We start from the raw sequence: 144,179 nt of genomic DNA on the forward strand, positions 1-144,179 counted from the left end.
TTTCGAACTCCAATTCCAGTGAGTGAAATCGCGTTAGCAAAGCTCAGTGTGTATCACAGCTGGCCCAATGTTAGGTCGGCATCATTTGGTGGTCTGCAGCCAAATAATTCATTCGTGTTCGGGAAAAGCAAAGCCGACTCCGGCGAACAGGGTGAACTTGACTGGAATACAATTACACTTCCCACTGGGAGTTATCAGATCGAAGAAATCAATAATGAGATACAACGCCAAATAAAACGAATCACCGGCAAGGAAGCCAAAATATCTATAACAGCTCATGAACCAACGCTGTCTGCGGTCATTGAAATCTCAACGCCAGGATACGCCGTGGATATTTATAACAGCTCAATCCGAACATTATTAGGATGGCCAAAGGCCCCCGAGGTTAAACCTCGTCCACCAAAACCTGAAAAATCGGATTTTATGACCTATAAAGAAGCACTACACGACCTCGAGTACAATTATTATTTACTCCTTGCAGATCAATTACTAGCAAGAAAAAGTACTTTAATGCCCGATACTTGGAGTATAGAAGCTCCACGTGTTAAGGGGGGGCAGGAGCTCCGTGTTTACCGTCTAGATGATATAGAATCTGAATTATTTATTCCGATCAATCTAGTACATAAACAACAGCTATAACTCCTGCGAGTATATTTCCAAGATTATATTTCTGATTTAACAAGTCCGCGTGATAATATTATCACAACCATAGAAAAACTAAACAAACTCGCATCGGCCATGGAAACTATAAATCTAAGAATAATTCAGGCTTTACTGGATCTTAAAGACTATATCGATGATAATTATAGACAGATAGCCAGAGCAGATTTTGCAATTAAATATGGTATTCAAGTGAATGATATTTCAGATTTTAAATTTCCTGGATATAACGTGCCCGAGCTGAGAAAATCAGTCTCTGATCTCATCGATCAATCTTTCGAAGATATTCTTGCCGCGTACGAACGAATAAAACCACAACCTGTTATTCTCAAGCACGACAACAGTACAGCATCCGATGGCAGACACATCTCACCCGGGATCGTAAATATCACAGATGTTATTGCGGTCAATCTTGTATGTGACGTCATCGATGGCAGTTACAGCGCATCAGATACTACGACGGCACAACAGGGGTTTATCCTGTATACGTTCACACCAAGAGACCCCCCTGGTTTTCTGATTGTGCAAGAACCAATCAATCCGGTCTATCTACGGTGTCATAACCCGTGGTTGTCAACGATAAATTTCAAACTCACCGACCAGAGGGGGAATTTGTTGGACCTGCGTGACGAGACTGTTAGTATAAACTTACTGGTGAAGTCCTAAGTCAAGGGATCCATAATATTTATAATAGTTTTTTTTTCTGCACTGATCCATTTTCGTCATTTTATCGTGCAAATATCCTATCAAAACCAGCATAAGTTATCGTTGAAAGTGCTAGCACGCATTTAAAAAAAAACGGTTGTGTATAATGTATCAACCCGAGTACATTCATGCACGAGTTCATATTCATGATAAGCAAATTCTTTACGAGGCAATTAAAACCGCATTTCAAATACAGACATTCCCAGAACAGTATTTCCCCGTTAAAATAGTTATTGACGTGTATGGTGACGAAGACTTCTTGTTAACTCCGTCACAATTAACAGAGCTACAGCAAAATCATATGATCATAGTTTGGTGTCAACGAGAACAGATTATGAACTATTCTCATTCCTGTATTGATGTTGAAACGCTTAAGCAAATCCTGAAAATCTGAAAGCGCCCTTCACTTGAGAAACTCTTTGAGTTTCCAAGGGCAAAAAAAATAATACACTTTTTTTTTTACCCGTGGAAATGTGCTTTACACTCCAAGCGGGGGGGGGGGGGCGCTAGCGTTCTCAGGTTCTACTTTCACTTTGTGCTGTGAGTCACACGCTATGCGGTTTATACTTCCTTGTCGGCCTCGTAGTCAGAAACACTAGTATTTTTGTCAGAAATGCAAGGCATTTCCGTGTCTAGATTCTTTATATAACCTTTTAACCGTCTCACCCTGGTGCTAATTAATTTTCGAGTCTCATACTCTTGTGACAATCCAAGACGAATCTTCTCAACTGCACGGCACAGTGGAATAAATTCAGATACCTGATTTTCAGTTATCCCGGCAAGTGATCTGTAAACACGATCTTGCAAACCCTTAATGAACCTATAACGAGCAGGGAGATTGTTCTTCCCCAAGCGTGATAGCTCATTCAAGGATTCAAAATCTGACATAATTGTTTCAGTGTCTAGTAAAATATTAAAACCTCGCTGTTGTAATTCTTTAATTTCAACAAGTATGGTATTTATATTTTCGTGATTCATATTATTATATATTTTTATATTTTTAATAGAAACACTTTGCATGAGAAACGCTAGCTTTCCAAAACAAAACGAGACAGTCGGAAACATTTATCCCCTGCAAGGGCCTAGATCGTCAAATAACGTTCTAGAACCCCACGAGGACTGCTTCCGACATGACAATACAACATGTAACACGAAACACTTTATCCCCTGCAAGAGCCTCTAGATCGTCAAATAACGTTCTATAGGCTCAAGAGGACGTGTTTAGTGAATTGACAAGGACAAACATATAACACGTAACTTATCCTAAGGACGGACCCCTCTGACTGCCAAGTGACTCAGAGGCACATTTATTTACAAGACGAGACAGCCCTGGCTTCTAGGATCGAGTTCTCTAGCAGGCCCGGCAAACATTTATTTGACAACACAAACAACCTTTACCTCTGATTCGAGTATCACAGCAAGCAAAGGTACAATGAACATGTAATCTTATCCTAAGAGACGGTACAGAACAGACAACCTTTACCTCTGATTCGAGTATCACAGCAAGCAAAGGTACAATGAACATGTAATCTTATCCTAAGAGACGGTACAGAACAGACAACCTTTAACCTCTGATTCGAGTATGACAGCAAGTAAAGGCACAATGAACATGTAATCTTATCCTAACTTATCCTAAGACCTTATCCTATGACGACACAAACATACACAGGTGGGTCATTTTCTACGGTCAGCAGCAGAGCAAAACCATCCATTGAATCGACCATTGGATGGTGCACAAAAGACACCCGCCATTGGCGGATTAAATTTATGGTTTTGCTTGCGCGTGCTGACTTTCGATCGACCCAAAGGTCTTAGGGAGCGATTTCGTATATAACCCAACTGTTACTTGCGAGTTGGAAATTCGCTCTAGCAGTGGGCGGGACTTGTTTAAAATATTTTAATTGTATGTTTTCTTAAGCGCGGTCATATAACAAGCACAGAAGAGCAAAACAGTCGGATATATTCAGTAAAACGAGGATATTGTTTGTAAAAAAATATATATTCTACGGTAAATAAATGATTACATGTTATGAACTCGATAAAATATTTTATCAAGGTGGCTTTCTTAGGGGGAGCAAATCCTCTGACCAGCAACGACAACTCTGCAAAGCGTTACACACTCTCGGAGGAGTTATCGTCGTTTGTGTCAACGATAAGAGTTATATAACAGAATGAAATCTTCTGTTTGAGCTTCTTTGAAAATGCTGTTTTGTAGATCCCATCTGCGACATGCTGTACAGAAGGTGGACAAATACCGAAATACCTACCGGCTGCGCTCATTGATTGAAATATTATTTCTTCACGAGTCTCAACATTCACAGATTTCACTGCTCTTCTTATAGCTGTTTTACATTTAACTCTTCCTCGTATGGTATTCTTGCTCTGAGTGATCGCTTGAAGGTTTTCAATACTGTTATCAAGTCTGTTCCCGTTAATATGATCAATGACAAGGCCTTTAGGGATCTCTCCGTTAAAAACCTCATAGACGAAACGATGACATAAATACCTCCCTTTCCTAACAGTAAATCTTAAATAACCAGCATTATCAACTGTACCAACTTGTTTCCTCAGCCTGTAGTTTCTCACTATGCCATCTCGGTTTGCCTCATAATTTGGAATAGTTGGATGTCGGACGAATTCTTGATTCATTATACTATAAGCAAATCATTGTCTAATTCATAATTTGTCTGAAAACTTATTTATGTAATCACGCTCGCATTTGAGAGCGTTATCACAGTCTGGATTTTTTTTATCATAATACCGTTATAGTTCTCGATAGCGTTTTCCACCACACGCTGAACATAATTGCGTTTTTCCTCGTACTCCAATGCCGCATCTGATACACGGTATCGGTCCTAGACTCCCACCGCGGACCTGTTGAGCATGTTGTCCACAGTATTCGCCTCTGCAGGGTTTGCTACACGGCGCTGATGAATTTAGTTTGATCCACTTGCATTGGTTCATCATATAATATATTTGTCTATTTAAATATTTGTCTTAATTATAATAATGGGTTTTGAAAGACTATCCAGAATAAAACCCATATCAGGTTCTAGATTCGATCTTGACCGGTTAACCGCTGATCCACGACGAAGAGAGTTAGCAGAGGTAATTGGTGTTATCAAGAATGCCAAAGAAGAGTTTCGTCGTGATGGTGCCGCACACACGTGGTCTTCGTATAAAATTATCCTCGGAAACGCGAGCGTTTCTCGGGAAATGCAAAGCATTTCTCGTGACCGTATCATTGATGCTACCATGAACGATACAATCGCGCGTAACATAATTGGGTATCTCGACGATAGAAGATATTTCGTACAGATAAAATTTATTGTTGGAGTCGGCGAGGGAACGTGGATTATCAGAGACAAACTAGACCCTGTTCTTGATGCCAGAGGCGTTCGTGGAAAAACCGTTCTGTTAAGTAAAGACTCAAAACCGGGAGTACTTGTTGGGATTGATATACCATATTATGCCAGAGCGTATCCTGTGACCGCAGTTGTTTATGGAATTTATCCGATGAAGAAACCACGCGTTGATAAACTCAAACCGATGAAGGTGTCGGTGTTGAATTGTGTAGCTGAGCGAGTAATGGAACATTTTAAAAATGCAATGCGAGGAAACGGCCTAACACCGCTAAGACAAACTAAAATAACAGCGTGGGCGACACGAGTAGCGGATAAAGGAGCGTCAATAAATGATGTTGCTGAGCTAGAGCGATTACTAAAATTTCCTATAACGGTTTCATCGTTAACCGGTGAGGTATTGTATGAGTGTAAATACAATTCCCGTGGAACACCAATAACTATTATCGATCATAACAGTCACGCCTGGACTGACTCGGTTAGGATATTTCCGCAAGACCGTGTTGTGAAGTATTATCCGGAATTGCAAAGCAATTCTGGGAGCATGTTTGATTTTATTTATCAGATAAGTAAAACCGATCCAGTGTCTGTGTGGTTATTCAGAAGTAGCGAAGATGGAGAATATGATCAGTTTGTGAGACCCAACGGGGAAATATACAGAACAATGGCGTTACAGCAGGAAATGAAAAAACTCGCAGAAAAATATCATGCTGGCAACACTGATACGTTACTGACACACTGTTTTACTGTCCCGGGTGTTGTCGCGCATGTAGCCCGGGAACGAAATTCATGGAGACCAACTCCGAAAAGTTTTCTTGCTGATATCCAGCAGAGCTGTGTCGAATACGGACACGGCGGTTTGTGGAATACTCAGTATGATCACCGCGGTATGATATCCGTGGACATGACGGCGTGTTATCCAGGAAGTTTCCTTGGGCGTGGAGAATGCAGCGAATATTTTAAACGGTTTGGCCACGCTGGCAATACCATGACAAGAGTAGCTGTCAACGGTGTTTTACCCGATTTTGACTTGACCGGATTTGCTTGTGTGTCGTCGTTTAAATTCGCTAAGGATTTACATCCTGTGTGTTATGTTTGGTTTGGCAGACATTTCGTTGAGAAGCGATGGGCACCGATAGTGTTATTGCGATACATGCTTGACAGTCGAATACTGTTGTCGCTGACGGTCAGCGAAGCGATTATATGTTATTGTCGTCAAACCGAAGTTTGGTTGCCAACTCCAACGCCGGTTACGTTAGAAGAAGTCATCGAAGATTGGTCACGAGAATATCCAGAAACTTCTATCGACGCTATCATCAAGAAAGCTCCTGAAGTACTTAAAAGCAAACTCAGAAATGATGAAAGCACAGCAAAAGATCTAGGACGAAGAATAATAGGGAAATTCACTCAAGGTGGAGCGTATGATCATAAACAACATCACAGTCGATTAATCATGGACAAGACTGAATTGGATCTTATTGTCGCTGATGCAGCCACGAACAACATGTTCTGTAACCGCAAAGATGTGTTTCTGTCAAACGGGGAAAAACTAGGGACTGTTTTTAGTTATATTGACGGAGAATCATCTCAGTACATACATTTGAGATCTTCGATGCTGGCTTATGTATCCATAAATTTGTTGTCGATGATCAATAGATTCCCTGTTGCCGCAGTGAGAGTTGCAACGGATTCATTTTATATTGATAAAAAACACTCAGCGCTGTTGGATAATGTTATATCGGATGATCCATCGTGGGGCTCGTGGAGAATAAAGAATGAAATGTTACACGGATATTGTAAATCGGCTGATGTTGAAATCGAGGATGAGTATCGCAGCGCAGAAATATCTTCGATGGTTTCGTCGGGGGCAACTTCGTTGTTGCCGCCGGTGCACGATCCTGTTACAAGACACAAAACAGTTTATCTGAACGGTCCTGGTGGTTCTGGTAAAACAACTCGAGCGATTGAATTATTTAGAAACTCTGACATGATTGTGCTAACACCCACACACAGACTTGCCAGGGAGATGAGACAACGGGATGTTAACGCGTGCACGTATCACAGTTTTTTCAAATACAGCGGCGGCACGTGGACACCTGAACGAATGGGAACGAAATATATTCCCGAGAAAATCATCTGGGATGAGATAGACACTGTGCCGTTGGATACATTAAAACAGTTTCTGGATTGGCTGCTAAAGAAAAATACCGCAGTGGTGATGTGCGGCGATCATGGTCAACCACCCCCATTTACAGGTGAATCTCCACACGAGTGGCTGAAAACTTTTGTAGATTATTATGAGGAAATAACTAACGATGTTAGAGCACTCGATGAAACGCTGAAAGAGTTTAAGGCACTGATCAGGCTACAAACCAATAAAGTCCAGTGTGAGATAATGCGTGAAATAATTCCAGAGACTTCGCTGAGCGACTTTTGGGAAACGTGGAAACCAGGTGATTTAATTGTGGCAAGTAGAAAGATAGTCAGGGACACACTTCAGCAGCGGTTATTTCAGTTACATCAGAAGAAATTTCCCATGTTGCCAGTGCCGTTGTGTTATAGACCAGCTGATACGCGATTGCAGAATATTGATGTTGATATTCCAGGGCGCCTGACTGCGTCGGGTCCGGAGAAACAGAATTTAGTATTAAATGATATTGTCACAGTTGATGTTGATGCTGTTGAACAGGCACTGAAAATGAGCAAATCCCCGTGGACGCTAGGATACGCTATGACCATCCACAGTTCGCAGGGACTAACTATTTCAGATACAACAGTTTGGATTGTTGATGATCGCATAGAGTGGTCAAATTTAGTTTATTTAGCCGTGTCAAGAGTAAGAAGGATAGGTCAGTTACGAAGAATTGTATTAGATGATGTTGTCAACGACAGCTCAATCGCTGATGACACAATAAGAAAGAAATTAGCCGGTTACAAACAGAGCGACAAAAAAAATGGTAGAGAGTTTGATCCCAAACAAAGTTTGGATGTTGAATTTGTAATACAATTACAACAACAGCAGAATAATCACTGTGCGAGTTGTAATTGTTTATTGCTGTGGAAGTATTCGAAAAACGACCCAAGGCAATTCACCGTAGATAGAATAGATAGCAGTCGCGGTCATACACGTGAAAATGTGATGTTGACCTGTCTTGAGTGTAACCGACGCAGAGGTGTTGCTGCAGTTATTTAAATGATTGAATCACTTCAGTGCGGATCACTTTAGTGATCGGGGTGGTAATTGTGTATCCTCGGGAATCACCTGAAGTTGCTCGCGTTTAAATCCGCGTTGAGGAGCAGTCGAATCTAATCTGTAGATTGCGTTTCTCCCAGTTGATCTGGTTATGCTGGATATCTTATGTGTAGTAACACTCCATGTGGGATCGGTTGCTCTTTTTTTTCCTCCTTCTAGTTCGCCTGGTTCGTATAAATACCTAACGGTGACATTACCCAGCAGTGGGGACGCTAGCGTCCCTGGCTGCGTTGAAACATTTTGTTGCTGTTGTCCGCGTTCACTGACGCGGGGTATATATTTTTTTGTGATTGCATTTACAGGTCTCATGTTTGTTGTTCTGGTAATTTCATTATTCAGTGCGGCTATCACGTTTGGCAGTCTTGCAACCCATTCACGAGATCTCGTATCGTAAATGAATTCCCTCGCGTACTGGTATCCGAATAATCTCTCAGCGAGTGTTCTATTAAATCGCTCAACAATTGCCTGATCCCGATGAATTTCAGTATGTCCTCGTCGTATGGTAACGTTATGCTGCTTTGTCAGTGATGACACCGCGCCCTGAAATTCCTTGCCAGGATCAACTTGTAATAATCGTGGCCAGTTTAGAGGTCCTCGTTGATAAATTCGTTTAAACGCAGAGGCGACTTCGGACGCTGTTTTAGTCGCTAACGGTTCTGCTTCTTTGTATCTACTGGCAACATCAACTACTGTTAGCGCGTATTTGTATATTTTTCTACGGACAGTATCATGAGGCAGGAATAGTATGTCAGCCTGATGAACTTCATTGGGCACACTAACATCAAAATGTGCAAAGTTGATTTGTCGAGGTGGTGGTAAGTAGATTTGCCATATTGCTTGTTTTGATAGCCAATTTTTGGCAACCTCGCGTGTTACTGATGCCGCGTTGGCGAGTTTATTAATTGCTGAGTTACCTCTCCAGTATCCGATTGGGGAATAATAAATCGCTTGCATTTTTATTTAATTATCCAGCGCCTAATACTAATTTAGATTTCATCGCTGATCTTACTAACCAATTAGCGAGTGACTCCTTAAATGATTTATTTTTTATGGCGCTTAGTGCATGAATTAATTTCACATCCGCGATATGCCTGTCTTGTAGATCTTTACTTCGATAAGCAACATCATGTATGTGACACGCTGCGTCGATAGCGTTTATCGGATACTCTCCCGGTTTTGGTTTAGATTGTTCATCAAGTCTGATATCTAGTCGGGTCCCTGGACCGCAGTAATTGTATCCTGGGAGATGTTTTTCTCCGGGATACTTTGCCCAGGGAGTTCCGGGGAGCTTTCCAAGTTTGGCTGCAATGTCACCTCCGCTAAATTCTCGCTTTTTTTTTGAAATCTAAATTTTTTTGTGCCACATCGCGTACACTTACCAGAAAGTGCTTGTCTGTTATTTTTTGTTGTAATGGTTGTTAGATCATTCGTAGGGGTTCGTGCCTTACACTTCACACAATATAGATCCATAATTATTATTCTTTATATACAAATGGAAATTACAGATTTTTCTGCGACAAAAAAGAAAGAGCCAGTTAAGCATAATTCAGTGCTACCAAACTCTATCCGCGCGATTATAATTGGGCCATCCGGTTCAGGTAAAACACAGCTGTTGCTGAACTTGATAATGAAGTGGATGAAATGGGATAAACTGTATTTGATAGCTCCATCTGTAGATGATCAACGATGCTATAACGTTATAAAAGATTTTAATGAGAGTGCAAACGCGCTGAGTAAAGACGGTGAGGATGTTGTTGAATTTATCACTGATATCGAAGAAGCCCCCAGCGTCGAGGATCTTGATGAATCAATTAACAACCTAGTAGTGTATGATGATGTTATGTTGGACAAGCAAAAAAATCCCGCAAGAATATTTTCCCGGGGACGTCACAAAAACACTGATGTGATTTATGTTACTCAGCGTTATACACAAATTCCTAAAGTAATCAGGGATAATTGTAATCTTCTTGCGATATTCAATGGAGTTGATACACATACACTGAGAAATATTCATCAAACCTGGTGTGGTGGCGATATGGATTTAAATAAATTTAAAAATTTCTTCAGTCATGCTCAAAGAAAACCTCACGGATTTGTGACAATAAATTTACACGATCCCAGAACAAGATACCGTATTGGACTTGATACACTATTTGCAACATAAAAATGTTTTTCCTTGGAAACTCATTTCCCAGAGCAGCAGAGGGGATGGACCCGACCCATGGATTTTTCAATAACGACCCCGCCACGGAAACTGTTTCAGATTTATTGAAGTAACCCAAGTTGTCAGTGCAAACTCAACGAGTTTGTCCCTGGAAACTCTTCGAGTTTTCGGGGGACATTTTTTTTTGTCCTGTATTCTGAATAGAAGGGTTTATTTCGTCGAAATAAGCCCTCTATCGAGGAATAGTTTCCTGGAGGGGTTTATTGTGCAAAAAGTTTCGGTCTGTACAGCCCCTCTGCTGCTAGTCATCTTTAACATAATACATAAAATAAATTATGTAGCCTACACAAGCATACAACTTCTTCAACCACATGCAGTAACCTTAATGCCTTACAAATATTGTACACTTTGATATTGGGGGTCACTGAAAGTTTGACAGTTGTAGACAAGGGTGGGTGGGTAAAAATTTGCCTAAAAATTGTTGACATAATTAATGGACGTCCCCTTACACACAAAACTGCTTGAACAATAAACAAAAGAGATATCCCTGAATGTTAGTGGTTTCAGCACATTTGAGATACCCTCATATGTGTTAGGTAATTATATCAAAAGATTATATTCCGAATGTATGCATACATATATTGAATTACTATCTCTTACTACGATTGCTTTGTCTGTAAAACAATATGGCGGCAGCCAGCGCAATGACATAATGGTCTATTTTTAGCAATAGGTCAATTTCTTTTATTGACTCTCGCCGAGTCATAATGATGTTCTCTGTGTTGTCGAGGACTCAACAAATATATCCTTTTTGTTCATTCTGCAGTCTTATACATCTAAGTGACACAGCCTTCTCATATCAGTTAATGATCCGATTACTTTCTTAATTAGTTTGGGTCTGGGGCACCGTGACACTTTTTGGGATCGACGGGATATAGAGGTTGATGTTTGCAGGCAAGAACATTGTTTCCGCAGACCAGGGTTTGAGTCTCGATGAGAACGAAATAAAGATCTTCTCTAACTTATATAATATTCTCTCTCTCTCTCTCTTTACACACACATATATGTGGGGCTGGTATTTTGCAAGGGGGGGGGGGGGCTTTTTTCTCTCCTGAGGAAGAGCTTGCTTAGCCCGAAACGTTGGGAAAACGTTTTGAATTTTTGAATTTGCACCGTTATTAAATTTTGTCTATACATGTGTGTGTGTGTGTGTGTGCGTCCGTGCGTAAATAATAGTCGTTTCAGTGCAATGTTCCAGCAAGGGATCACGTGTGTCAGGGATTGATTAAGATAAATGCAACAAACTGGTTGTTGTTGTTGTTGTTGTAGGATTTAACGCCATTTTTCAGCACATGGCTATACATGGCGGCCAGTATTAATGGTGGAGGAAGAACCCGGGAAATCCCCGGAAAGAACCACCGACCCTCGAGAAGCTACTGGCAAGCTTTCTCACATACCCATATTGGCCGAATCCGAGACTCGAACCCACGCAGAGAGGTGAGATGGCAGTGATCCGTAACGGAGAGCGCTTTAGACCACTCGGCCACTCGGAGCCCCCAAACAAACAAACTGGTAACGAATAGTTCAAATCTAGTTTTTAACTTGCTTAAACACTCGACTCTTGCTGAGTCATTAAGTAGACTTACAAAACAGGAATACAAAACAGACAATAAAACAAAAGAACATGTTGAATTTTCAAAACTTTAAACGAGTTTGGTTGTAACAGAAGTATATTTCATAACTGTGGATATCCCATCTTATTGGTTTGATCTCTGATATTAAAATGGCAATCTGGTTGTCTTTGGTCTACAAAACAAGCAAATCGTCATCTGTTTCTTAATGTAAAGTTATATAGGCATAGGTGATATCCCAGATGATTGTTTTGTATTAATAACCACTATGTCACGTGCCTCTTACGGTATTATTTCTAATACCGGAGAAGGTGGACAATTAAAATTTAAATAGTTACGAGTCCCCAGCCAGCAATGCCGATGGTCTAGGTGGATAGATAACTCAATGTAGAAGGTGTAACAATTTAATAAAATATATCAAATGTGTTTAATAATTTCATCGACAAATTTCTCAAGTCGCAATTTCTTTCGAACAAATACAATAAATGACCTATTCACAGTTGCCAGTTAATATTCATCATATGAAATTACAGGTCTTAAGTGAGTACTTCTTTTCAGTGTTGTCTCTGTTACTCATCTATCAATCATTGTTAGCCTCTTGTTTATCTCATTTTGGTATTTCCGGTACACTTGATTAGGTGCTCCCCTGGCACTTCCGGGTCCGTCCACCTCCACACAAACTGCTGACGTCACATCTTCAGCTGCTCGGAGTACAGTGTAATGTCTCTTAACTTCTCTATGATCCACTCTTTGCGATGTTCACACTAGTACTGATTGAAAAATGGATTTAGTCCGAACATAGTCAGTTGTTTAATGGAGTCTGTTTTGATTGGATACGGTCTGGTCTCTTTGAAAACTGCCCTGGGGTAATTTATTACTTACTTGTCACCCTAGGGTTTCGGTTCCCCAAAGTCCGAGAATGCTTCCATGTCGGTCGTGACATCACTGACTAATTGCAAAGCAAACACCGGAGTCTCTAACATGTCATCCAGGTTGTAGAATTCCCTTTTTGAATGTTGTCTGGGCGGGTCGTTGCGTAAAGGTTAAACAACAGACGGGCAGTGTCTTTGTGTCCACAATCGGGTCTATAGTCGTAATCTTGCTTAATACTTATTAACATTATTCCAGGTGCTTTTACTACGAATTAACTATAAGAAGATGTGTATACATGAAGCATAAAGCAGCAGGAAAGTTTTTCACGATGTGACACACTATAAATAATATACTAATACTAATTAGAACTGCAAGAAAGCAGGAATTACGAGTAAGTAAATGATTATTGAACTGGAATGAACAAAGTTTTTGACTGAAAAATATGGACTCTCAACAGATAATTATCTTATTTTAGTCCACTTGATTTAAGCCACTTAGTTTTAGCTTTCCTAGGTGGCGCATCCAGTAAGATTCCTTTTCTTTCCAATTTTCGAAACTCCAGTTGCGGTTGTAAGTTTGGCCAGGTGAAAAAGTGTTCTGCTACTTGATTTCTGTCCAACTTCTTTGTCATCCAATCAGATATGTTAATATTGACCCTTTCGCGTAGTTATTTGACTTCTCCGACATATTATAGGCCGCAGATCTTGCATTTGATGAGATAAATTACATTCTGAGTTTTGCATATTTTGTTCGGACTATGTATGTTCTCTTATGTCACATGTTTAGGCTCGAATAAAAAGTAACACAAGAAAGAGTGAAAACAACAAGCTTTGAGAAAAAAATACAATAATTTATTTCACTGGAAAAATTCTGTAAAAATGAAGAAAAAAATATGAACTTATGGTTTTGTAGAATCAAATCCAAAAATAATCCAAGAATTATCCAAGAATAACATTTTTGAAGTCCTAATAACAAAATGTTTTACTGTTTTCAAATTCGAATCCCGGCGAAGAATCCAAGATGGAAGTCAATGACGTATGCTGCAATCTGTAGTGTTGAAGATTACAGTTCCTTGTAGAAACAAGAATTATCACTCCGGTTTCTGATAGCTGAATAAATTTTTGTAAAAAAAAAAACTGTTCTTGTTCCACAATATTACATGAGCACACATATTTTTCAGAAAAAATAACAGAATTAATCCTTTTGAATCCAAGTAATTGAAGTAACTCCAAACCAAGTAATTTGAAATAACTCAAAACAGCACAACATTCAAATAACAGTTTAACAGTCCAGCTTCTACTGCGATTAATTCTCCAAAACATGGGTTATATGGTCTTTCTAAAACGTAAGCAAGGGGTCACGTGATCATGTTCTGGAAGGTTATAGAAGCACATACTTGGTACAGATCACGTTTACCCAGTGTGACCCTAACGAAAACCAATCATTTTACTCTAAGAAATATAAAAAAAAATTTGTTTACATCTTAAAGACCAAGTCCCATCTTGACCTTGAAAACAACCAATCATTTTAAAACAAAACAGAACTTGTTTACGATGGTTGCTACAAACTTTGAAACAAGGTCAGGATTTAGATCAACATCTGGTGTTTATAAACTAATAGTCAGGGTCAAACTATTTTCTGACAAAAGTATCATCTCTAGTGAATAAATTTACAATATCATGTAATGAAAAATAAAAAATAAATAAAACTGACAAACAATTAAATTGAAATAAATATATATTAAATCAGATATAATTAAATCAAATATACGTAACACTTTCCTCATAAAGAAAAAGAAAGATTTATACATAAAACTTTCTTTTTCCACAGACTAATTATACATGAGGTAAAAAAGAACTCATAAAAATTACACAGTGTACATGAAATAATATATTGTTATACACGGGGAAAGTTCACCTGCTCTTAAATTATCTTTCCCTTGATATGCCTGATGTCAAGATTATATTCATGTAATAACAAACTCTACCTTAGAAGTCACTGATTTTTATTTTTCATCTTGCCAATGAAAGTAAGGGGGATGTGGTCACTAAATACAAAAATCGAGGAAGGAGCTGAACTAAGGTAAACTTCAAAATGTTGTAATGCCAATATCAAAGCCAAACATTCCTTCTTGATTGTTGAATAATTTCCTTTGCTCTTTCCGTTAGTGGAACATGCCAAAATCATTTCAGGTCATATTTTGTGACATACTTGGCATTCCTGATCTTATCAATACAGTCGATTCTTGGTAATGGAAATGAATCTGATTTTGTCACACAATTCACCTTCCTATAATCAGTACACATACAGAAGTTTTATCTGGTTTTGGAACAAGTATGCATGGTGAACTCCAGTCACTTATACTGGGCTCTATAAAATCATTCTCCAGCAAATATTGAATTTCTTTTTTCAAGTATTCCTGTTTGAGAGGGTTCATCCTGTAAGGGTGTTGTTTGACAGGTTTGGAATTTACAATTTCAACATCATGGAAAATTGTGTTTGTCCTTGCAGGAACATCTTGAAATAAGTGCTCATATTCAAATAATAACTGTTCAAGTTCATTTCTTTCTTGCTCTTGCAAATGTGAAAGTTTCTGGTCAAGATCTTTCATAATTTTTTAATTCTGAAGATTTGTTGCTCCAATGTCAGGAGAATCCGATGAGATTCCTTCACTTAAATCTTCACTGAGTGGGACAGGTACAACTAAATTAATTGCATATTTAACCTGGCTATCTCTTTCTATAGACTCTTTTAGCATGTTAATGTGACAGAGTTGTTTTTGTTTACGCTTCCCAGGAGTATTTATATGTACTTTAAATCATTAATTTTTCTGTCAACTGTGTATGGACTATAATACTTGGTCTGAAGGGGACATCCATTAATTGTGTCAACAATTTTTAGGCAATTTTTTACCACCACCCCCTTGTCAACAACTGTCAAACTTTCAGTGACCCCCTAATATCAAAGTGTACAATATTTGTAAGGCATTAAGGTTATTCCATCTGGTTGAAGAAGTTGTATGCTTGTGTAGGCTACATAATTTATTTTATGTATTATGTTAAAGATGACTGTATAATAGTCAAGCTCTCAAGTTTCCTAGGCCAATTTATCCATCCTTGGAGGGATAGCTCATGGACTTCAATATATATAGCATCTATACATATAACATTGATGCTATTTAATAGAAGTCCATGGAAAGCTATACTATTTAGATGTCTACGGCTCAGTGCAGTCTTTGAATTTAGTAACAGCTTCTCTTAAAAATCTGTCTACAGTCTACAATCTACATTGAATAAAAACAAAATATGATGATGCAAGACTATTACTTCCTTGGCAAGAGCTCAACTGGTTTAGGATTAAACTGGTGGGCTGTTGACGGGCGAGCGAGAGTGTGCCATACCAATGCACTGACTAATTTCCTATTTTTTGATTTATTAAATTTATTGTAAAAATAACATTGTTAACGTCAATTTATCTTGAACTCCCCCCTCCCCCATGTCAACAATTGTCAAACTTCTTCAAACCCCCTCCCCACCATTTTGTTGACATAATTAATGGACGACCCCGAAGAGGATCTTTTTGTATTGGCAAGAGAGCCAGGACTCTATCACCAGACTGAAAACTCTTTTCTTTCGAGTTTGTATCATATCTTGACTTCATTTTGGATCGAGTAGAGTGCAGATTTGCTCTTGCGACTTCACAAGGCTTTGACAACTTGTACTTAAAAAAAATTAGAAACATAATCAAGAAGATTAATTGTAGAATCTTCATTAGAAAGAAGTTTTTTTCCCAATAATTTCAATGGTCCACACACAGTGTATCCAAAAACCAGTTCAAAGGGACTGAAGCCTAGAGATTCTTGAACTAATTCCCTAACAGCAAACAAAACTAAATGAATGCCTTCATCCCAATCTTTTCCCATATAATAACAATATGATTGAATCATATTTTTCAGAGTCTGATGGAATCTTTCTAATGACCCTTGGCTCTCAGGATGATCGGCAGAATATCTGAATTTTTGAATGCCTATTTCGTACATAACTTGCTGGAAAATTCCAGACATGAAATTTGAGCCTTGATCACACTGTATGGACTTGGGATGGCCAAACTGAGTAAAAAACTTTATCAAAGCTTTTACTATTGTTTTAGATTTTATATTCCTTAAGGGAATTGCCTCTGAAAACCTTGTTGATGCACACATGATGGTCAACAGGTATTGGTTACCAGACTTGGTCTTAAGTAAGGGACCAACACAATCTACCATAATTCTACAGAATGGTTCGTCAAAGGCAGGCATAGGTTGTAGATGAGCCTTGGGAATTTTCTGATTTGGTTTTCCTACCATTTGACAGGTGTGACAAGATCTACAGTATTTACCAACATCACTTTTGATTTTTGGCCAACAGAAGTGAGTTAAGATCTTGTCATAAGTTTTATTGATCCCTAAATGACCAGCCAATGGAGTTTCATGGGCAGGCTAAGTATTTCCTGTCTGTAAGGTTTTGGAACTACAATTTGATAGTTCACTAACCATTCATCATCAGCAGGTACCTCAGGAGGTCTCCATTTTCTCATAAGAATTCCTTTTTTAATGAAAAACAGACAGGAACTTCAGTAGCTTCAGTTTCACTAATGGCCTTCTGAAACAAACTGGAGAGCTCAGGATCTTTCTCCTTTTCAATGACAAGTGATTGTTGTTTATCACCCTGATTAGAATAAAGGGAATGAGTCGTTAAAAGAGGATCGCTGTGATAAATACCTTCTGATTGATCTAAATAAGGAGTGAAAGTGACCTCAATATAAGCCTGACCAATACATGTGTCAGCTAAAGGAAAACTTTCCTTATCAACATCATCCTCAAGAGCTTTCTTTGCCATAGCTCTGGTAACTGCACAAGCTGTAAATACAACAGGGAATTCTTTTTCAATTGGATCTACTTTCTGATCCAAGCAAGGCTTGTCAGTTACAAGTGGATTAACCACAATCTTGTCTCCAGCTAGGTCATTGCCTAGTAATTAATGATACCCTCAACAGGTAAAACAGATTGTTCCGACTGTCATGGGTCCTGAGACTAAGTCTGATGATAAATTTACACAATAGAGATGAACATTAACAAAGTCACACTCTACTCCCTGACTGAGAACACTCTCATTAAAAGAAGACTTCTCAGAAAAAGGCAAAGTACCTGACAATAAAAGACTCTGAAAAGCTCCTGTGTCCCTTAAAGTTTTAATAGGGATAGGAATGGCCGAATCACCCAGGAGTGATATAGAACCCTTCAATATGAATGGTTCATAATTCTCCATAATAAAATCAGACTGGGGTTTATTAGACCCAACAAATGTATTGCTTTAAATACATGACCGTGACCTTGACCTCTTAGAAATAAGAGCATTTAGAATAGGTCTGTCTTGATTCTGATGCCTATTTTTCAGTTTGTAGCAATCAGAAATAACGTGTTCTTTTTTCTTGTAATGGGTACATGTAGGAAGAGACAAGGATCTTGAATCAAGCTTCTCTTAAGTTTGATTTTTAGAAGTTGTGCCAGTTTGAGTTTTAGAAGGGTTAGGCTCAAAAACTTTTCTGCCAGAAGACTGTTGAGTAGAAGTCTTATTTACAAAAGGAACTTTATGAGTTAAGGAATACTCATCAGCAGCTCAAGCAGCATTTTCCAAGGTTTCAATCTGATACACATCAAGATAAGACTTAATGTCACTATGGACACAGTTTTGAAATCTTCAAGCAATACAATTTGTCTGAGACTTTCATAATCTCTTCTACTTTCTTGGCTAAGCACCCTCTATCAAATAACTGCTCTTTTTCTCTAGCAAATTTGACATGAGTTTGTCCAGCTTCTTTTCTATAGTTTCTGAATTTTTGCCAATGAGCTTCAGAGACTAAGTCATAACCCCTTAGGATGCATTCTTTAAGCACATCATATCTACCACTTTGGTGAACTGAGAGTGAATTTTAAATATCACTAGCCTTGCCAGTGAGTACACATTGTAATAACTGAGTCCAATGCTCCCTTGGCCATTTTAAATTTTCAGTTACTTTTTCAAAATGAGTACAAATATTTGTCTACTTCTTTTTCTCTGAAAGGGGGCACTAATCTAATATTCTTTGCAAGGTCAAAACTTAAATTTGGACTTGAAGTATGAATGTGCTTTTTACTTGCCAGTTCCATTCCCTTCATTTTACATTGGTATTCCTTCTCTTTCTCTCTTTCTTCCATTTGTATTTGTTCTTTGTGTGACTGCATTTGTCCTTCTTTCTCCCTTTCTTCCTTATCTAACTGCATTTGCATGTTTTTCTTTCTCTCTTTCCTGTCTCTCTCTCCTCTTACTCATATTGTAACTGCATTTGTTGTTCTTGTAATTACATTTGTCTTTCTTTCTCTCTTTCTTCCTTATCCAACTGCATTTGCATGTTTTTCTCTTTCTTCTTTCTGAAGTTCCAGCTTCCCTCCATTTCCATCTTGTATTTTAATTCTAATTCCTTCATTTTTGTGTCAGAGTCTGATACAGACTTACTGACTGAAACCAAATCACTTTTATCCAAAACGTTCTTTTCTACCAAATACTGAACTAAAATATTTCTTATCTCCTGTTTTGTTAAGGAGGCATTTACTTCAGAAAATTCGTATTTTGAGGCAAGTTGAATCAAATCATCTTTTTTAAAAAGATCTAATTGTTCCTGGGTAGGATTTTAAAGAAAGATTTCCTCTTTTAATGACATTTTAGAAAAAGCTTGCCATTATCACTAAAAAATTCAAAAACTAATATGAGTGTAAATCAGTGAATATTCTGATATTATTCAAATATGAGCATAAATCAGTGAATATTCTGCAAAGAGTGTAACAATGATGGGATCAACCTCCTACATCAAGACAGCAAAGGGATAAATTTATTTACATAAAAGGCTGAGAAAGAAGGTAGATCTTACGGTAGAGACAAACCACATTTTATTCATAAAAACCAACAAATAAATAAAATCTGAATTATATATCATATATCACAAAATAAATCTGTTACTTATCAAGACAGTCACACAGTTTTGAATACAGCATTATAATACCTCCTTACTTAGAATTGTCTGACAGCAATTCGGCAAAAATGATTTTGTTCGAGACAAGAAAAGTATTAAGTAAATATAAAATTTTTGATTCAAGTTTATTCATAACAAAGACGATCAGGAACCGCATGTCCAGCCAATGTCAAAACATTGCTGTAAAATGTGTAACTTTGATCCCATGGTCAAAAGGTCAAGCATGCAAGTCACAGATGATTTCTAGTGAGCACGAAGAAAACCCGGCAACAGAGTTGAAGAAATTTGAGCAACAAAAATATTTTAATTAAAAACCTTACCACATTTGAAATGACTGTGACTTTTACCCCAAAGTCAAAAGAGCAAATACGCAAGACTACAGAATGAATTGTCTTTTGTCTCATAATATTTTATCCTAAGTATGATAAAAATCCATCATGTTGTTTAGAAAATATAAGGTAATGAAAAACTTTAACCAGAACCTTAATGCAAATTTTGTATCACTTGGACCTTGATGCCAAGGTAAAAGAGGCAAGCAAGCTTTAGTTTCATAATGAGTCATACCAAGTATGACAATAGGCCATTGATGGATTTTGGAATACACAAATAAAAAACTAACTGAAACCTTAATAAACTGTACCACTGGCAGAACAGTGACTGTCATGTCTTGCTTCCTGGTAAAGTGGACTCAGAAAGAATTGCATATCAAGCAAGTTTTTGAATGAATTTATAATTTCTCTCATTCATTTGCTTTGCTATTTTATGATTACCCAGTTAAAGTCTATGTGAGACTGAAGAACTGACACTGCATTTTGGCAATCCTTTTGGGTCACAGACACTGCTGCGTTAATGATGAACTTATCTTGTAATATTTATCCATTTCACTACCCAAAATAATTCAACTATAATATAAAAACACAACTTTATCACAAAATGGACAATCCTCATGGATAAAAGGAAATTAAATGCCAAACTTTTCTGTATAAAGATGTTTCATTATTCAAAACTAACAAGCTGTTTTATAAAAAATACAATTTAAATAGCAAACACATTGGAGTTTATTTTAATATAGGTAACAGAAACTGGTATTAACAATGGTAACAAAACATTCTGAATACTTTTGCATAGATATTACTGCAGACAGAATTTGATCAAGCTGAATACATATGGAAACATCCCAGCATCAACTCATTATTTATGACAATATAAAAAACTATTCATCTATACAGGCATCAAGATACAGTCTCATAAAAATCATATAACAAGAAATAACATAAAGCAATACCAGAGTATAAAGCCATTTCCTAAAAACTAAATCATAAAAAAATAATCTCAAACTTGTGTTCCTTGGCCAAAATATACAAGAAATTCCTTGGATACAAAAATATGCCACACACTGCAAGCATAAAATGTTATTTCACTCACTTCACAATATCATATAAAATAAGTGTTACAAACACAATGCTGAAATCTCAGACTAGTTGATCAGCCCCATGACATTTATGTCATATAAAAACATTCCTTCAAACTGATATGACTCATATGGAGATGCCAAAAAGGCATAAATAAGTAATCTATTTTATACAACTGCACTAATATTTATGTGCATTTCTGGTTTACACATAACAGAACTATAAATTTAGAGCAATAACAAAAACAGGTAGAAAATGACACTTTTCTAGTGAATATCAAAAGGTGCAAAATACATTAAAATATATCAATCTTTCAGAGCCATGAATCCATGTATAAAAAACCCAACATATTTCTGGTTTTTATTATTATCTCAGGCCTGTGTGCCTTTAGAAATGCCTTATTCATATCTAAATTTCTAAAATGGTCAAACCTAAGGCAGACATTACTACAACCTCTGGATTAAATATCTTGGTAGACAACTGATGAAAACTGCTTTAAATTTCAGCTTTGTAGAGTCTGATGAGTTTACTCCATCAAATCGTCTATAACCCTTTAAAGCTTTCACTGCAGTGGAATGATGATATCCAACTACATGTACTGAGTTTTGAGTACAAGTTTTTTTAACTCAAAAGTTTTATAAATTCCATGACAAGTTTAATTTTTGTAAGATATCTTTAAATGTTTCTATGAACATTCTGGATCCAGATACACTGACACCATTTTGATTGAAGCTCAGTATTCAAATCACATGTTCTTTGATTATCTTTTATTCAAAAGAGTAAATTAAAGTTTTGACTGCCATTATTTGGAAGCCATGTGAGGATATCTCCACTCTCTGATGGCTTTTCTGGTACGCTTGACACACTGAGGGGACACAAATCTCATCAGGTAAAATGGTCCACCGGCCTTGTCATTTGTACCTGATTAAAAGAGGAAACAGGTACACATATAAAGGAAATAGAACAATAAGATATTAAATCAACATTTAACATCATAAAGTACTAAAAAATACAAGATTTACTGTGGAAATATCAAAATTAAGCTATTTGACTCATATTATTAGTTACATGTCAGTTTGCAAAAGTGTACAGAATGTCGTGACCAACCCAAACACTACAGACTGTTAAGCCAACGGTGAAGGATGTTTGTGATTCAAGGTAACAATATTATGTACATTCCAGTAACTTAATATGAAATGAATTTATTACTTCACAAACGTTAAACTTGCAGCAAATATGTTTAGAATCTCTCAGCTGTTATGTTATAACGGCACCAATTGCGCAAGTCCAGGTGGGCGGAGCTTAAGGAAATAAAGAACAACACTAGCTGTGACTGGTGCATTATGTAAGAGTTGTACTTTCTGTTAGGCTTAAAAAAAGGTGTGCCTCTTGGCAACATGTGGGATTATGTTAATTCATATCTAGATCATATTTTGTATTTTTTATGATTTTTTTAAAAATGTGGTACACATAGCTGAAACTCTTTCTGTTGTGACTAGGTAACTCTTACCGCTGTCTAGTTCCAGCAGAGTTATCTCTCTTAAATGCAATGGAGTACCTGGTTTTATCCTTGTCAAATTGACAATCTAGCATTGTTCTCTATGACAGTGTGTGACATGCATGCTGAGGTAAGATAAAAAGTATATTTATTTCACAAAATATTAGCACTGAAGTATATGGGAAAACATTGGTACCATGATACCTTTATGGCTAGCTATGCAGGTGTTTAAAAAACGGAAATTCGTTGTAGCAGTTAGCTCCCTTGGCCTGAAAACTCTCACCAAATAGTGATGAATCAGCATTTATTATATTCACGTATAGCCTTCTTTTATGGTATAATTTTAATATTAACTTACTCAATAGATAATAAAATTATTTTGTATATTTGAATAATAAATTTGATATTTGAATTTTTAAGTATTTTGAAGCAGAGGTTGTCCACCATTTTCTTTTACCCAGTTGTGTATTACCAGTCACCATTTTCTTTTACCCAGTTGTGTATTACAAGTCACCATTTTCTTTTACCCAGGTGTGTATTACCAGTCACCATGTGACTTATACCCTGCATGTAAGTTACATTTTTTAATTAGGACCATGTTATAATTCTTACACCCACTATAATAATTTACAATAGAAATAATTTTTCAGTTTCATAGCTTATCTATTGTATTCCTAGAATTTTGTAAATGGGGTAATATAAAGTCTCTCAAGAATATTTTACATTCAAGTACAAGTTCTTTGTAGTCAAGAAGGACCCAGCTTTCTAAATAATTGACCTTAATTCATTTACTCATAATCTTTTATCCCAGATATATTTCTTGATTTGTGGATTACAAATGGAGTCCTACTAAGTCAACACAAGGATCATTATTCTTTGGGTCTTTAAATATATAGTCTGCAACAACCATACCATCCACAATAATGGATATCCAATTAAAATAGTGAACTGAGAATATTTTAGGATTAAAACTGAGACAGTAATTTACTGGACTTTTTGTTAAATTATGTGTAGGGATTTAAAGTGAGACTAGATTTTTTTGTTAAATTAATGTTTCATGTCAAGTCATAAATAGAAGGAAATGCATCTAAGTGAGTATATCTGTTGAATAACATCCAAGAATGTCACTGTTACCTATATTTGGCATTTTATTGGCTTTCTGTTCAGACTGTGTATCTCTGCATTACTGTAGTAATTGCCATGTTCTCCATAACGTAACAATGACCATGTTCTCCATAATGTAATAATTACCACGCTCTCCATAATGTAAAAATTACCATGTTCACCATAATGTATAATTACCATGTTATCCATAATGTATAATTACCACATGTTCTCCATAATATAATAATTACCATGTTCACCATAATGTATAATTACCATGTTCTCCATAATGTAATAATTACCATGTTCTCCATAATGTATAATTACCACGTGTTCTCCATAATGTATAATTACCACATGTTCTCCATAATGTAATAATTACCATGTTCTCCATAATGTATAATTACCACATGTTCTCCATAGTGTAATAATTACCATGTTCTCCATTATGTAACAATTACCATGTTCTCCATAATGTATTATTACCGTGTTCTCCATAATGTATAATTACCACATGTTCTCCATAATGTATAATTACCACATGTTCTCCATAATATAATAATTACCATGTTCTCCATAATGTTGTTGATGTTGTTGAGTTTAACGCCTTTTTTCAGCACACGGTAGGCTATACATGGCGGCCAGTATTAATGGTGGAGGAAGAACCCGGGAAAACCCCAGAAAGAACCACCGACCCGCGAGAAGCTACTGGCAAGCTTTCTCACATTCCCACATTGGCTGAATCTTAGACTCGAACCGCCGCAGACAGAGGTGAGATGGCAGTGATCCATAATGAAGAGCGCTTTAGACCACTCGGCCACTCGAGGCCCCTCTCCATAATGTAAAAATTACCATGTTCTCTATAATGTACAATTACCATGTTCTCCATAATGTATAATTACCACATTTTCTCCATAACGTATAATTACCATGTTCTCCATAATATAGTAATTTCCATATTCTTCAAGGAATATTGGTAAGCATAAACAAGAAAACAGTGCTGCTCAATTAGGTGACAAATTTGTTTACTCTAGTCTTACACAGAAATATACCATGATACAGCAGTGGTAGCACTCACTTTTCACCTCTAAGGCTTAGGTTCAATCCCTTGGTCAAGTACATAAAACAGCTGGTTCCCCTATCCAAGGTCAATGGCTTTGCTGGACTTCTCTCGTTTCATTCACCTTTATGCCATGAAAAGTCACCAAACTGCATCACTGACAGTATTAAATACAAGTTCTTATAACTTATATGATACAAGTTTAATCAAATTCAATTTTCTGAAAGACTCACCAGATAATCTAGCCCCACCAAAAGGCTGCTGTCCAACCACAGATCCTGTAGATTTGTCATTCAAGTACAGATTACCAGCTGCATCTCTGAACATTTTCCTAAGCTCCTCAATGGCCTGTCTGAAATTATAAATGATACAAATTAATATGAAGAAAATATTTCCTTTTATAAGCAATAAGGTGACATAATTAGTGTATGTCATAGTCTAACCCAGCATCAAACAAGATCAGCTAATTATTAAATAGTCATAATTATTGCATGTCTCATCCTCTCTCAGCATTTAGCAATATTAGCTAATTATCATAGTGTCATAATTATTATATATCACACTCTATCGCAGCATTAAGCAACATTTTGGTTCTTATTATAAATTTCTGTTGCATCCTTTACAAATAAATACATTCTATAGCATGACTCTCGCAAAGTTGTCAGATATTACTTGTGCCTGATATACTTGCAAAGTGATGAATGACTGCAGCAAGTAACTCAAAAACATAGAGATTATAATGCAATAAGTTATCAAATCAAAGTGATGAATGACTGCAGCAAGTAACTCAAAAACATAGAGATTATAATGCAATTAGTTATCAAATCAAAGTGATGAATGACTGCAGCAAGTAACTCAAAAACATAGAGATTATAATGCAATAAGTTATCAAATCAAAGTGATGAATGACTGCAGCAAGTAACTCAAAAACATAGAGATTATAATGCAATAAGTTATCAAATCAAAGTGATGAATGACTGCAGCAAGTAACTCAAAAACATAGAGATTATAATGCAATAAGTTATCAAATCAAAGTGATGAATGACTGCAGCAAGTAACTCAAAAACATAGAGATTATAATGCAATAAGTTATCAAATCAAAGTGATGAATGACTGCAGCAAGTAACTCAAAAACATAGAGATTATAATGCAATTAGTTATCAAATCAAAGTGATGAATGACTGCAGCAAGTAACTCAAAAACATAGAGATTGCAATAAGTTATCAAATCAAAGTGATGAATGACTGCAGCAAGTAACTCAAAAACATAGAGATTGCAATAAGTTATCAAATCAAAGTGATGAATGACTGCAGCAAGTAACTCAAAAACATAGAGATTATAATGCAATAAGTTATCAAATCAAAGTGATGAATGACTGCAGCAAGTAACTCAAAAACATAGAGATTGCAATAAGTTATCAAATCAAAGTGATGAATGACTGCAGCAAGTAACTCAAAAACATAGAGATTATAATGCAATAAGTTATCAAATCAAAGTGATGAATGACTGCAGCAAGTAACTCAAAAACATAGAGATTGCAATAAGTTATCAAATCAAAGTGATGAATGACTGCAGCAAGTAACTCAAAAACATAGAGATTGCAATAAGTTATCAAATCAAAGTGATGAATGACTGCAGCAAGTAACTCAAAAACATAGAGATTATAATGCAATAAGTTATCAAATCAAAGTGATGAATGACTGCAGCAAGTAACTCAAAAACATAGAGATTGCAATAAGTTATCAAATCAAAGTGATGAATCACTGCAGCAAGTAACTCAAAAACATAGAGATTATAATGCAATAAGTTATCAAATCAAAGTGATGAATGACTGCAGCAAGTAACTCAAAAACATAGAGATTGCAATAAGTTATCAAATCAAAGTGATGAATGACTGCAGCAAGTAACTCAAAAACATAGAGATTATAATGCAATAAGTTATCAAATCAAAGTGATGAATGACTGCAGCAAGTAACTCAAAAACATAGAGATTGCAATAAGTTATCAAATCAAAGTGATGAATGACTGCAGCAAGTAACTCAAAAACATAGAGATTGCAATAAGTTATCAAATCAAAGTGATGCAATGGATATTCAAGAAATTCAACAACTTATGCTACACATACAGTTAACATGGTCACTGACACACTGAGACAAAAAAGAAAAACAATGGCAATGAATGGAAAGAATTATGCAAATACTCTGTATTTTAACAAAGAAGAATGATGCATTTCCAGCTTGTATAAGACAATCTGACAAAATAAATGCATCAGATCTCTACCTTTAGTCAAAATTATCAATAATAACTCTTAGAAAATAAGCTGCAGTTCTTTGACATGGTACATGAGGAGGAGGACCCTGCCCCTTTTAAATGTCACTCTGAATCAACATAATATTTTGCCATGTTCTACTTGACACTTACTGCTCTTATGTCTCTGTAATAAATCTATAAAGGAAGGTTTAACAAAGACAAGTGTTAGCAGTTCGAATTTCTGTGAACTACTTATTCTTGTTTCATTCAATGACTCTCTAAATAATTTGTCTGAATTCTTATGTTACGTGTTTAGGATTAAATAAACAGTAATTCAAGAAAGAGTGAAAACAACAAGCTTTGTAAAAAATATAATAATTTATTTCCCTTGAAAATTCTGTAAAAATGAAAAAATACAAACTTACTGTTTTAAGAATCATATCCAAAAATAATCCAAGAATAATCCACGAATAAAACTGTGAACTCCTAATAACAAAATGTTCTAATATTTAAAGTTCGAGTCCCAACGAAGAATCCAAGATAGAAGATGATGATGTTTGCTGTAATCTGTAGTGTTGAAGTCAACAGTTCCTTATAGAAACAAGAAATATCACTCTATTTTGGAAATCTGAATAAATTTTTATGAAAGCTGTCCTTGTTCAACAATTTCATATGAGCATACATATCACTGGTCAACAGTGAAATCATTACTGACTTGAAAAGGCCCTAATCTGTAGTATTTTGGTGTGCCGAACACGAATATAACCGTGAAAAATTTGTATTGGCTCTCGTTTTGAAGATATTCATATACCTCATTTTCTATGTTTCACTGTGTAAATTTCTCCAGTAGGACTGCAGCAACATCCGGAATAATGATGTAACATTGCATAATACCATCATGCTCACATCATCCACAGTTGATTGCATCATTTTCTGATGCAATGCAATACTAATGCCATGCGGCTGCTGAAGTAAGTTGACGTCAGCAGTGTACTATACATGTGTAGGCCTATTATACTAATGCCAGGCGGCTGCTGAAGCTGACGTAAGCAGTGTACTATATAAAGCCCAATCAGATAGGTTCAGCATTTAAAATATTTTAGACGTTGTGCGAGACAGTTCAAGCTACTGTTACATAAAACTTATTATTTTATCCATTTACGTACAATAAAGAACAGTAATGCCTCGAAAGTGTGTTAATACCGCGGACAATTTTTGCTATATTTGTGGGGAAGTGACATTTGCCAACCAGAAGAAAAGTATCAATTCTCAAGTGAAGAAGGCATATCATCTTTACTTCGGATGCAAGGTTGGTGACCAAGACAAGCCTTGGGCTCCGCATATATGCTGTGCTACATGTACAACACAGCTTTCACAGTGGTTGAATTGCAAAAGGTCATCAATGCCGTTTGCAGTCCCAATGGTGTGGAGAGAGCCAAGCAACCACCTAAATGACTGTTACTTCTGCTTGGTTCCTCCTCTTTCCGGCGGAATAACGAAGCGAAAGAAGTCGAGAATAGTCTACCCAAACATTCCGTCTGCATTGAGACCAGTTCCACATGGTGAGGGACTTCCTATTCCAGAACCTCCAGCAGAATATTCTCTTGATTCATCTGACGAAGACAAAGGTGAGTCGACCTGTTCTTCTCCTGGTCCATCAGCATGCAGTGATCCAGATTTTCACTGTGGTGCATCATCAACCCCACACAGAATAACACAGGAAGAACTAAATGACCTGATTCGTGATTTGGACTTATCAAAGAACAAGGCAGAATTGCTAGGATCAAGACTCCAACAATGGAATCTTCTAGAAGAAGATGTCACAATTACTGCATATCGAAAGCGCCACCAGCAATTGGAGCCTTTCTTCAGAAAGGAAAGTAATCTGATATTCTGTTCCGATATTGAGGGCCTCATGAATGCTTTAAAAATCACTCATGACCCACAAGAATGGAGACTATTTGTGGACTCTTCGAAACTGAGTCTCAAGGCTGTGCTTTTGCACAATGGAAACATTCTTCCATCTATTCCAGTAGCGTATGCTGTCCACATGAAAGAGACATACGATAACTTAAGGCAGCTACTGAATTCCATTGAGTATAACAAGTACAGCTGGCACCTCTGTGGTGATCTGAAGGTAGTTGCCCTTTTAATGGGACTGCAGCAAGGATATACAAAATACATGTGTTTCTTATGCGAGTGGGATAGCCGAGCAAGGGAAATGCACTACATGAGGAAGGAATGGACTCACAGGCAGAATGTAGCCATTGGAGAGAAGAATATCCAACACCCAGCTCTGGTTGAGGCTCAGAAAATCTTGCTACCACCCCTTCACATCAAACTAGGTTTGATGAAGAACTTCGTGAAAGCCATTGACCGGACTTTGCCAGCATTCCGATACCTGCATGAAAAATTCCCTCGACTCAGCGAAGCAAAGATTAAAGAGGGAGTTTTTGTGGGTCCTCAGATTCGAGAGCTTTTCAAAGATGACCGGTTCAACAACTTGCTGGAAGGTGACGCGAAACAAGCATGGAATGCTTTTCGCCTAGTTTCTACAAACTTCCTCAGAAATGTTAGGGCAGAAAACTATAAGGAACTAGTAGAAGACATGTTGATGAAGTATAAGAAACTTGGCTGCAATATGTCTCTAAAGATTCACTTCCTTCATTCCCATTTGGATTTCTTTCCTAGCAACTGTGGTATTGTTAGTGATGAACACGGCGAACGTTTTCATCAAGATATCGCAACAATGGAACAAAGATACCAGGGAAAATGGTCCACTACAATGCTGGCTGACTACTGCTGGACACTCCTCAGAGATGCTCCCGAACAGCTGTACAAGAGACAGGCGAAGAAATCTAAGATGTAGTCAATGACTTGATTTTTTATAGGTAGGCTATTACAGTTGACCTTTTACTATTGGAATGCATTTCGTTATGTAAACATTAATTTCTTGCAGATTACAAAAAAACTAGAGCCAATTTTGCAATTTGACTGTCATATTCGTGTTCAGCACATAAAAATTGATAAGAATTGACTAATTTTATTTCAGTAACATGACTTTTGTAAAAATTTGTTGTCCAGTGTATTTTGCAGGAAAAAAGAATTAATCCTTTAGAATCCAAATAATCTGAAATAACTCCAAACAGCATAACAAACAACTTTCAGTGTAAGACCCAACTACTGAGAATATCTCTCCAAAACAAAGGTTACATCGTATTCTAAAATGCAAAAACAGGGTCATGTGATCATGTTCCAGAACCTCGTCAAAATTATTAACTTGTGAAAGATTATGTACACCCAGTGTGGCCCTAACAAAAACCAATCATTTTACTCTAAGAAATAAAAAAATAAAAAAATTGTTTTCATCTTAAATGAGTAGTCCATCATGACCTCGACAACATCCAATTATTTTAAAATAAAAATAGAACTTATTTACGTGGTTGCTACTAATTTTGAGTCAAGGTCAGGAGCTAGGTCAACACCTGGTGTTTACTAAAACAAACAGTCAAGGTCAAACTATTTTTCTGGAAAAAGTGTCATCTTAAGTGAATCAATTTACATTACAATGACATGTAATGAAAAATATAAAAAAACCAGAACTGACAAACAATTAAATTGAAATAAATATATATTAAATTAGATACAATTAAATTAAATATATATAACATAATCTTTTTTTTAACCAATGACTGTCTAACTAATTTGTCTGAATCCTTGTTTTAAAAGCATTTAGGATATTTGTGATGATTTGATCAATATGGTTGTACTTCTTGTCAAAGTTTTCATCATACTTTCTGGTTTGACCTAGCATAATTTGTAGATCACTATTTTCTGCATCAATCATTATTTATATATTTATAAATAAAGAAAGGAAAATTATAACCCTTTGTATGTTATTATAAACAATTTATGACTGTATACTGCACAAAATATCTCATTTTTGCTTGGAATGACTGTACAATTGATACATATACACTTTAGGGGCTGGAAGGTTCATTCTAGAATGATGTAACACTTAACAACAAACCAAGCCTTGGTCAAGGGAGGTAATGCTGTTTGTATTTCTGGACAATCTAACTCTTCATTAATGTTATCTGTAAAGTTTTGGAATTTGAATGGAGTAAACTGACCCTTAAGTTGAGATTGCCTTTTCTAAAGTAATGTCAATGTGATTTGTTGAACAAAATCTAAAGTTCAAGAGTTTCATAATTTGCATGCTAGATGCCTATTCATAATTTACATGCTGAATGCCTATTCATGATTTACAGGCCATATGCCTATTTATGATTTGCAGGCTTGATGCCTATTCATGGTTTGCAGTTCAGATGCCTATTCATGGTTTGCAGTTCAGTTGCCTATTCATGATTTGCAGGCTTGATGCCTATTCATGATTTGCAGGCCATATGCCTATTCATGATTTGCATGACAAATGTCTCTTACTCATTTGCATGCTAAATACCTATTCATGAATTGCAAGCCAGATACCTATTCATGATTTGCAAGCCAGATAACTATTCACGAATTGTAAGCCAGATACATATTCATAATTTGTAAGCCAGATACCTATTCATAATTTGTAAGCCAGATACCTATTCATAATTTGTAAGCCAGATACCTATTTATGAACTGTAAGCCAGATACATAATCATGATTTGCAAGCCAGATACCTATTCATGATTTGCAAGCCAGATGTATATTCAAAGGTATAAGAGAAAATGACAAAACTTAGGTAATCCTCCTTTTGTACTCAAGAACTGACTTAAATATATTTGATCAGCTCATACCACAAAACCATGCATCCCAAAACCATATCAAATCTACCGGATCATTTATCAAAAATATTTTATTGTACATACTCATCTTGAGAAAATATTGATGCTGTGAGAGCAAATGGTGAGGTGGTTGAAGCTTTCTCAGCTGTGTCCTTCCACTTGTCATCTGGGTACACATAGACAGTCACCACTGGCCCAAATATCTCCTGAAATTACAGGCAGAGACAGTATTGGCCCATATATGTCTTATAATTACTATGTTAACTTTGGTCCAAATGTATTCTGTAATATCCCAATGATATTATAACTCTTGACCAATATCTCATTTAATTTACATGTAGAGTCGAAATTGCTTCAAATGTATCTTGTAATTACAGAGACAACTTTGGTCCAAATGTATTCTGTAATTACACATAGAAACTCAATCCTTGTCTAATAACTTACTGAAACATCAACCCTTTAAACAAAGTACTGATGGACTGGAGACTTGAAGTGATCCTAATTTACATAATATCAAATGGATGAACATAACTCAGAGACAATGCTATTCATGGTTCTTTTTTACTTAACACATTAACCCTTGGTGACGAGTTAACATGGCAGGAGGTAGTAGCCTACTTCTGAGCTCTGTAGCGTCATGGTCATGCAAGACACACTAAAGTGGGTGGTATTATAGAAAGGTAGACAGATGTAGCTCTACAATGATACCAAATAATCTGAAATTTCTAGTTGCACTACAAAATACAGTGGGAAAAACCTCATTTGTTGGACCCAATTTTTTTCTACCCAAAATTCACCCGTGGTTGTTATCCAATTTTGTGTCTAGATTTTAGACTTTTTTGGCCTCAGATCTAAGTCAAACCAGTATGAACTGCAAACAGACAAAAGAACCTTTCCAAAAAGTAGAATAAGATGGGCACTGGGAATAAAGTGTGGTCTTGATACAAAAATAATGGGTTCATTTAGCAAAAAAAAAAAAGAAGAAAAAGAATCCAACTTTTACACTTCTGCTCATGCACAAGCCAAATAGCCAATGAAAAAAGATGTTTCTAACACAACTAGGCAGTATGTTATTGGAAGTTGGTGTTTTCGGATGTATTCAGAAATAGCTTTCAAAATGTGTTTCCTACTTGAATTTCAGGTGAAAATGACAAAAACTGCCAGGGGTTAATGTGTTAATGGGCACATTTTGATGACGTCACCAAATTTGAATATTCCTTATGTATTTAATCACCTGTGCATCGACATTGCACATAAATTAAAAATTTAGCCATTCCTTGATGATTTGTAAAAGGTATCTGAGAAAGCTTGCCAGTAGCTTCTCGTGGTTGGTGGTTATTTCCTGGGTTTTCCTTGGTTCTTCCTCAATTTATATTGGTCACCAAATAGCCTATCTTGTGCTGAAAATGGCATTAAACCCTACAACAACAACATGATGCAACAGCATGGAACTCAGGTTGTATTAAACAATGTACTTATGTATTAATAAGATTCTTTTGTATCATTGTTTTAGAAAACAAATTTTATGTAAGATTTATTATTTAAGAAATGGAGTATATAATAAATTATAGTGTCTGTACTGTTGGATATTATGGTCTTGACTAAAGTAATTGGGACTTGCAAGTTTGCTGCATCATACTTTGGTAGTTTACACAATATTCAACCATACAAACAGTAATATATATCTAACCATACAATCATTATAATATATCCATCCATACAGTGTAATATATCCAACCATATAATCAATATAATATATTCAACTATACAAATAGTATAATATATTACCCAAATAAAGCTACATGGCAAGTCCAATGTCCCCACCTCCCTTTTATTAGGGTATCCATCCTAAAGAATGAATAGGTGGCTTTATATTATACGATGGTTAGCCTCTCATATGGGGAACAAAATGGAGAAAAAAAATATGCTGATTCTGGGTGATCTCCCCTAAACAGGAGAAAGCTTCTCAAGAGAAAAGCTTATCAGGAGGGAAAGCACTGTATGTTAAGCGATGGGACCTGGATGACACATTGGTAACATGCTCCTTGTCAGTCCTTAGTTCAATCCCTAATGGTGACTATGTGTGTATAAATGGTTGTGCATACAAAGTTTTTGAGGTTTTCTGCACATCACAGACCACCCTTCACTAGCATCTGAGCCCAAAGGAGTAATCCTTATAAGCTGTAAGAACTTGTGTGGTTGATATAAAAAGTGTAATATAAGCTGTAAGAACTTGTGTGGTTGATATAAAAAGTGTAATATAAGGTGTAAGAACTTGTGGTTGATATAAAAAGTGTAATATAAGGTGTAAGAATTTGTGTGGTTGATATAAAAAGTGTAATATAAGCTGTAAGAACTTGTGTGGTTGATATAAAAAGTGTAATATAAGCTGTAAGAACTTGTGTGGTTGATATAAAAAGTGTAATATAAGCTGTAAGAACTTGTGTGGTTGATATAAAAAGTTTAAAATAAGCTGTAAGAACTTGTGTGGTTGATATAAAAAGTGTAATATAAGCTGTAAGAACTTATGTGGTTGATATAAAAAGTGTAATATAAGCTGTAAGAACTTGTGTGGTTGATATAAAAAGTGTAATATAAGCTGTAAGAACTTGTGTGGTTGATATAAAAAGTTTAAAATAAGCTGTAAGAACTTGTGTGGTTGATATAAAAAGTGTAATATAAGCTGTAAGAACTTATGTGGTTGATATAAAAAGTGTAATATAAGGTGTAAGAACTTACGTGGTTGATATAAAAAGTGTAATATAAGGTGTAAGAACTTATGTGGTTGATATAAAAAGTGTAATATAAGCTGTAAGAACTTATGTGGTTGATATAAAAAGTGTAATATAAGGTGTAAGAACTTACGTGGTTGATATAAAAAGTGTAATATAAGGTGTAAGAACTTACGTGGTTGATATAAAAAGTGTAATATAAGCTGTAAGAACTTACGTGGTTGATATAAAAAGTGTAATATAAGGTGTAAGAACTTACGTGGTTGATATAAAAAGTGTAATATAAGCTGTAAGAACTTACGTGGTTGATATAAAAAGTGCAATATAAGCTGTAAGAACTTACGTGGTTGATATAAAAAGTGTAATATAAGCTGTAAGAACTTACGTGGTTGATATAAAAAGTGTAATATAAGCTGTAAGAACTTATGTGGTTGATATAAAAAGTGTAATATAAGCTGTAAGAACTTACGTGGTTGATATAAAAAGTGTAATATAAGCTGTAAGAACTTACGTGGTTGATATAAAAAGTGTAATATAAGGTGTAAGAACTTACGTGGTTGATATAAAAAGTGTAATATAAGCTGTAAGAACTTACGTGGCTGATATAAAAAGTGTAATATAAGCTGTAAGAACTTACGTGGCTGATATAAAAAGTGTAATATAAGCTGTAAGAACTTGTGTGGTTGATATAAAAAGTGTAATATAAGCTGTAAGAACTTGTGTGGTTGATATAAAAAGTGTAATATAAGCTGTAAGAACTTGTGTGGTTGATATAAAAAGTTTAATATAAGCTGTAAGAACTTACGTGGTTGATATAAAAAGTTTAATATAAGCTGTAAGAACTTGTGTGGTTGATATAAAAAGTGGCAACTTCTTGTTTGCCTGAGATAAAATTAAAGTTTCATTTTAATATAAGTTATGAAAACTTGTTGTATGGTTAACATTACCACAAATTTACATAGAAAAGTAAAGCTGCATACAAACCTCTTGCATGATTTTTTCCTCAGGATCAGTAGTTTGCAATATTGTTGGATGGATGAAATACCCCTTACTGCAAAGAAAAGGAAGGAAAGATTTATCTGAAAGTAGAACTGTGGGGCTCAGTTACATTTGATTTGTCTGCAACTAAATTCCAATGAGCAGAAAGTTTCTCATTTTTGTTCATATTTCCCTTTCTTATTTTGAAGCCAAATATTTATCAATTATCTTTAATGAAACCAATTTCCATTATTTCTTTTCTTTGTTAGCCTAATCTCATTCAATGTTTAAGCAAACACCCATTTCAATCCATCTTCCTACCACATAACTAAAATTAATGGCTTTTTTAAATTCTGACTTATACATTAAATACAAATAAATTTCTGTCACAGTGGGAACTTTTCCTCTCATTTGTATGTGAGATACAGTTTGTTCATATGAGAAAGGCAGGCAGAATAAACCTGTCCCACATGAGTGCACTCAGTGACATTGCTGATAACTTCATTAAGCTTTTTAGATCATCTACATTGCCAGTAATTCTTATGTTTTTAGAATTAAAATTACAAACTTTACCATCCTGTAAACAGTACTTCTTTACAATAATATTCTGTTGAAAACACTTTAATGCATGCAATTTTCAGAAAATATTCCAAACTTCTAAAGCTATATCCATCCTGATAACATGCTATTTTTTAACACTATTTCCTAGCAAAAAAAGAGTGAAAAATTATTCATCTTATGTGTTCATGTGGGATAAGAAAATCTCACCCATGCAATCAGAATTTTTACTCATAATCTAGGCAAAATCCTCGCTGCTGTCCACATATTCTAACACTTAGGTGTGATTTACCACACCAATGTACATGATAGATTCTATTAATATTTGAATTTGCCATTTACCAAATTTATCCATGTACAACACAAACAGCACCAGTCCAGATATGCCATTCCATAATGCAAGATCTGTCATCCCATAATGTATCCACAGATCCAGATCTGCCATCCCATAATGCACTCACAGATCCAGATCTGCCATCCCATAATGCACACACAGATCAAGACCCATCATCCCATAATGCACCCACAGATGCAGATCTGCCATCCCATAATATACCCACAGATGAAGATCTGCCATCCCATGGTCACATTTTAGACTGGGTTCTTCATAGACCTGATGATAACATTCTACAGTCCTCCCTGGTATCCCATGACCTTGCATCAGATCACCTCTGCATTATATGCCATCTTGACGTATTAGTCCCTAACCCTCCACCTTTATCTGCTACTAAAAGAAACCTCCATATGATAAATAGAACCAAACTAATGCACGACATCCAAGCTAACCTAACAACTTGCTTACCTCCTACCACAGAACAACTTGATAACTGTCTGCGTTCATTACTTGACAAACATGCCCCAGCTACCAAGTGCAGAGTATCAATTCAAAAGTGTTCTCCATGGTATAGCAGTGTTAGGGACCAGCTTTGCAATGCTAAAAGAGACCGCCGTAAAGCTGAGAGGCTCTGGCTTTCCACCAGACTCACTATTCATAAGCAAATCTATGAAGTCGCTAAGAAGAATGTCACAAATATAGTCCATGCAGCAAAATCAGCCCACTACACTACTAAGATCATGGAATGTTCCAGCTGCAAAGAGCTCTTCATGATTACTAACAAGCTAATGTCAAGGAACAAATCTACACCACTTCCAACTACCTTCTCTCCAGTCGACCTTCCAGACATGTTTGCAAATTTCTTCCGTGACAAAGTACAAACCATTAGAGATAAGCTTGACACCACAATTTCAATTATCTCGTCATCACCATACAGTTGGGATACAGAATTTGAGCGGCAACCATTAGCAGCATTTGAACCTGTCTCTATGGATTTCGTACGTACAATCCTGATGAAGAGTGCACCAAAGTCATGTGAACTTGATCCAATTCCAACATCACTGCTGCTTGAGTGCTTTGATCCAGTATTGCCTTCACTATAACTGATGTTATTCATACCTCTCTCTCATCCGGGGAATTCCCATCATTTTTCAAAACTGCCATTGTAAAGCCTCTGCTGAAGAAACCAATACTAGGCCATAACGATTTAAAGAATTACTCATATACTCATTATTCCCACTATGAAAACAAAGTCATATAAACAGCGTTCTTTTGCATACCAGGGAACAGCAACATGGAATGAATTGCCCACTGAACTTAGACACAATGACACAGTGATCAAATTCAAGAGTGCTCTCAAAACTCACTTATTTCTACTGCAAGATCAAACTTAAAGACCTAATAATGTTTCCTACCTTAAATATTCTCAGCATGTTTTTTTTATGTTTTCTAATTTCATGGCATTTGTTTCTGTACTCATATCATTATATGTTTTTTATCCTACAGGTGTTGTCTAATGTTGTAAAACGCTTAGAGCTTTTAAAGATTAGGCACTATACAAATTCCTCATTATTATTATTATTATTATTATAATGCAAGATCTGCCATCTCACAATGCAACCCCAGATGATCAATGCTGTTCATTCTACGTTTGTAATTGTAGCACCTGATCTGTTGGTATTTTATGTAAATATCTGATCTGTGCAAGATTTAACAGCCAAATTTCTGCTGTCACCATGACTTCATTACTTTCTGGACTCAGAGAACTGTTTCCCTTCATTCTAATCCAAACAGAGGAAGTAATCAATGGAAACTATAGTTTTAATATAGCAGAATGGTGCTTCATAAATTTTACTTAGCAAAATCTGAACAATAAAAGTCATACTGTTATGTACTTCAGTAAGGTTTGACATCTATGAATTCCCTACCTATCATCACAAATTCCACCTGTTATAACCTTCAGATGGGGTGATGTCTTAGCATGGACAATGTATGCCTTGATCCTGTCAAAGGACTGAAAAAAAAGGGAAGAAAATATTTGTTTTAAATTAGCACTCATTTTAATTTCATGACACAGAAATAGATATAAAAAAAACAGATGGACAGAAAACTAAACACAAACAGAAGCATCTATCTTGCATGCATGTCTGAAATAATAAGCGTCACTTGTTTGTACCTTAAAATAAGCTCAAGATGTGTGATTAAGTTGTTCATAAGCAAAAATTTCATTATGTACTCCCATTTTCAGATTTTTTGCAAGACAGATGTTCATCCCATGTTACATTGCAACTCTGGCATCAATCCATGAAAAAGGAAGAGTTAAAGCTATGATACAATTGTTCAGCAATGTTTAGTAAACCCCAAAAATGGGTCACATTAACCCTGTTCAGAGTACAATGCCATTGTTAGATTTACCCACACTGAAATGTTGGTCTCAGTGAATGTATGTCAGAAAAGATAGAACAGACAGATGAAACTAGTGACTCTATGCCTTACTGTATATACTTACTTATCAAACTGCAAACAACAAAGATCTTGATCTGCCATAGCATAATGCACCTGCAGATCAAGGTCTATCCTGTTTGTTGTTGAACTCATCTTATAAGTGATTGTCACAGAAAGAAACATTACTTACTGCTTTGTCAATGACTCCAGTGATATAAGAATCGCCATCCAGGGCAGATCCAAGCTTCATCTCACCAACAATATTTACCATCTTCTGCTTTATGTCTGACCACAGCGACTCTGGGACATACATTCGTGACAAAGCCGAGCATTTCTGACCACTGTACTCAAATGCAGATTTGATGGAACCAACAGCAACACTCTTGGCATCTGCAGATGGATGCACAAAGTGCATATTCTTTCCTCCACATTCTAACAAATTGGGTAAGAAATTATATTGATGTTCTAGTTTAAGAAATATACAATCTTATGGAATGACTAAAAATGTTAACATATTTACATTGATATGCTTGGGTTACACTCTGAAGAAAAATAAAACTGACACAAAATTGTAATATCATCCAACATTAGGCTGATAAATGATACTGAAACAAAACTTAATCAAAACAAAACGGAGTTTGAAAAGGTTACAACTTGGGTAAAAAGGAAATGAACAATTGTTAAAGAAACTTTACATATCCCTCTGCCATCTGAACTATTAAAAAAAAATAATTCTAATAATTCTTTTAATCCAGTAAATACGTCAGTACAAAGAATTACTTAAAAAATGTGAATACAAATTATCAAGCAGAAAGGTAATGTGGTAAATAAATATTAGATTTTTGTTTTATAAAATGTGTATACTATCTCTGCAAAACAAAAGGTTAAAGTCCGAAACAACTGCTATAATTGCCTGAAACTTTAATAAGATTATCTACATATGAATACAAAATTTCATACCAAATTTAATTAGGGCCTTGGGTTCACCATTTACAATTTATGTTGAAATATATAATATGACATATCATAGTTACTGTAGTGGATACAAGCATACTAGATAAAACTATAGCTAGTATAATTGTGTAAACTGCACTCTTGTAAAAAAAAATCTAAAATATTCTCAGCTGGAACATTATCATGAGACACATCCCAGTCACTTCTTAATGCACATCAGGCATATTCCACAAGAAACCATGGCTACAAGCAGTATAAAAGAGAACTGGAAGTTCTTAATATAGTGGCTCATTCTTTTGGAAGTCCATCTCAAGAAATGACAGCTCCTGCTGATTACAACATCTTATGACATCACAGCAATAGAAAGGCCATCCTCTTGTGAAGCTGCCTTGTAATTACAAAAGTACTATTCTTATAATCAGGGTAAGAAAGTGGGCATTGTACATTATTTTCTTGCAGAATGTATCCAAATCAGCATTTACTATATGAAAGGATGGTCTTCTTGAGTACAAAATGACACGAAGTTTTACTCCAGTATTGAACAGATGGGCTGCAATGGACTTAAACCAAGTGCAGATATAATGGCAGACATAGAATATCTTACCTCCGATAAGCCTGGGATAGCTTTTGTAGATGTGTACCTTCTCCCCAACTTCTCTGTATAAATTACGGAATGTCCTGAAGATAAAGACAGAAGTCAAGCCGAGTCTATTAAATTATTTTAGGCTTCCATGATGTGCTGCACCTTATAGTAAGACTTCTGGTCAATATCAAAAACAACATATAAACTAAAGAACAACTGTATATACAAATAAAATCATTGTTATAAGAACAGCTTGCTATAACAAACAACACTTAATAATCAATAAACACTGAGGGTAATACTATACCAGTAATCATTAGTTACAGAAGGGAATAATTTATCAGTAATCATTAATTACAGAAGGGAATAATCAGTAATCATTAATTACAGAAGGGAATAATATATCAGTAAGCATTAATTACAGAGGAAAATACTATACATGTATCATTAATCATTAATTAGCAGAGGGGAAAACAATACAGTGAACCTCCTCTATAAAACCACTCTATAATTGTTAAGTATATTTGTATTTTGTAACTGGCCTTTCTCAAAAATCAAGTTAATGGTCTCCCTGACTAGTGAAATTTATTCTGTAAACATCATAATACATAGCTAATATTTCTGTGATTATAGATTAAATATTCAGATCATTATAATTAGGGGTAAAAATGTTTATTTGAATCAGAATCTAGGACATTAGTTTTTGTAATTGGAAATTCCTAATCTTGTTGACAACTTACTAGAATGTTTTAGAAAGGTTACTGACCTACATCCAGGCTATATTATTGTGTCTGAAGTTTTTATATTAATATTGTTTGCTTCAAAGTTATTCACTCCCCTCTTTAACGTCCAATGTGGAATCAGTCTTACTGCTGTGTTCAGTGTTTTTGGGGTGGATTTATTTATTCAAACTATTATTCACTGCAATTACAAAGTGCCCATTAATACTTCTTGGTCTAAATCATTATTTTGAAATGATTGTGAATTCATTCAAGGACCTTTTTGATTACATTACTGTGTTGCATCAGGATTGTTAAAACACTGCCACATTTCATACCATTTGCACATTAGTACATTCAATATTGGAATTTATTTGGAACACCACTGGAGTTCATTTGGAACTTTATACATTTGGACTTGTGACAGTACTTTTAGGACTATTTTGGGATTTAATTCATAATGCCGTTAAGGTCTTTTAAATTTTCACTTTGAATTCTAGAGAAATAAAAGTATTTTTGAATTTTACAAATTAAACTTGGTGGTTTTTGCTATTTTCTGATACCTAGTTTAAGACCATAGAGTCATAACAATACTGCAGACCTTTTATAATAACAAAATACAGTGTTACCCTACTATAACATGGCAGTTGGGGTCAATAGAACCCAACCGGGTTACAGACTGATCCATATTATAACCAACCAAGTTAGTTAGCTGAAGAAAATGATGCTTTTACTTTAAATATGGCAGGCGGGTGGGGTGGGTAATAAAAATGTGCAAAAATATGTACTTTTGATTAAATGAAGACAAACTAGTCTGAAAAACACTTGTATATTGACAAAGTACATTTGTGTAGTACAATCCATAATCCATCAAGTATCATACTTGTATATAATAAATACATTAATTCAAGTACAGATCACATTATAAACTTCATTATAAACTTCATGAATGACTCACATCCCATTTGAAAACAGAAATAAAACGTATTTATTGCTGTTGTTGTTGTTGTTTGGTTTAACGCCATTTTTCAGCACACGATAGGCTATACATGGCGGCCAGTATTAATGGTGGAGGAAGAACCCGGGAAAACCTCAGAAAGAAACACCGACCCACGAGAAGCTACTGACAAGCTTTCTCACATACCCACACTGGCTGAATCTGAGACTCGAACCTGCGCAGACAGAGGTGAGATGGCAGTGATTCATAACGGAAAGCGCTTTAGACCACTTGGCCACTTGGGGCCCCCAAAACGTATTTATAAAAAAGGTAGTTCTCATTTTCATCTATATCTAACTGTCACTTAATAATTCACTACAATGTTGCAAGTAGTACATGGCTATAGCTGTTTACTGCTACATGTACATGTACTTAAATTGGCCTCGAATTTGGTCCACTCGAGACAGTATCATCTTGCTACACAGATGATGAGGCTATTGATAGGGAAATTAAAACTGGAACAAATTAAAAAGTTCAAGAAACATCTTTGTCAGATACCCCATCGTCATTTCACTTGATGGCCATATATATATGGTTTGAAAAGTTTGGAAATTTAATTTGTGTTTTATGCCGCCATTGGTAGCGACCATAAGAATATTTTTTTCCCCTGCAAAAATGAAACTTTCATGGCACAATAAACGAGTTGCATCACTTTGGAAATATGCATCAATCTATCAGATTCCATTGCTTTTATTTAAGTTTGGTACTGTTTTTATTGAAGATTGTAGTCAGCTTTGTTTGATAAAGGGTGCATGTGTTGTTGAAGTTATCACAAAGGGACACTTTTTTTTTTGGAGGACCAAAACAGACATATGTTTCTTACTGCGGTGACAACATCAAATAACTGTAGAACACTGATTGAGAGTGATTTTTTTCTTCTTCATTTGCTTTGTATTCAATAATGCACTGTTAACATGGTTTGCCAATAGCAACATAGAATTTGTTAGTGTAACAATAGATAGATTCCAGTGCATTTTATATAAAGTTTGTGGCTTCCTTTCATGAAGCCTCTGATCTTTTTCACTCCAAACTCAAGGATGTATATACAGGTTTAAACAGCCAAAAATGTCAGGGAAGAAATCGCCAGATGGTATAATTTGTTGCCAGTAAGGAATATAAACCACAAATTGTGATGCTGGCGAAGCCCATCATGATCCCTCAATAAACATTTTTTTTCTTCGTACGTTTGAAAAGATAAAAACTTTTTTCAAGTATGAGATAAATACAGGTATATGAAACTGCAGGAGCCATGCCATGATCATCTTATATTAGAATTCATACACAATCCATTCCCCAAAAATTATAATAAACTTTTAACATGCTACTTTTCTTACTTTTTAAGAAAGAAAAAAAAATTGTGTTTGAAAAAAGTACATGTATAATGAAATTTTGGGAGCCATGCCACAACCGTGTTATATTCGAATTCATGTTATAACAGAGTGTGCTATAGCGGGGTTACACTGTAGATCCCATTACATTGGTTATTACCAATTAAATCGTGAATTCATCTCATTAAATACCCTATTTATGTGTGTGGTTTTCCCAGGTTCTTTCTCTACCAGTTGTAGTGGCTGCCATTTATAGCCTATCATATGCTGAAAAATGGCATTAAACCCCATAACAACAACAACAACAAGTTTCCACAAACGTTATTATATTAAAGACTCCCACAATTAAACACATGCAGCCTTTATCACTCCCACAAACAGCATTAAATTAAAGACTCCCACACTTAAACACAGGCTACTTTTATCACTCCCACAAACAGCATTATATTAAAGACTCCAACACTTAAACACAGGCCACCTTTATCACTCCCACAACCAGTGTTATATTAAAGGCTCCAACACTTAAACACAGGTCACCTTTATCACTCCCACAAACAGCGTTATATTAAAGACTCCCACACTTAAACACAGGCCACCTTTATCACTCCCACAAACAGTTATATTAAAGACTCCCACACTTAAACAAAGGCCAATTTTATCACTCCCACAAACAGCCTTAAATTAAAGACTCCCACACTTAAACACAGGCCACCTTTATCACTCCCACAAACAGCATTATATTCAGATACCTCCCACACTTAAACACAGGTCACCTTTATCACTCCCAGAAACAGCATTATATTAAAGACTCCCACATTTAAACACATGCCATCTATATCACTCCCACAAACAGCAGTAAATTAAAGACTGCCACACTTAAACACAGGCCACCTTTATCACTCCCACAAACAGCATTATATTGAAGACTCCCACACTTAAACACAGGCCACCTTTATCACTCCCACAAACAGCATTATATTCTGATACCTCCCACACTTAAACACAGGTCACCTTTATCACTTCCATAAACAGCATTATATTAAAGACTCCCACACTTAGACACAGGCCACCTTTATCACTCCCACAAACAGCATTATATTAAAGACTCCCACATTTAAACACAGGCCACCTTTATCACTCCCACAAACAGCATCATATTCTGATACCTCCCACACTTTAACACAGGTCACCTTTATCACTACCATAAACAGCATTATATTAATACTCCCACTCTTAAACACAGGTCACCTTTATCACTCCCACAAACAGCATTAAATTATAGAATCCCACACTTAAACACAGGCCACCTTTATCACTCCCACAACCAGTGTTATATTAAAGACTCCCTCAATAATAACTCAAGTTGTTTTATCACTTCAACAAACAGTGTTATAAAAATGGGAGCATGGCATTTACAAAAACCTATTTTAGAAAAAATTAGGAGACACAAATAGTGTATTCAGTAAACAAGGGACTTGAAATGACTTGACTGATTCCAATGACATCCATTTCTTTTTATATGTAAGTTATTTAAGCAAGTGCACTGACCTATTTAATAAACACTGAGATTCACATATATTTTGATACATATAATGGAGGCACAAACTTTATTTGAAATTCTATTCTTTTTAAACTGATTTGATGCTCTTAAATATGGATAGCCTGAACATGGATGTAGACATCATTGTTCCCATGCACATATCTAGACTTGAATGTCAGCATGCTTGTATCTAGACCTGAATGTCAGCATGCTTGTATATAGACCTGAATGTCACCATGCTTGCATCTAGACCTGAATGTCAGCATGCTTGTACATAGACCTGAATGTTAACATGCATGTATCTAGACCTGAATGTCAGCATGCTTGTATCTAGACCTGAATGTTAGCATGCATGTATCTAGACCTGAATGTCAGCATGCTTGTATCTAGACCGGAATGTCAGCATGCTTGTATCTAGACCTGAATACTAACATACATGTATCTAGACCTGAATGTCAGCATGCTTGTATCTAGACCTGAATGTTAGCATGCATGTATCTAGACCTGAATGTCAGCATGCTTGTATCTAGACCTGAATGTCAGCATGCTTGTATCTAGACCTGAATACTAACATACATGTATCTAGACCTGAATGTCAGCATGCTTGTATCTAGACTTGAATGTCAGCAATCATGTATCTAGACCTGAATGTCAGCATGCTTGTATCTAGACCTGAATGTCAGCATGCTTGTATCTAGACCTGAATGCCAGCATGCTTGTATCTAGACTTGAATGTCAGCATGCTTGTATCTAGACCTGAATGTCAGCATGCTTGTATCTAGACCTGAATGTCAGCATGCTTGTATATAGACCTGAATGTCACCACGCTTGCATCCAGACCTGAATGTCAGCATGCTTATACATAGACCTGAATGTTAACATGCATGTATCTAGACCTGAATGTCAGCATGCTTGTATCTAGACCTGAATGTTAGCATGCATGTATCTAGACCTGAATGTCAGCATGCTTGTATCTAGACCTGAATGTCAGCATGCATGTATCTAGACATGAATGTCAGCATGCTTGTATCTAGACTTGAATGTTAGCATGCATGTATCTAGACCTGAATGTTAGCATGCATGTATTTAGACCTGAATGTTAGCATGCATGTATTTAGACCTGAATGTTAGTATGCATGTATCTAGACCTGAACGTTAGCATGCTTGTATCTAGACCTGAATGTCAGCATGCTCGTATCCAGACTTGAATGTCAGCAATCATTATCTAGACTTAAATATCTGCATGCTTGTATCTAGACTTGAATGTCAGCATGCTTGTATCTAGACTTGAATGTCAGCATGCTTGTATCTAGACCTGAATGTCAGCATGCTTGTATCTAGACCTGAATGTCAGCATGCTTATATCTAGACCTGAATGTCAGCATGCTTGTATGTAGACCTGAATTTCAGCATGCTTGTATCTAGACTTGAATGTCAGCAATCATGTATCTAGACTTGAATGTCAGCATACTTGTATCTAAACCTGAATGTCAGCATGCTTGTATCTAGACCTGAATACTAACATACATGTATCTAGACCTGAATGTCAGCATGCTTGTATCTAGACCTGAATGTCAGCATGCTTGTACATAGACCTGAATGTTAACATGCATGTATCTAGACCTGAATGTCAGCATGCTTGTATCTAGACTTGAATGTCAGCATGCTTGTATCTAGACTTGAATGCCAGCAATCATGTATCTAGACCTGAATGTCAGCATGCTTGTATCTAGACCTGAATGTCAGCATGCTTGTATCTAGACTTGAATGTCAGCAATCATGTATCTAGACCTGAATGTCAGCATGCTTGTATCTAGACCTGAATGTCAGCATGCTTGTATCTAGACTTGAATGTCAGCATGCTTGTATCTAGACTTGAATGTCAGTATGCTTGTATCTAGACCTGAATGTCAGCATGCTTGTATCTAGACTTGAATGTCAGCAATCATGTATCTAGACCTGAATGTCAGCATGCTTGTATCTAGACCTGAATGTCAGCATGCTTGTATCTAGACCCGAATGCCAGCATACTTGTATCTAGACTTGAATGTCAGCATGCTTGTATCTAGACCTGAATGTCAGCATGCTTGTATCTAGACCTGAATGTCAGCATGCTTGTATCTATACCTGAATACTAACATACATATACCTAGACCTGAATGTCAGCATGCTTGTATCTAGACCTGAATGTCAGCATGCTTGTATCTAGACCCGAATGCCAGCATGCTTGTATCTAGACTTGAATGTCAGCAATCATGTATCTAGACCTGAATGTCAGCATGCTTGTATCTAGACCTGAATGTCAGCATGCTTGTATCTAGACCTGAATGTCAGCATGCTTGTATCTAGACCCGAATGCCAGCATGCTTGTATCTAGACTTGAATGTCAGCATGCTTGTATCTATACCTGAATGTCAGCATGCTTGTATCTATACTTGAATGTCAGCAATCATGTATCTAGACTTGAATGTCAGCATGCTTGTATCTAGACCTGAATGTCAGCATGCTTGTATCTAGACCTGAATACTAACAAACACGTATCTAGACCTGAATGTCAGCATGCTTGTATCTAGACTTGAATGTCAGCAATCATGTATCTAGACCTGAATGTCAGCATGCTTGTATCTAGACCTGAATGCTAACATACGTGTATCTAGACCTCATTGTTTCCATGCATGTATCTATACCTGAATTTTAGTATGCTTGTATCTAGACCTGAATGTTAGAATGCTTGTATCTAGACCTGAATGCTTACATGTATCTAGACCTGAATGTTAACATGCATGTATCTAGACCTGAATGTCAGCAATCATGTATCTAGACCTGAATGTTAGAATGCTTGTATCTAGACCTGAATGTCAGCATGCTTGTTTGGGGGCCCCGAGTGGCCGCATGGTCTAAAGCACTTTCCGTTACGGATCACTGCCATCTCACCTCTGTCTGCATGGGTTCGAGTCTTGGATTCGGCCAGTGTGGGTATGTGAGAAAGCTTGCCAGTATCTTCTCGAGGGTTGGTGGTTCTTTCCGGGTATTTCCCGGGTTCTTCCTCCACCATTGATACTGGCTGCCATGTATAGCCTATCGTGTGCTGAAAATGGTGTTAAACCCTACAACAACAACAACAACATGCTTGTATCTAGACCTGAATGTTAGCATGCATGTATCTAGACCTGAATGTTAGCATGCATGTATGTAGACCTGAATGTTAGAATGCTTGTATCTAGACCTGAATGTTAGCATGCATGTATCTAGGCCTGAATGTCAGCATGCTTGTATCTAGACCTGAATGTTAGCATGCATGTATCTACACTGGAATGTCAGCATGCTTGTATCTAGACCTGAATGTTAACATGCATGTATCTAGACCTGAATCTTAACATGCATGTATCTAGACCTGAATGTTAACATGCATGTATCTAGACCTGAATGTCAGCATGCATGTATCTAGACCTGAATGTTAGCATGTATGTATCTAGACATGAATGTTAGCATGCATGTATCTAGACCTGAATGTTAACATGCATGTATCTAGACCTGAATGTCAGCATGCATGCATCTAGACCTGAATGTCAGCATGCATGTATCTAGACCTGAATGTCAGCATGCATGTATCTAGACCTGAATGTCAGCATTCATGTATCTAGACCTGAATGTTAGCATGTATGTATCTAGACCTGAATGTTAGCATGCATGTATCTAGACCTGAATGCTAGCATGCATGTATCTAGATCTGAATGTCAGCATGCTTGTATTTAGACCTGAATGTTAGTATGCATGTATCTAGACCTGAATGTCAGAATGCTTGTATCTGGACCTGAATGTTAGCAATCATGTATCTAGACCTGAATGTTAGCATGCATGTATCTAGTTGTTGTTATTTTTGTAGGGTTTACCGCCATTTTTCAGCACACGATAGGCTATACATGGTGGCCAGTATTAATGGTGGAGGAAGAACCCAGGAAAACCCCAGAAAGAACCACCGACCCACGAGAAGCTACTGGCAAGCTTTCTCACATACCCACATTGGTCGAATCTGAGACTCGAACCCACACAGACAGAGGTGAGATGGCAGTGATCCATAACGGACAACACTTTAGACCACTCGGCCACTCGGGGCCCCTGCATGTATCTAGACCTGAATGTTAGCATGCATGTATTTAGACCTGAATGTTAGTATGCATGTATCTAGACCTGAATGTCAGAATGCTTGTATCTGGACCTGAATGTTAGCAATCATGTATCTAGACCTGAATGTTAGCATGCATGTATCTAGACCTGAATGTTATTATGCATGTATCTAGACCTGAATGTTATTATGCATGTATCTAGACCTGAATGTCAGAATGCTTGTATCTAGACCTGACTGCTAGCATGTATGTAACAAGAATTGAATCTTAGTATGCATGTATATGGATCCAAATGTTAGCATGCATGTATTTAGACTCAAATGTTTGCATACTTGAGAGTAACAGACCTTATTAGAAATTCGGTGTATTATGGGCAATATATTTTGTAAGTCAAAATGGGGCCATTTTTGTGGTTTACTCCACGACACAAATTAATATACTTTATGGAGCCATTTTTGTGGTTTACTCCAAGACAAAAATTAATATACTTTATGGAGCCATTTTTGTGGTTTACTCCAAGACAAAAATTAATATACTTTATGGAGCCATTTTTGTGGTTTACTCCAAGACACAAATTAATATACTTTATGGAGCCATTTTTGTGGTTAACTCCCGAGACAAAAATTAATATACTTTATGGAGCCATTAATATACTTTATGGAGCCATTTTTGTGGTTTACTCCAAGACACAAATTAATATACTTTATGGAGCCATTTTTGTGGTTTACTCCAAGACACAAATTAATATACTTTATGGAGCCTTTTTGTGGTTTACTCCAAGACACAAATTAAAATACTTTATGGAGCCATTTTTGTGGTTTACTCCAAGACAAAAATTAATATACTTTATGGAGCCATTTTTGTGGTTTACTCCAAGACAAAAATTAATATACTTCATGGAACCATTTCTGTGGTTTACCAAGTCACAAATTAATATACTTTATGGAACCATTTTTGTGGTTTACTCCAAGACACAAATTAATATACTTATTTTTGTGGTTTACTCCAAGTCACAAATTAATATACTTTATGGAGCCATTTTTGTGGTTTACTCCAAGACAAAAATTAATATACTTTATGGAGCCATTTTTGTGGTTTACTCCAAGACAAAAATTAATATACTTTATGGAGCCATTTTTGTGGTTTACTCCAAGACACAAATTAATATGCTTTATGGAACCATTTTTGTGGTTTACTCCAAGTCACAAATTAATATACTTTATGGAGCCATTTTTGTGGTTTACTCCAAGACACAATATACTTTATGGAGCCATTTTTGTGGTTTACTCCAAGACACAAATTAATATACTTTATGGAGCCTTTTTTGTGGTTTACTCCAAGACACAAATTAAAATACTTTATGGAGCCATTTTTGTGGTTTACTCCAAGACACAAATTAATATACTTTATGGAAGCCATTTTTGTGGTTTACTCCAAGACAAAAATTAATATACTTTATGGAACCATTTTTGTGGTTTACTCCAAGTCACAAATTAATATACTTTATGGAGCCATTTTTGTGGTTTACTCCAAGACACAATATACTTTATGGAGCCATTTTTGTGGTTTACTCCAAGACACAAATTAATATACTTTATGGAGCCTTTTTTGTGGTTTACTCCAAGACACAAATTAAAATACTTTATGGAGCCATTTTTGTGGTTTACTCCAAGACACAAATTAATATACTTTATGGAGCCATTTTTGTGGTTTGCTCCAAGACAAAAATTAATATACTTTATGGAACCATTTCTGTGGTTTACTCCAAGACACAAATTAATATACTTTATGGAGCCATTTTTGTGGTTTGCTCCAAGACAAAAATTAATATACTTTATGGAACCATTTCTGTGGTTTACCATGTCACAAATTAATATACTTTATGGAGCCATTTTGGTGGTTTACTCCAAGACACAAACTAATATACTTTATGGAGCCATTTTTGTGGTTTACTCCAAGACACAAATTAATATACTTCATGGAACCATTTCTGTGGTTTACCAAGTCACAAATTAATATACTTTATGGAACCATTATTGTGGTTTACTCCAGGTCACAAATTAATATACTTTATGGAGCCATTTTTGTGGTTTACTCCAAGACACAATATACTTTATGGAGCCATTTTTGTGGTTTACTCCAAGACACAAATTAATATACTTTATGGAGCCATTTTTGTGGTTTACTCCAAGACACAAATTAATATACTTTATGGAGCCTTTTTTGTGGTTTACTCCAAGACACAAATTAAAATACTTTATGGAGCCATTTTTGTGGTTTACTCCAAGACACAAATTAATATACTTTATGGAGCCTTTTTTGTGGTTTACTCCAAGACACAAATTAAAATACTTTATGGAGCCATTTTTGTGGTTTACTCCAAGACACAAATTAATATACTTTATGGAAGCCATTTTTGTGGTTTACTCCAAGACAAAAATTAATATACTTTATGGAACCATTTTTGTGGTTTACTCCAAGTCACAAATTAATATACTTTATGGAGCCATTTTTGTGGTTTACTCCAAGACACAATATACTTTATGGAGCCATTTTTGTGGTTTACTCCAAGACACAAATTAATATACTTTATGGAGCCTTTTTTGTGGTTTACTCCAAGACACAAATTAAAATACTTTATGGAGCCATTTTTGTGGTTTACTCCAAGACACAAATTAATATACTTTATGGAGCCTTTTTTGTGGTTTACTCCAAGACACAAATTAAAATACTTTATGGAGCCATTTTTGTGGTTTACTCCAAGACACAAATTAATATACTTTATGGAGCCATTTTTGTGGTTTGCTCCAAGACAAAAATTAATATACTTTATGGAACCATTTCTGTGGTTTACCATGTCACAAATCAATATACTTTATGGAACCATTTTTGTGGTTTACTCCAAGTCACAAATTAATATACTTTTTTATGGAACCATTTTTGTGGTTTACTCCAAGTCACAAATTAATATACTTTATGGAGCCTTTTTTGTGGTTTACTCCAAGACAAAAATTAATATACTTTATGGAGCCATTTTTGTGGTTTACTCCAAGACACAAATTAATATACTTCATGGAACCATTTCTGTGGTTTACCAAGTCACAAATTAATATACTTTATGGAACCATTATTGTGGTTTACTCCAGGTCACAAATTAATATACTTTATGGAGCCATTTTTGTGGTTTACTCCAAGACACAAATTAAAATACTTTATGGAGCCATTTTTGTGGTTTACTCCAAGACACAAATTAATATACTTTATGGAGCCATTTTTGTGGTTTACTCCAAGACACAAATTAATATACTTTATGGAGCCATTTTTGTGGTTTACTCCAAGTCACAAATTAATATACTTTATGGAACCATTTTTGTGGTTTACTCCAAGTCACAAATTAATATACTTGATGGAGCCATTTTTGTGGTTTACTCCAAGACACAAATTAATATACTATATGTAACCATTTCTGTGGTTTACCATGTCACAAATTAATATACTTTATGGAGCCATTTTTGTGGTTTACTCCAAGTCACAAATTAATATACTTTATGGAACCATTTTTGTGGTTTCCTCCAAGTCACAAATTAATATACTTTATGGAACCATATTTGTGGTTTACTCCAAGTCACAAATTAATATACTTTATGGAGCCATTTTTGTGGTTTACTCCAAGACACAAATTAAAATACTTTATCGAGCCATTTTTGTGGTTTCCTCCAAGTCACAAATTAATATACTTTATGGAGCCATTTTTGTGGTTTACTCCAAGACACAAATTAAAATACTTTATCGAGCCATTTTTGTGGTTTACTCCAAGACACAAATTAATATACTTTATGGAAGCCATTTTTGTGGTTTACTCCAAGACAAAAATTAATATACTTTATGGAACCATTTTTGTGGTTTACTCCAAGTCACAAATTAATATACTTTATGGAGCCATTTTTGTGGTTTACTCCAAGACACAATATACTTTATGGAGCCATTTTTGTGGTTTACTCCAAGACACAAATTAATATACTTTATGGAGCCTTTTTTGTGGTTTACTCCAAGACACAAATTAAAATACTTTATGGAGCCATTTTTGTGGTTTACTCCAAGACACAAATTAATATACTTTATGGAGCCTTTTTTGTGGTTTACTCCAAGACACAAATTAAAATACTTTATGGAGCCATTTTTGTGGTTTACTCCAAGACACAAATTAATATACTTTATGGAGCCATTTTTGTGGTTTGCTCCAAGACAAAAATTAATATACTTTATGGAACCATTTCTGTGGTTTACCATGTCACAAATCAATATACTTTATGGAGCCATTTTTGTGGTTTACTCCAAGACACAAACTAATATACTTTATGGAACCATTTTTGTGGTTTACTCCAAGTCACAAATTAATATACTTTATGGAACCATTTTTGTGGTTTACTCCAAGTCACAAATTAATATACTTGATGGAGCCATTTTTGTGGTTTACTCCAAGACACAAATTAATATACTATATGTAACCATTTCTGTGGTTTACCATGTCACAAATTAATATACTTTATGGAGCCATTTTTGTGGTTTACTCCAAGTCACAAATTAATATACTTTATGGAACCATTTTTGTGGTTTCCTCCAAGTCACAAATTAATATACTTTATGGAACCATATTTGTGGTTTACTCCAAGTCACAAATTAATATACTTTATGGAGCCATTTTTGTGGTTTACTCCAAGACACAAATTAAAATACTTTATCGAGCCATTTTTGTGGTTTCCTCCAAGTCACAAATTAATATACTTTATGGAGCCATTTTTGTGGTTTACTCCAAGACACAAATTAAAATACTTTATCGAGCCATTTTTGTGGTTTACTCCAAGTCACAAATTAATATACTTTATGGAGCCATTTTTGTGGTTTACTCCAAGACACAAATTAATATACTTTATGGAACCATTTCTGTGGTTTACCAAGACACAAATTAATATACTTTATGGAGCCATTTTTGTGGTTTACTCCAAGTCACAAATTAATATACTTTATGGAGCCATTTTTGTGGTTTACTCCAAGTCACAAATTAATATACTTTATCAATCTCCTCTCTTTGACAAGATCACTTTAGAAACAAATACAAATTGTACATAAAGGAAACTTCAAAAAGGATGCCAAGCAATCACTTTGGTTTCAGTCCAAGTCAATCTATTTCTGATCAATTACATGGCATAATTAACAACCATAAATAAGTAATCAGGCCAAAAAATTTCTTAATTATTACGTGGCATAATTAGTAATGATATGTATGTAACAAAACTAATAAATTTCTCATTGTTATACAGTATAATTAGCATTATTCATAAAAGTGTAACCATGCCAATATCTCTCTGATTGAATAAATGTAATAATTAGTAATTCTAATAATTTACAAAGCCAATCAATCGGTGATCATTTAAATGGCAAAATTAACAACAGTAGCATGTGTATACAGCTATGTTTTGGTGAATGAGATACTGGGAAATTGCTCTGCCTCAAATTTGACAAAGAAACCTTAATGAACTTATCAGTACAAAGGCTGATCTTGACTTAAGCATTTTGATGCTTCCAGATTAATATTTCTTTCATAAATTAGTTTAAAAGAAATTCCTTTAAGAACCACACTGACTCTTGTCAATCACCTATTCTACAACAAGCCACAGGGGAGATTTTGTGTTTTAAAATAGGGAGTCAAATCAAGTCCTGACATTACAACAAATAAATAAACATTTAGATTGGTTGACCTTTAGTTTCAATGCACAATATGTCATTTCTTTCCATAAGTCTGAGTGATTGTTCACTAGCCATTGCAATCTTTTCAAATTTCAACATAACTTGTTTTCACTGGTGAACACCCAAATTAATCTGCTGATTGTAACCTTGAAGCATTTCAAAATGTTTTTGGTAACCAATGTGAAATCTCTTTATATCGTGTGATATATGTTTCATTTTTCAGGATTTATCTTTATGGTATTGGGGGAAAATATGATAAATGTCATTATATGCATATAACACTGTAAATGTTTTGTAAAAACAAGAAAAAAAGGGAGACTTGTTGGTAACTTTTAAATGTCAATCGCAAATGCCAGTCATATTGGAGTAAATAAAAATGGCATCATTCAATCTGCCACAATTTGTTTTCCCATGATGCTTCACATATACTACATGTATATAAAAAAAACTCATTGCTGACTACCTCGTACAATATATTTCTCACAAAGGCTGTACACTGTACTTTTTCCATGATAGCTAATATTGTACTTTACCATGATGGCTAATACTGTACTTTTCCAATGATAGCTCATCCTATAATTTTCCCATACCTAATGCTATACTTTTCTCATGACAGCTAATACTTTACTTAAATTTCCCATGATAGCTCATCCTATAATTTTCCCATACCTAATACTATACTTTTCTCATGACAGCTAATACTTTACTTAAATTTCCCATGATAGCTCATACACTATGTTTCCCATGACAGCTATTACTGTACTTTTTCCCATTATATTGCATCTTAACACACACACACATAAGTAGAGCATGAACTGTCACGGGAAAAGTAAAGTATTATTGTTCCTAATTGTACTGTATGATTGACTTTTGTCCTACCTGACTAATGTCTTTTTCTTATAAACAACATATTACATAGCTAATATTTGTCTATGATTGTAGCTTAAATATAAAGATTATTATTATTTGTGGGTAAACATGTAAAGTTTGGAGTTCTAGATAAAGCCTTGATTCTGACCCTAGAAGATTCTAGAAATTAATTTTGTTTACAGCTGAATGGAAATTTCTATTAAGATGATCCTCATCCTGGTCCTGATATTGTGTCTTAGGTTTTTATATAAGGGAAAAGTAAACAGAAGTTCTATATCTTAACATCAAACTTTAGAGGAGTCAATTTTACTTGCATTCATTTAAAATTTGAGAGGATTTATTTATGTAAATTATTCATTGGAATTAAAAAGTACTCTTTGACTTCATGATTAAATCAATATTTGTGAATTCAGTTTGAGACATTTTTTATTATATTATTGTGATACATCAAGATTATTAGCACATAAACACTGTTTTAGAATACTGGTATATCAGCACATTCAAGAATGGAATTCATTTGGAACACCCTTTGGAATTCATTTAGAATAATCTAAACTTTTAGACTTGTGATAGAACTTTTAGGACTATTTGGGATTTAATTCACAATACTGTTAAGTTCCCTTTAAAGTTTCACTTTATATTCAACAGAAATAAATTATTTTTTGAACTTTACAAAACTTGTTGGTTTTAGCTGTACATTTCCCCATGATAGCTAATACTGTACCTTTCCCCATGATAGCTAATACTGTACCTTTCCCCTTGATAACTAATACTGTACCATCCCCTTGATAGCTAATACTGTACCCTTCCCCATGATAGCTAATACTGTACATTTCCCCATGATAGCTAATACTGTACATTTCCCCTTGAAAGCTATTACTGTACCTTTCCCTTGATAGCTAATACTGTGCCTTTCCTCATGATAGCTAATAATGTACCTTTCCCCATGATAGCTAATACTGTACCTTTCCCCATGATAGCTAATACTGTACCTTTCCCCTTGATAGCTAATACTGTACCTTTCCCCATGATAGCTAATACTGTACCTTTCCCCTTGATAGCTAATACTGTACCTTCCCCTTGATAGCTAATACTGTACCTTTCCCCATGATAGCTAATACTGTACATTTCTCCATGATAGCTAATACTGTACCTTTCCCCTTGATAGCTAATACTGTACCTTTCCCCATGATAGCTAATACTGTACCTTTCCCCTTGATAGCTAATACTGTATGTACCTTCCCCTTGATAGCTAATACTGTACCTTTCCCCTTGATAACTAATACTGTACCTTTCCCCATGATAGCTAATACTGTACATTTCCCCATGATAGCGAATAATGTACTTTTCCCATAAAAGTCCATGGTGATATTCTACTGGTTGACAAGAATGCAAGCTAAGCCTATTTCATTTCTCCATCTTTAACAGCTAAATGCTGAAACCATCAAAGTCACTTAACTTATTTGTCTTACACAATGTCATAGATAAAACTTCAAACAAATTTGGCTAAATCTATTATTATTAATTTTCGGAAAGTAAAGATTTCACAAGTTAATGAATTGGCATCATTCAAGGTATTTTTCAGATATTTCACTCCATTTATACTTCATTGTGCTTAATATTATGTGATAAAACACATACAGGAAGAAAAAAAACCAAGTCAAAACCTTTGCAGTCAGTTTAGGAAATGTAGTGATAAGAAGATTTTTGTAAGGTGGCCAGAGAAGAAGCTATAACAAGATTTTTCAAGATGCCCACTGTAGTGATCATGATGGTTGTCAGATTGGCACCATTTTCATTAAGGACTAACAACCATATTTTAGTGAAAACCTAAAGTCAACATTCAATCTGGTAGTCTAGTAGCTTTAATAAGATTGTGTGGCAGCCATATTGTATGACTGAGGGAAACTTTTTTATTTAGCACAGACTAGTCCTTGGAATAGATGTGCATGTAGAGTTTCATGTCAATCATACATGTAGTTTAGGAGGAACAGCAAAAAAATGTGACAATAGACAACAAATCAACACAAAGGTTCTTCTGGTCTATATCAAAAAACATGTCATCAGAAAGGTTCTTCTGATCAATATCAGACAACATGTCATCAGTAAGGTTCTTCTTGTCTATATCAGACAACATGTCATCAATAAGGTTCTTCTGGTCTATATTTGACAACATGTCATCAGTAAGGTTCTTCTGATCTATATATGGCAACATGTCATCACAAACGTTTTCTGGTCTGTATCTTAAAACACGTCATCAAAGAGGTTCTTCTGGTTAATATCTGACATGTCATCACAAAAGTTATTTGCTCTATATCTGACAACAAGTCATCACAAAGATTCTTCTGGTCTATTTCTGACAACAGATTATCACAAACATTTTTCTGGTCTATATCTGACAACATGTTATCAGAAAGGTTTTTCTGGTCTATATCAGACAACATGTCATCAGAAAGGTTCCTCTGGTCTATATCAGACAACATGTCATCAGAAAGGTTCCTCTGGTCTATATCAGACAACATGTTATCAGAAAGGTTCCTCTGGTCTATATCAGACAACATGTCATTACAAAGGTTCCTCTGGTCTATATCAGACAACATGTCATCAGTAAAGTTCTTCTGGTCTATATCAGACAACATGTCACCCGTAAGGTTTTTCTGGTCTATATCTGAGAACAAGTCATCTTTCAACAACCTTCAAAAGATTGGTTGAATGTTATTATAATTATTGTAATTACATTTCAAATACACTTACTTAACACTTCCTGTGAAATTAATGCCTGCAAGATCTGGAGAATTAGTTATTACATCTCCAAAAACCGGACCATCAGCTGGAATGAAATTAATAACACCAGGTGGCAGTCCAGCCTCTCGTAGGATTTTGTACACTGTGTAATTGGACAAAATTGCTGCGTTGGCAGGTTTCCATATCGACACGTTACCCTGCATAAAAATGGAAGACAACGGTGACTTGATGTGACTGATGAAGTAGAGATGAAAAAGAATTTGTAGGACTTCACAAGTAAACTGCTGTATTCTTTTTAACTGCTGAGTTTTGAAACCATGACATAATTATTGAGGAAATTTAGCACACCAAAATTAATTGCAATTTTTTTTCTTATAAATGTCTGAATTCATGTCAGCATTTTCCAACAAGTGCAGAACAAAAATCTTAATCATGATTTTTAACCTTGAACCTGATTTCATGGATTACTGAATCCATTTCAAAATATCCCACGTGCTAAATTTCAATAAAATCCACATTGATTGTATATTTGAATGGATTTGTTCATAAATGATTGTTTAAAACCCCATGTTATAACCACTGAAATCGCAATCACTTAAAAGAGTCTTCAGATAAATCAATAAACCTGGTTTCATAAAAATCCTTTCACAATTGACTGTATTATCTTAAATATAAGCCACTACTAATACAAAAACTGAATCATGACCTTTAACCTTGAAACCAATGTTTTAGTACTGACTTTTAATGCGTCTGTTGAAATGCAACAAAGTCTCGACAAAATCCATCATTATTATGTGCTGAGGTCTGATCTTGACCAGGTTTTATTCAAGACCAACTTCAAGTTTTAAAAGGTTCTTCAGCAAAGTTCCATGAAAATATGACCAGTCAGGCTATATATAACATGAATAAAAAATTAGATTGTGAGTCTCTATTTCATATAAATCAAAACAAACAACCACCCAATCAGTCTCTACTTAATATGAATCAATACAAAAAACTACCCAGTGAGTCTCTGTTCAATATGAATCAAAACTACCCAGTTAGTCTCTCCTTAATATGAATAAAAAAACAATTACCCACTGAGTCTCAATTTAATATGAATCAAAACAATTAGCTTAAGTCCCTATTTAATATGAATCAAAACAACCACTACCCAGTGAGTCTATTTAATATGAATCAGAACAACAACTACCCAGTGAATCTCTATTTAATATGAATCAAAACAAATACCCAGTGAGTCTATACTTAATATTAATCTAAACAAAAATAACTACCTAGTGAGTCTCTATTTAATATGAATCAAAACAAACAATTACCCAGTGAGTCTCTACTTAATATGAATCAAAACAAACAACTACCCAGTGAATGTCTATATTTAATATGAATCAGAACAACAACTACCCAATGAGTCTCTATTTAATATGAATCAGAATAATTACTACCCAACAAGTCTCTGTTTAATATGAATCAAAACAACAACAATTGACATTTTATTTAAAAAGATGTCATCAGTACTTAATTACATGAGTAGTGGAAATGAAGAAAGAGAATAAAGCAGCAAAGGTAAATGATTGGACTACAAAAAGAAGACTAAATTTGAATTTACAATAAAAAATAAAAGATGTTTGAACAACTAAACACACAACAGAAAATATGTAAGCCAGCGGGTAACCTCCTTCCGCAAGTATAATTATGCAAAAATGTTCTGAATATAATGTAATTTTTGGAGATTCATATCTCAACAAAATTAAGCAAGGGAAGCCATAAACCAGAGAAATACAGATATAAAGACTAATACCTACCGAAAGACCCCAACAAACACAAGAAGACAGATGAACTTGATTGGAAAAAGACACAACAGAAAACATCCCAATGTCAAGGAGGTGGGGTGAAACATAATGGCAAAGTTAAGACTATGACCAAAAATTTCAAGAAATCTCACGAGAACTTAATTCCAACAACGAAAACATTTGGACTGAGGGTAAACACACTCAACAGATATGAAGCAGGTTATTTTTCATAGAATGTACATTTTTCAACCATTTATGTGGTATCAGCTGGAAAAAAGAAGGTGAATACTGGGCATGCACCAGAACATAATGTGACCTTCTGGAATTTTGCAGAAAGTCACCATATGGGAGGACAAATTCTCATAATAAAGATGAGGGTTATTTGCATCCGAGTAAGATAAGCTATGTACCATTAACCGAGTTTGGATTCCTGATATTAAAATTGACCATCAAATAAGATAGCTAGATTTTTAGGGGGCTGCTCACCAGTTATTATGTTCTTTTCAGAAAGTGGCATATGTAAGGTGAAGTTGTTTGCATTTAAAACATGCACAATGGAGAGAATGTTGGCATACCTTTAAGCTACTTTAATGTAATATGGCTGATATTTCTTTGGATGTTGTACTTTTCGAAATTGTAAATGTTCTAAGCACACTGCTAACTAAAATAAACCCCTTGTACTCCAAAAATCAGCCTGAATTTGTCTAAAGTACACTATCCTTAGCTGCTATTAAAATAGGGAAAATGAATTTTGCCAGACTAGACAATAAGTACCAGCTTCTGAAAGTGCAATGATTGAATTACCAAAAATATAAAATGTAAAAAAAAGTTATCAGCTCTTTTTTATACAATTTACCTCTGAAGTTCAGGAAGTGAAAATGACCAAGTGGAGCTAGCACGTTTTTGAAAGGTGCACATCTGGAATAAGGCCAAGCTGTATACTCTATAACCCATATTACACCTATCAATCATACACCAAAATAAAGGGAATTAAAGGTTCTTTGAACTACACCTAAGATATACAAGGTCTTTTTTAAATAGCCAGTATAACCAGTGAGGACAGCCAGGGAAATTCGTTTTCTTTAAAATTCAAACTATATGCAAAATACAAAACTGTAGAGCACCACCTTAGTAACAGATACAAAAAAGACAAGATGTACTTGTGTACTTTATGGATTTAAAAGATAAGATAAGACAAGATGTACTTGAGTGCACTTTATGGATTTAAAAGACAAGGTGTACTTCAGTGTACTTTATCGATTTTAAAAATAAGATGTACTTGAGTGTACTTCATGGACTGAAAGGACAAGATGTACTTGAGTGTACTTCATGAAATTAATAGAAAATTATGTACTTGAGTGTACTTTATGGAAAATGACAAGATGTACTTGAGTGTACTTAAAGACAAGATGTACTTGAGTGTACTTCATGGAATTAACAGAAAATATGTACTTGAGTGTACTTTATGGATTTAAAAGACAAGATGTTTTTGAGTGTACTTTATGGAAAAAGACAAGACGTACTTGAGTGTACTTAAAAGACATGATGTACTTGAGTGTACTTTATAGGTTTTAAAGACAAGGTTACTGACATGTATGTAATTCTGTGACAAATTATTGCCCATAATGAAATTCAAAGTCAATATTGATTTTTAATTATTCACCTTGCCCTACTGGATGGCAAAGAAATAGAAATCTTCTTGACAATAAGGGAAACAAATATACTTAAATTTTCTGAATTCCATTATCTAGAGGGAGTTGGGGTAGCTCAGTTGGTAGAGCCCTGGACTTTTAATCCAAGGATTACAGGTTGAGCACTTGTCCAGCCAAGCCCAGATCTGTCTTGGTGTGTCCTTAGGAAAGGCACTTTGATCCCATTTCCAAGGAATGATATAGCCAATGATGTTTTACAAGTGCCATGAAACCAACAAAAACAAAACAAAATCCATTATCTAAGTCATCATCTGGAAATTAAATGGCAAAGTCAGTATTTAGCAACAATGACCTCAACCTTGGAGCAAATGACCCAAATATAATGTTTTTGTTTTGGATAGGAGGCAGGGCCTTTGGAATCACATGTACCAAATTGCACTGAAATCTGTTCCCTAGAACTTAAGTTATCATGCAGAAAACAAAATTGATGCCTGTCTTCACAATTGCCCAGACAGATTACACTAAACTGTAACCATCAAACTTCCCTTGCCAGAGTATGAAAAATATACAATCTTAAGAAAAATATTGACACTGATGATGATGATGAACACTATCTTTTTTTTTTACTTCACCTCTGTTTTAAATTAAGTACATGGGAAAGCCTGCCAGTAGCTTCTCGTGGGTCGGTGGTTCTTCCCTGGGTTTTCCAGGGTTCTTCCTCCACCAGTTATACTGGCTGCCATGTATAGCCTATCTTGTGCTGAAAAATGGTGTTAAACCCTAGAACAACCAAAAAAGCTTTAAATTAAAGGCAGGAGAGACAATAAGAAATACAACCAAAAAAATTATTTAAAAATAAAATAACTGTTATAATGGATATCTTTTTGATAATTGTTCATTGTTATTTTACAGCAAAAATAAAATGCAGATTATTTTAGTGACACAAATGTACAAGATACATCCAATAAAGCTGTCCCACAAACAGTATAAACATGCTTTTGGGATTGCCATTTGTACTGGAAATAAGCAAGGGTTCTGCGGAACAATGTGTCTTTCCTACAAACAATATTGTCCCCAGATCATTAGTCAAGGAAGGGCATTGGCTGCTTACAAACAGCAGTACAATGTTGACCCCAGATCATTAGTCAGGGAAGGGTGTTGACTGCTTACAAACAGCACTACAATGTTGACCCCCAGATCATTATTCAGGGAGGGGTGTTGACTGCTTACAAACAGCACTATAATGTTGACCCCCAGATCATTAGTCAGGGAAGGGTGATGGCTGCTTACAAACAGCACTACAATGTTGTCCCCAGATCATAAGTCAGGGAATGGTGTTGGCTGCTTATAAACAGCACTACAATGTTGTCCCCCAGAGCATTAGTCAGGGAAGGGTGTTGGCTGCTTATAAACAGCACTATAATGTTGTCCTCCAGAGCATTAGTCAGGGAATGGTGTTGGCTGCTTATAAACAGCACTACAATGTTGTCCTCCAGAGCATTAGTCAGGGAAGGGTGTTGACTGCTTACAAACAGCACTACAATGTTGAACCCCAGATCATTAGTCAGGGAAGGGTTTCGACTGCTTATAAACAGCACTACAATGTTGAGCTCCAGATCATTAGTCAGGGAAGGGTGTTGACTGCTTACAAACAGCACTACAATGTTGAACCCCAGATCAATAGTCAGGGAAGGGTGTTGACTGCTTACAAACGGCACTACAATGTTGAGCTCCAGATCATTAGTCAGGGAAGGGTGTTGACTGCTTATAAAGAGCACTACAATGTTGTCCTCCACAGCATTAGTCAGGGAAGGGTGTTGACTGCTTACAAACAGCACTACAATGTTGACTCCCAGATCATTAGTCAGGGAATGGTGTTGGCTGCTAATAAACATCACTACAATGTTGTCCCCCAGATCATTAGTCGGGGAAGGGTGTTGGCTGCTTATAAACAGCACTACAATGTTGTCCTCCAGAGCATTAGTCAGGGAATGGTGTTGGCTGCTTATAAACAGCACTACAATGTTGTCCTCCAGAGCATTAGTCAGGGAAGGGTGTTGACTGCTTACAAAAAGGACTACATTGTTGTCCCCCACATCATTAGTCAGGGAAGGGTGATGGCTGCTTACAAATAGCACTACAATGTTGTCCACCAGTTCATTAGTCTGGGAAGGGAGTTGGTTTTACAAACACTGCTTACAAACAGCACTACAACGTTGTCCTGAGATCATTACTCAGGGAAGTGTGTTGGCTGCTTATAAACAGAACTACAGTGTTGTGCCCAGATCATTAGTCAGGGAAGGGTATTGGCTGCTTATAAACAGAACTACAATGTTGTCCCCAGATCATTAGTCAGGGAAGGGTGTTGGCTGCTTACAAACAGCACTACAATGTTTTTCCCCCAGAGCATTAGTCAGGGAAGGATGTTGGCTGCTTATAAACTGAACTACAATGTTGTTCCCAGATCATTAGTCAGGGAATGGTGTTGGCTGCTTACAAACAGCACTACAATGTTGTCCCCAGATGACTAGATAAGGTAGCATGCTGACTGCCTCTAAATAGCACTAAACATTGTTGCTAGATCACTAGAGAGGGTAAGGTGCTGTTTGCTTAAAAATATCATTACCGTGTTGCATCAATATCCCTTGATGTGACTGGTTCTGGAATACTTGTCAATGGATTTAAAATGTAGTAAGGTCTCTTCAAATTGTATCCTCTTTATGAAAGAGGTCACTATTTTATGCACTTTACTGGACACGTGCATTTATGGTAATATTAACATTGCAAATTCAAAGTATTGGTAAATGATGCCAAGTTTATACCTAAATAACTCTTACAAATAGTATCATATGCCATGTACTAAACCTGACAAGATTTAAGACAGAGCAACCTGCAAGCAGGGCCATGGCAAACAACAAGATTTAGGGCAAGGCATGGTTCATCCTATGGAGGGTTGGATACATGTGCAGGCTACGGACATCATGACACTATGTTGATTCAACAGTGAAATCATTACTGACTTGAAAAGGCCCTAATCTGTAGTATTTTGGTGTGCCGAACACGAATATAACCGTGAAAAATTTGTATTGGCTCTCGTTTTGAAGATATTCATATACCTCATTTTCTATGTTTCACTGTGTAAATTTCTCCAGTAGGACTGCAGCAACATCCGGAATAATGATGTAACATTGCATAATACCATCATGCTCACATCATCCACAGTTGATTGCATCATTTTCTGATGCAATGCAATACTAATGCCATGCGGCTGCTGAAGTAAGTTGACGTCAGCAGTGTACTATACATGTGTAGGCCTATTATACTAATGCCAGGCGGCTGCTGAAGCTGACGTAAGCAGTGTACTATATAAAGCCCAATCAGATAGGTTCAGCATTTAAAATATTTTAGACGTTGTGCGAGACAGTTCAAGCTACTGTTACATAAAACTTATTATTTTATCCATTTACGTACAATAAAGAACAGTAATGCCTCGAAAGTGTGTTAATACCGCGGACAATTTTTGCTATATTTGTGGGGAAGTGACATTTGCCAACCAGAAGAAAAGTATCAATTCTCAAGTGAAGAAGGCATATCATCTTTACTTCGGATGCAAGGTTGGTGACCAAGACAAGCCTTGGGCTCCGCATATATGCTGTGCTACATGTACAACACAGCTTTCACAGTGGTTGAATTGCAAAAGGTCATCAATGCCGTTTGCAGTCCCAATGGTGTGGAGAGAGCCAAGCAACCACCTAAATGACTGTTACTTCTGCTTGGTTCCTCCTCTTTCCGGCGGAATAACGAAGCGAAAGAAGTCGAGAATAGTCTACCCAAACATTCCGTCTGCATTGAGACCAGTTCCACATGGTGAGGGACTTCCTATTCCAGAACCTCCAGCAGAATATTCTCTTGATTCATCTGACGAAGACAAAGGTGAGTCGACCTGTTCTTCTCCTGGTCCATCAGCATGCAGTGATCCAGATTTTCACTGTGGTGCATCATCAACCCCACACAGAATAACACAGGAAGAACTAAATGACCTGATTCGTGATTTGGACTTATCAAAGAACAAGGCAGAATTGCTAGGATCAAGACTCCAACAATGGAATCTTCTAGAAGAAGATGTCACAATTACTGCATATCGAAAGCGCCACCAGCAATTGGAGCCTTTCTTCAGAAAGGAAAGTAATCTGATATTCTGTTCCGATATTGAGGGCCTCATGAATGCTTTAAAAATCACTCATGACCCACAAGAATGGAGACTATTTGTGGACTCTTCGAAACTGAGTCTCAAGGCTGTGCTTTTGCACAATGGAAACATTCTTCCATCTATTCCAGTAGCGTATGCTGTCCACATGAAAGAGACATACGATAACTTAAGGCAGCTACTGAATTCCATTGAGTATAACAAGTACAGCTGGCACCTCTGTGGTGATTTGAAGGTAGTTGCCCTTTTAATGGGACTGCAGCAAGGATATACAAAATACATGTGTTTCTTATGCGAGTGGGATAGCCGAGCAAGGGAAATGCACTACATGAGGAAGGAATGGACTCACAGGCAGAATGTAGCCATTGGAGAGAAGAATATCCAACACCCAGCTCTGGTTGAGGCTCAGAAAATCTTGCTACCACCCCTTCACATCAAACTAGGTTTGATGAAGAACTTCGTGAAAGCCATTGACCGGACTTTGCCAGCATTCCGATACCTGCATGAAAAATTCCCTCGACTCAGCGAAGCAAAGATTAAAGAGGGAGTTTTTGTGGGTCCTCAGATTCGAGAGCTTTTCAAAGATGACCGGTTCAACAACTTGCTGGAAGGTGACGCGAAACAAGCATGGAATGCTTTTCGCCTAGTTTCTACAAACTTCCTCGGAAATGTTAGGGCAGAAAACTATAAGGAACTAGTAGAAGACATGTTGATGAAGTATAAGAAACTTGGCTGCAATATGTCTCTAAAGATTCACTTCCTTCATTCCCATTTGGATTTCTTTCCTAGCAACTGTGGTATTGTTAGTGATGAACACGGCGAACGTTTTCATCAAGATATCGCAACAATGGAACAAAGATACCAGGGAAAATGGTCCACTACAATGCTGGCTGACTACTGCTGGACACTCCTCAGAGATGCTCCCGAACAGCTGTACAAGAGACAGGCGAAGAAATCTAAGATGTAGTCAATGACTTGATTTTTTATAGGTAGGCTATTACAGTTGACCTTTTACTATTGGAATGCATTTCGTTATGTAAACATTAATTTCTTGCAGATTACAAAAAAACTAGAGCCAATTTTGCAATTTGACTGTCATATTCGTGTTCAGCACATAAAAATTGATAAGAATTGACTAATTTTATTTCAGTAACATGACTTTTGTAAAAATTTGTTGTCCAGTGTTCTCAAGGCAGGCAAAATAATAAACTCAACACAGACATCATGACACTATGTTGGTTCTCAAGGCAGGCAAAATAACAAACTCAACACAGACATCATGACACTATGTTGATTCTCAAGGCAGGCAAAGTAATAAATTCAACATGGACATCATGACACTGTTGGTTCTCAAGGCAGGCAAAATAATAAACTCAACACAGACATCATGACACTATGTTGATTCTCAAGGCAGGCAAAATAATAAACTCAACACGGACATCATGACACTACGTTGGTTCTCAAGGCAGGCAAAATAATGAACTCAACACAGACATCATGACACTATGTTGATTCTCAAGGCAGGCAAAATAATAAACTCACCACATTACTGAAAACTTTAAGTCACAACATTTCTTGGTACCCCAATTATCCTAATTTCATGGATGTTACAAGTTACAGATTTTAAAGCCATTACAAACAGCGAACCTAGTGTGGAAATAATAGGGCCCTAAATTTAACAACCCATACATTTAAGTACAGATGAAAATTTAATTGTTTGCAGAAAGACAAACATTTATACCCATAAAAATTTTAATTCATACCAAAAGTTTTGACTGAATTAACAAAATGAACCAGATGTAATAGAACTTACACCCAAAGTATTTAGATTTCTGGTGGCTTCGAAAGTTGAAGTGCTACTAATTTATATCAGATCAGATGGAACAACATAATTCCAGAGATATTCCCATTCATGGTCACTTTTGCCAAATAATCTTAATATTTTTCTAAATTTTGTTTTTCTTTATATATCACTTAAGAAATTATGTTAACATAGAAATAATATCATGTGATTACCTCTGAAAAGTATTTTCAAATTTGTTTAAAGTTATTACCACCAGTGAAAAAGTATCCAAATGAGATATCCAATCTCCAGTGTAATTATTTAACAAAATCTGAATTGTCTCCCTTCACATAAAACTGACATGAAAGGCCAGTGAAAATGTGTGTGTGTGTTTGTGATTTAGATTTTTAATGTAGCATTAACAATTTTCCAGTCATATTGCTATGATGTCTGCAGTGTGGCAGTTTAAAGTAATGTCTAGCAATGCGGCATCATGCCACAGTCATGTAGCATGATGTTCCACCCAGTCAAATTATCCTGACCCCAGGTCAACCAGTCCTAACACTAACCTCTTAATGCTGAGAGCCTAGCAACTCAGCTGTTAGTACCATTTTTAGAAGTCTTTGGTATGACTTGGCCAGGGTTTGAACCCATGACCTCCCGCACCTGGAGAAGAAGCTCTAACCACTAGGCCACCGAAGCAGTCTGCCAGTGAATATGAACTTTCTTACTAATATTACTAAGACCATAAAGTTTGTTACTTTTGTTAGTAATACAAACTATATTTGGTAACACAGAATAAACACTATGACATAAGCGTCAATGGACAAATTTCATTCCAAGGCAAAAAACTACAACACAACCACTAGCTCCTGAAAAGTGATAGGTGCATATCACTATCAGATAAATGCAAGCTTGAATAAAATTCAATCAATCATATGCATGTAAACAAACTTACCATCAGAGCTGGCGCTGTGCATAAATTACCACCAATAGCTGTGAAATTAAATGGTGAGATAGCTGCCCAGAAACCCTGCCAAAACAATTGTCAGAATGAATGTGTCATATTACACCAATCCTAATATAACATGTTATACGTATTTCACACACTTGTAACTTTCTTAGCTACTAACATCAGCTCACTTTTAAAACAATGTAATCAAACAAGTGAGCACATGCACAGACAAAGCTAATAAATAATTGTATACTGTTAATTGATTATAACAGGAATACTGAGAATACAGATGGTTTGAAAGTCTAGGTAATACCACAATGAACACGATCATAGGAATGAATTTAACTTGTGAGAAATTCATGACCATGTTTCATTCTGATGATCAAAATCTTTATCTCTTACATGAGAACTGAATAAGTTCATACAGTGTATTGAGAAATATATTTCAGTAATCACCATTTTCCACTGAAATGATTCTATATTGTTAAAGATACTTAGAAGCTATCAAACTATACCAAGGGAGACAATTAATTCAATCAGCTCCTCTCAGGATTAGAATTTGACTTTTATCAAACTGCATATCCTGGCAGGTCTTTCATGGTCAAAATGCCAGAAGAACCAGAGATAGCAAATGCTTTATTATTAGAAACAAAAGCTATTATTAATACCATGGAGTTGACAGCATGGCAGAGACTTTGAAGGAACATTCAACCAACCAAAACCAGTACAAGATGCACACACTACACACAGCACACAAGGCCATTGCCAAACCATACAACATTATATATAATAATTTCTGAAATATGAAAAAAGATAACAAAATATTTTTACAAAGCAGCACTGACATCATGAATAACTGTTTAATTATATATAAATTAACATATAAATTATCATAAACTCTACTGTTTTTGAATTTATAAACCATATTCAAGTCATAAAAGTCCAACAAAGCATCATCAAAGATTCATTAAGCTCCATTCTGAAATGCCTTTTAAGCTATCTGAAGTTCAAAAACTTACCAAAACTATGTTTCCAGCATAAATGAAACATGTGTTTTTTCTGTATTTTAAAAATTTCCAGTGTATTTAAATATCTTGCACTTTACTGATTCCATTGACCAAGGGCTCAACTTTATAAAACCTTTCAATGTCCCCATCAGTCATAAGAAACTATTCAGTTTCAAACACTTGCTTATATATATATGTGTGTGTGTGTGTGTGTGTGTGTGTATGAATGCTTATTGAGGTAAATATTGTGGTCTTTATTGACTCACATTTAAGTGGCACTGAAACTGAATCATCTTGAATTTTCCATCTCCTAAATTTACCTTTGGTCACATTGGGTTTCCATATATTTCTTTTATTTTCACAGAGAATGATTATTTAAAACATGTGTTTATAAATGATAAGCAAATGCATGAAAGTACTCCAACAATGCGTACAAAATTGTAAGATGGTACAAATATCACCCCCCCATTAATATAATGGTGAGAGTAACTTCAAACAAAGGAAAATTAAAGTTCTAGACTGGTTTTGTTTTGTTAAATTACAGTAAAAAGTATTGAAAACAATGACATCAAATGAAAGCATGTGCCAGACTATCATTAAACAATTATCATCTTTCATCAGATGGACCTGAAACATGATGAATGTTATAAACTTCTGAGTGTTCTCATTTATTCCCCCACTTTTTGAAGCAAATGTGGGGCAATGTTATCAATCCCATTTAGACATGTATGCACTCATATTTATGTACTGTCCCATTAGACATGTATGCACCCATATTTATGTACTGTCCCATTAGACATGTATGCACCCATATTTATGTACTGTCCCATTAAACATGTATGCACTCATATTTATATACTGTCCCATTAAACATGTATGCACTCATATTTATGTACTGTCCCATTAAACATGTATGCACTCATATTTATGTACTGTCCCATTAAACATGTATGCACTCATATTTATGTACTGTCCCATTAAACATGTATGCACTCATATTTATGTACTGTCCCATTAAACATGTATGCACTCATATTTATGTACTGTCCCATTAAACATGTATGCACTCATATTTATGTACTGTCCCATTAAACATGTATGCACCCATATTTATGTACTGTCATGCAACTACTCCAAAATATTTTTCAAGACAGAAGCTTCAAACACTGAGATACCAGCATGGCTGGTGGTGTTACACAGATGTGCACAAAAGTTTTGGAATCTGGATCCATCACCAGGTTGTAGAGCTTGGGAGAGGAGGGGGACAATTATGGGGTAGGAGGGGGAAACTTAGGTATATACGTGTAATGAGAGGATCAGTGATAAATGAAGAAAGTGCTAATGTAAAACTGGTTTGTGCAGACTTCTATTTTATAATACCCTACCACAGTATATTATACAAAAATAAATGTTAAAACAAATCAATTATAAATGGATGAATATGGTACATGTACATACAACTATGACCCATCTTTTTTCAAAATCATAATATTTTAGTAAAAGGCTGTTGTTTAAACTCAAAAAAGAACAAGCAGTTGTTCTGAGCAAAAATGTAAAGTTCTCAAAACCACTGCATTGCAATTTTTTATGTATAAAATTATCATGACCTTTTTTTAAGACCCTCTCCAGATAATGCAATATAAAGATGGAAATAGAATGGCCATAGCTGCAAAATTATGATACATTTAGTAATAAACAAAAATCTGGGTAGATCCTAGCTACTAGATAATCACCATAATATTTGGTTAAAACTTCTTATTAAGCTGTTTTGAGAAATCATTTTTGAATTGTTTTCATATTTAAGTAAAAGTAAACATTATGTGTTGTATATTTAATTTTTATATTTATATTGTGTACCTGAATTTTCCTATGTGACTGATGGTTGTGAATGTAGAGTTTATGCATACCTGATTTTTGTCATGATTTTAAGAAGTAAACAAGATATTTACTACAATCCGAGTTCAAGGTCTAAATCTTGCTTAAAAGGTTCTGGAAGCAAATTTGTTTACAGTTTTGTGTACATTTCCATTAAGATGATTGGATTTTCTAAAACACTCTACTGCAATATAGGTCAAGTAAAATATGTATATAAAGGATTTAGTAAACAATTATTCATTCCTGTTTAATATCAGTCTGTGGGAATTGATGAGTTTGCAGTTGTGTGCAGATATAATTTGAGAGGAATTATTTATTTAAATTTTTCAGATGAAATATAAAGTATTCATTGACTTTTTGGACGAAAACACTACTATGGGGATATTGTGAACACATCAAAAAAAATTCTGGAAAAAACCACTGTGGTACATCAAGACACCGGAAACTCTTGGTACATCAGGAAATTCAAGATTACTGGAATCCATTCAGTACATTCTGAACTTTTGGACTTGTGATAGAACATTTTGGATTATCTGGGATTTAATTCACAAAACTGAAAGTATCTTTTGAATTTTCCTTTTTGGATTCTAGGGAAATTAATTATTTGTTGATTTTACTAAACTTGTTCATTTTGCTTCTTTTCTGTTACATGGTTTAAGACCATAGAGTCATAACAATTGTAATTCAGACTGGCATAATATGTAAACAAACCTCAATGTTCCTGATGTCAGGGTTCTACAAATCAAATGTTATAAATGACAGTGTGAATCCTTTTTGTCTGTCTAGTAGTCCATCCACCCATTTATCCATGTGTGTGTGTGTCTGCATTTCACAATAAAATGGATGTCTACTAATACTCACCTTAAACTAAAATACTTTATTACTGACCTTAATCTAAATATGGTATCACTTAACTTAATCTAAATACTGTATCACTGACCTTAATCTAAATACTGTATCACTGACCTTAATCTAAATACTGTATCAATGACCTTAATCTAAATACTGTATCACTGACCTTAATCTTAATACTGTATCAATGACCTTAATCTAAATACTGTATCACTGACCTTCATCTAAATACTGTATCAATGACCTTAATCTAAATACTGTATCACTGACCTTAATCTTAAATACTTCATTATTGACCTTAATCTAAATACTGTATTACTGACCTTAATCTTAATACTGTATCAATGACCTTAATCTAAATACTGTATCAATGACCTTAATCTAAATACTGTATCAATGACCTTAATCTAAATACTGTATCACTGACCTTAATCTAAATACTGTATCACTGACCTTAATCTAAATACTGTATTACTGACCTTAATCTAAATACTGTATCACTGACCTTAATCTAAATACTGTATTACTGACCTTAATCTTAAATACTTTCTTATTGACCTTAGTCCATAATACTTTATTATTGACCTTAATCTTAAATACTTTCTTATTGACCTTAGTCCATAATAATCAAAGGTCAACATAAAGACAAGTATAATCAAAGGTCAACATAAAGACAAGTATAATCAAAGGTCAACATAAAAAGACAAGTATAATCAAAGGTCAACATCAAAACATGTATAATCCATGGTCAACAAAAAAAGACAAGTATACTCAATGGTTAACAAAAAGACAAGTACCCGGTATACTCAAAGGTCAACATAAGGACAAGTATACTCAAAGGCCCAGTCTACTGTAACTGGCTCCCTTCCTCAAAAATGGGTCACAGCATATACATGTGACATATCAGCCATGCTTCTAACAAACAGTAACATAACTTCTTAAAATTTTAAAATTCCTATAATAAAAAAGTCACATAATACTTCAACAGTATTACTAATGACTAACTAAAATTTCATCAAACTTAAATAAAAATATACTCATAACGTTAGAGCTGGTTTCCATCTGAACTAATAGATATCAAGCTTTATACTTAACTCTTGAAGACCTTTAGGTTTTTCTATTACCTAGTGACAATGAGCAAACTGACAAGCTCTAAATTATACCAATTTTCATTGGTTGATACTGATGTTGCTTATTATTACTATAAATAGACAGGTAATTCCTGTGTACATTTCAAGTAAGTAAGCCAATTAAATTAGCATCAGAGTCTACTGTTTTACTTATGTACATTGTTTTGACATAAATAACATCCCAATGAACTGAAAATGAGGAAATTTCCATTTTATTTCAACAAAGGATAATCATAATAACAGCACATCCCTTGTGAAGGTTTGTAGGCATTCATTACAAATTGACATTAAAACTGTAATTTAACTGGCCAACTGCAGTCTAAAAAAACAAACATCACAAAAAAGCACACCTCGTGAAAGAGATTATATAAAAAACCAAGTATGGACCAATGAAAAGGACAATAGGATAAAAATATGAAAGATTATGAGAAGGTAAATTCATACATGTTATATATGGAAATGTACACAGGTGTCAGAGTATAGTCCAAGCAAGCAATAGAATGGCATAATACAATTTAATAGGTGGCTTGCAATCTAATTTAAAGTAATCCACCACAATCACTGACAAGCAGCAACTGACTTATGGTTGTTGATAAGTCAACTATATCAGCATGAAAATGTCAGTTCAATACAATCAAGCGTCAGAAATCCTTTACAAGAACATGCCAATTAAAATTTCAAGAAAGGACATTGTAATTTTCTGAAATATCTTCATATTTTTTCATACAAAACAAAGTATTTACATAAATGGTAATTAGTTTTCAGTCAGTTTTTAAGCACTGAATTTTGCCATAATTTTAGTATGAATACCATGTTCTCTGTACAACATAAGCAGACAAATAATTGTGACTTCTACTGAGATACGTTGTATAAAAATTAAGATAGTAAAAACACTACAGACAAAATAGTAACCCAAAGTGTCATATGCCAGGCTCTGATTTGTAGTCCCATTTTATCACAGCTAAACCTCCCAACTAAGACCATTGATCAGTCTAGAGATAAATTCAGCAATTCAAAAGGTAAGTTTAACCTTGTCTAAAGTAAAAGATAATGGAAAAGGTTATTGCCATTCAAGAGTTTTTTCATTTCTGAGGTGGTCTACAGCAGAGGTTTTACTGTAATTTGTCCACTTAATGACATGAGAAATGGGCGAAATTAGTGTAAAGGACTTCCTCATCCAAACTAATGAAATGAAATCACACATTCTGTGATGGTCACAAGGAGAGATTGTTACATTAATTTCTCCCATGCATGACTTCATTTTAAAAAACCTGATAGAGGTTAATAATGAGGGCAAAATTTCTGAATACAATCTGAAATAAAGCAGTGAAGTTTGCAGCAGGAACACTTGCACATGTACTATAGACTTTCGAGAAACCAATTTTTTTATAGTAAAATACATTTCTTCAATAATCCTTATCTGATCATAATACCTTAGAAGAACTACAACTACCTCTCAAATCCAGCCCTCCCAGGCTCAAACTTTTAAGCTTAAAAAACTAAATGTTATCTGCTCATGGAGGGGGGGCCGTTAGGTTGAGATCCTCTTGATACTGGGACTGGCACCAAATCCTGTAAATACTTTATTTACTATTGGAGTGGAAGGCATGCTCTCTATATAGATGTAACTGTATAGGGCTTGGAGGGTGTATGTGTGTTATGACTGGGTAGGTATTACTGAAGATGCATACAGTAAAAAAAAAAAGAATTCTTCTTCAGATACATTACTGGATCATAATACCTTACGATTTGAGGTAATAGGTATATGGAGTTACATCCCATTAACCCGAAGACACCATCTCTGGTCAACTAAGGTATTTGGGAGAGCTTCTAGATGACCTTACTCGAGAATAGACTTCATACGTCAGGTAGTGGCTTCAAAAAGGAAAAGTTTTCCCTCCCATATATCCAGCAGAAGTTGTAGATGGTAGACTTTAATTGTAATTGTTGCTAACTGTTTCTCATCAAAGTCTCTATATGAGGTGTCGATGCATTGTGAGAAATTCTCTATTTCCCTCATACACTTTCAAAGTGAACTGCCATCTCACTTGAGCAATTTTCTCCACCACTTGTTGCAAGAACTGTTTGTTCTTAAGAATGTGTTAAACACAATCAAAATTTGGAGGTTCAACAACTCAGAATTGGGATGGATTGCATGCCATGAAGGTTGCTATTTCCTGTTGATTTTCCACTGCTAGATTGATGAGGTCAATGAACCACGATTTTTCCCACTTGACTGGAGCAATCTGGATAAGGTGACAATTCTCTTGCTTTCTGTATCACATTTGGAACACGTGTTGGAGGGTGAGTGTATGCATCCAAGCAATTTCAATCTATGGAAAGTGAGTACACTGCCAAGGTCTTTAGATCCAGGGCTGGTGAGATAAAAATCTGGTGGATTACGGATCCCCTTTTTTGCCAATAGATTCTCCAGCGGCAAACCTCAGTGGGCACCTATGCCAGTGAAAACTGAGAGATGAAAAGACCATTATGCTTGTATTAGTTGGTTCTTTTGAAATGTGATGAACTTGTCAATGGCTTTGTCATTGAAGACACCAGCTTAGAAATTCCCAAAGAAGAATGCAAAGGTTTGGAGACTTCATTACCCCTTGCCTTCTGAGATAATGCACCACAATGAGTTGGATGGGATAGTAATACACAATAGATGATCCCTGAGAGTGCCCTGTGGTGTAGTAGGCAAACTGAACAAAGACCTTCCATCTTTTGGTTTAAATGGTAAGATCAACTATGTTAGTGACCTGTTGTGATCTACAATGTATTGTACTGAGATGAGTTAGGGGATATTTGGTCCCCAAAATTTACCCATTAAGCTGATGTGCAATATAATATCTGAATAGCCTTGCTTTAATCTTGATCTGTCTCCAATGTAGATGATGAAGACCTTTCATCTTGTTTTACAATGTACAATTGACTTTGGTGGTGAGATACAGAGTCTTCCAAACAGATACTAAGTAAAGACTGATTATGAGTGGCAGAGGCTTGAGAACAAAGAGAAAAATGACCTCTCTGGGTGCTTAGGCACTAAGCCGGGCATTGTCTGCAGTGAGTGCCTTAAAGCACTATGCAGGTTTTTTAGACTGATCTATGAGAGACAAGAGTGCCTGCATGATGTGGGTTCAGAAAACTGGAAAAACTCTGGTGGCTGAGGGTTGATTGTGGTATTGGCCCTTTGTGATCAGAGCCATTTGGCAGAGTCCAGTAGTGGGGGTGCAGGCTTAAGATAAAGGCAAATTATAGGCATTGAGTGCATACAATAAATGGGCTAATGGTTTTGCCAAGAAAGGTTATCATGATGTGGTAGCGAGGGAAAAGTCAGAACTGCATGTAGCCTACCACAATTGAACAACATAATAGCAAACACAATACCTACATATAAAACTGCACTGCAACATCACTATTGATTCTTACAGAGTTGATGCTGTAATATCAACTTGTAAGACAATGTTTCTTATTGGAAGGCCAAATGATTCCTTATACAGGTAAAGTTCTGCATATATAACGATAAAGTGGACATCAAGGCTAGATTAGTATAGAACATTTACCTACAATAGTGGAAATTATGCCGCAATGTTATGAGTTTGCTATATAGCATACCAAACTGGCACATACTGAAATACATGCAGCACTAGCAATGAGGATGTGCACTAGTGTCCCCTGCAGGTACATGCCAAGGGTGCATATGTGTATGAGGATGGCAAAGTAACGAAAATAATGTCATCAAAGAATGAAAAAAGTTGGAAATTATAGATGGTGTACACTTCAACTGGAACAGAACAATCCTCCAACTTGCTGGAAGAGAAAATACTTGCAAAATGCTAGCATATGGATTGTGAGACCTCTCTGTCTATCAAAAGCATGCTACTCAACCCAAATGGAAGTAGTAACTGAGCTATTTATAAAATTTGGCACCAATCCTTGTATCAAGGAGAGATCACTCAATCTAACTGTGATCTATGTGGGCAGATAACTATTACCACTTTCACTAAAAACTTTGTGAGAGCTGAATTTGCAAGAGAGGTATTATGATAGGGTAATGTATATATACAAATATTGGATGCAACATTTTATATATATATATATATATATATATATATATATATATATATATATATATATATATATATATATGTATATATATATATATATATATATATATATATATAATCAAGCTGGAAACAATTGATTAATTAATATTAATGCATTTATATCTGAAAATGAAAAATATCTCACCACAAATAAAATATCTATAAAAATAATACTGACATAATAGATTAAATATCATCCCATCATTATTACTGATGGGGTGTGAACAAATATAATCCACAGCATTTCTATTTTTAATCTTTTTTGGGAGACATAAACAAAATGAAAAATAAACAAAACTAAAAAAAGGAAATAACAATCAACTTAATAAACGTTGAACAACATTTTCCTTTCAAAATAATGGTTCTACAATCTACAGTACATGTTTTTCCATTCTTGTAGCTCACCATTTGTACATACCTCCATTCCCCGATACACTAACTGATTTATCTCGGATTCACTGGGACTTATTGGATGATAGCTCGTGATTTCCTGTGGTACGGTAAAACATTAAAAGTTAAAACTAAAGAAAGTAGGATCAATACATACATACCTTCATTCCATGATCATACTTGTTCTCATTTGTCTCCATCTTGGATGGGGCTAATTGGTTGATAGCTTCAGTTCTCCTGCATAATAATGGTAGAATACATGGACTAAGTCATATTATACTCCTGTAATTATTGATTTATTCAAATTATCAGCATTAGAACATCATTTCACAGATCTGCACTGTATTATGCAAACTTTCTTTATTAATCTTTATTTGGTGATATTTACTCTTAAATTATGACACCGATGGTTGCTGACCTATGCTTGTGACACAAAATATTAGTTAAAATTTTAAAGAGGTAATCACTGCATGTTGCTGTAACAGAGCTTTTCTGGTTACAAGAAAATGCAGGCTTTACAAATTATAAGGTCATCACTCCGTCCAATAAATGCTAAGCAATTGCTTTAACAGTGCACATTTTAGATTTATATGAACCATCAATTGTAAGTCAAACGATTGCTGTGTGAAACTAGTGACAGTAAGAACTAAAGGGACATCGCTCTATATAGCAAGTAGTTCCTGAGCTAAACAAGTAACGGGGTTCAAAAATTATATAGGCCTACACTATGATATGTAATGACTGCTGGTCTATCCTGTGAAAGTATACTTTGAGAATTAATGGGCTATCACACTGTATTTTCAACAGCAGCTTGTACATCCTGGTGATAATAAACTTGGAGAATTAAGGGGGATATCCCTTTGTATTTCTAATGTTGCTCAACAATGCTTGTGATAAGAAAGTGTAAACCTAAGAATTAAAGTATCACCAATCCCAATGTCCCAAAGTTGCAGAGCTAATATTTTTTATGTCCCTAAGGTGACAAGAAAGTGCATATTTGAGAATTAATAAACCATACTAAAGTATGGTCTATATTGCTAAACTATTAGGAAAGTAGTTCAGATTTTATTGACTGCAATGGTTGCTGAACTCTCATTGTGACTGATGATTTTATTTCTTAAAAAGCCAGTATTTTTATGTCCAGTGGTTACTGAGTTAAACTGATGACAACAAAGATTTGAGAATAAAAACACATCAATAGGTAGGTCCAGTGGTTACTGAGTTAAACTGATGACAACAAAGATTTGAGAATAAAAACACATCAATAGGTAGGTCCAGTGGTTACTGAGTTAAACTGATGACAACAAAGATTTGAGAATAAAAACACATCAATAGGTAGGTCAAGTGGTTACTGAGTTAAACTGATGACAACAAAGATTTGAGAATAAAAACACATCAATAGGAAGGTCAAGTGGTTACTGAGTTAAACTGATGACAACAAAGATTTGAGAATAAAAACACATCAATAGGTAGGTCCAGTGGTTACTGAGTTAAACTGATGACAACAAAGATTTGAGAATAAAAACACATCAATAGGTAGGTCAAGTGGTTACTGAGTTAAACTGATGACAACAAAGATTTGAGAATAAAAACACATCAATAGGTAGGTCAAGAGGTTACTGAGTTAAACTTATGACAACAAAGATTTGAGAATAAAAACACATCAATAGGTAGGTCAAGTGGTTACTGAGTTAAACTGATGACAACAAAGATTTGAGAATAAAAACACATCAATAGGTAGGTCAAGTGGGTACTGAGTTAAACTGATGACAACAAAGATTTGAGAATAAAAACACATCAATAGGTAGGTCCAGTGGTTACTGAGTTAAACTGATGACAACAAAGATTTGAGAATAAAAACACATCAATAGGTAGGTCAAGTAGTTACTGAGTTAAACTTATGACAACAAAGATTTGAGAATAAAAACACATCAATAGGTAGGTCAAGTGGGTACTGAGCTATACTGGAGTCAGTGTAAATTCTGGAATTAAAGGGCCATCACTCTGTATATCCCATGGTTCCTGGCCTATATTTAGGCTGGTTAGAGCACACTTAGTACTAAATTAAAATGCAGTCCCTCTGCATTTTGAATGGTTGCAAACCTTAACTGGTGACAGTGTACATTTGAGAATTCAACAGATGCCACTCTGTATTTCCAATGGAAACTGAACTATTGTATGGCAAAGCAGATTTTAGAATCTAAGGGCCACCAGTCTCTACATGCAACGATTGCCAAGCAAAGTGATATTTTAAAATGTAAATGGTTGTCACACTATACATCCTATGGTGCTGTACATCCAAAAGTTGCTGAGCTATGCTGGTGACAGTACAGATGTGACATATTAAAGGATTGTCACTGTTTGTTCCAGAGTTGCTGAGCTATGCTGGTAACAATATAGATTGGTTATTTTAAATCACTGTTTATTCCAGAGTTGCTGAGCTATTCTGGTGACAGTACAGATTGGATATTTTAACCCTTTACCTCATAGAGCATTGTTACAAAGTGCAGTGCGCTACAAATAGAACACCTGTTACCTATTCGACTCCATATGCATAGGCCTGCCTGTAAACTGTTAAGCAATGTAGTGTATGTTACGTTTAACAGCAATTTTAACCATTTTACATTTTTGATACACATCTATTATGTGTGGACAAATTTAAGAGTAAAGTCCGATTGTTATAGCTGTGTAATTATTTTTTAAGTGCTTTAAAATCTTGAGAGAACTCGTTCACCGTCATGTCAGTGAGGCCGCGTGACCAACCGTAGCTGCCATTTCTCATACTCGAAATGTACAAGTTTTTCGTCTACATCTACATCACTAAGTCATCTGAATTTGATAATTTATAAAATCTAATTGCTGTCTACATCAATATCAGAGCCTTTACCTAAGTTATTGAATCTTTCATAGTTGTGATTCTAATTGTGAAAACTCCGTAAATACTGAATGAAATCCACGACCTCCATTTTGGAGAGTGGAGATTATGACCCAGTTACTTTAAATAGCAGATATTGACCAGAGCATAAACAGTGACCATGTGATCTGACGTAATTGTCATTCGCAGAAATTAATGTTGTATCTAAAAGGGGTTTTTCCCCGAAGGTGGCGCTACGAAAACCAGCTTAAAATGGCTGATGTTTACAGCAGGCATCAAAAGGCGCTTCCATGTGAATGGAGTAGAGGCATCAAAAGGCACTTCCATGCGAATGGAGTAGAGGCGTTCAAAGACGCTTGCATGAGGTAAAGGGTTAAAGGATTATCACTCAGTTTGTTCCAGAGTTGCTGAGCTATGTGGGTAACTGTGCAGACTGGACATATCAAATGTTATCACTCTGTTTGTTCATGAGTTGCTGAGCTATACTGGTAACTGTACAGACTGTTCATTTGAAAGGATTATCACTCTGGTTGCTCCATAGATGCTGAGCTATGCCAGTGACAGTACAGATTGGACATATCAAAGTATTATCACTATGTTTGTTCCAGAGTTGCTAAGCTATGATGGTGACAGTACAGATTGGACATGTCAAAGGATTATCACTCTGTTTGTTCCACAGTTGCTGAACTATGTTGGTTAATGTACAGCTCATCAACCACAGGAAAGCTCAACAACCACTCAAAAGTTCAGCAACCATAGAAAAGCTCAGCAACCACTGGATATGGAGAATAATATATTAGTATTTAAATCTCCAGATTATTACCATTATTGCTCGACTGGCAGTGAACATTACAGAGTAATGACCCCTTTCTTTGAAAAATGGCACACTCCAAGCATAGCCCAGCTGGCATTGAACATTACAGAGTAATGAACCCTTTCTTTGAAAAATGGCACACTCCAAGCATAACCCAGGAATCAGAAGGATACAGAGTGATGATCACTTCCATAGCTATTTTTTTAAAAACTTAATTCTGCTCAGTCATCAGCCTAGTTTATTATTAGTATGATTATTTATTTATTTTTTTCCAATTATTTTCAATTTTATTGACATATCCCAGATGTGACTGAAACTATAAACTTGGCAGATATTCTTTCTTTACAACTCATAAAGAGTGATGAGCCTTTATAAATGTGTACTGTCACCATCATAGCTAATCAACCCTGGAACAAACAGACTGATAATCCTTTGATATGCCCAGTCTTTACAGTTACCAGCATAGCTCAGCAACTCTGGAAGAAAAAGAGTGATAATCCTATGCTATGTCCAATCTGTACTTGGTTAAAAACCCCTCCAAACTTGGTTAAAACCCATCCAAACTTGGTCAAAATCCAACAAAACTTGGTTAAAACCCATCCAAACTTGGTTAAAATCCAAAAAACTTGGTTAAAACCCATCCAAACTTGGTTAAAACCCAACAAAACATGGTTAAAACCCATCCAAACTTGGTTAAAATCCAACAAAATGTGGTTAAAACCCATCCAAACTTGGTTAAAACCCAACAAAACTTGGTCAAGTTATGCTGCAAAAAAAAAAAAGTCAACAATGTCGGTCCTCAGAGGGCATAACTTCAGTAAATGACATTATGGAGTGCTGGAAATTGACACAAGACACAGTCCTATCAGCACAGAGCTTCATGCATAATTATGTTTGTAATATGGCACAGTCTAGCTGCAGAAACAAAACCTAGGGGGACTGTCAATCAGGGTCCCTAAATGATGACACAGGATGCTGGAAAGGAAAGCTAACCTTGATTAAACTGCACTCAGTAATGTTATCTTGCAGAAACCAAAATCTTGACTGATGAACAAGAGAACAAGAATGACTGATGGACACATACACAGCATTATTTATTATTACAGGACTCCATCAAGTGGAACACAAATGAGTGTAACAGCTAACTTTGGAAATCATGGGCTTACCTGAAAATAACCAATTAACTTTGACCTCACTACAACTATAGCATTTATCTTATATTCTATTGGAATAAAAAGATTCATTTTCAAAGGAGTCATACAAAAGAGGCTGTTGATTGGGATACAGATGAAAAATCATTGTAGACATTTCTTGGAAATGTTTTGTTTGACTTAAGAACCATAAACCTGACTATTTGGATACAGCATTTTAAAAAATGATCCAAATTAATCCTGTTTTAACATGTAAAATACACAGCACTACCCCACTATAAGGCCCCTGATTATAACACCATTCCTTTTTATAAGGTTAATTTGGTTACAGACCCCATTTCAGTTAAACTATATATATAATGTACTTCATTATATGGTGGTCTCCATGGCTCCCATGGACAGCATTATGGATTCCATATCATTATGTACAGTGTAGTATGATGGACTTCATCTTATGGCAGTCTCTATGACTCCCATGGACAGCAATATGAATTCCATATCATTATGTACAGTGTAGTATGATGTACTTCATTTTATGGCAGTCTCTATGACTCCCATGGACAGCAATATGGATTCCATATCATTATGTACAGTGTAGTATGATGTACTTCATTATATGGTGGTCTCTATAACTCCCATGGACAGCAATATGGATTCCATATCATTATGTACAGTGTAGTATAATGTACTTCATTATATGGTGGTCTCTATGGCTCCCACAGACAGCAATATGGATTCCATATCATTATGTACAGTGTAGTATGATGTACTTCATTATATGGTGGTCTCTGTAACTCCCATGGACAGCAATATGGATTCCATATCATTATGTACAGTGTAGTATGATGTAGTTCATTATATGGTGGTCTCTATGGCTCCCACGGACAGCAATATGGATTCCATATCATTATGTACAGATGATTATGATGTACTTCATTATATGGTGGTCTCTATAACTCCCATGGACAGCATTATGGATTCCATATCATTATGTACAGTGTAGTATGATGTACTTCATTATATGGTGGTCTCTAGGGCTCCCATGGACAGCATTATGGATTCCGTATCATTATGTACAGTGTAGTATGATGTACTTCATTATATGGTGGTCTCTAGGGCTCCCATGGACAGCATTATGGATTCCATATCATTATGTACAGTGTAGTATGATGTACTTCATTTTATGGCAGTCTCTATGACTCCCATGGACAGCAATATGGATTCCATATCATTATGTACAGTGTAGTATGATGTACTTCATTTTATGGTGGTCTCTATGATTCCCATGGACAGCATTATGGATTCCATATCATTATGTACAGTGTAGTATGATGTACTTCATTTTATGGTGGTCTCTATGGCTCCCATGGACAGCAATATGGATTCCATATCATTATGTACAGTGTAGTATGATGGACTTCATTATATGGTGGTCTTGTTATAAGGCAGTATACTCCATGGCTCCCACAGAGAGCATTACTATGATGGAGTACTGTACTGACTATGGTAACATAACACCAAATAGACAGTTTAAAGCAGGTAAATTATGTCAGCTTTTCACCTTTTAAACCAGATAAAGTACTTAAATAAATTTTCATTTTCATAAAATTCATCTAAATAAAGATGTAAATTTGTATATGAATTTGAATGATTGATGAAAATAAAATACTGAAATGCTTACTATTTGAAAAGGGACAATTGTCACCAGAATATTCTGTTAAAAAATATTAATTTGGCACAAACCAGATACCACTCCTGTGTTTTTGTGACTAATGATATGTCAGCCTATTCTGTGCATAGCTTTGAAATGATGTAATATTTATCCATCGAGCTATGGAAATGAAATACATTACTTTGGACTGTTTGTGTCAGCATTTCAGTCAAATAATTACGTCAGGTTTATATCTGGTTTTATAAAATTCAAGGTAACATTGCCAATAAATGTCAAGAGATATTAAGCAAACTAAACACATCTTGTAAAAAATTTAGTAACGTTCAACATTTTAAAAAAATAATAAACTCTCATGTTGAAGACAAACAACAATGAACAGGATGCAATAAGGTTACAACATCTTGTTTATGGAGAAAAAAAATACCACAGAATTTAAAATGGACTATATGCCTGGGAATTTCTTGAGAATCCCATTCTAGTGGCAAGTTGACATCATGGCCAGCAGATGATTTTGTATGTGTGGGACAACTGCTTGCAAATTTGGAAACTTGGATTAAAATGCAGTTTTGTTTTAGGTACATATTTCCATCTTTAGTATAATGTATTTATTTGTATGATTCTAAAAGATATGTAGTAAATAGGATTTTCTGGGTTAAAAGTAAAAAGGTCATGGTGTTCGTCTTCATTCTGACATTTAGAAATCACATTTTCATATGCCTTTAGGATAGAAATATGGGATATTTTTGTACAATTTATGAATATCACTTTCCTTACTTAAAGGATGATCGTTCTTACTTGATACAAATTGAATTTTTGACTAGATTCAGTGTTTACCAGAATGTAGTATCGCTGCACAGAATTACCCGACGTGCAGAATTGTCTGACATGGTGGTATATATATATATATATATATATATATATATATATATATATATATATATATATATATATATATATATTATCATATAAACATGTATACATAAACATCATTTTTCCTAACCATTATACTAAATTCTTTGGTTTATCCAGATTTGGATAGAGCCAATAATTATTTCTGTGCTGAATGATGATTGAGACTACACAAACTCAAAAACATTCCATAATAAACGAACTTACCCTGGCAAACTGGACATTAAATCGTAAAAAGTCAACCATCTCACATGCTGCATCAATCTCTGCTTGTATAATATTCTTCCCCTAGAAACAAATAATGTATAATATAATCCTGACAGCAGGCTGATCAGTCCTAACACTAGCCTCTTAATGCTGAAAGCCAAGTGAGGCAGCAGCTAGTACCAATTTAATAAGTCTTTGGTTCAAACCCATGACCTCTGCCATCCAAAGCGGATGCTCTAACCACTTAGGCCAACAGAGTGGTTATTTTTGTTCTATGATTTCTTTCAAACAAAATAATAAAATATTCATTATATAAATACTATATGCTGTTATCTATATTTAATTTAATTGTTTGTTTGTTAGTTTAAAATTATATTTTTTATATCATTACATGCTATTGCAATGTAACATTGTATGACCTTTTGTCCAAAAGTTCATTTCTGCTTGATCTGACTGACTTTTAATTTTTTTTATTCATTATAAACAACTAGCACATAGTTAAACTGTTCTCTCTGTGTATGGGCTTAATATCAGGATCACTATTAATAGAAGAGGTAAATATGTTTATTTGGGTCAAACTTTTGGAGTTTCCTAAGTGAATTATACATATCTAGATTATGTTTTGCAAACATCAGGATCACTCTAGAAGGTTATTTTCCATTAGGTAATGCTTTTTTAAAAAGAAAATACCAATTGTGACCTGAGGTTCTTCCTCCACCATTAATACTGGCCACCATGTATAGCCTATCTTGTGCTGAAAAATGATATTAAACCCCACAACAACAACAACAAAAGTGCTCCAATAAAATTCTTAGATAGAGACTTTCACTGGAATTTATACTGAATTCAAATCTGGAATTATATTACAGTGATTCAACAAAAGACTGCTGACACATCAACACTCTATAAGCTATAACAGACATGCCATTGCCTTCAGTTTCAGATTTGTTCTGGGCTTTTACAGAACTTTTTCAGGACTTTAAATTACTAGGACTTGTGTCTGCAGTTCTTGGACTATTTTCGAATTTAATTCGCAATACCATAAGTTCTATTTTTTCTCATTTTCACTTTGTAAGCTAGGGAAATAAATTATGTTTGTTAAATTTTACAAAGCTTGCTGTCTTTCACTCTTTTCTGTTACTTATTTTAAGAGCACAGACTCATAACAATGCTATATTAATTTTTCATATATCAGGTAAAATGATACAATAATTTAAAACACACTTCAAAGCCAAAGGAAAACTCTGTATAGTCTCATGTGGTATGATTCAGTTTAACCATGATAAAAATACTCATGAAGACCCAAGCAAAATCTTTCTCAAAATAAAAATCTTAAAAGTTTTAAATTTGAAAAAAAGGAAACAGATCACATTTACTTTCTTTTGTGCAATATAATTTTCTTAGTAATGATTAAGTGCCTACATACTTCATCAATGGTGTGCTGGAATGGGATATAACTCTTACAAGTACACATACTTCCCTTGGTTAAAGTGGCAAGGGATGGTTTTGTAAATTGGCCACTGTCAAATTTCTTAACTTAATGATATGGTATTGCTTTTTCAGCTATTATTGTTTACTAATTAAAGATATGGATATACTTGTAAACTAGGTGTTTGGGGCTTGTGTTGTTCTTGAAATTGATGTCAGGCATGTACATCTTCCATAGTTACTCTGCAGTAGGTTGATAATGAAATACCAATAGTCGGCTAGGAAGAACAGCTATAGCCTCCACTAGCAGTAAACACATGGGTCTGAGGCAAGTAGAATATCTCAAAAAACGGCTTGGATGATGACTATTTTCAATTGCATCAGCCTGTTTAGCACACACTGTTTTCCAGAATTATCATCTAGGAAACAGGCTTGTGTTTGCACTGTGGGCATCACATGGTGTCAAAAATGACCTTTGGACCTGAAAACTGCAGGTATAAATTTGGGATTGGGTACATAAACTTCTTTTGCTAGGGTCAAGTAGATAACCTTATGCATTGTTTATTATAGCTATCCAAAAATATGGATCTTTTTGACCTCATTTGTTTATTTTATTTTTTATGATTTTGTATACTAATCTGGTGAATGCGGTATTAAATTTGTGCATAAAAACTTTCTCTTGCCCATTTAACACATGAACTAGACCTGTGAATAGAACTTCTAGACTGACCTGGAAAAATGTCATGCCTATCACTGACAGCATATCGTCTTACCTGTCCAATCATGGCTGTGGCAAGCAGGTCCATGCGATACTTATTTGCCATGAGGTCAGCAGCTCGGAGGAAAACCTGTGATCGGTCTTCTTGTGGTTTCCTTTCCCACTCTTTTCGTACACCAAGACAATTGTCAATAGCAGTCTGGATCAGGTGCTGAATATCAAGCAGTGGTGTCATTTTAAACTGCAGTGTCAATGTTCTGTTAATGTCCTAATAATACACAGCTCTCTCTCTCATTATATTACTAATGTGCAGTTAGCATCAATTTTCTGACAGTGTATATATCTCCTTCGTATTACTGACGTACTGTTAATATTATTGTTCTGACAACACACAGCCATCCCTCATATTATCGGTGTACTGGTAATATTAATGTTCTGACAACACACAGCCATCACTCATATTATCTGTGTACTGGTAATATTAATTTTCTGACAACACACAGCCATCACTCATTATCTGTGTACTGGTAATATTAATGTTCTGACAACACACAGCCATCACTCATATTATCAGTGTACTGGTAATATTATTGTTCTGACAACACACAGCCATCCCTCATATTATCTGTGTACTGGTAATATTAATGTTCTGACAACACACAGCCATCACTCATTATCTGTGTACTGGTAATATTAATGTTCTGACAACACACAGCCATCACTCATTATCTGTGTACTGGTAATATTAATGTTCTGACAACACACAGCCATCACTCATTATCTGTGTACTGGTAATATTAATGTTCTGACAACACACAGCCATCACTCATATTATCAGTGTACTGGTAATATTAATGTTCTGACAACACACAGCCATCCCTCATATTATCTGTGTACTGGTAATATTAATGTTCTGGCAATGTACATATCTCCTTCACATTACTGATGTACTGTTAATATTAATGTTCTGACAACACACAGCCATCCCTCATATTATCTGTGTACTGGTAATATTAATGTTCTGACAACACACAGCCATCACTCATTATCTGTGTACTGGTAATATTAATGTTCTGACAACACACAGCCATCACTCATTATCTGTGTACTGGTAATATTAATGTTCTGACAACACACAGCCATCACTCATATTATCAGTGTACTGGTAATATTAATGTTCTGACAACACACAGCCATCCCTCATATTATCTGTGTACTGGTAATATTAATGTTCTGACAACACACATCCATCACTCATTATCTGTGTACTGGTAATATTAATGTTCTGACAACACACAGCCATCACTCATATTATCAGTGTACTGGTAATATTAATGTTCTGACAACACACAGCCATCCCTCATATTATCTGTGTACTGGTAATATTAATGTTCTGGCAATGTACATATCTCCTTCACATTACTGATGTACTGTTAATATTAATGTTCTGACAACACACAGCCATCCCTCATATTATCTGTGTACTGGTAATATTAATGTTCTGACAACACACAGCCATCACTCATTATCTGTGTACTGGTAATATTAATGTTCTGACAACACACAGCCATCACTCATTATCTGTGTACTGGTAATATTAATGTTCTGACAACACACAGCCATCACTCATATTATCAGTGTACTGGTAATATTAATGTTCTGACAACACACAGCCATCCCTCATATTATCTGTGTACTGGTAATATTATTGTTCTGGCAACACACAGCCATCACTCATATTATCTGTGTACTGGTAATATTATTGTTCTGGCAATGTACATATCTCCTTCACATTACTGATGTACTGTTAATATTAATGTTCTGACAAGACACTGCCATCACTCATATTATCTGTGTACTGTTAATATTAATGTTCTGACAAGACACTGCCATCACTCATATTATCTGTGTACTGTTAATATTAATGTTCTGACAAGACACTGCCATCACTCATATTATCTATGTATTGTTAATATTATTGTTCTGGCAATGTACATATGTCCTTCACATTACTGGTGTACTGTTAATATTAATGTTCTGACAACGCACTGCCATCCCTCATATTATCTACCGATATGTGCTGTTAATATTAATCTTCTGACAACACACTGCCATCCCACATATTATCTATGTACTGTTAATATTATTGTTCTTACAACACACAGCCATCCATCATTTATTTATGTACTGTTAATATTAATGTTCTGACAACACACTGCCATCCCTATTATCAAGGTAATGTTGACAACACTCCCCATCCCTCATATTATCTACGTACTGCTAATATTATTGTTCTGAAAACATGCTATCAGCATCCTGTTGACAACACTCCCTATCCCTCATATTGTTAGCAGTAATGTTCAGACAACATATAGCCCTACATCATTATGATGTGGTCGATGGTAACCATAAGAGCCAATAATGTTATGTACCAAGCTGTGCTTGATAATTTTATTAGTGCACGTGTGTGTGTGTGTGTGTGTGTGTGCGTGTGTATGAGAGAGAGAGAACTAAAATCACCCATCAATTTATGTATATTAAACACATATTTTTCACTTCATGGTATTGAAAATTTAATAATCTTGTCAGATAAAAATGTTTTTAAACAGATTTAAAGTATAAAGCTAAGCTTCCTTTTCTTTTCTTTCAAGTCATATTATCATATATTTAATATGCCAGTTCAAGTACAATGGTTTAATTTTATTCACATGGTCCAAGCAGGGTATGGCATAAGCTGTCCAAAACTAATGTGGTGAGTTTAATTAACCATTGAATATGCATACTCATGACCAACTGTGTACCAGTGTATATGCATACACATGACCAACTGTATGTGAGACCTTTATCTTATTGGTAAATACTATTCAGCCACCTTAAATATGAACTCATTGGATACACTTATGAAAAGTGAATTTAGCTAACTAACCAAAAACAATGCACTGCTGTCAAACATGTGACCTTGAACTGAAGGTCAAAATGCTGAAGAAGCATGTTACAGAATGATTTATCTTCTTCATAAATATTCACAGCATATATGATCAGAATCTATCAAGGGGTTATGGAAATGTATGTGTATTTTTATAAAATGTATGTGCAGTTTTAGGAGAATGTATTTGTATTTTTAGGAAATGTATGTGTATTTTTCAATATTATGGAGAGATCAGAGTTAATGGCTTTACTACAAGGACTGAGTTGTATTTTGTAAATAAGAACTAAAATATAAACACCATTTCGTATTTACATAATGTTTATTTGAATCATTGCACTTACATTTGTAACTCAGCAGTTTAGTAAATTATATTTTCTTACCTTATCTGCATAGTAAAATTTGGCAACTTTCCAACAATGATCAAATGGCTGAAAATAAGCAAAGAATACTCTTATAGATTCTCATTTAAAGTCAAATTATTGATAAAGTAGACCTGAATGAAAGTAATTATTTGATACAGTATACATGGATGAAAGTAATTATTGGATACAGTATAATGTTTCCTACCTGAAATATTCTCAGCATGTTTTTTATTTTTTAATGTTTTTCTAATTTCATGTTGTTTGTTTTTGTAATAATATTATTATCTTTTTTATCTTATAGGTGTTATCTAATGTTGTAAAGTGCTTAGAGCTTCTAAAGATTAGGTGCTATACAAAGTCCCCATTATTATTATTATTATTACATGGATGAAAGTAATTATTGGATACAGTATACATGGATGAAAGTAATTATTGGATACAGTAGACTAGACTGGATTGAAAGTAATTATTTGATAAAACAGACATGACTTAATGTACCTATTTGATAAAGTAGACTTGAATGAAAGTAATTATTTGATTATATACATGAATTAAAGTAATTATTTGATATAGTACACAGGAATGAAAGTAATTATTTGATACAATAGACATGAATTAAAGTAATTATTTGATATAGTATACATGAATGAAATTAATTTTTTGATACAGTATACATGAATGAGAGTAATTATTTGATACAATAGACATAAATTAAAGTAATTTTTTGATATAGTATACATGAATGAAATTAATTGTTTGATACAACAGACATGAAAGAAAGTACTTATCTGGTATAGCAGACTGGATTGAAAGTAATTATCTGATACAGTACACATGAAAGTAATTATCTGATACAGTATACATGGATGAAAGTAATTACTTAATACAGTACACATGAAAGAAATTATTCGAAACAGTATACATGGATGAAAGTAATTACTTAATACAGTATGCATGAAAGAAATTATTTGATACAGTACACATGAAAGAAATGGTTTGAATATAAAAATACAATGATTATGTCTACACTTGAAACAGCAATGCAGATAATTTTGATCATGTAACATCTGGAAGGAGTCTTTCATGTTTATTAAAAGAAATTGTGTTTATTTGCTTTCAGAAAAGCAGTTGGTTTTTTGGGGTGTGAGGTGTGTGGAATATATCTGAGTGACCTAAATAAAGGTATATAGCTCAACTCATTAACTTGATTAAACTGTTCCTGTCTTTTGATGGTAACACACATACACACACTTGAAATTTCTATCATCTTTATGCTTGAGCTGTCTTTTTCAAGTATGTTTTGTATACAAATAGTTAGCGTTTCATTTTTTTGATAATACTGAAATTGCTAAACAGTCACACACTCATAAGGAAATAAACTGAGTTATCTTCCAACCATGTGATACAACTAGAAAATCAAATGTGTTTTTCACTCTCATTTTGATATGAGAAAATCCATTCTACAATACTGAAAGAAATTATTTTCAGATGCCCTTTCACTTGTTTTCTGAAAACTAAATTGGTTCCCAGTCTAAACACATGACAACACTTTTCATTAGCAAGCAGCTAGCAGTAGAATTGTCCCATGCTCCTGTCATCTGCCAGTTACTTTTAAACTGATTTGTATTGATTGTCAATTTGGTATTGTTGAATTTGCCTTAAGTTACTTGCCAACTCTCACAATTGCTGCCTCTTTCATTTCTAAATTAAAACTGTAACAGTCTAAATGGAAGCTTTCATGTTTTAGCCCTTGATACTTCAGCTTCTAAAGTAAAACCAATGGATGGTGGGATATTCATAATGTTTTTTGTCCATAAAACAAAAGCAGGAAAAATACTAATACTATAAATACTGCAAAATGATTTCATAATTAACTGCAACTGATTTTTCTCTCTCAGAACTTTACACAGGAAGGCCTATTATAAGTATTCAGAACTGGTTTCCTAATCCTGAAATATTTCATGAAAATAAATAGCATTCAATTACAGGAAACATCTATCAATTCCAGGTTTTCAACTTTAATATTAACTATCACAGTTAAACCTGGTCCAGCAAACACTTTTATATGCCAACAATCTGTTTGTATTCCGGTAATCAAATTTCAATACCAAATATCTGTTTCTACCAATCACACATTTTTGGTCCCTATAGAATTTCTGAGCCTAACACACTCTGCAAGCGTCATTTGTGTGTTATGTCGATGTGCAACTGGTAGGATATAGAAATGCCTGAATCTCATGCAAAATTAATAACTTTTGCTTAATTTTTCTATCTAGCTTTATCTGTCTATATCTGTCATTCCAAACTTATTGATCAAATTATCAGTGTACAAGGGGACCTTGCTATAAACATGTCTCATTACATTGTGAATTTAAATAGAACAAGATCACACCTTGGCTCCACATATCTGTTATTATGTATTAAATATCATGAATGGATGTATATGGATAATTCAAGCCTGCAGCACCCCGCTAATCTCTTCTGACGGGACCACTCTGCTCAAGGATAAAGAGAGTGTCAATGAAAGGTGGTAGAACATTTCTCCAACCAACTGAACATGTCCTCCACTGTAGACACTGCAGCATTAGACATAATTGTCCTGAAGCCATCTCGGACCTGGACTTGCCCCCCCTCCCACAGAAGATGTCGAGTGAGCCATCAACATGATCAGCCAGAGGCCCAATGTGGATTCAGACCAGACCAGAGCATGATTGACATGATCTTCACAGTGAGACAAACAGGAAAAGTACATTGAACAAAAGATGAACTTCTACAATGTCTTCATAGACCTCACAAAGGCCTTCAATACGGTCAACAGGAATGCACTATGGGTCATCTTAGCATAACTCGGTTGTTCATTAAGATGATCCAACTTTTCCATGACAGCACGATGGGACTCATTCTCTACAGCGGGGATATTTCTGAGCTATTTAACATTTTTGACAGTGTGAAGCGGAGTAGCGTTCTTACCCCAGTATTATTCAACCTATTCTTCACATGTGACCTGAACCATCCTACACGTGACCTACAGAAAGGAATGTACATAAAGTAAAGACTGGATGGCTCTCTCTTTGACCTTCACAGACTCAATGCCCAGTCCAAAACAATCGAGAAACCTATTGTTGAAGCACTTTTTGTGAATGTGCTCTCATGGCACACACAGAAGCAGATTTCCAGTTCATAGTTACTCGCTTCACAGAAGCCTCGAGACTCTTCAGACACACTATCAGTCTGAACAAGACAGAGGTACTTCACAACCTTAGCTGTCCAAGGCACCATAGCTCACGCCTCCCCAACTGTGTCTATTGTAGACACCCATCTGAAAGCTGTCGATCACTTCAAGTACCTTGGAAGCATCATATCTTCCGATGGATCGCCTGACAAAGAGATAATGGCACACATCAGCAGCACCAGTCAATCATCAATCACTAAAATGTCTCCACTCTCATGTGTTGAGCCACAGGAACATCAAACTGTCCACAAAGATAAAGGTATATAAAGCAGTTATGCTAACAAGCCTCCTATATGAATGTGAAACCTGGACAACATACAAGAAGCACACCAAGCAACTTGAGCATTCCACACAAGAGCTCTGCACTGGATTATGGATGTCAGATGGCAAGACAGAGCGACTAACCTAGAAGTGCTGAATATACCAGGCTTAACCAGTATCAAAGCGATGGTCATGAGAACCCAACTCTGGTGGATGGGCCATGTCATCTGTATGGAGTGGTCTCGAATGCCATGTCAGATTTTGTATGAAGCTTTATCTAGTAGACACAGAAAAATTGGTCGCCCGAAGAAAAGATTCAAAGACTCCATCAAGGACAGCCTAAGATGCTGCTTGATATCTGTGACAAACCTTGAGTCCTGCGCCAAGGATAGATCTGGCTGGTGTGCAACTGTTAGTAATGGGTGCAAAACCTTTGAGGATGCCCACAGAACGAAAGTCACAGACGCAATGCAGGAAGGCCTCAATGTCAACTAACCCAGGCCTCCAGTGCACACACTTCAGGACATGTGCATCTCGTATCGGACTCATCAGCCACATGAGGACCCATCAGCAAAGAGCATCGCAGGATTGACTTCACTGAGCCTCATTGCTCAACCGATGAAATATCCTGAATACATCACAACCCATATAATCAGCAATGCTGACACAGGTACCAAAAATAATTCAATAAATTATGATAAATCCATACCATGCAAATTACATGACCGATGAACATTTTCTATGTCCGTATTTATACAGCAATGGCAAATTTTCACCGAGTCCTTGAGTCTTAATCACCATTGTTATACATGTATATCCTGGCAGGAAATGAATAGACCAGTGCCTTTCACTGAGCAATAAACAATGGCTTGGTGGAGGAATACTTTTTATTAGTTTTGTTTTGGCTCTGTGAAATGCCATATTTTAAGATATGATAAGCTAAACATGGCGGCCAATATATTTTGCAGAGAAAGAACCTGGAAAGATCCTGGAGGGAAGCACCAAACCACCCACCCTGGCTGAGGGGAAGTTATTGGCAAGCTTTCTCAGATACCCACATTAATTTAGCTGAGACTCCAACCCATGTGAATTGAGGTGAAGTGTGAGTGAGCTGTCATGCCAAATGCCTTAGACCACACAACCACCTATGCCTTAAGCAATTTTGAATAATATTAACTAAAAGAACATTTCCTTGGAAATGCAACAAAAAGATTTTTGGATAGATTCACTTTATATTAAAGCAATGAACATGTAATTTAATACTTTCAACATCCAATCTTCCTTCAAGTACTAAAGTATCATTTTATACAGCTTTGATCCCTGTCCTAACTTAGCATAGCATATGTGACATCTACTCTAACTTGGGTTAAGAAACTAGTCCAGAATATTAGATGATTAGGACTCTACTGAAAAAAGCCCAGTTACGGGACCCCACCAAAAAAAGCCCACTATAGGACTACATACAATACTCCACAAAAAAGCCCAATATAGGAATCTACTATAAAAAAGCTCCACCAAAAATGTCCACTATAGGACCCCACCAAAAAAAGCCCACTACAGAAATCTACCCAAAAAAGCTCACTACAGGACTCCACCAAATATAGCCCACTATAGGACTCCACCAAAAAAGCCCACTACAGGACCCCATTAAAAAAACACATACTACTGGACTCCACCCAAGAAAGCCCAGTCTAGGACTCCACCAAAAAAGCCCACTACAGGACTCCACCAAAAGAATACCATAACATGTATCTGTTCAATTTAGCTGGGATTCTGAGGACTTTTTTGTTAAAATATAAAAATTAAAAACCCTAAAACCATGCATATCTTTGGTGAACATGAAAAGACAAATGCACATCCATGGACTCAACTGACATTTGCTCCTGTAGCAGTCTGGGGATTTATAAAAATACAAGTGCTTAAAACCTTGGGTGAAGGTCAAAATGGGAAAGCACTGTGATATGTGTTTTGCAAACACATCTTTCTACTTTAATAACTCTTACCTATAAAAAGGGGACAGACATCTCATTCATGTGCATTACTTGCATGTACATGCAGACATCTCATTCCTGTGCATTACTTGCATGTATATACGGACATCTCATTCCCATACATTACCTGTATGTACATACCGACATCTCATTCCTGTGCATTACTTGCATGTACATACAGACATCTCATTCCTGTGCATAACTTGCATGTACATGCAGACATCTCGTTCCTGTGCATCACTTGCATGTACATACAGACATCTCATTCCTGTACATTACTTGCATGTATATACAGACATCTCATTCCTGTACATTACTTACATGTACATACAGACATCTCATTGATGTACATTACTTGCATGTACATCATACATACATCTCATTCATGTGCATTACTTGCATGTACATACAGACATATCATTCCTGTGCATTACTTGCATGTACATGTACATACAGACATCTCATTCCTGTGCATTACTTGCATGTACAATAGGACATCTCATTCCCATACATTACTTGCATGAACATACAGACATCTCATTCCTGTACATTACTTGCATGTACATACAGACATCTCATTCCTGTGCATTACTTGCATGTATGTATGGACATCTCATTCCTGTGCATTACTTGCATGTATGTATGGACATCTCATTCCCATACATTACTTGCATTTACATACAGACATCTCATTCCTGTACATCACTTGCATGTACATCATACACACATCTCATTCATGTGCATTACTTGCATGTACATACAGACATATCATTCATGTGCATTACTTGCATGTACATGTACATACAGACATCTCATTCCTGTGCATTACTTGCATGTATGTATGGACATCTCATTCCTGTGCATTACTTGCATGTACATACAGACATCTCATTCCTGTGCATTACTTGCACGTACATACAGACATCTCATTCCTGTGCATTACTTGCACGTACATACAGACATCTCATTCCTGTGCATTACTTGCATGTACATACGGACATCGCATTCCTGTATATTACTTGCATGTATGTATGGACATCTCATTCCCATACATTTCTTGCATGTACATATGGACATCTGTTTACTATTGCCTGGTTCCCTGAGTAGATATTTCATAAAGGTTGGACTGCCCTATGGTGTAATTTTGATAAAGCGATACTTACACATAACTGATACTGAACATCACTAGTTCGGATTTCTTCACTTCCAATCACAATTGGAATATCTGCTGTTTGGCCCTTGTATTTTTCAAGTGTCACCTCAAGCATGTTTCTTTCTGCAGCCCCAGGAGTGTACGATAACACTGGCTCATTTTTGGCTTTAAATATTTGAACATTAGAGGTTTGTGTGGCAAATGCTCGTAAAGATGAATTACAGCTGAAAGAATACAGAGTTATAAATCAAAACCTTATAAATGAACTTATTTCATTTTATTAACACATCTATTCATTAGTACTTATTTTCAAAATGTATTGCCAATTTATAAAATAACTTATCAATGGAGATACAAATGACACAGAACTCAATTCCAAAGCACCAGTACAGAATCAGTAATCAATGATGATACAAAATAACACTGAATTTAATTCCAAGGTACTGAGTACAGGTTTGCTGATCACTAAAGTTGCAAATGACACATAACGTAATTCCAAAATACCAGTACAAATCAATGAAGATATAAAATGACACAGAACTTAATTCCAAAACACCAGTACAGATCAATGAAGACACCAACGACACAGAACTTAATTCCAAGACTCCAAAAATGGCGTGATTATAATATTTGTACAAGTAGGATTTTTGTGATTTGTCAAAAGAAGCCTAATGATGATACTCAATGACTTGTTATGGATGAACACTTTGACAAGAACACCCTGGCCAGGTTCCATGATTAATCATACAAGACCACTCTGGCCAAATTTGATAATTAATCATACATGAATGCTCTGACAAAAGTTCCATATTTAATCATGCATGAACACTGTGACCAAATTCTATGGCTGATCATGCATGAACAATATGACCAAGTTCTATGACTGATCATGCATGAACACTGTGACCAAGTTCTATGACTGTTCATGCATGAACACTATGACCAAGTTCCATATTTAATCATGCATGAACAATGTGACCAAGTTCCATATTTATTCATGAATGAACAATGTGACCAAGTTCCATATTTAATCATGCATGAACAATGTGACCAAGTTCCATATTTAATCATGCATGAACAATGTGACCAAGTTCCATATTTAATGATGCATGAACAATGTGACCAAGTTCTATGACTGATCATGCACGAACAATATGACCAAGTTACATATTTAATCATGCACGAACACTGTGACCAAGTTCTATGACTGATCATGCATGAACAATGTGACCAAGTTCCATATTTAATCATGCATGAATACTGTGACCAAGTTCCATATTTAATCATGCATAAAAACTGTGACCAAGTTCCATATTTAATCATGCATGAACAGTGACCAAGTTCTATGACTGATCATGCATGAACAAGTTCTGTGACTGATCATGCATTAACAATATGACCAAGTTCCATATTTAATCATGCATGAACACTGTGACCAAGTTTTATGACTGATCATGCATGAACAATATGACCAAGTTCCATATTTAATCATGCATGAACAATATGACCAAGTTCCATATTTAATCATGAATGAACAATGTGACCAAGTTCTATGACTGATCATGAATGAACAATGTGACCAAGTTCTATGACTGATCATGCATGAACAATATGACCAAGTTTTATGACTGATCATGCATGAACAATATGACCAAGTTCCATATTTAATCATGCATGAACAATATGACTAAGTTCCATATTTAATCATGCATGAACAATATGACCAAGTTCCATATTTAATCATGCATGAACAATGTGACCAAATTCCAATTTAATCATGTATGAACAATGTGACCAAGTTCCATATTTAATAATAATCATGCATGAAGACTGTGACCAAGTTCTATGACTGATCATGCATGAACAATATGACCAAGTTCCATATTTAATCATGCATGAACACTGTGACCAAGTTCCATATTTAATCATGCATGAACAATATGACCAAGTTCCATATTTAATTATGCATGAACAATATGACCAAGTTCCATGATTAATAATAAAGCTACTAGTTACTGTATGTCCAATATTAAAAATGTTGATTTTAATGGACAAAGGAAAACAAATGCCCTCAGTAATGCAGCAGCTGCTAATGGATGATTTTGTACATGCATTATGTTTTAACCATATTCACTGTGGATTCTTTCCAAACATGTCTAAGAATAATTGGAAAATGTAACCCAAACCATGTAATATAAATGATTTTGCTAAAATTTTCCAAAATTAAATATGTGCTGTCAAATCTCAGTGTCATTTGCATGTACATGCCATAATTCTTTTCTATTTAGTAAAATATCCATAGACTAAAATTTATTTTATAAGCCTAGACAAACAAAATGATGAGCACCAATTTATAACTGACAAGGAATAGCACTTAAAATTAACTAGATGACATGGTAACTGAGACCACATAATTAGTGTACATTATTGCTGCAAGTAGGTATTTTTTGTACAGAGAAACTCTTTCAATGGTCCCAAGAAAGTAAGTATTAATATTGTTACCGTATATACTCGTGTATAAGCCGAATAATTTAAGAAAAAATAAAGGCCTGGAAGAAGAGGGGTTGGCTTATCTGCGGGCAAATGTCAAAACTTAACTGTTTTTAGGTCTTTTTGTTGACTACTGTAATGGCTGTAAATCTTGGGACACAAAACAATATTTCTTTCTGTGTCCTAAGACATAGGCTTGTAAAAAAAGAGTAACTTTCAGTGACCCAACAATTATTAAACTGTTATACAGTACTAAGATTGATTTTGTTTTTATTTTGCATGTGCAGATTTTCTGATTTCTCCAACACCAAGTTAAATAAAGGTAAATACAGACTTCATAATTTGCTGGCCAGTTGAGTTTACCAGAGAGACCAGGCTGAACTACAATGTACAGTACTTACACAATGCAAAGCGTGCATAGCGTCACTTAAATCGTTACTTATTCCCAAACATATTAGATGCAGATTTTGCTTTATTCATTGTTTCAACCAGATTGTATTCTTCCAGATAACATTTCAGCTAGTCCTTAATAGCTTTTTCATTTATGTTGAATCACGCACTCACGAGTTACTCATTTTTAATGATATAAGTGACTCTACAAATTGAGGTAATATTTCTAATAAGGTATGCACGTTTAATTGTACAAGGCACATAACCATCATAATTTACATATTCATGAAGAGTGGTAATAATAAAGGCTAAAATTCTCATATAGATCAACTAAGATCAACATCAATAAATTTTAGTTTTGTGTTTTAGTTTAACAAACATCATAACTTTCCACACATTGGAAAGCTTGATGTTTCGGCGTCTCCTATGTTGATAGTTGGCGAATTTCTTTCATTTTGCGACAGAAGTACAGGCCAGCTAATCATTAAAACACTGAAACTGCTTTAGATTAGAGGGAATTTTGACCGGTAACTATACAAGTATATTGATGTGTAATTGCCTTTTATTCCTTAATATTAGCACGATTACATGATGGTTTTGTAAAACGGGGTCAAAGGCATACCTACAAACTTTTCAAAAGCCAAGTAGGGAGACTGAATTAAAAAAAAGAGATTGGGCCCTAAAATCGGGAGGTTTTTCATGGCATTTTTAAAGCCTTGTTTTCACTAAATATTGATCGATCTTCCTGGTCCAATATGCGTGAATTTTGCAAAAAGACTCGTTTCTCCCTGTGATGTGCCCTTTTTTTCAGATTCTGGTCAGCTGTGGTCAAACTGCACATTAGCTAAAGATTAGTCTTAAATAAACAAGCAAGAAAGCCAGCGCAACTAATTAAAAGTTAATCCTTATCCATGCAACTATTTTGGGAAAATGATTTGCCCTCTACTGTAATTTAAAGAAACCACGTTCTACATTATTGTGTGTTATGGAAGCACCAGCCATTGATTGGCAAATAAAGGATTCCCAATTTTGTTGAACTAAAGGTACCAAAATAGCCAGCCACATGGTACCATACATGTGGCAACTATTTTCCCCTCTTTGTGTATCTGACCATATTCACTTATTGTCAACTCATAAAGCATTTAGTATTGTTTATTATAAAACATGTATTCTGAATTAGTTTTTTGAGGACACATTTGCTGCGTGGTATGTATTTTCATTCCTTCTTATAATCTAATGATGATATTATCACTGGTGAATATACGGTATAAAAATGCCAGGTGTTCGCGCATGTAGGTTTCTCACGTGGGAATGGTGCTATAGCAGATGGAGTTACAGCATTCATGGTGATGTTGTTGTTGTTGTTGTTGTTGTGGGGTTTAACGCCATTTTTCAGCACACGATAGGCTATGCATGGCGGCCAGTATTAATGGTGGAGGAAGAACCCAGGAAAACCCTGGGAAGAACCACCGACCCTCGAGAAGCTACTACATTCATAGTGATCATTCTTGGGATTGAAATTGTGGACGATTTTATTGTTGTGGTTTACATTATTGTTCTGGTTTATTTTTTGATTTTATATTATTGTAGGGGAAAAAAACCCATTAATTTACATGAATAATGTTTAAACTTAACATTCTATTTAGTGAAGAAGCGAATTTTTTATAGTAATTATTTCATCAGAACAATAATTTATAGGTGATACAACAGAACATGTAGGAGTTTTCTTGTTTTAGAAGAAATGAAAATTAAAGACATAATGTAATAATCGGGAGGGCCCCGAGTGGCCGAGTGGTCTAAAGCGCTCTCCGTTAAGGATCACTGCCATTTCACCTCTGTCTGCACTGGTTCGAATTTCGGATTCAGCCAGTGTGGGTATGTGAGAAAGCTTGCCGGTAGCTTCTCGCAGGTCGGTGGTTCTATTCATGGTTTTCCCAGGTTCTTCCTCCACCATTAATACTGGCCGCCATGTATAGCCTATCGTGTGCTGAAAAATGGCGTTAAACCCTACAACAACAACAACAATAATCGGGAGTTCTCTGCAAAAATTGGAAGATATCATGAAATCGTGAGGTAGGAGTGGAGCACCCCCAAAACCAAAAATCGCATGAAAGTTAACTACTTACATCAAAGCAAGCTACAACTCAGTTTTTATGGTATTAGCGTAGAACCGTATTGGTTGTTCATTGTGTTGTCATATTGGGATTACATTTTAATTAGTTTCGGTATTTACAATTTCAAAGCAATGTAAAACGTAGTTACCAGTGCACTGATGTACAATGTCCATTGCAATAATGCATAAACAAACAATAATCAAGTCAAAGGGGAGAGGTAGTGTTACAGCAACTCGCGAATGCTAAATTCTTGTCACCATTCAATCAAATTATACACAAATCTAAATTAGGCAGAAACAATAAGAAAACAGAAAATTAAATAAATTACTTTTCAAACAAGTATATACCATTTCTTTTTAATAATCACTGCATGCCAACCTTGACATAAGTATACATGTAATTTTTTTTAAAATATAGCTTTGCCTAAATAAATGCATTTAGAACTTAACTTATGCATCTTGAAATGTCTCAGAGTTGTAGGTCGGCTTACGCGGGTCATGCACTTTTTAATGTTTATACCTGTTCAGTTTGAGGGTTGGCTTATACGCGACTATATACGGTACCTAGATATAATTATTCACACAACTGAAAATTTGTGTGAAAGAAATTATAAACAATACAGAAATTAACAATTTGAATATTCATTAATTACTTGATCACAGATGAAATAATTACAGTGTAATCCTAATTAATTAATTTTTTATGCACTCAGTATAATGGGTTCAGATTCTATTCTCAAGTAGCCCTCTATGATCCCATAACACATTAATTTTTCCCATTATGAGGTGTGATTATTATAGAGCTTGGACTTATCATCAGGTAACTATGGTATGTTGGGAAAAGTTTCAACTTTTAACATAGGTAATACTATCTTTTGTACTGCAGACTTGGTTATATCATTGTTCAAGCTGTTTTTAGTAACTACCTACTGTTAACATTTAGCATGTCCCTGACCTTCAAGATTGGTGTCTACTATACTAAGCAAAACAACTGTCTTATTCATGTGTCAACAACTACAATGCAATTAAAAATACCACCTAAGCCAAATTATTCAGCAGAAAGGTTAAACAGAAAATTTGTGATCTTGATGGTTACTCAATCCACACCCTAGTAAATAAGACTAGGTCAAAACAGCTGCCAACAAAAGGTGTTAGTACCTTAATATATTGATTGTAACCAACTGGCAATTGTTTAGAACATATACATGTAGCTGGTATATCTATAAGACTGAGATACAAACATGTGGCCTTTAAACTTTGATGTTTACTTGGTATATTTAAAAGCCGAGATACAACCATATGGCCTTTATATTTTTACCTTTATTTGGTATATTTAAAGGCTAAGCATGTGAGCTTTAGATTCTGAACTTTTAGTTGGTTTATTTAAAGACCGAGATAAACCTGAAAATGAAATGTTTCATAAAAGGAGTTTTCAGTGGACCTATCCCCTACAGCTTGTGGGGTGTAGAACTGGCTGAATGAGTCCTCCCACAATATTCAGTGGACCTAGCCCCTGGGGCTTGGGATGTAGAAAAGGCTCAATGGGTCCTCCTGGTTGTCAAAAGAGGTGACAAATGGAGGCAGGAATTGCAGTGGTTAGTGTGCCAGACTTACAACTGAATGGTGTAGGTTTGAATCCGTAACCATCAAATCAGCCTGAGTCAGTTGTCATGGTGTGCCCATGGCTCTTGACTTGGAATGCAATGTCACTAAATAACCAACTTGTGTTGATGAGCACAACACAAATGTGGCCTCCTGTAATGATTGCCTCCCTAAAACAACTTACCGGTGGTACTTCCATTTTCAATCAAGTACTAATTTATCCTTCTCTTCACTAAATATAAAGCATACATTTACCTGCTCTGAACGGTCACCTCCCTAATACAGCTAAACATTGTTCCTAACCTACAGCTGGTAAGGACAAATTGCCATGTATAGGAAGGAATACAAAGAATTGGAAGGAATAACATGTATAGTTTCGTCTCATATGAGCAGATGTTATTTATCAATTAATTATAATAACATGTATATTTGGGTCTCATATGAGCAGATGTGATTTATGTTTAATTCTGAAAAGTTTTTCGAAAATTAAACATGTTGAATGCATGTATGTCAACCCAAGTATTTTCATGTATGACTAATTAACAATAAGGCAAAAGAATTAAACTTCTCTCAATATTGATTCTATTATCCATTAATAATCCATATAACAAACATAAGAAAACTGAATCTTTTTTAATATTTTAAATACAATACTGTTTTATCTCTTAATTACTGGTAATATAATGGGACAGAATATGAAATAGTTACCTTAACATGTACTAATTTTAGATTCCACAGAAAGTACACATTTTAATATAACACATGTAGGTAATTTAAAGACAAATTAGGACACATGTTACAGTAGTATTTGAAGCAGTGACTGTGCAAGGTCAATCAATCTACAAAATATGCAAGGTCAGTCAGTCTACAGACTGTGCAAGGTCAATCAATCTACAGACTACTGTGCAAAGTCAATCAGTCTACACTGTGCAAGGTCAATCAATCTACAGACTACTGTGCAAGGTCAATCAATCTACAAACTGTGCAAGGTCACTCAGTCTACAGACTAATGTGCAAGGTCAATCAGTCTACAGACTATACAAGGTCAATCAATCTACTAATTGTGAAAAGGACAGGAATGAATCCATAGATAATTATTTGGAATGTGACAGAACCTGTCATCCAACATTTATTTAGAGAAAAAGAGACAGAGAGCAATATCATGGTTTGACACTGAATTTTATTTCAGGTGAGGTACAAATCTCTTCTAACTTTCTATGAGATAAGTGACAACATAAATTACTATATTACCAAACAATGTAAAAAACACTATGGTCAAAACTTGAGACCTGTCTTAAAAATACAGTACCATTAAGCTCATTATTATGTATACAGTGGAGCCTCGTTAATCTGGACTACGTTTATCCGAAAACCTCGCTATCCAGACATAATTCAGCGGGAATGGAATTCCTAAACGTTAATTTGCTCCGTTAATCAAGAAATCCAAGTTCCAGATCCAGAAATCAAAATCGGGGACCAAAGTGTAAAATTACTTTAAAACTTGTATCAATAATCCAGAAATAATCTGTCCAAAAATAAGAAAAATAGAAAAATCGTATATGAAAATACAGTCAGTCGGATAATACAGATTCACCTACGCAAATTTGGAGGTGTGCCAATGTATCAATCTCTGATTGTTAAAATTCTAGTGGTATGTTAAAGTTATCCATTAATCACGTGATCATGTGTGTGGAAAAACTAGCTAGCGTGACCATGTTGTAATCAGCGATTGTATAAACAATGTCTGTTTAAGCTAGTCGCCGACGGGGGTGTTAATAATTAAATAATCACACTGGGATCAAATTGTCCATGCTTTTGTCCACGCCGCCATCACCAATGAAATGCTCATTGCCAAGGCAAAGATACTCGGAGACCAACTCGGCATCACTGACTTTGCCTATTCTTGTGGTTGGCTACAAAATTCCAAGAATCGGCAGGGCATCAAAGGCAAATTGTATGAGGGAGAAGCAGAGAGTGTTGACATGAACAAAGTGTTCATTGTCTAAATTTATATTTACTGTACATGTATGTACAATCGCATGTTATAATAATATGAAATAAAAACACATCAGTAGAAGTATTCATTAATTTATTTCAACCATTACTGAATATACAGTACAATTACAGCTAGCATACATGTACATGTATACAGTGTGATGACATCGTAAAATAAAAATGTGCATGATTCAATTATCCGGAAAGCTTGTTAATCCGGACATATTCACTGGGAACGAATGTGTCTGGATTAACAAGGCTCCACTGTATTTAATTTAATTGTTTGTTAGTAAGGTTTTTAATTTTTTAATTTCATTACATGTTATTGTATTGTAACATTGTACGCTGGACTTGAACTTCTTCAAAATTGAGTTCATTTCTTTTTAACCCAAACTGACCTTTTTTAAATTCTGTGTAAACAACTAATACATAGCTAAATTATTCTCTGTGTGCATGTGATTAAAATCAGAATTATTATTAATAGAAGCAAATATGTTTATTTGGGTTTAGGTCTAGGTTTTGGAATTGCCTAAGTGAATTTTACATAATCCTGGTTATGGTTTGTATTTTGTAAAAAACAGGATCATTCTAGAAGGTTATTTTCTATTAGGTAATGTTTTTTTATTTATAGAATATGCTAATTGTCACCTGAGGTCAAATAGAGAACTATATAATCTTGTAACTGACAGGATTTTTTTCAGTTGTGCTTTAAGACTTAGCACTTTTAAGCTGTATTATATCTTGTGTTAAGTATTTTATTTTGGGGCTGGAAAATTTATTTCTTCAAATTATTGAATTCAAGTGATTATTTTCTCTGGAAATACAAAAGTGCTCTGATAAAATTCTTGGATAGACACATTACTGAAATTGATAGTGAATTCAAACCTGGAATTATATTACAGTGATTCAACAAAAGACTGCTGACACATCAACACTTTATAAGCTACCACAAACACATCAAAAGAACCATTACCCAAAGGTTAAAAGGTGGCAGGGGGGATATATTAAAAACCACAAGACATATGACAGATTCCATCTAGGCATTAGAGTGTCAGACAACCCCGCTATAACATGGTAGTTGGGAGCCATAGAACATGACCATGTTATAGACCGAACCATGTTATAAGCAACCAGGTTAGTTAGCTTCAGAAAATGATGCATGTACTCTAAAAAAGAATTGCGTGGGGGGTAGGTAATAAATGCGGACAGTAAAATATGTGCTTCACTGGCACAGTTACCATCTTAAAACGATGCACATTAAATGGGAAATACACCTGTAGTGAAAACAGAGAAAGCATATACAATATTTTACTTTATTTAGAGAACCACGGATTGGTACATATACGTGTATACTGTTTATACATGTAATTGTATAGCATGAATAGTATCAACACCGTAACTCACCTGCAAATCTCATCACATATACTGAATTCACAATACAAGTAATTCCATCGAAAATATGCAAACATACAGAATTTAAATATTCAATAATTTTGTCACAGGTCATATAGGTCTGAATTCAGTGGATAAATATAGCACAATCATGTAACGAATGATGAGGCACGTTTTCTTTTCAGTACATCCCAAGTCAGTAAAAGTTAGTTTGCGTTTTAAGCCACCACTGGTAGCGTTCATAAGCATAAACTTCTTCCCTGCAAAAGGAAACTTTCATGGACCAGTAGACATGTTCCAGTCACGTTGGAAAATTATAAAAAATTCATCAGATTCCATTGCTTTTATTTAAGTTTCATACTGACTTCCTCTGAAGAAAAGGTTCAGAGCCAGCAAGGAGGGCTCTCAGTGCCTCCTACATGACAGGACTGTCTAGTCACTATTGTTATGACTTTATGGTCTTTAAGCAACAGAGAAGAGCTAAATACAATAAGTTTTGTAAAGTTCAACAAATAATGTATTTCCCTAGTATACAAATATAAGTATAGAGTTCAAAATGAATTCTTGGTGTTCCAAATGAATTCTAATCTTGAATGTGCTGACTTACCAATAGCCTAGAATAATTTTGATGTGTTAACAGTCTTGATGTCTCACAATAATATAATCTAAAATTTCTTGAAATGATTTCACAATAATTCCATAATATTGATTTAGTCGCAAATTATTGAGCACTTTGTTATGATTTCACAATAATTCCAAAATAATGATTTAGTCACAAATTACTGAGCACTTTGTATTTTCAATGAATAATTGAAATAAAAGATTCCTCTCAAATTAAATCTGAATGCAACTGAAGTTAAAGACAGGTTATTATCAGTAAATTGGATTTACATTTATTTGTGATGAAGTAATCAATGTACAAGTTTGGCAAGTTCTTATCTTCTCAGTTTTATTTTATGGCAGATTTTCCCTTGGTTTCCAATATTCTTGCACCAGTCTAAGTGAATGGGCTCATTTACATACCTGGGGTAATCACTTATGTATTTGGAGTTGTACTGTCAAAATTTGTTCAAACATTTTTAAAGGAAAATATGGATTAATTTAAGATTTTCTGAGGAATGATAATATGAATAGAAGCGTAACATTAGAGTGATACATGCTGTTGTCAAGGATGATCTAAAATTTTATGCTATGAAATAATCTTGATATCAGAACTCACTCTAATCAGAAGTTGCCTATGTTGTTATAATCTAGGACCATGACGGTCATAGACAAATTTTGGCTTCAGACCTGTTGGGCTTTCATCAATTCAATTTTGTTCTAAATAAAACATTACCATCCACAGTTAAATATCACCAATGGTAGTTTGTGTATGTACACAAGGAACATACTGACATACCTTTACCCAAAAAAAAAACAAAAATGGCAAAAATGAAACTATGATTCTGTCTTTGCATGAAAACACAGAAACATTATTATGAAAGTGTTCTTTACTGGCAAGTAAGGATGTAATGCAACCCAGTTTACCTAGACCACTTCCATACTGCATTTGATATATGTAATGATAGACAAAAACACTAAAGATATTGACCTTCCAGAAGAAATATTCATGAAAAATGATAATTTTCATTAGTAAAGAAATTATCCGGTCTTAGTAAAGGTAATTATTTTTTTAACTCCTGATATTTAAGTAAATGATGGAATTGGAGATTATATAATGAAACATCACGGTTCACCTCTGCTTGACAGCATGTGAGCTGTTTAAGATAAATTAATGAAATTAGGTACAAATATATTGTCACTACAATATGTGTTGCAGGTTGTAAATTTCATCACTGCTTTTGCATCCGTGCCAGATCTTGAAAACTGAAGAGCTAGGATAAAACATGGTGCATGATACTACATGTCTGCGGCATGATGCCCCAGTGCTAGACATCACTATAAACTGTCATATTGTAGACATCCTAGTGATCTGACTGAAAAATTGTTAAACCTATGTTAAAAATGGTACATTTATACGTGTATGATGCTATTTCATGGTACACTTACACACGTATTATGCTATTTCATTGTGGGGACCAAAGTGGCTGAGTGGTCTAAAGCATTCACCGTTACAGATCACTCACGTCTCACTTCTGTCTGCGTGGGTTTGAGTCTCGGGCTCATCCAATGTGGGTACATGAGAAAGCTTACCAGTAGCTTCTCATGGGTTGGCGGTTCTTTCTGGGGTTTTTCCAGGTTCTTCCTCCACCATTTAAACTGGCCACCATGGATAGCCTATCTTGTGCTGAAAAATGGCGTTAAACCCTACAACAACAACAACAACTATTTCATTGTAATGACATACATGTATTATGATGTTTCATTGTACACTTTTACATGTATTATGATATTTCACTGTACACTCATACATGTATTATGCTATTTTATGGTACACTTATGCATGTATTATACTATTTCATCATACACACATACATGTATTATGTTATTTCATGGTACACATTCAAGATTTATTCTTCAAAGTCAAGGTCACTTATCAGTTTTTACTTTGACATTACTGACCCAGGCCAATAATATCAGAAAATATTAAAAAGTGGCAGGGAATAATTTATTGGTTTATGGTAGTGTACAATCCCATTCCTTTAACTGCTATGTCTTAGGTGCATGCAGGAGACATTAGAGCTCTTGACCACCTAAATATGTTTAATGAATGTTAACCACCTTTTTGAAAAACCTTTATTCATTATCATAACAAGGGGAAAAAAATAATTTCAAAGTTCTGAAAATGCTCCTCCCCCTTCCCAGTCATCTCAATCATGTCATTTTTCATTTAGTTAAATACTGCTAATAGATTTTAAAAGTCCTATATTGATTCAAAAACATTCTATACATGCAAATAGGTTTCACCAATATGACCGTTCAGTGGATCTCATACCTTTTTCAGTGACCCAGTGACACCTGACACAAGTGCTTATTAACAATTTATATTAATCATGGTTATTCTAGGTCTATTCTACCAGTAGTTCTTGAACAAAAAAATTGGGAGAGGTGGCAATTTCACCTTTATTTTCCATTCCCGGGGAAGGTCAATTTAGGAGTGATTTAATGAAGAAATAACGGTATACCTTGGAAATGTTGGCACATATGTTACATTTTTGGTACTTGTTTTTGTCCACAATTGTGTGCCCTAAAATAGATCTTGTGCTTGTATATGTGATTTGAATTTTTAATGTAGCTTTTGCAATTTTTTTCAGTCATATTGCTTCGATGTCTAGAGTGTGGCAGTTAATAGTGAGGTCTAGCACTGGGGCTTCATGCCAGACATGTAGCATGATGCCCCAACCATTCACATTATTCTGACACCAGGCTGACCAGTCCTAACAATAACCTCTCAGTGCTGAGAGAGGAGAATTGATCTCGTATATGGTATATTTATGGTATGGATATGATAGTATACTCATAGGGTCTCAATTGTTTACTCCCTAATTAGGAGATAAGAATTTAAATTCAAAATTATTTCTTGTTCTGATTAATCAATTTGGTCAAGATATAACACTGCCTGTGAAATAACCAAAAGCATACAATATGATTTGTGTCATTGATATAATATGGGTAGAATTTTACCTCTGCAAGATATCTGGGTTTTTTTATATTTCATGCCTGCTGCAAAACAGCCAACAATTTTGCGATATTATGTTGACAGATTATTAACTAACCATCAATCATTCATATATACACATCTTTTCTTGCTATTTAAAAAGTAAATAGCACCAAAAATTTGGTGATAATGTTTTACATCATTTAATAACATGTTGCATATTTATTATCAACAAAAAAAATGTTTAATAACCCCCCAGAGAATAGATACCCTGTTCTTCCTTTCATCTCAACTGCTAAATCGGGTCCTCACATGCGTATCAATATGAAGTCAACCATAAATTCCGAATGGGATTAGATACCAATCTCTTTGTAATTATAATCCCAAGTAAAGGTACAAAATTACAGGTATGGGTACAAAATTACAGGTACATGTGCAAAATTACAGAAGCTTGTAGAAATTGCCAAGATCAATGTTAACTTGCATGCAAAGTTTCAAGGTACAGCATGAATTATCATGGGGTTTTTTGTCTTTTTTTAGTACAACTATTAACGCACAAAGAATAAAATAAATTATTTGTGCAGTGGAACATACATGCACTACGATATTACCTTTAGTATGCTGAATACAGGAGTAGAGATCTAATGGTAAATTACATTTACTGCACAGAGAGTGACAAACCCTACCAGATTACATCCATATACACGAGAGAGAGAGAGAGAAGACTAGAATAGTCACTTACCATTTGTTTGTCAAAAAATAAACAGTTCTTGTTAGAAACATGACGCCGGTCACTACCACTTTTAATTGCAGATGTCTAAGGCAGACAAATAGGTGAATGTCATTGAATCCAGCGTGGTAAACATGTATCTGGAGAAAGTTACTCTGCAGACTGCTACCCTCCTGCAGTGTAAAGTCTACCTGTGACCTTGACAATAACTGGCACACCCAGTTTTGTGTGTGTCGGTCACAAATCTATCCCAGTCTATCAAAGAAATAAAATCTACAGTTCCTATTGAATACAACTGTTAATATCCTGAATACAAGGATTACACACACACACTTGAGTCCGGCGAAAGTAAACAAGAGCAAAAATAGCATTCGGTAGGTGTGTCTGCGTCGACCAATCAGCTATTAGAACTTGAACAGAAACATTCGGAAATAACCGAAAGGAACATCACTCGGCCATTTCCGTCAGTTTGCGCAATGATATCGGAAGTAGTTCTACAAATATATTTCAATTTTATGTGTTTGTTGTTTCTTCTCTAATGAATTGCACAATGTATGTTACGACAGCAAAAACCATCTTGTTTCGAGTGTGACTTTCACTCCATTAATCAACATTATGCCATGTGGACATAGTACACAATTAATTTTACTATATGTTCTCTACATTTGTTTCTCAGTACTGACCTTTCCACTGTGTGACAATCAATGCAAATCATATGTTAGTCTAAAATACCTTCAAAGATGACTTCACGGTGAAGTTCTTGTCAAAGGTTGACCTGCTCTTTTTTTAGATCATTGACTCTCAACATAACAGCATGTAACCAGAACACGTATTTCACTTCCGGATCATCACCAAGGCCTTATTACTCACTGTGCACTGTCGCCAAAATACATACAGACAACAACACCCTGAGCTCATATTATCAAGAATAAACAGTTACCTTTAAATCCCTACCAAAACTGCATAAATAAAACTCTTCTATCACCATCAAAATGAGAGAGGAAAAAATGTTCTAAAAATAGACTAGAACTACATTCGTGGGTACTGAACTGGAAGTATTAATTGTGATGTAATTCCATGTGAACGAAAGTAGTTCGACAATGGCGACGATTTAAAGCATCGGATTCATTCACGATTAAATGTAAAACGCCGAGGTTATTCCGATTGTACAGTAATGTCAAAATGACCTAAACAAATGCGAATAATAATAATAATGAGGACTTTGTTTAGCGCCTAATCGTTAGAAGCACTAAGCGCTTTACAACATTAGACAACACATATAAGATAAAAAACATATAATGATATGATTACAAAAACAAACACCATGAAATTAGAAAACATTAAAAAAAAAAACATGCTGAGAATATTTAAGGTAGGAGACATTCTTAGGTCTTTAAGTTTGTTCTTGCAGTCGAAATAAGTGAGTTTTGAGAGCCCTCTTGAATGTGATCATTGTGTCTTTGTGTCTAAGTTCAGTGGGTAATTCATTCCACGTTGCTGGGCCCTGCTATGCAGAAGAACGTTGTCCATACGACTTTGTTTTCATAGTGGGAATAATGAGTATACGATTGTCAGAGGAGGAGCGTAAGTATCTTGCTGGTATCTACACATGGGTGAGGTCACATAGGTATGTTGGACTAGAGTCCGACAGTGAAAAGTAGCACAGAGAACAAATTTTGTGTTTGATTCTGAATCGAATGGATAGCCAGTGTACGGTACAGAGCAGCGGGGAGGTGTGCTCTGATCGTGGTACTCTAAGTATGTTCCGAGCAGCTGTGTTTTGAACTTTTTTGAATTTTCTGAAGCAGATATTGAGATGAACCAGACAGAATTGAGTTACAATAGTCCAGTCTTGAAAGTACTAATGAACACACGTGTGTTTTAGTGGCATCAACTGAAAGATATTTGCGAACTGAGCTGATGCGTCTTAGCCAAGATATGCAACCTTGCATATGTTCATGACATGTTGGTGCAATGTGAGAGTACTGTCCAGAGTAACACCTAGGTTTCGTACTGACTGTGTGAATTTAATGTTGGTGTTGCTGATATTTATTGTTTGAGGTAAAGGATGTGAATGAGAAAGTCTTTGTGTTGTAATCAGAATGGCCTCAGTTTTATCATCTTTTATCATCATTCATCTGCAGCTTGTTACGTGTCATCCATGATTTCACATCAGAAATGCACCTCTCTACACCTTAGATGGTATCATCAACATCAGTTGGGTGGCTAGATTTGTTTATAATTCAGTTCGACAACCTGTTTAAACGTATTTGACCCTTTCCTGGCGTACTGGTACAAGATACCAGATTTAAACTCACACTTCACTTCGCCGACTGGCGATTTCCATATGGACCCTTCATTTGCGTACCTGTGTACCTTGTTGAGGGTCAAAACTTCCTCTTGAAGTTTTGCCAACTCGTCAGGTAGCAAATTCTCTATGGGCGAAGTCGTGAGTCTCAGCGGCATTAACCCTGACGTTTGCTTTTGCCTCATAGACTTCGTCTCAAAATACCCCACGTGCACAGGTGTACGGGTCACATGGTTAGGCTGTGCCAACACATACCTACACTCTATGATCACATCGTGAGACTAATATAATTTATGTTGGGTTTTGAACCGAGACAAGGAAATCCCAGTCAAGACGTTATATTATTTGTCTCCCATCAAGGCTTTGCCTCGTGGGGAGAGAAATAATGTAACCCCATGACGCGGTTTACCATTATTTTGCTAGATAGTTCGTTAAATGCAAGCATACGTTGCAGATGATCCACTCTTCATCAGCGGGTACCTCGGGTGATCTCCATTTTCTCACAAGGAACGCATTTTTTATATATATAAAAACGGGCACTTCTGTGAATTCAGTTTGGCTATAAGCCCCCTGAAAGAAACGAGATCTCAGCATCTTGTTCCTGTTCAACAATGAGGGATTGTCGTGTGTCATACTGATTAGAATAAAGAGAATATGTAGTAAAAAGTGGACCACTGTGATCAACACCTTTAAAGGAATAATTTCCTGATCAACATCTGTTACGAGTCCATGATCTTAAAATAAGTAACGGAAAAGAGTGATAACAACAAGCTTTGTAAAATTTGACAAATAATTTATTTCCCTTGGATACAAAGTGAGAAAAAAGAAAAAAGAACTTAGTTTTACGAATTAAATCCAAAAATAATACAAGAATTAAAAAAAAGTCCTAGTAATAAAAAGTCCTGAAAGAAACTGAGTTCGAGTCCCGATGAAATCCGAAATTGAAGGCGATGACGTCTTTACTATACTACGAAGTGCAGATGTGTCAACAGTATCTTGTTGAATCACAGAAAATATTATTCCAGTTTTGAATTCAGTATAAATTCCAATGAATGTGTTTATCCAAGAATTTTGTCAGAGCACTTTTGTATTTCCAGAGAAAGTAATCGCTTGAATTCAATAATTTAAAGAAAAGAAAATTCAGCTCAAACTAGTCATAACATAATAAACCCAATGTGTCAAGTATTTAAAGACCAACTAACAAACTATTTAAGACGCAAAACAGATTCCCAGATGAGGGTCAAAAGTTAATTCTTCCGGAAAGAATAGAAGTTTGTTACCAATTGGTACATGATATTTGTCATGTAGTACAGGTATGACCTTGACTCAACGTAACGATTCTTACTCTGAGAAAGATTAAAATATTTTGAAAAGAAGTTGCTTACCAAAACTGTAATTGATTTTGGAACATGATCAGCAAAACTAGATACAGTGTTTCACAACCCACAGCATATAACGGAAAAAACACAAACAAGTCAAACAGGTCAAATAGAACTGAACTAAATTCTGGACATTGTCAAGTCCAGTAAATAATGTTACATTACAATAGCATGTAATGGAATAAAGAAGAAATTTAAAACAGACAAACAATTAAAGTAAATATACATAACACATCATTCTCAGGAGTTTTCTTTGCCAAAACTCTGGGAACTGCAAAAGCTGGGTGTAAATCAGGGAATTCATTTTTCAATAGGATCGAATTTCCGACGCAAAGAGGGCTTGTCAGTTACAAATGGATTAACCACAACATTATCTCCAGCTAGGTCATTGCCTAGTAATAAATGAATGCCCTCGATGGATAAAGACGGCACTGTTCCTACTGTGACGGGTCCTAAAACTAAGTCTAATGACAAATTTACACAATGGAGAGGAACATGAACAAAGCCGCACTCTAAACCCTGAAGAAGAACAATTTCATTAGAAGAGAACTTCTCAGAAGAAAGACAAAGATCCAGATGATAAAAGACTGTCCCTTAAGATTTTAATAGGGATAGGGTTGGTCTGATCCTAAAAAGGCTTGTCAGTTACAAATGGATTAACCTCAACATTATCTCCAGCTAGGTCATTGTCTAGTAATAAATGAATGCCCTCGTTGGATAAAGACGACACTATTCTTTCTGTGACGGTCCTGAAGCATAGTCTAATGACAAATTTACACAATGGAGAGGAACATGAACAAAGCCGCACTCTAAACCCTGAAGAAGAACAAATTCATTAGAAGAGTTCTTCTCAGAACAAAGACAAAGATCCAGATAACAAAAGACTGAGTAATTTTGTGTCCCTTAAAATTTTAATAGGGATAGGGTTGGTCAAATTACCAGTATGTGATACAGAAACTTTCGCTATGAATGCTTCAATATTCCCCAAAATAAAATTAGACTGTTTTTTTTATACCAAAGAAATGTATTTCTTTCAATACATGACCGTGACCTTGAGCATTTGTTATAGCTCTGTCTTGATTCAGTTACTTATTTTTCAATTCTGTATGAATACAAAATTACTTGCATTTTCATTTTGCAATAGGTACACATAGGATGAGATAAGAACTTGTCTTATCAGAAAGTTGATTCCTAAAACTTGTGCCAGATTGAGATTTGGAAGTGCTCGTTTGCGAATGAAATGTGTTTTTCCCAATAATCTTCTGAGTGGAAGACTTAACAATAATATAAAAAAAACTGAGTCACGGAAGTAATAGCAGCATTTTCTAAAGTTTTGACATATTGTTCATCAAGATAGGTCTTAAAATGATTCAGCTCTTGAACTAATATGAGTTGTCTGATATTATTGTAGTCTTGACAAACATTCTGACTGAATACCACATATCAATAATTGCTCATATTCTCTTACAAATTTGACATGGGTTTGTCCAGTTTCTTTTCTAAACATTTGTTGATATACCTCAGGTATGAACTCATAACCCTTCATGATAAATTATTTAACCGCATCGTAATCAGAACTTTGCTGTACGATAGGCTAGTGTAGACTTGCCAATAAGTACGCTTTGTAATTATTAAGTTTAATGATATTTTGACCACTTCAAAGTTTCAGAAATTTCGTTATAAATGAGGAAAATATTTGTCTACTTATTTTCTCTAACGGGGGTTGGGGGTTACTAACCTAATACTTTTGGTAATATCAAAACCCGAATTTGTGTGTAAAGTCGGGGAGTGCTGAACACTTGCCATATGTAATTCTTTTAAGATTTAAAATAAAGTTCTAAACTTTAGATAAAATTGTGAACACTTGTTGGTGTCACTATTGATTACCCAAATATGTAAAAATAATACATGGGACTTAGAAAACAAAAATTAAAACAATGTGAACCTAAATTTCAAAACCAAATTTTTCTGAAACATTTTAGAGAAATTTTATATCCTATAGGAGCCTCCAATTTTCTAATGCGACTCTATAGTCTTAAACTATGTAATAGAATAGAGTAAAAACTAATAAGTTTGGTAAAATTGAACAAATGAGTTGTCTCTTTAAAAACAAAGTGGAATTTAAAATAAGAACTTACAATAATGCGATTTAAATCCCAAACAGACAAACGTTTTATCACCAGTCTCAATAAATAAAGTTCTAATTAAATATCATTGGTATTTCGATTAAGATCCAATGCTGAAGGTGTTGATATGCTGGAAGTCTTAAATGGACTAATGTAACAATAGCCAACAATTGCCGTAAGTGTGATGTTACGCCAACATTATTTTGATGTATCACGACAATATAATCCTATCTATCCTTGTTTGAATTCACTATAATTCCAAAATAATGTTTATATGCAAGAATATTATACTGCACTTTGTAATTAAAGAGAATAATAATTTGGATCAGTAATTATAGCCCAAATCAAATACAGAACACAGCAGTATGACCGATTCTGTGATTCTGCTTCAACATCTTTCAGCATAAATGAGTAATTTCTAGATAAAATGTTTATAAAACCTCTTCTTTGCCAAGGTCACAATTAACATCTTCTGGATATACTATGTCTTAATTGAAACTTCCATTCTAGAACAATCTGTTAATGCCATTATAATATAGAATGTGGTATAAACCAGATAGGCAGGAGATTTCTTTGGGGAATTTCAATAACCGTGTCCCAGACCCTAATAACTGTTTTTTTTATATGGATAATGATCCTAATAATTAATACACACTCATAGAGAAAATGTTCGCTATGTATTATTTATTTACGAAATAAAAGCAACATCAATGTCTTTAGTCAGAAACACAGTGAACTTTATTTTCGACAAGGCCAAGTCCAAAACACTTATACATAACAATTAATTTCGACAAAAAAACTAACAAATACAATGCAATGTTTGTTAAAAGTGATGTGAGATGTGTGATCTCCCACCCCTTATAGTTTTGGTTATCGTTATCTAGGAGATGATCGTGAACTTGTTATTGCCCGGATCGAGTAAACAAAAAAATTATGAAATTATGAATGGAAAAAGTAGCAGAGAGGGTGAGACCACTTCATTCTAAAAGCGTTATTTTAGAAAACTAAGGCTTTTACAAAAACGAAAATAATTACGCCGATAATGCGAAACCGAAGCTTCTAACTTTCTGAGAGTTTCTCTACCAGAGTCTTTCCGGTGGTTAGTTGTTTCTGTTACTTTATGTTTTTTTTTATCAAGTATGCGCGTGCGTTTTACTGCGTCGACGCCTCATTGAGGTCGCACCATCTCTGCTGTTATCCAAAACTTTTATCAAGACCTATACGATATCGTGATCGTGGATCATGTAAATTTATCGTTATAAATCCATGCGGGGTTGACTGCGCTATACTAAATAATTTTTTAAAATGATTACAAGCCATGTCTCCGCTACACCAAGTCAAGTGAATATTTCGTAACGTATGCGTATCAACTCATTTAAATACTGCAAGAATATTACAGTTATCACTGATCACTTTATGTATTTGTGTGTATCGTTGAGTAATATAAATCACGTCTGTGCTTTTATGTCTCCCTCGGGAAAATAGTTGAGATGGATTTGATTGTTATCAAGCATCACATCATCGTATACAACTAAATTATTAATAGACCCATCAAGGTCATCCACGGACGGTGCTTCATCAATGTCGGTAATAAAATCAATAACGTCATCGTCGTGTATCGTCTAAAGATTTCATTAAAATCCTTGAGTACTTTGTAACATCGTTGATCATCAACTGATGGTGCAACTAAATACAATTTATCCCATTTCAACCACTTCATTATTAGACTAAGTAACAGTTGTGTTTTACCAGACCCGGACGGTCCAATTATTATCGTTCGGATAGAATTTGGTAGCATTGGATGATGTTTAACCGGTTCCCGCGCTCTTGTTGCCGAAAAATAAATTACATCCATATACTTATATTATGAATTTATATTGTGTGAAATGTAGAGTGCATACTCCCACAAGTGGACTAACAACTATAACAACAACAAAAAAACAAAAACAAATGATAAACACTTACGGGCCAGTGTGAACGATGTGGTACCAACAAAAATTGTTTCTAACCCATACAGTGTTATAAAAAAGCAGGTGATATTCCCGCTTCGTTAACAAATTTACCAGGAACTTCATGGCGAAAATACCCAGGAGAATAACATCTCCCAGGATATAATTATTGTGGTCCTGGTACCAGACTTGATATCAGGCTTGATAATCAGGATCAGCCAAGGCCTAGTGAGTATCCAGTAAATGTTATTGATAAAGCGTGTCACACTCATGATGGAGATTATAAAAATAAAGATCTTCAGCAGCGACACATCGCAGATGTAAAATTAATTCATGCGTTAAATTCCATAAAAATAAATCTTTCAAAGAATCATTAGCTTTGGTAAGATCTGCGATGAAAGTAAGCTAGTGCTAAACGCTGGCAATTAATCAACCGATTATTATTATAATGGAATCAATTTCTTATAGCCCAAGAAGATGTTGGAAAGGTAGAGCAGCGACCAGTAAACGTGTTGCTGCTGAAAATGGTTAGCACGATAGGCAATATGGCAAATTCAACTACCACCACCTAAAACAATTCAGCATGCACAATTTGATGTCAACTTACCAAATGAGGTTCATTTTGTTTTTACCACATGATACTATCAAAATACGTAGACTTCAATTGACATACAAATACGCGTTAACTGTCGTTGACGTTGCAAGTAGGTATAAAGAAAATGAACCACTATCAACTAAAACAGCTGCTGAAGTTGTATCTGGTTTCGAGCAAATTTATCAAAGAGGACCGTTACGATGGCCACAACTATTAGAGGTTAATCCTGGCAAAGAATTTCGGGGTGCAGTATCATCGCTTGTGAAGCAAAATAACGTCAAAATACGACGAGGACATACTGCAATTCATCGTAATCAGGCTATTGTTGAACGATTTAATCGAACACTTGCTGAGCGATCATTTGGATATCAATATGCAAAGGAAATAATTCAAGGTACGAGATCTTGCGAATGGGTTGCAAGATTGACAAGTGTGATAGCTGCATTAAATAATGAAATTACTCGAGCAACTAACATGAAACCTATTAATGCGATTTAGGAAAAACAACACATACCTGTAGAATGACACGACTTTTCAAAACAACCAGCATTATGTAATGTTACTGTAAGATATTTATATGAACCATTGTGAACATGAAGGTGGTAAAAAAGAGCAACTGATTCTATCTGGAGTATTACTACGCATAAAATTTCTAGCGTGGTAAGATCCACGGGTAAACCCTCAATCTACAGGTTAGATTCAACTGCTCCTCAACGTGGATTTACACGTGAACAATTACAAGTAATTCCTGAAGACACACAGTTGCCACCACGATAACTTTTGTAAGCTAGCACATCTATGCCAATTAAACTTAAGACAGCTCAGCATCTCATTTTTGTGTGTATGACCAAGACTACTATATTTTCTATCTACGGTAAATTGTCTTGGGTCATTACTTGAGGATCGCCACAAAACTAAAATGTTACAGCTCGCACAATGATTATTTTGCTGTTGTTTCAGCGTCATGATAAATTCAACATCGAGATCAAAGTCGCGATTGTTTTTCTTTTGTCACATTTTTATAACTAGCTAATTTTTTTCTTACTATATCGCTGTCAATGGTTTCTGTAGCGTCTATGACAATTCTCCGCAGCTGAGATATTTTCCTGACTCGAGACACTGCGATATAAACTAAGTCTGACCACTCGATACGATCATCGTCGATCCAAACAACTGTATCAGAGATAGTTAACCCCTGAGATGAATGAATTGTCATTGCGTATCCCAGCGTCCACGGAGTCTTGTCCGCGCTCAGCGCATCCTCAACAACACTGACGTCAACTGCGACAACATCATTTAATACAAAATTATGTTTTTTCTGATGATCATGGTATATCAATATCGATATTATGTCGTCGTGTATCAGCAGGTCTACAACACAATGGTATACGTAGATCTGAAATGTTTTCATTATGCAACTGAAACAACCCCTGTTGAAGTGTATCATGAACTATCTTTCTACTTGCCACTATTAAATCATTTGATCTTCACACTTGCAGAAAGTCGTTCATTGAAGTTTCTGAAATTATTTCACGCATTATTTCACACTGAATTTTATTCGGTTGTAGTCTGATTAATTTATTGAATTCCCTTAATTCTGGATCAAGAGATCTATGATCATCAGTTACTTCTTCATCATAATCTACAAAATTCTTTAGCCATTCGTGCGGAGATAACCCAACAAACGGTGATGGTTGACGATGATAGCCGCACATGACCACATTTTTCAATAACAGCCAATCGAGAAACATTTTTAATGTATCTTTAGATACTGTGCATACTTCATCCCAAATGATGATCCTTTGAATATATTTCTCACCCATGTGTCTCCATTCCATCAGAAGATGCTATGATAACTACATGATTTTACTCTTCGTTCTCTCATTTTTCTTGCGAGTCTGCGTGTAGGTGTCAAAACAACCAAATCATCTGAACTCTTCCGAAATAATTCAATAACTCGAGTTGTTTTACCGGGTCCGTTTAGATAAACAATTTTGTGTCTACTCAGGGGATCATATACTCATGCCGCATACGATAATTTTGATATTTGATTATTTTTGTAATAAATATCCTTGATTGCAACATCGGCGGATTCAGAATAGTTATGTAACATTTCCTGTTTTATTCTCCTTTTGCCCAATGGGTAGTACTTTTAAATTGAGTCAGTAATTCTGAATTGTTTTTCAATATAGAATGAATCCATAGCAACTCTGACCGCGGTGTCAGGAAATCTATTTACCATCGAAAATAGATTTATCGAAACATATTCGAGCATTGAGGATCTTATATGGGTAAACTGAGGCGACTCGCGATCAACATGACCATCAATTGTACCTAATCGTGTTGTTAGACAAGTAAGCGTTTTCTCGACTTACAAAAATCTTTCTCTTCGTTGCATCAGTAATTATAAAATCGAGTTCAACATCGTCTATAATTAATCGTGTATAATGTCGTTTATGATCATATGCTCCGCCTTGAGTAAATTTACCGATTAATCTTCTGCCAAGATCTCTTGTGGTTTTATTTTCATCATCAGATTAATTTTTCTATGTTGGTAAACAACTTCTCTCTGAGAATGGTATGATTGCTTCAATTACAATCAACGATATCAGTATTTTTGCATCGAGTATATATCGTAACAGCACCATTGGTGCCCACATTTTTCCTGTAAAGTGCCTACCAAACTAAATATAAAGATTTGATGAAGACCTTTAGCAAACTCGAATAGCTCGATACGGGCGAATCAAGTTAGATCAAATACGAGTAGGGGTCCATTTATCGATACTCTAGTCATTTCGTGTGTGGGGTGTCCAAATTTTTTAAAATACACTAAACAATCTCCAATACACGAAAACTCTCCGGATAACACGCTACCATATCAACCGAGATAACTCCGGTATCCTTACCTAATTCAGTCCACCCACCTATTTTTTGACGTCGTAGATCCGTTAACCGATTTCCACGTATCGCTTTTGTAAAATGTTCGATTACTCCTTCGCTACACAACTTAGTCTTGACAATTTCATCGTCGCAAGATCATTAATGTTGGTTTATTATTTAGCGAATAAATTCCATAAATAACCTCTGTCATAGAATACGCTCATTGTAATATTGTTTAGCAACACCAGTCAACATTCCTGGTTTGGAATTTTTACTTAATACAGCGGTTTTTCCATTAGCAAAGACAGGGTCACGTTTGTCACGGACAATCCACTCAGCGGAATCGCTGGGGTTGTCTGTGTCGGCTAGCACAATAAACTTTATTCTGAAAAATACCTTTGATGGTCAAGATAATTAATAATCGTTTTCGTCCACTCATCGTTCATTGTAGCATCGATGACTTCGTCGACACCATCGGCGATGATCTCGTCATCGATTGTGATTTTGAATGTTGACCACACGTGAGATGCACCATCGTCACGAAATTCTTTTTGAACGTCTCGAATATTATTAATCAGATTATTCGTCGGTTCAACCAGAGCTCGCCTCCGCAAGTCTGTCAAGATCGAATCTGGCCTCAGGAAACTTCGTTTCCCAAGACTCGATTGTTGATAATCTCTCAAACTCTTCCATATTATATTTAAGACAAGTATTTAAATTAAAATATTATATATCCAATGATTCAAACAATGAACCAATGCAAGTGGTTGATGATAGGGTCTGCAACTCCTTGTAACAAAACTTGTGTAAATGAAATCTTTGCGGACAACATTCCCAAAGCGTGAGTCGTGGAAGTCTAGGTCCAAAACCGTGCTTACGGTGTGGTGTTGGAGTTAGAGTGGAAATGCAGTTGTATGTGCAATGTGGTGGTAAAAAATATAGAGAACTGAAGCGGTATTATGATAAAAATAACAACGACCTTGATAATATCAAGGATAAAAGGTTATAAGAAACACCAAAGATTATATAGCAAGATTTTGTACAATTATGATTTAGACAAACTATTTTTTAGACAAATAATATTATATATATTGAGCACAAAAAAAGTTGTGAGACATTCTATCATCAAGAATTATGGAGCATATCGTGATGGTGTAATCAGAAATTGTCGGCTGAAAAAACCAGTCGGTTCTGTCAATAATACTGGTTATATAATGTTCACAATTGAAGGGAAGAAAAAGTATTGCTGTCATAGGTTAGCATACCAGACTTTTCACTGGGTGATCAAAGACGGTCTTGTGATTGACCGGTTCGACTTAGATCCCAAAAATAACTCTTTGGATAACCTGCAAGCCATCACACAGGGCGAGAATTCTGCACATGTGAATGCTGGGAGATGTAAAACGATTGCAAGGAGGGTAGTTAAATCCGTGAATACAGAGACTGGTGAAGAAATAATATTTCAATCATTGTATGCAGCTGGCAAGTATTTCGGTATTATCCCGCGCGGGGTAGAATATGTTGCAGAGAATATATACAAATCGGCGTTTTCGCGGAAGTAGGAACAATGGATTTTATTCTATTATGTTCCAATCGTGTTAGACAGAGACAATGAAGAGAGATAACTCTTCAGCGTATACGTAACGCGGTTAATAGTGTTATCTCTCTTCATTGTGGGATAGATTTCACAATATTATTGGCTTGTAAATGAATATTTTTTGTGGTTAATTCCCCCCACGAGTGGTAACTCGACAGGTCGAAATTGAGCACGGAAGTAAATTACTACGGTCTTAAGAGAGCGGTCTATCGCAACAATCTAGCCTGTGTTGTAGTAACCGCGTTACATTTAAAGGAAAACAAACAAAAGTATCTGCTTTAGGTTTTTATGATTTCATTTCTGACAATTTTCTCCCCTTGTCAAGGATTTTATGATATTATTTCCGCGTAAGTGTCAGTGAAGGTAGGTGTAATCGTTTATTTAAGATAGATGGTGTTCTTTATTAAGAGCAATATCCTCGTTTTACTAAATCCGTCGGATTTCTTGCTTCATCTACATTTTTAGGCGATTATAATTAAGAAAAAATAAAAATACAAACATCAAAAAAGCCACGCCAATCGCGTGAGCTATTTTTGGGTTTCCAAGTACTGGTTACCTTATATACAATACGACCCACTATATCATTGGGGTCCTCCTAAAATCCTCGAGCTTCAACAGACAAACACACCCTCCCACCATGTCACCACGTGGTATGTATTCCTTTTGCACTCTCTGGGGGTTGATTAGTGGGGAGGGTGTGCAAAATTCTGTGGAACGTAGAGAAAGGTTCCTGTGTGTGTATGTTGTGCCGTCCTTAAAATTAAGATTGTATATACTGTAAATACGCTACTGTGCCGTCCTTAAAATTAAGATTGTATACACTGTAAACATGCTACTGTGCCATCCTTAAAAATTAAGTTAGATAAGATTTATGTATTGTGCTGTCCCCTTAGAGATCTAAGGAATTAAGATTGTATATACTTTAAATACTATCTGTAATGTGCCGTCCTGAAATTTATGATTGTATATACTGTAAATATATCCTCCTGAGCCTGCTAGAATGTTGTTTGACAATCTAGGGATTCACAGGGGCGTTGTACCGTCCTCCTTAGAGATCTAAGGAATTAAGGTTTACTGTAAATATATCCTCCTGGACTTACTGGAATGTCGTTGGCAATCTAGGAGTTCAGATGGACATTGCTGCTGTGTAAATATTTCGTGCCTCCAGAGCCTGCTAGAATGTCATATGGCAATCTAGGGTCTCGCATGAGAATGTGCCGCCCTTAGTGTAAAAACACACTCCTGGACATGCTAGAATGTCATATGGCAATCTAGGTGTTCACATGGGTGTATAAATATTTTTCTTTTAAATATATATTTAGTATATAATGAATTAAGAAAATACCAATGATATCATTTCTGCATTTAAAACAAATGACGGCATATATATATATATATATATATATATATATATATATATATATATATATATATATATATATATATATATATATATATATATATATATATATATATATATATATATATATATATATATATATATATATATATATATATATATATATATATCTGATGAACTAAATCCTGAATTTTTTCTTCCGATTTTGAAATATTACAAGATCGTAAATTTGAAGGGGGATAAACTCTACCATCAGAATACAAATTTACAAAGCGAAATCAAGGGACCGTGTTCCAATTGTTGGCTACAGTAAATGAAACTGAAATGGGGGAATTCACGCAGTAGAAAAAGTTATATTAGAACTGTCTCATGAATACGAAGCAAGAAAAACTATCAATACTCGCATCAGACAATTAAGAAAGATTATATCAGAAAATGAAAGTTATGGTCATTTCTTGAAAGTTAAAGTGAAAGTGTAATTCAGATTCAGCTTTATTTTAATACTGATTTTGGTCGCTTTGTCAGGAGAAACAATGTCCCCCTTGACTCTGTCAAGGACAACATCAAGAAGGGGGATTATTATGCATTTTATCCTCCTGTTTTTCAAATATGTATTGGGTGGCCGGACAAAATGGTAGCGGACAAAATGGTACGGACAAAATGGTATGGATAAAATGTTAAGTGGACATAATGGTATTGGACAAATTGGTATAGATAAAATGGTGCGGACAAAATGGTACGGACAAAATGGTTTGGGACAAAATGGTACTAGGATTAAATGGTAAAGGCAAAAGGGTACAACTACAATTTTATTATTACGAAATGGAATAAAAACAGACAAGTTTTTACTAAATAACATCAATAGGCTGCTATTGTGAACTGATCATGGATGATTTATAATAAATACCTATACAAACAATTTTAAAATGAAATAGCAATTCAAGAAAAATTAAAGCGCAAACTATAAAGCTTCATGACAAAAGACAAGTACAAAACCTCTGACTACTATAAAATATTTTAGAAATAGAAAAAATAAACTAAAAAATGTCACACATCCAAGGCGTACTCAAATCAAATTTATCATATGAGGTCAAACTTTTTAACCTAGTCGCAGTCAGATAACATTTATATTGAGCACTCTAGCGATATCTCCCAAGTATGTAACCGGATCTCGGTTATTGTAATCGACCACAATGGTGTGAAGTGCTTCGTTGATGCGAACATATGTTTTCTTCTTCTTTCCGGTTGTTGTTCCCAGTTCCATTTGACGACGCTGAAGCTGAGTGCTATGCTGCTCCTGTTGTAGTTTTGGCGCCAATTTTGTGACGGTCAGAGAAGCAAAACCAAAAACGTTGTTAAAAGCATTGTGCCAACCCTCGAGTGCATTATTGCTGCGAGGTCTGTTATCGATGCATGTAGAATGTTGGTTCGACAACTGAATTGTGAGTCTTAGTGTACCTCTTCTTTCTCTCCTAGGTCTTCCGATGAAGTTGTCCTCCTTGTAATCACATATTACTTCAATTTCTTGGTATGCTGGATCTGCGGTCAGAATTTCGAAGACTTCTATGACGCTATCTGTTGGAATAAATGCTAGAGCAAGAAGACGCTTGACAAGAAGCGCGAAATCAGGTTATCTCTATAACGTTCTGAGAAACCTTCTGATTGCAGTTTCCTCCAGACGCACTGACCGAAGTGAAACATGTATCCAGTTACTTTTGCCATCAGAAATATATTCTGAAACGCACTAATTGCTGCCAATTCAAAATCAAATACAACAGTAACTGGATCTAAACCTGCAGTGAAGGTGAGAATTTCTTGAAGGAGTTGTTGATATGCTTGTTCATTTTTTTCGGATAGTAATGCATACACTGCGGGAAAAAAATCGCCATTGAAAAAGCCATGTATCGTGTAGAGTTGATCGTATCCACTCGGGCTGAGTCTAAATGTCCCATCGGCAAACCAATCGGCATCTCGAACGGAAATCCAGATCATCGTCGGCTGCAAAAATGATCATGCTTATCTCGGTTGACACGGATGAATGGGTAGTTGCTCTGTGTCTGACAATAAACCATTATGTTTTGTTGATCATTCGGTCCAGCCATTTGACGATGTCTTCGTACATCTCGTGATAAGGTTGTTCGTCTTGGAAGTAGATGAGGGACTACAATTGCAACACTCAGCAATTCATTGTGAACAATCGATCGTGTTGCTTCTTCGGTTTTTTCTGCTCTCCTTTTCATGTTGGGACGAACTGTTTCAACCTCAACTTTAAGAACGATTACATTCGCTTGTGCATGAATTTGTGCCTTGCACTTTCTTCTTTCACAACGGCAGAGCTCCTTGATATCACTGCCACTGTTGTTCTTGGTAAATAAATAACCTTGAAATACAAGCTTGCGAGTCTCTTTTTGCGAAGTAGCATATTCTAACATGATTAATATTTTTTTGCAAGCTTAAAAATTAAATAATCAAGACAATAAAGTCCTCTTCAAATGATATGCAACTGTTTTCAGTTTTAAATTCAAACTACAAAAAATTAAGGAACCCCAGGCGTTAGCGCACAGTTTACTTTGATACTTTGATCGATAAACTATATATGCCGTACAATACTGTCGTAACTCAGACCGCAATTTAATTTATTCTACTCTAAACTGCCAGCTTTGTCTGAAGCCAGATTGGCTATATTTTAGGTTCAACTCGTGCAGTTCGGAAAGTGTCAATCGTACGACGGGATACCAAAAATTACAAGAAAAACAGTCATTAAAATTGCATTGAATTACTATTTGGTATCGTTGCAGTTTGTAGATTCGGCATAAGTTATTTGCAGTTTCACATTATTTTAAAAAAAATATAAAAGAATTAACATTTCCGAAGTTACACGAAATTAATAAAAAAATAATTTGTATTATAACTTTTTCAGTTAGTTTATGGATGCGTGAATATTTTAATATGTGTATAAAAATTAAATTTTATTATGATTTTAGGTAATTATTAATTTCATTAGCAATCGAAATTCTAATATATGTACCATTTTATCCCGTTTTGTCCCATATCATTTTGTCTGCAACATTTTAACCATACCATTTTGTCTATACCAATTAATCCAAGTACCATTTTGTCCCATACCACTTTATCCGTACCATTTTGTCCGCATCATTTTATCCATCCCAGTTTGTCCAATACCATTATGTCCACTTAACATTTTGTCCATACCATTGTATCCGCTACCATTTTGTCCTAGTACCATGTATTGTCCTTGACAGAGTCAAGGAAAACACTCTACGACTGAAAATCTGTAAGATTTTACATATAAATTTAGACTCAGTATTTTGTTTCGTAAATCAAGCAAGTGGCCGTTCTGATCAGTTAGTTTAAAATTTATTCTTGATAATAGCGGATTATGACATCGTAGATACACCGGATTAATCGGTTCTTGTGCAATCAGATATCCGGGTGGTACTTGCGGTTCGCCTGATTTGACTTTTCAGTAATTGTCTAATAACTTCCATCAACTGCATCACAAACACGATTCACCGATAGTTGATGTCCTATTTACAGAACCCGTGATATATAACGGTCTACTCCGTATTTGTCATTGTTGCATCCGAGAATGTTATCATGTCGAGGCGTTATTTCTCTCCACTCAGCAAGTATTTTAGGAAAAAAAGCATCGATTGTATCATCATTATGTATATGCCATTATTTGTATTTCTACAAGGAACTGTATATAAGCACAGTACTGACTGCAGCATACGCCATCGTCATCAATCGTGGATTTTACATCAGGATTCGAATTTAAATTATTAGAACATTTATTACTAGGGCTTTTGCAATTTAATTCGTAGATTATTCTTAGATTGTTTTTGGATTTGATTCTTGAACCGTAAGTTTATCTTCTTTTATCAATTTTACAGAATTTTCCAGTAAAATAAATTATTTGTTAAATTTCAAAAAGCTTGTTGTTTCACTCTTTCTATGTTACTGTTTATTCGAGTCTAAACACGTAACATATAAATCGGGCGCTCGTCCTAGGATATTTGAATTTGGTCTATAATATTTCAGAGAAATATTTTTTGAAATTTGAATTCCCCTAGGTTTTGAAATCTTTAGTGAGATCGATAAGCTTTTCAAAAATGGCATCAAAAGTAGAAATCTTTCTTTCAAATCCTACGCAGGAACAATTAGATCTTTTCCAAAAAAATTATTTGATTCAACTTGGCAGAAAATACGATCTTTCCAAAGTAAAGGCTTCCTTAACGAGATAGGAAATAAGAAATATTTTGGTTCAGCATTTGGTAGAAAAGAATGTTTTGGATAAAAGTGCTTTGGTTTCAGTCAGTACGTCTGTATCAGACTCTGACACAGAAATGAAGGAATTAGAATTAAAATACAAGATGGAATTGGAGTTGAGGAAGCTGGAACTTCTGAAAGAAGAAAGAGAAAAACAAATGCAAATGCAGTTGCAATTGGAAAAAGAAAAAGAACAAACGAAATTACAAGCAGAAGAAAAAGAAACAGAAAGACAAATGCAAGAAAAACAATTGCAGTTACAATATCAAAAAGAGGAGAGTGAGACAGGAAAGAGAGAATGAAAGACAAATGGAATTACAAAAAAAAATCAGATGCAAATACACTTACAAGAAAAACAAATAGATAAGGAGAGAGAGATGGGAAAAAAGGGAATATCAATACAAAATGAAAGAAATGGAACTGGGAAGTGAAAAACACATTCATACTTCAAATTCAAATTTAAGTTTTAATCTTGCAAAGAACATTAGGTTAGTGCCCCCTTTCCAAGAAAGAGAAGTAGACAAATATTTTATTCGTTTTGAAAAAGTTGCTAAACTTTTTAAATGGGCAAGGGAGCATTGGATTCAGTTATTGCAATGTGTAATCACTGGTAAGGCTAGTGATATTTATAATTCATTGTCAGTTTAACAAAGTGGTGACTATGATGTGGTTAAAGAATGCTTCCTATGGGGTTATGAGTTAGTCAGTGAAACTTATCGGCAAAAATTCAGAAACTATAGAAAAGAAGCTGGACAAACTGATGTTGAATTTGCTAGAGAAAAAGAGCAATTATTTCATAGATGGTGCTTAGCCAAGAAAGTTGAGCGAGATTATGAAAGTCTCAAACAACTTGTATTACTTGAAGATTTCAAAACTGTGTCCATCGTGACATTAAGTCTTATCTTGATGAACATCAGACTGAAACCTTCGAAAATGCTGCTCGTATTGCTGATGAGTATTCTTTAACTCATAAATTTCCATTTGTAAATAAAACTTATACTCAACAGTCTTTTGGCAGAAAAGTATTTCAGCCTAATACAACCCCTTCAAAAACTCAAACTGGCACAACTTCTAAAAGCAAACTTCCTCGTCTCTTCCTACGTGCACCTGTTGCAAGAAAAAAGGACACGTTATTTCTGATTGCTACAAATTAAAAAATAGGCATCAAAATCAAGATAGACCTATTCCTCATGCTCTTATTTCTAAGAGGTCAAGGTCACAGTGATGTATTGAAAGCAATACATTTGTTGGGTCTAATAAACCCCAGTCTGATTTGATTATGGAGGATTATGAACCATTCAATATCGAAGGGTTCTCTATCACTCTTTAGTGATTCGGCCAATCCTATCCCTATTAAAATTTTCAGGGACACAGGGCGTTCTCAGAGTCTTTATTGTCGGGTATTTTGCCTTTTCTGAGAAGTTTTCTTCTAATGAGTGTTCTTATTCAGGGAGTAGAGTGTGGCTTTGTTGATGTTCCTCTCCATTGTGTAACTTAGTTTCAGGACCCGTGACAGTCGGAATGGTGTATGTTTTACCCGTTGAGGGCATTCATTTATTACTAGGCAATGACAAAGCTAGAGACAAGGTTGTGGTTAATCTACTTGTAACTGACAAGCCTTGCTTGGATCAGAAAGTCGATCCAATTGAAAAAGAATTCCCTGATGTATTTCCAGCTTGTGCAGTTACCGGAGATATGGCAAAGAAATCTCTTGAAAATGATGTTGATAAGGGCAATATTCCTTCAGATGACAGATGTATTGGTCAGGCTTTTAATGAGGTCACATCTACTCCTTGTTTGGATCAATTAGAAATTATTGATTACAGTGATCCTCTTTTAACGACTCATTTTCTTTATTCTAATCAGGGTGACAAACGACAATCACTTGTCGTCGAACAGGAAAAAGATCTTGAGATCTCCTGTTTTTTTTCAAAGGGCCATTAGTGAAACTGAAGCATCTGAAATTCATGTCTGTTATTTCATTAAAAATTGAATTCTTTTGAGAAAATGGAGACCTCTCGAGGTACCTGCTGATGACAAATGGTCAGTGAACTATCAAATTGTAGTTCCGAATCCTTATAGACTGGAAATATTTAGTATGGCCATTGAAACTCCAATGGCTGGTCATTTAGGGATCAATAAAACTTATCACAAGATCTTAATTCATTTATATTGGCCAAAAACCAAAAGTAATGTTGCCAAATACTGTAGAACGTGTCATACTTGTCGAATGGTAGCAAAACCAAATCAAAAAATTCACAAGGCTCATCTGCAACCTATTCCTTCCTTTGACGAACGATTTAGTATCATTAGACTAGATTGTGTTGGTCCCTTACCTAAGACCAAGTCAGGTAACCAATACCTGTTGACCATTATGTGTGTGTCAACAAGGTTTCCAGAGGCAATTCCCTCGAGGAATATAAAATCTAAAACAATAGTAAAACCTTTGATAAAGATTTTTTTTTTTTTAAACTCAGTTTGGCCTTCCTAAGTCCGTACATTCTGATCAAGGCTCAAATTTCATGTCTGGAATTTTCCATCAAGTTATGTACAAATTAAGCATTCAACAATTTAAATCTTCTGCCTATCACCCTGAGAGCCAAGGTGCATTAGAAAGATTCCATCATACTTTAAAAGATATGATTCGATCATATTGTTTTCATACGGGTACAGATTGGGATGAAGGCATTCATTTACTACTGTTTGCTGTTAGGGAATCAGTTCAAAAATCTCTAGGTTTCAGTCCTTTTGAACTGGTTTTTGGACACACTGTGCGTAGACCATTGAAGTTATTGAAATAAAAACTTCTTTCTAATGAAGATTCTGAGATTAATCTTCTTGATTATGTTTCTAATTTTAAATACAAGTTGTCAAAGGCTTGTGAGGTCGAAATACCTATTCTGCACTCTACTCACTCCAAAATGAAGTTAAGATATGATAAAAACTCGAAGGAAATTAGTTTTCAGCCAGGTGATAGAGTTCTGGCTCTCTTGCCAATACCACAAAATACGCTTCAGGCCAAGTATTATGGTCCCTACACGGTTGACAGGAAAATAAATGATTTAAATTACATCATACATACTTCTGGGAGGCGTAAACAAAAACAACTCTGTCATATTAACATGCTAAAAGAGTATATTAAAAGAGATAGCCAGGTTAAACATGCAATTAATTTAGCTGTACCTGTCCCTCGCAGTGAAGATTTAAGTGAAGGAATATCATCAGATTCTACAGACGTTGGAATAACAAATCTTCGTAATTTAGAAATTATGAAATATCTGGACCAGAAACTTTCACATTTGCAAGGGCAAGAAACAAATGAATTTAAACAGTTATTACTTGAATATGAGCACTTATTTCCAGATGTTCCTACAAGGACAAAAATTTTTTTCCATGACGTTGATATTATAAATTTCAAACCTGTCAAACAAAACCCGTACAGGATGAACCCTCTCAAACAGGAATACTTGAAAAAATAAATTCAATATTTGCTGGATAATGATTTTATAGAGCCCAGTTAAAGTGACGGGAGTTCGCCATGCATATTTGTTCCAAAACCAAATAAAACTTTCTGTATGTGTACTGATTATAGTAAGGTAAATAGCGTGACAAGAACATGTTCATTTCCATTACCAAGAATCGATGACTGTATTGATAAGATTGGGAATGCCAAGTATGTCACCAAATTTGACCTTCTTAACGGATTTCGGTATATTCCACTAACGGAAAGAGCAAAGGCAGTTTCTGCATTCGTGACTCCAGATGGACTTTACCAGTATAAAGTAAGGCCGTTTGAGATGAAAGGGTCGCCGAGTACATTTCAACACCTCATGAACATAATTACCTCTGGTCATGACAATTGTGATGATTTAATCAATGATGTCATCATCTACAACGACACTTAGAAATAACATTTAGCAACGATTCGGAAATTCTTTGACAGACTCACAAATGCATGTTTGACAATTAATTTATCTAAAAGTGAGTTCTGCCTTGCTAGTGTTACATTTCTAGGACACATCGTGGGACATGGACAAGTTAAACCTATAGATGCTAAGGTTGAGGCTATCTCAGAATTTCCCATGGCTGTTAATAAAAAGGAACTGATTCGATTCTTGGGTATGGCCGGATACTATCGAAAACTTTGTTCCAATTTTTCTAACATTGCTAAACCGCTGACAAATTTAATGAGTAAGAAAAACAAATTCCTTTGGACTGAAAAATGTAAGCAAGCATTTGACAAGTTGAAAGCCACACTTAAAAGCGCCAGTTCTTATAGCTCCAAATTTCAGCCAATCTTTTAAACTGTCTGTTGATGCAAGTGATGTTGGGGTTGGAGCAGTTTTGATTCAAGAATATTAACGTGGTATTGATCATCCAGTGTGCCATTTTTCCAAGAAATTAAATAAGCACCAAAGGAACTCTTCAACAATAAAAACGGAATGTTTGGCTTTGATATTGGCATTATAACATTTTGAGGTTTACCTTAGTTCAGCTCCTTCCTCGATTGTTGTATTTAGTTACCACAACCCCCTTACTTTCATCGGCAAGCTGAAAAATAAAAATCAAAGACTACTAAGATGGAGATTGTTGTTACAGGACATGACATCAGGCACATCAAGGGAAAAGATAATTTAATAGCAGATGCACTTTCCCGTATATAACAATGTATTATTTCATATACACCTTTTGTAATTCATAACAGTACTTTTTTATGTTTTTCTTAAAACTTATGTAATAATCTATGGTAAAAAGAAAGCTTTATCATATAAATCTTTCTTTTTTATGGGCGAAGGTGTTACGTATATCTGATTTAATATATATATTTCAATTTAATTGTTTGTTTGTCAGTTTTAAATTTTCATTTTTCTCACATGCTTTTGTAATGTAAATTAATTCACTATAGATGATACCTTTTTAGAAAATTGTTTGACCTTGACTGTTCGTTTATAAACAACAGGTGTTGATCTAAATTCTGACCTGGATTCAGAATTAGTAAACAAAGGTCTATTTTAAAGTGATTGGTTGTTGTCAAGGTCATGATTGGACTACGTGGGTTAAGAAGTAAACACTTTTTTTAATTTTTTCATTCCGGGAATAAAATCATTGGTCTAATAAAGGCCATATTCTGTGTATGTGATATAAACATGATCATGTGACCCCCTCTCATTTCGCAACTTGGGGGAATTTCGAAACTGCGTCTTATGATACAATATAATCTTTGTTTTGAGAGAGATTTCTCATTTTGGGGCTTTTCATACTGATGTCAAGTTAATTTGTTGTAGCCAGATTTGAGCTATTATAATTCTTCAGATCAGTTGGATTTCAAAATGATTAATTCTTATTCTCTGGAAATATTTTGAGGAGTGCACACACAGAAATTTTGAAAAGACATTGCTTCCAAATTTAATTTGGATTTCCAACACCGGAGTATTTGTATTTCTACAAGGAACTGTAGATAAGCACAGTACTGACTACAGCATACGTCATCGTCATCCATCGTGGATTTTACATCAGGATTCGAATTTTAAATTATTAGAACATTTATTACTAGGACTTTTGCAATTTAATTCGTGGATTATTCTTAGATTATTTTTGGATTTGATTCTTGAAACCGTAAGTTCCTCTTCTTTTTTCATTTTTACAGAATTTTCCAGTAAAATAAATTATTTGTTAAATTTTAAAAAAAAGCTTGCTGTTTTCACTCTTTATGTGTTACTGTTTATTCGAGCCTAAACACGTAACATTTTATTGCATATTGTATATTTTTTAATCTGACCAGGAGTCAGACTGAAACTAACTTGATAATATAATGACATTTATGATAATACTCGTATTTTTAAATCACCGCGCGATTTCATATTTTCTACTTGTGCGTCAACGAGTCTCATTCGGCCACCAGCACCTTCGAGCAACACTGCTTTGTTGTTGAGTATAACCGCGAATGCTCTATAATCAACACCACCACCTGTATTTACGCTGGCTCGAAAGTGAATATCAGCGACAGATTGTATGGAATCAAGATGCTCCAACTAAAAGTAATAGGTCGGATATAGATTTTTAAAATCTAATTGTGATATTTGTAAACCAGTGTCTAAGTTTTGATCGCCTCCCATAAATGTCATTAACCGATGATATATTCGCGCTGTATGATTCTGTTCATAATTCAGTAGTATGTTTTCTGTCGGTTCTTGTTGTCCGTTTATTCGTAAAGAAACTTCACTAATTCCAAGTCTGTCAAATATCAAATGGCTGCGATTTTGTGAGTTTAATGGATCATAATTCTGAAAAGCAATAAATATATATCGTGGTGCAAAAACACCCTGCTGTGATGCTATATGCCATGTAAATTGTCAGTTCGTGTTAGTTTGCATATTATCCGTAGTTACTGTAAACCATGACGGCAAAGATTTACCACCTTTGTTCATAAAAGACAGTAGTCGTTGTTCTTAGGCGATCGTTGGACTCATTACCAGCATCCACAACGAAATTCTTGTCAGTATTACTTTACCAGCATCAACAATAGGTCTCCAGATAGCATCGTTGTCGGTAGCTTTTCTCACAAGAATAACTGTATGTTTAGCTTCAAAGATAACTTTTCTAACACCTCTACAAAATCCAAAGATATGTGACAGTGGAATGTCACATGAAAAACCTCTACGACCTCGGCCCAACATTGATCTAGTCTTTTAAAATCCTAGGTTAAATTCTGGATTAGAACCATGAACCACAGGCTCTACATCTGCATCATCAGCGGCGGCGGCGGTGACTTTCTTTGGCCGTCTTATATTATACTGTGTGTCGTTAGGGTGATCAGTAGTGTCCTTAGCGAACATCATTGTGAGACCGGCTGATCTTGTATAATCATGAGAGTATCTTGCTAAACCTATGTAGCGCTGTCAAACAACGCCATGATGCAGTTATTGACAAAACCAATTCTAATATCATTTGCATATGCAGTATTGTCTGTTTTAATAATTTCACCTTCTACCTCAATAAAAGCCTCAGCGGGTAGAAATTATCTACTTGTATCATGGACTTGTAAATCAGTCTTTCCACGTTGATCTGGCAGTCGTGCGTCATAAGAATAAAATTGGTAACCACGTACCGATTCATCCTTGAGAACTGGTTCGTCCATGTCAAATGCTGTGTCGGATATGCGTTTGAACATTTTATTATAACTGTGTTGATCTAAATCATAGTCGTCTAACACGAGGATTACTTCGTGAAAATCCACTTCCTGCTATCAAACTTGAAGAAATATTTTCTATGCTTCACCTGCCACCTGTACTATTTTATTATTTGCTACTTGATTTATTATTGTACTGACATTTGCAGGCTTAACTTCAGTGCTTGGTAATTTTACTGGTTGTGGTTTTCGTCGTATTAATCGTGCTAGTCTTTCTTTTATTGCCGAGAATGCTTTACCAGCAACGTCGCCGATTGCACCAGGAACTTGTTCACGAACAACGTCATTAGCTTTCATTGATAATTGTTTAGCGATCGGTACTGCTTTTGGAGCTTACCTTCTGAATAATCCCTAAACAACATCACCATGTCCATCACCGTAGATCACTTTGTAAACGGGTAATCGTAAGTTTACTACTCTGACCATTACGGCTCCACGCTGAGAGTTGTCTATGATCATCTTATTTATTATTCATTTATCTAATCACTGTAGTAGTCATCAACGATTTCATCAATGAGAGATCAATAAACATTGATATCCATGATACCACCTTGAAATAATCGTTGACAAATATCAGCTGCTTCATTGATTATTTCCGGAGAATTATTACCGGCTGGTTTTCCTCCTATGAGAACGTCTAGTCGTTGCATGTTATCGAGAATATTGTTAGGACAAGCAATAACACCACTTCCTTGAGTAGAAAAACCACTTCCTGTAGGTGCATCGTAAAATTGTTCTGGAGATTGTGGTCGAGAAAGTTGATTTTGTTCTAGTTATTACCTCCTTTCTTCTACTTGCTGTTTAAATTCAATATATCCTGGATCTGATGAATCTTTAGCAGCAAAATATACCAGAGGAATCCAATTATTAGTCGTGACGTATTTACGTTATAAATAATTTTTGACGTTCTTCATGTCCACTTGCAGCAATATCGATTAAATCATCCCGATTTTTAAATTCATCAAGAGCATTATCAGTAAACATACCTCTAGGTCGGTTACCTTCTATGCTTTGCTGTGGATTTTCTTGTTGTCGTTCTATCTGTTCTATCTGTTGCTGCGGTGGAGGAAGTTGATATGAAAGTTCTAGGTCAGGAGGTTGTGGCGGTGGCGAATAGGGAGGTGGTGGCACTTGAGGTTTTGATTCATATCGTTTTGCTTCTTTATCAGAAATTCTTTGTAGTTCTTTAACAAATCCTTTAAATTTTGGATCATTATGTCTGGCTTGTTTTTCGTTGAAATATATACGATATATCCACCTGATAAAAGTATCAATGCTTATGGTAGCATACTTTAGTTTTAAAATTCTGTCTTTTCGAGTCATATTTTCCAATGTCTTAGCAGGTAATTTTTTTTCTTCAATTTCTTTTAATTGCTTAATAACACCATCGTTAAATTTAGCAATCAGTTAAATATTTTCTTTTATTGGTTTAGGTTTAGGTGTAAATTCTTGTTTTACGCCAAGCTGCAGCTATATCAGATGGAAGTTTTTGTAAAATCCTTTTTGTTTGTTTAGTTCTTGTTTAGTTCTTTCTGCTGTTTTTTCAGTTTGTTCAGCGTTTGTTGTAATGACGGAAGAAGACCTTCAGTATCCGTTGCAACTCTTTCAGTAACTGTTGTGACAGGTTTACATAATTGTTCTGCACCGTCTACAAATTCAACTTCTGACTCCGAACGAGCTTGTAGTTTTTCTTTAACAGAATCACGGACTGGAATATATTTTTAATTGCTTCGAGTTAATCTAGCTGTGTAAGATTCTTTAGATAGTATCATTATTGATATAATTTTATTTAATTAACAGCAGCAGAGAGGGTTAACCTGTCATCGATTGTGTCACCGTGGTAAACTTCACGTGTATAATTTTAAAACACCAACGACAGTAGTAAAGTGGGACGATCTGGCGACAATGGGAATTAGCATTACAAGACCCCTTGGGACTGTCTAGCGACAATGGAAAATTAACATGGAGAAAACTCGTGGGACTGTCTAGCGACAAGGGAAATTAACATGGGAATAGAGTTTGGGACTGTTGAGCGACAAGGGGAAATTAAGATGGGATTTAAAAAAAAAAAATGAAATTAAAAAGGGGGTTGACAATTAAAAGTCGATCTCTTTTCGAGAAATTGGAGTGGCCCTGAAAAGGGCCTTTGGGTTTCTTCTTCTAATTTCTTCTATTTCTCCACCAACTTCTTATTTTCTGTCCTACACTTTTTCTCTTCTTTTCTTTCTTTTCTTCCTCCATTTTCTCTTCTTTTGGCTTTTCCTCCTCTTCTTTCTTCCTCTTCTCATTTTCTTCTTCTTTTTCAATTTTTTCGTTCCATTCTCTCATCCTTATCCTTTCCTCTTCATCCTCCTTCTCCTCCTTCATTTCTTTCATCAGAGCACTGATCATGTCCTTTACTTTTCTTAAATTGTTGATCTCCATCTTCACTCGATGGGGACTATAAGAATAGTGATCCTCGTTTAGCCTCACTAACATTTGCTCCATCATACCCAAATTGTCCATGACGTCTTGCAATGTTTACATTTTATCAAGTTGGTTTGAAGCCATCTTCATTTTTATTCTCTGTAGAATGGTTTGAACGACGAATACTGTGGTTTCTTATAGTGAAAGCGCGGACGTGATGGAAAACATCCCGCTAAAACAACATTGATATTACCTAGATCATGACCAAACAACGCGCGGACGTGAAGGAAAACATCCCCTACTTTTCTCATTTCATATTATCTACTATCCACATACGTGAACCAGCAATAAACAAACCCCAAATCTACTATTTACACACGCAAATCATTAAAACGAAATCCATAAGCTACTATCCACACAAACGTACATGAGCGCTTACAAAACCCCATAATCTACCATTCACACAAACCTACTTGATCACGTACAAACACTAATACATACACTCGCAATTAGAAAAAAGAGTCAGTGTTTACATTCACACTACTCTACATACACACATTGGCAAATAGATTACTATATCTTTTGTAGAGATTTGGGTAGCCCTGAAAAGGGCTGTTTGTTTTTTTGAACTCCATGACACCTGGTTAATGATGGCACCTTCCAGGCCTGGCACCACACACACATCTTCTTCCCCAGTCTCTTTTCACTCTTTTTGGGGGGAGAGCAGAGGCGGGATAAGTAGCTTCAGAATCCCAATTTTCTGTCTCTGGGATTCTGAAATTTCCTCTCTCCTCTTCTTTGTTTCTTCTCACCTCCTCTTTTTTGTTTCTTCTCTCCTCCTCTTTCATCCTTCCCTCTTCTACGATGGCCTCTGCAGCCAGCTCATTCACTATACGCCTGGCATATTCCAGGTGTACATGAAGTTCAAGCAGTTTAGCTAGTCTGGTGTTCATTCTGGTGGTGTTGATCAATCAACAAGGGTAGCTAGACTGCCGAACGATTTTTAATTTATACTGAAAGCGCGGACGTGATGGAAAACATCCCCTAAAACAAAATTGATCTTACCTAGATCATAACCAAACAACGCGCGGACCTAAAAGAAACACTCACTCACTTTTTATACTACCCATTACTAATTTAAAAATTTTCATTAATCACTTCAATATACTATTCACATACGCAAAGCAATCCAATCAAACCCCAAATCTACTCTCCACGCACGTCAAACAGCAAAAACCACATGATCATGATCTACTATCCACACAAACAGATACACTCACACCACAAAAGAGTCAGTGTTTATATTCACACTACTCTACATACACACATTGGCAAATCGATTGTTATTTCTTTTCTAGAGTATTGGGTAGCCCTGAAAAGGGCTGTTTTTTTTTTTTTGTTTGCTATGGCAATCTTTTAGTTTCTAAGAATGCGACGTCCTCTGAGGATAGACTTTCTGACGATAGGTCTGCTTCTTCGGAAAGAGAAGAAGAACTCTTTGGTGTCGATACGACAATCCTCTGTCAGGTTCAGGTTGCTGCTGCTGCTGCTGCTGTTGTTGCTGTTGCTGCTGTCTCTGAAGTCTGTACTTCTCTGTCCATTCTTCTTTCTCCCTGTTCACTTCTTCTCTGAAGAGCTCTTCTATCAGGTCTTCAGTGACTTTTAACATTCTCACATTCTCTATCTCTTCTGGCTTCGGTATCAGACTGTGTCTGACCCTATGCAAATTCACGGTCGGGTACACAAGGTTTTGTCATCGCGACTGACTTCGATCTTGGACACGCCAAAGTGTCGAAAGTAGAAAGGATTTTTAGCGGTAGCTCCGTTGAAGGCTTCATTCTCGACCATACCAACGATTAAACGTTTGGGTAGCTGTCCTTGGAACAGATGATCTTCGATCATGGATCGTTGCCCCTTGGGAATAGTGAAGGTTTTCACTTCCACGCGTCGTATCGGATACTTGGCGGTCGTTCTGCTCAACGTCTGACTGATGTCGTTTCCCACTTTAGGTAACATTTCCACGCGGCGTACGTAGAGTCTGGCTTCTTGGATTTTGGTTTTGTAATCGTCAGCACCAGCCATTAAATGGAAAGCGGTACTGCTACGATTCAGTCTCAGGCGAATATCCACTCCGTTCAGCAAATACTTTTCTTGCATCCACATGTCCAAATGCAAACGATCCATCAGTTCTAAACTTGTGTCGACTCCCATGATTCTGTTTCTTCGTTCTAGAAATCCCTCATTTGTTGATTTAGTTTTATCCTTTGTATCAGTTTCGAATGTTTCAAACTCGTTAGCTTCGTCAGCTTCCCATACCACACAGGCTTTGAGATGAGCGTTCTTGGCGTCTATTCCGGACGTCAAGAGATTTTCCAGGTAGGCGCGATAAGGGTAAGTATCCATGCTGCTACTGACTAGTTTGTTATTCAAGTACAAGTCCACTCCACTAAACAAGGAATGCATGAAATTGTTGACGGGAGCTACTGCTTCAGTGTCTATATCACCTCCTGTCTTATCTAGAACTTTGGCTTTCAGGTACAAGTAATTGCTATTCAGATCGATGTAATCTTCGGGCTGTCCTTTGATTTCAAACTCGATGGGAGCGGAATCTGTCAATGAGGAGACGGGGTGAAATTCCACCCATTGGGATTCTTGCATCGTCATCATGGTGGGGGGCATGGCAAACAGATCCAGTTCTGACTTGGAACAAGCGCAAGACTCTAGGTGCGTCATTTTTTTCTCTTTCTCAATAATCGAAAACGTCTAAGTCTCGAACGGTTCTTATTTTCTTTGTCTTTCTAACTTTAGCCGTGTGAAGTCTGGTGAAAGGGTATTTTCTTCGTCGTCTCTTTCTGCCTTGTCCTTGCTGAATGCCTGACTCGGTAGTGTGCAGGGCATTTATAGGTGTTTCTCGTCGGCCCAAAAGGTCTTTGCCCGTTTGCAGCAACACAGTTTTGCCTGCCCTCATGAAGGCTTCTTTGGGGTTTTGTTTGTCGATGATGACATTTTGGAGAAATTCTTTGCCTTGCGTCAGTGCGACATCTTTCAAGGCGTGCAATCCTCGTGTCACCATCGGTTTCAAGACTGGGGCCACCGAACGAAAGGCCGATTTTAACATATCTCCTAAACCGTGTCCTCGCTGTCGAGCAACCCCTCGGTACACTGGATACATGACTTACGAGTCGTGAGAGAACCGTTTTCGAAAATGGAGTTTCACCGTGACTTTTCCTTTGGTGAATGGAATATTTTGTCCCACATCTCCTTTTATAGCAATGTTGACCGTGTCCAAATACGACTTACTGACGGGCAAATAGTGAGGATGTACAAATTCGCGGTGGACGTGATAGGTGTTTCCACTTTCCTGGTCACTGGTCGTGGCACTATCCACTTTGAAAGGAATGACACGCAGTAACGGTACGGAGGTGTGTCCCACCACGTTATACTCCACCACATCGGAATACACAAAGATTAAATTCAGTCCTTGGTTCAGTTCTACAGGGAATCGAAAAAAAATTCCGTATTGCTGTTTATCTTCGGTTTAAAATTTGGAGCCATTTTTGTGTCTCCACCTAAAATATCAAACAAGTCACGATTAAAACTGATGGACAACGTTTGGGTATCCTGAAATTTCATCAGTAAGCGACGAGCCACTTTATGGTATTTCAGGGTGACACTTTTTTTGATTCTGTTCAGGGCTTTGCCAAAGGTTAAGTCGAACCTGGAAGCAATGGTATCCACCAAATGTTGGCCACTAAAATAAACCCTGCCGGAATTTTCAAGATGTAGATACTGAAGAGTGGATTGTTGGCTGGTTTTACGTCGCCTGAAAACCCGATTTCATTCATGGTTTCTTGCAATTGTTGGTTCAGGATTTCGACCTCAAAAGTGT

The 144,179-nt window shown here is 35.5% G+C and overlaps 1 protein-coding gene across 1 annotated transcript; it reads right to left on the reverse strand.

The window, feature by feature from the left end:
- Nucleotides 1-21,152: 21,152 nt before the first annotated feature.
- On the reverse strand, nt 21,153-112,591 carry LOC149781378 (delta-1-pyrroline-5-carboxylate dehydrogenase, mitochondrial-like). Its single transcript, XM_089935465.1, has 15 exons — nt 112,224-112,591; nt 97,912-98,125; nt 91,283-91,330; nt 88,029-88,184; nt 85,828-85,908; nt 78,228-78,299; nt 68,843-68,917; nt 58,462-58,649; nt 40,400-40,473; nt 39,032-39,273; nt 38,325-38,410; nt 35,511-35,577; nt 31,879-32,000; nt 25,003-25,121; nt 21,153-22,028 (listed from the first exon to the last, which is right to left on the reverse strand). The coding sequence occupies exons 1-15, from the start codon at nt 112,262-112,264 to the stop codon at nt 21,910-21,912; spliced, it is 1,704 nt and encodes a 567-aa protein (XP_089791591.1). The 5' UTR covers nt 112,265-112,591; the 3' UTR covers nt 21,153-21,909.
- Nucleotides 112,592-144,179: the final 31,588 nt, after the last annotated feature.

The sequence above is a fragment of the Sinohyriopsis cumingii genome, chromosome 15 (genome assembly GCF_028554795.1).
Source record: "Sinohyriopsis cumingii isolate HCF-2022 chromosome 15, ASM2855479v2, whole genome shotgun sequence".
Taxonomy (NCBI): Eukaryota; Metazoa; Mollusca; class Bivalvia; order Unionida; family Unionidae; genus Sinohyriopsis; species Sinohyriopsis cumingii.

Coding starts and splice junctions, on each gene's coding strand:
- LOC149781378 (XM_089935465.1), bottom strand. CDS start 112,264: ATGTTTCTAACAAGAACTGTTTATTTTTTGACAAACAAATG. Junction 85,909..88,028: donor CCACAGCCATGATTGGACAG/GTAAGACGATAT, acceptor ATTTGTTTCTAG/GGGAAGAATATTATACAAGC. Junction 58,650..68,842: donor GCACAGCGCCAGCTCTGATG/GTAAGTTTGTTT, acceptor ATTTTTATGCAG/GGTAACGTGTCGATATGGAA.